Source organism: Fomitopsis serialis (genome assembly GCF_022376445.1).
Source record: "Fomitopsis serialis strain Sig1Antser10 chromosome Unknown B0H18scaffold_65, whole genome shotgun sequence".
NCBI lineage: Eukaryota > Fungi > Basidiomycota > Agaricomycetes > Polyporales > Fomitopsidaceae > Fomitopsis > Fomitopsis serialis.
The window spans coordinates 59702-193278 of NW_025955025.1; the positions used below are offsets into that span (position 1 = coordinate 59702).

The 133577-nt window shown below is 53.2% G+C and overlaps 33 protein-coding genes across 33 annotated transcripts; 14 read left to right on the forward strand and 19 right to left on the reverse strand.

Annotated features, from left to right (window-relative positions):
• Positions 1-8019: 8019 nt before the first annotated feature.
• Positions 8020-11178, reverse strand: B0H18DRAFT_956892 (uncharacterized protein; the record flags this gene model as incomplete). The annotated part of the gene is made up of 7 exons (XM_048042506.1): positions 8020-8220; positions 8276-8375; positions 8434-9549; positions 9604-9879; positions 10093-10887; positions 10950-11018; positions 11072-11178. The coding sequence occupies 7 exons, from the start codon at positions 11176-11178 to the stop codon at positions 8020-8022; spliced, it is 2664 nt and encodes an 887-aa protein (XP_047890426.1).
• Positions 11179-11787: 609 nt separating this feature from the next.
• B0H18DRAFT_956893 (uncharacterized protein) lies at positions 11788-13910 on the reverse strand (the record flags this gene model as incomplete). Its single annotated transcript, XM_048042507.1, has 10 exons — positions 11788-11831; positions 11936-11979; positions 12157-12228; positions 12405-12555; positions 12606-12638; positions 12703-12813; positions 12890-12931; positions 13132-13408; positions 13464-13711; positions 13763-13910. 10 exons carry the CDS (start codon positions 13908-13910, stop codon positions 11788-11790), a joined length of 1170 nt encoding a protein of 389 aa, XP_047890427.1.
• A 6402-nt stretch (positions 13911-20312) lies between these two features.
• B0H18DRAFT_956894 (uncharacterized protein) lies at positions 20313-21556 on the forward strand (the record flags this gene model as incomplete). The annotated part of the gene is made up of 7 exons (XM_048042508.1): positions 20313-20343; positions 20390-20454; positions 20512-20528; positions 20549-20633; positions 20693-20986; positions 21036-21126; positions 21174-21556. 7 exons carry the CDS (start codon positions 20313-20315, stop codon positions 21554-21556), a joined length of 966 nt encoding a protein of 321 aa, XP_047890428.1.
• Positions 21557-22017: 461 nt separating this feature from the next.
• Positions 22018-22885, reverse strand: B0H18DRAFT_956895 (uncharacterized protein; the record flags this gene model as incomplete). Its single annotated transcript, XM_048042509.1, has 5 exons — positions 22018-22211; positions 22261-22404; positions 22690-22753; positions 22784-22800; positions 22858-22885. 5 exons carry the CDS (start codon positions 22883-22885, stop codon positions 22018-22020), a joined length of 447 nt encoding a protein of 148 aa, XP_047890429.1.
• Positions 22886-24958: 2073 nt separating this feature from the next.
• On the reverse strand, positions 24959-26747 carry B0H18DRAFT_956896 (uncharacterized protein; the record flags this gene model as incomplete). The annotated part of the gene is made up of 9 exons (XM_048042510.1): positions 24959-24985; positions 25122-25234; positions 25286-25401; positions 25499-25559; positions 25609-25705; positions 25755-25971; positions 26024-26464; positions 26498-26676; positions 26727-26747. The coding sequence occupies 9 exons, from the start codon at positions 26745-26747 to the stop codon at positions 24959-24961; spliced, it is 1272 nt and encodes a 423-aa protein (XP_047890430.1).
• A 396-nt stretch (positions 26748-27143) lies between these two features.
• Positions 27144-27801, forward strand: B0H18DRAFT_1121721 (uncharacterized protein; the record flags this gene model as incomplete). Its single annotated transcript, XM_048034382.1, has 2 exons — positions 27144-27466; positions 27528-27801. The coding sequence occupies 2 exons, from the start codon at positions 27144-27146 to the stop codon at positions 27799-27801; spliced, it is 597 nt and encodes a 198-aa protein (XP_047890431.1).
• A 484-nt stretch (positions 27802-28285) lies between these two features.
• Positions 28286-34450, reverse strand: B0H18DRAFT_956898 (uncharacterized protein; the record flags this gene model as incomplete). The annotated part of the gene is made up of 26 exons (XM_048042511.1): positions 28286-28361; positions 28414-28694; positions 28746-28962; positions 29012-29148; positions 29204-29323; positions 29350-29463; positions 29494-29589; positions 29641-29649; positions 29759-30058; positions 30086-30245; positions 30846-30985; positions 31113-31142; positions 31286-31374; positions 31459-31545; positions 31621-31913; positions 32243-32291; positions 32351-32442; positions 32506-32574; positions 32626-32903; positions 32959-33172; positions 33223-33355; positions 33467-33533; positions 33584-33630; positions 33683-33928; positions 33978-34118; positions 34246-34450. The coding sequence occupies 26 exons, from the start codon at positions 34448-34450 to the stop codon at positions 28286-28288; spliced, it is 3690 nt and encodes a 1229-aa protein (XP_047890432.1).
• Positions 34451-34884: 434 nt separating this feature from the next.
• Positions 34885-38263, reverse strand: B0H18DRAFT_956899 (uncharacterized protein; the record flags this gene model as incomplete). Its single annotated transcript, XM_048042512.1, has 15 exons — positions 34885-35295; positions 35327-35516; positions 35564-35703; positions 35754-35861; positions 35911-35973; positions 36017-36089; positions 36194-36611; positions 36647-36684; positions 36740-36996; positions 37058-37280; positions 37329-37468; positions 37516-37632; positions 37686-38107; positions 38156-38173; positions 38236-38263. The coding sequence occupies 15 exons, from the start codon at positions 38261-38263 to the stop codon at positions 34885-34887; spliced, it is 2646 nt and encodes an 881-aa protein (XP_047890433.1).
• A 994-nt stretch (positions 38264-39257) lies between these two features.
• Positions 39258-39717, forward strand: B0H18DRAFT_1121725 (uncharacterized protein; the record flags this gene model as incomplete). Its single annotated transcript, XM_048034383.1, has 2 exons — positions 39258-39348; positions 39398-39717. The coding sequence occupies 2 exons, from the start codon at positions 39258-39260 to the stop codon at positions 39715-39717; spliced, it is 411 nt and encodes a 136-aa protein (XP_047890434.1).
• Positions 39718-39858: 141 nt separating this feature from the next.
• Positions 39859-48852, reverse strand: B0H18DRAFT_956901 (uncharacterized protein; the record flags this gene model as incomplete). The annotated part of the gene is made up of 14 exons (XM_048042513.1): positions 39859-40790; positions 40840-41889; positions 41940-42086; positions 42244-42514; positions 42600-43434; positions 43483-43539; positions 43573-43653; positions 43702-43797; positions 43856-45915; positions 45973-46645; positions 46696-47142; positions 47191-48545; positions 48597-48792; positions 48842-48852. 14 exons carry the CDS (start codon positions 48850-48852, stop codon positions 39859-39861), a joined length of 8211 nt encoding a protein of 2736 aa, XP_047890435.1.
• Positions 48853-51185: 2333 nt separating this feature from the next.
• Positions 51186-53222, reverse strand: B0H18DRAFT_956903 (uncharacterized protein; the record flags this gene model as incomplete). The annotated part of the gene is made up of 13 exons (XM_048042514.1): positions 51186-51284; positions 51310-51321; positions 51483-51494; positions 51656-51667; positions 51829-51840; positions 52002-52013; positions 52175-52186; positions 52347-52358; positions 52520-52531; positions 52693-52704; positions 52892-53022; positions 53166-53185; positions 53209-53222. The coding sequence occupies 13 exons, from the start codon at positions 53220-53222 to the stop codon at positions 51186-51188; spliced, it is 372 nt and encodes a 123-aa protein (XP_047890436.1).
• Positions 53223-59852: 6630 nt separating this feature from the next.
• B0H18DRAFT_1086304 (AIR carboxylase-domain-containing protein) lies at positions 59853-61804 on the reverse strand (the record flags this gene model as incomplete). Its single annotated transcript, XM_048032020.1, has 5 exons — positions 59853-60044; positions 60104-60777; positions 60896-61175; positions 61201-61661; positions 61780-61804. The coding sequence occupies 5 exons, from the start codon at positions 61802-61804 to the stop codon at positions 59853-59855; spliced, it is 1632 nt and encodes a 543-aa protein (XP_047890437.1).
• A 285-nt stretch (positions 61805-62089) lies between these two features.
• On the forward strand, positions 62090-62578 carry B0H18DRAFT_819308 (uncharacterized protein; the record flags this gene model as incomplete). The annotated part of the gene is made up of 2 exons (XM_048039284.1): positions 62090-62398; positions 62456-62578. Coding segments are annotated over 2 exons (432 nt in total), but the record flags the coding sequence as incomplete, so codon positions are not given.
• Positions 62579-63667: 1089 nt separating this feature from the next.
• On the reverse strand, positions 63668-68487 carry B0H18DRAFT_1106142 (uncharacterized protein). The gene is made up of 7 exons (XM_048032675.1): positions 68315-68487; positions 67871-68248; positions 67218-67814; positions 66100-67194; positions 64865-65989; positions 64125-64802; positions 63668-64070 (listed from the first exon to the last, which is right to left on the reverse strand). Exons 2-7 carry the CDS (start codon positions 68219-68221, stop codon positions 64026-64028), a joined length of 3891 nt encoding a protein of 1296 aa, XP_047890439.1. The 5' UTR covers positions 68222-68248; positions 68315-68487; the 3' UTR covers positions 63668-64025.
• Positions 68488-68613: 126 nt separating this feature from the next.
• Positions 68614-69507, reverse strand: B0H18DRAFT_880758 (histidine phosphatase superfamily; the record flags this gene model as incomplete). Its single annotated transcript, XM_048040796.1, has 5 exons — positions 68614-68979; positions 69032-69061; positions 69109-69317; positions 69378-69397; positions 69449-69507. The coding sequence occupies 5 exons, from the start codon at positions 69505-69507 to the stop codon at positions 68614-68616; spliced, it is 684 nt and encodes a 227-aa protein (XP_047890440.1).
• Positions 69508-69730: 223 nt separating this feature from the next.
• Positions 69731-70177, reverse strand: B0H18DRAFT_880763 (uncharacterized protein; the record flags this gene model as incomplete). Its single annotated transcript, XM_048040797.1, has 2 exons — positions 69731-70087; positions 70136-70177. The coding sequence occupies 2 exons, from the start codon at positions 70175-70177 to the stop codon at positions 69731-69733; spliced, it is 399 nt and encodes a 132-aa protein (XP_047890441.1).
• Positions 70178-70554: 377 nt separating this feature from the next.
• B0H18DRAFT_582726 (uncharacterized protein) lies at positions 70555-71691 on the reverse strand. The gene is made up of 4 exons (XM_048038666.1): positions 71505-71691; positions 71239-71456; positions 71113-71184; positions 70555-71064 (listed from the first exon to the last, which is right to left on the reverse strand). Exons 1-4 carry the CDS (start codon positions 71552-71554, stop codon positions 70637-70639), a joined length of 768 nt encoding a protein of 255 aa, XP_047890442.1. The 5' UTR covers positions 71555-71691; the 3' UTR covers positions 70555-70636.
• A 435-nt stretch (positions 71692-72126) lies between these two features.
• B0H18DRAFT_582604 (uncharacterized protein) lies at positions 72127-73510 on the forward strand. Its single transcript, XM_048038665.1, has 5 exons — positions 72127-72242; positions 72304-72414; positions 72479-72724; positions 72801-72864; positions 72928-73510. Exons 1-5 carry the CDS (start codon positions 72217-72219, stop codon positions 73387-73389), a joined length of 909 nt encoding a protein of 302 aa, XP_047890443.1. The 5' UTR covers positions 72127-72216; the 3' UTR covers positions 73390-73510.
• Positions 73511-73857: 347 nt separating this feature from the next.
• On the reverse strand, positions 73858-75217 carry B0H18DRAFT_1023123 (uncharacterized protein). The gene is made up of 7 exons (XM_048029618.1): positions 75109-75217; positions 74824-75056; positions 74742-74772; positions 74598-74706; positions 74352-74519; positions 74164-74313; positions 73858-74115 (listed from the first exon to the last, which is right to left on the reverse strand). The coding sequence occupies exons 2-7, from the start codon at positions 74923-74925 to the stop codon at positions 73956-73958; spliced, it is 720 nt and encodes a 239-aa protein (XP_047890444.1). The 5' UTR covers positions 74926-75056; positions 75109-75217; the 3' UTR covers positions 73858-73955.
• A 1436-nt stretch (positions 75218-76653) lies between these two features.
• On the forward strand, positions 76654-77890 carry B0H18DRAFT_956908 (uncharacterized protein; the record flags this gene model as incomplete). The annotated part of the gene is made up of 6 exons (XM_048042515.1): positions 76654-76926; positions 76980-77074; positions 77132-77309; positions 77359-77492; positions 77543-77678; positions 77738-77890. The coding sequence occupies 6 exons, from the start codon at positions 76654-76656 to the stop codon at positions 77888-77890; spliced, it is 969 nt and encodes a 322-aa protein (XP_047890445.1).
• Positions 77891-79461: 1571 nt separating this feature from the next.
• On the forward strand, positions 79462-81298 carry B0H18DRAFT_1086308 (uncharacterized protein; the record flags this gene model as incomplete). Its single annotated transcript, XM_048032021.1, has 8 exons — positions 79462-79511; positions 79559-79776; positions 79829-79900; positions 79952-80352; positions 80478-80641; positions 80700-80802; positions 80857-80907; positions 80960-81298. The coding sequence occupies 8 exons, from the start codon at positions 79462-79464 to the stop codon at positions 81296-81298; spliced, it is 1398 nt and encodes a 465-aa protein (XP_047890446.1).
• B0H18DRAFT_1023141 (uncharacterized protein) lies at positions 81283-83573 on the reverse strand. The gene is made up of 8 exons (XM_048029619.1): positions 83421-83573; positions 82907-83369; positions 82640-82852; positions 82424-82590; positions 82339-82360; positions 82133-82278; positions 81358-82097; positions 81283-81304 (listed from the first exon to the last, which is right to left on the reverse strand). The coding sequence occupies exons 1-7, from the start codon at positions 83469-83471 to the stop codon at positions 81582-81584; spliced, it is 1578 nt and encodes a 525-aa protein (XP_047890447.1). The 5' UTR covers positions 83472-83573; the 3' UTR covers positions 81283-81304; positions 81358-81581.
• A 70-nt stretch (positions 83574-83643) lies between these two features.
• B0H18DRAFT_1023144 (uncharacterized protein) lies at positions 83644-83793 on the forward strand (the record flags this gene model as incomplete). Its single annotated transcript, XM_048029620.1, has 1 exon — positions 83644-83793. A coding segment is annotated over one exon (150 nt), but the record flags the coding sequence as incomplete, so codon positions are not given.
• Positions 83794-85781: 1988 nt separating this feature from the next.
• Positions 85782-87183, forward strand: B0H18DRAFT_582832 (uncharacterized protein). The gene is made up of 3 exons (XM_048038667.1): positions 85782-86262; positions 86335-86490; positions 86594-87183. Exons 1-3 carry the CDS (start codon positions 85997-85999, stop codon positions 86895-86897), a joined length of 726 nt encoding a protein of 241 aa, XP_047890449.1. The 5' UTR covers positions 85782-85996; the 3' UTR covers positions 86898-87183.
• A 2701-nt stretch (positions 87184-89884) lies between these two features.
• Positions 89885-94783, forward strand: B0H18DRAFT_1191033 (uncharacterized protein; the record flags this gene model as incomplete). Its single annotated transcript, XM_048036042.1, has 7 exons — positions 89885-90309; positions 90571-91134; positions 91187-91375; positions 91424-91544; positions 91603-92760; positions 92811-93385; positions 93436-94783. The coding sequence occupies 7 exons, from the start codon at positions 89885-89887 to the stop codon at positions 94286-94288; spliced, it is 3885 nt and encodes a 1294-aa protein (XP_047890450.1). The 3' UTR covers positions 94289-94783.
• A 799-nt stretch (positions 94784-95582) lies between these two features.
• B0H18DRAFT_1086311 (uncharacterized protein) lies at positions 95583-96204 on the reverse strand (the record flags this gene model as incomplete). The annotated part of the gene is made up of 2 exons (XM_048032022.1): positions 95583-95717; positions 95770-96204. The coding sequence occupies 2 exons, from the start codon at positions 96202-96204 to the stop codon at positions 95583-95585; spliced, it is 570 nt and encodes a 189-aa protein (XP_047890451.1).
• Positions 96203-98552, forward strand: B0H18DRAFT_1023161 (uncharacterized protein; the record flags this gene model as incomplete). The annotated part of the gene is made up of 8 exons (XM_048029621.1): positions 96203-96319; positions 96548-96747; positions 96786-97183; positions 97216-97281; positions 97329-97587; positions 97650-98073; positions 98133-98379; positions 98533-98552. The coding sequence occupies 7 exons, from the start codon at positions 96203-96205 to the stop codon at positions 98325-98327; spliced, it is 1659 nt and encodes a 552-aa protein (XP_047890452.1). The 3' UTR covers positions 98328-98379; positions 98533-98552.
• A 6308-nt stretch (positions 98553-104860) lies between these two features.
• On the forward strand, positions 104861-106935 carry B0H18DRAFT_1121741 (uncharacterized protein; the record flags this gene model as incomplete). Its single annotated transcript, XM_048034384.1, has 4 exons — positions 104861-105485; positions 105552-105823; positions 105888-106121; positions 106174-106935. 4 exons carry the CDS (start codon positions 104861-104863, stop codon positions 106933-106935), a joined length of 1893 nt encoding a protein of 630 aa, XP_047890453.1.
• A 1117-nt stretch (positions 106936-108052) lies between these two features.
• On the reverse strand, positions 108053-108365 carry B0H18DRAFT_825165 (uncharacterized protein; the record flags this gene model as incomplete). The annotated part of the gene is made up of 2 exons (XM_048039344.1): positions 108053-108103; positions 108156-108365. Coding segments are annotated over 2 exons (261 nt in total), but the record flags the coding sequence as incomplete, so codon positions are not given.
• Positions 108366-114257: 5892 nt separating this feature from the next.
• On the reverse strand, positions 114258-115249 carry B0H18DRAFT_956916 (uncharacterized protein; the record flags this gene model as incomplete). Its single annotated transcript, XM_048042516.1, has 3 exons — positions 114258-114467; positions 114520-114779; positions 115105-115249. 3 exons carry the CDS (start codon positions 115247-115249, stop codon positions 114258-114260), a joined length of 615 nt encoding a protein of 204 aa, XP_047890455.1.
• Positions 115250-115811: 562 nt separating this feature from the next.
• On the forward strand, positions 115812-118012 carry B0H18DRAFT_956917 (uncharacterized protein; the record flags this gene model as incomplete). The annotated part of the gene is made up of 6 exons (XM_048042517.1): positions 115812-116108; positions 116216-116476; positions 116567-116615; positions 116687-116803; positions 116858-116938; positions 117327-118012. 6 exons carry the CDS (start codon positions 115812-115814, stop codon positions 118010-118012), a joined length of 1491 nt encoding a protein of 496 aa, XP_047890456.1.
• A 5179-nt stretch (positions 118013-123191) lies between these two features.
• Positions 123192-125188, forward strand: B0H18DRAFT_956918 (uncharacterized protein; the record flags this gene model as incomplete). The annotated part of the gene is made up of 8 exons (XM_048042518.1): positions 123192-123200; positions 123347-123644; positions 123699-123726; positions 123776-123826; positions 123877-123912; positions 123943-123996; positions 124047-124067; positions 124120-125188. The coding sequence occupies 8 exons, from the start codon at positions 123192-123194 to the stop codon at positions 125186-125188; spliced, it is 1566 nt and encodes a 521-aa protein (XP_047890457.1).
• Positions 125189-126227: 1039 nt separating this feature from the next.
• B0H18DRAFT_956919 (uncharacterized protein) lies at positions 126228-126649 on the reverse strand (the record flags this gene model as incomplete). The annotated part of the gene is made up of 2 exons (XM_048042519.1): positions 126228-126553; positions 126637-126649. 2 exons carry the CDS (start codon positions 126647-126649, stop codon positions 126228-126230), a joined length of 339 nt encoding a protein of 112 aa, XP_047890458.1.
• Between the last annotated feature and the right edge of the window lie 6928 nt (positions 126650-133577).

The window sequence follows — 133577 nt, forward strand, 5'->3', positions numbered from 1 at the left end:
AAACACAGCAGTAATACCAAAGAAATAAACGCCAACTTGAAGAAGACAGAGGCCGGGAAATATTGAATAAAAATGTAATCACAAGGGCAACACACAGCATTGAATGAACCAGATTAATATCAGTACTGGGGAAACAGGACGCATCAATACCGGGAAATAATGGGAAAAACAGAGGTAATATGGAAGAAATGCCCTGCAGTTGATTATAAAATCACAAGACAAATGTATACACAGGAGAGTGTACTGCAGGCCGGGAAACATTGAATCAAAATGTAACCACAAGGGCAACACACAGAATTGAATGATCCAGATGCTGCCAGCCCAAGTATGTAATCTTAAAAGTAACATGAAGCAGCGAATGAAAACCCACTGCCAGACCTGTGGCGAAGCCCAGGTCTGGCAGGCCCAAGCATTGCAATCTTATGGGCGACATGAAGCAGCGAATGAAAGAACCGCCCCGTCAGCCCATGGCGAAGCCACGGGTTGACGACGCTCATCTAAAAGGAGTGCCACGGCGGTGTTGATGTGGCGAGCATAACTCGTGTGGTATGCTCGTGTGGCGTCGACGTTCACCACGTGGCCAGGCTTAGAGGTCATCCTGATACGTCAAAGGACTGTGCTTGTAGTCCAGGCCTGATACATAAATGCTGTAGTTTTTAAATGGTCTGCAGATGTATGAATGCCTTACAGACTGATGTATGAGTTGTACATCCACCAGATGCTGGCAGGCCCATGTATGAAACACAGTGACTACTGCAAATGCTTCATACATAGATTGCGGTGACTTACCATGCACCTTCATACATGAAGGAGCAGTAATCACCGCAGCCAGTGCTCCGCTCTCTACCCAAGAGGGCGGCGGCGCTTTAGGTCACCCCACGCCGGGGAACAGAGCTCGAGGCGGTGGCCCCTACCCATAATAGGTGCTGTCGCACGCTCTTCCACTTTGAGCCCCATTGCAGGCCCATTGGGCCAATGCAATCGTGATGTGCAATTGGCAAGATCTGACTTTTTGGGGACTAGGCACAGTGCCGTATATAGGGTATATGTCGTGATCCATGACATACGCACTGTGTGTCGCACTCCGTGACATGCACTTTGAACTTTGTTCTTTATACAATAATACCATTTACTGATTCAACTTCATAAAGCGGCAGCACTCTCGATTTGGTATGTTTGATGCCCCGACAGTTCATCGCACTCTAACAGTAGTAAGGATGATATGTATTCGTGCACGTATCCATGATGTACAGTACAGTATGCTAAGTACTCAGAGCTCCAGGGCGTCAACGAGGTCCCTTGCGAGCAGCCCCGTAAGCTTGGCCTCGACATCCTCCATGTGCTTCATCCCAGCCCTGCACTCCTCCACAACCTGTACGACACGCTCGGGGACCTGCGCTGAGCATGCCTGCGACGTGCAAGAGGAGCGCGTGCGTGGTGGTGAGGTGGTGCAGCAGCCATGGGGCCTCAAAGAAGTGGGGCTGTGCGGAGGTCGTCCTCACGCAGGCGTGCGACTTGGTGTCTGCAACAGCGAAGAGCTGGAAATTGCGGATGATGAGTGTGTGCGTACCACAGCTGGGATGGCGGGTAGGCCTCATTCACATTGATTCCACCGAGCCGGCGCCGACGCAAGCCATGTTCAACATGATGTTTGACATGATCCGTGCTGCGCTCGCCAAGCTTGGGCTGGTGGACGTGGATGATGGCTTCCAGGCTCCGAGAGCACCGGCTGCAACACGTACGCACGTTGCAACCTCCCACGGAGGTCGAGACAATCGTCTTTACGACAAATCAGCATCTTAGCGGCAATATTTGGGAAGAGGAGGAGGGTGCGTACACTGTAGTCGACACCGTCAATGATCACGGGTACGAATGGCATCGCCTGTGTAGCCCGCGAGGACTCTGCTGGTCGACGTGCAGCCGTTTGTATACACTGATGCACTATTTGTGGACCATGGTTGTCGACACGCCGCCGTACCCACTGATGCGACCCCATTTGTACCTGCTAACACCATTTGTGTTTGTCAACACACCATTGTTCGTGTTCGTCGACGCACCACCATTTGTGATGGTCCGAGGGTCGGTCTCTGGTGGTAGATGGTAGAGCTAGGTCTTAGCAGGACGTGCAAGTGAGCCTTTGTGGGCGCCCCCCGTAAAACCAGCATTTGTGTCTGTTTGTTACCTCACCAAATCGGGCAACCCCGATGTCGTCGGGCAGTTCTTGGCCAATCAGAACGCGCTTAAAGATCCCCCTGAGAGCTGCAACATACCGCCGACTCATGTTTGGGTGGTTTTTGCACTGTATATGCACATCTTATATGCTACAATAGGGATTAGATACATAATGTGACATGTGCTGAATGTATACAACAGATGAGTTGCTGTACAGCACGCAAGGCATTCTCGTGCACGGTAGGGATGCCTACCTACACTAATGTACTGGTTCTCCGAATCTTGAATCATCCACTTTGGGTGGATTGGCCATGCCAACTCTGTGTATTGATAGGCTATGCTCTTATGTAATACGACTCTACTAGATCCCTATATACTAAAGTATCTGCGTGCAGGGGCCAGTCGCCCTATGCACTTGCAGTTCGTGTATGTTGCGCACACCTGTGCCCTCAGGCTGTGTTGCAGTCACCGGCTTTTGACTCATGCGCCTGCCTTCCGTTCGTTGGACGCGCATGCGTACTGGTCCTCCGCCCTGCGCGCTCGTGGTCACCGTGCGTGTGGTCACGGTGCTGGTCCGCACTCTGTGTCTGTCCGCTTGCCCTCTCTCTGGCTTGCCCTCTCACTCGCCCATCCTCTGAGCCGACTTCCCCTTCGCCCATTGACCCACCTGCTCACCTGATTGTGTATCTGCCCGCTCGTCCGCTAGTCCGCTAGTCCACTCTTCTGCTCGTCTGCTCGTCTGCCCGTCCACTCGTTCGCCCGCTCGTCCGCCCATCTGCCCGTCCACTTGTCCGCCCGCTCGTCCGCCCATCTGCTGGTTCGCCTACCCTCCCGCTCGTCCATCCGCTCGTCCGCCAGCTCGCCCAAGCAATACTGCTGCTTAGCATACCACGACGTGAACATCGCAGTCGCTGTATGCTTCGATGATGTGCCAGATGGCGGATCTGCTACAGGGGCCACTGACATTTTCATCTCGCAGTTCATAAAGTACTTAGGAGGTCCACAAGCTGTTTGATACTCTTATCCAGCGCCGTCGGGCAACCAATGTTACTTCTTTGGTGCAGCGGTTATCGCCTTCCCTGGTGCGCAGGTTCAAGTCTCTCATAATATCATTTTTGCAGATTTTGGGGTTTAACAACACGGTGACGTTGAGAATTTACAAAACATTTTATCACAGACAATCCCAACACTCCACCAGTACTAGTCCGGCATGGCTCGAGTGCTATGTACTCTGATCAAGGCCAAAAACCATACGCATTGTGAATCGCGCTGTCGACGCATGAGCGCCGAGCATTGTCCTGATTCGGATGACCGCGCGACGCCCGAGGCAATTCTCACGAGGCGGGGGTATGTCCCTTGGACAGAGCCACTGTCTCCTTTAGGCAGGTGCATCAGATGAGGATCTCTGATGCGACCGTTACTTTGGGCGCCTCACGGGCGTCTATTCAAAGGGGGGGTCGCCCTCACAAACTGCCCCAGATGTGTCGGAGCGGTGGTGGGGTGCGTCCACACGGATGGGTACAAGACCAGAGAGTGCCAGCTGCAGATCACAATATTTATGTATCAGGCCTGGACTACAAGGGCAGTAATTGATGTATCAGTATGCCAGCTACAGGTGCCTGAGGCATCCCCGAGGCTGTATTCCCTGGCTACATCCGTGAAAAATGGGCATGTCAGCAACAACGGGGAATGGGAAACAATACCTGAGTAATGGGAAAAATGGGCAGCAGCAGCCTGGGCGCCTTCCACCTGTACAATACTTGCCCAAGGTGTCCCCGAGGTGGGATTTCCCCGCAAAATGGGCATCCACAGGTGGGAGCACACATAGCTACGGGCAATAAACAAGCAACATGAGTAACGGGAAATACAATACAAGTCAGTACTGGGAGACCAGGATATGTCATTAACAGGAAACTATAAAGTACGTAGTCAGTACCAGGAAAATACTTACAAGACTACATAAACACCAGGACAACACACATCAATAATCACAAGAGTAACACACAGCATTGAACCAACCAAACGCCGCCAGCCCATGGCGAAGCCGCGGGCTGGCATTGCATTAGCATGTAACCTTAGAAGTAACATGGTGCACAGAACAAAAGGACCGCTGCCAGACCTGTGGCGAAGCCCAGGTCTGGCATGCAATAGCATTGTAATATTATGGGCCAGGGCGACATGAAGCAGCGAATGAAGAACTGCCCCAGCAACCCATAGCGAAGCTCGTGAATGGAAGACAATGTTCATTAGACCATGTGGATCATTCTCTTCCTCAGTGGCGAGATGCAATAGGGAGCCATTGCCATCCTGGACATTGACTAAACTTCAGGCTTGAGACAAGCAAAGTTCAGCGCCACAGGCGCATCGCACCAGTCACGTGGGCGTAACTCACTTGCCTCTTGCTGGCTGCGATGCGCATCAAGAGTGTTTCCCAGGGTGTTTCGCGCATGTGGGAATTCTCAAGTGCATTGGTATGTTTTTTCTATGTGTGAGACAAGTATATCACACTGAAATCTGCTCTGGGAACATCATATATGCTATATGTCACAGGCTCAAACTGGCATGATACAATTGACCAAGCAGACAGCATTGGCTACTGACCACGTACTTGAAGGCAGCCAGAATGCACTTAAAAGTATCATTGCATGGGCAATTGATGGGGTCATTATGGAACAGTCTCCAATTTGGCCCACTACATGATTGCGTCAAGGCGCACATTGTGATCCTCTTTGCCAACATCACATTCTGCAGCTCCACAGAGATGATGCCCACAATGTGCAGAACAAAGGCAACAGTGAGGAGCAAATTGGTTTTCAGGCTCACGATGTCCCAGAATCTGGGTGTATGCCATGAGACAAACAGGAAGAGCTTCAATGAAGAGCTGGTACACGCAATCAGCCTGAGGGGAAGGGATGGAGGTATGTAGAGCTCAGCAGACTAACCTTGTGTGAATCTACAGTGATGTTTTGAGTGCATTCAGAGCATTGCATATGCACATTCTGGCTCAGACTCTCCGTGGAAGGAGAATGTGTTACTACTAGTAGTAGGGGCTTACAGGATGTGATCTTTGACAATACCTGTCATTTGCATATTCTCAAAGAGGCACACAAGCTGGACAGAAGTGGGCACAAGGCTCTCCACTGCAAGAAGCAGGGCCAGTTTCCCAACATGCCAATACCAATGTTGCTAGACAAAGAGCTGCATGCCGAGGCTGCTGCATCAACAAATGACTGGCACTGCTTTGAGTGATCAAGCTGGTTGGTGAGACAAGACTCACAAAACTCAGCAGACTGAGAGGAGAGATCAATGCTCAACTCAACGTACCCCAGCTTTTAATGACAATGAAGTCCCACAGGTCTGGCTGCCAATGAAGACGAATAACATCAAGAAAGCAGTGGCCCCACAGGAGCTCAAATAGACTTATTTTGTGTGCACATGTACTGGTCTGTCTGAGTCAATAGTGTCACTGCTCGCTCAATGCTTGAGATACTGGATCAGAGACTCAACTTAATCTTGACTGGAGGCAGTACTATACTAGCACCACTGTCCACTGATCCACCAGCAGAACCTGAGCCTGATTTGGAAGCAGATGAATTTCATGTTGCCGAGATGTTTTGTGCCTGTAGAGGCCAATGTGCAGACAAGACACAATTGAGAGTCTGACCACAATATTGGTGGTGCGTTGCTGACTAAGTGGACCAGGAGCAGTACTGGTGTTGCCCCTCTCCATTTTGTGCCCCGTGTAACTTCTAAGCTTACATGCTAATGCAATGCCAGCTGGGTGGTTCCACCACTGGCTGGCAGCATTTGGTTCTTTCAATGCTGTATGTTACTCTTGTGAGGCATGTTTTCCTAGTGCTTATGCAGTCTTCCCATTACTGACATGTGTTTTCCTGGTACTGACTACATAATTGGTGGTTTCCTGTTATTGATGCTTCCTGGTCTCCCAGTACTTAATTGTGTTGTGATTCCTGTTACTCATGTCATCTCCTTTAGCTATGGTGTATGCTCCTGCTGTGTGATGCCCATAATCACCCATTAGAAATCCCACCTCAGGGGCGCCTCAGGCAAGTATTACTCAGGTGCAGGGGAGCAGATGGTGCCCCAGCTGTTGCTACCCATTTGTCCTGTTACACAGGTGCTGTTTCCCATGACTGTTCCCTTCCTGGGATTCTGGTTGTAGCTGACATGCCCATTTCACATGAATGTAGCCAGGAAATGCTGGCTCAGGGACACCCTGGGCTAGCATCACATAAGCGCCCACAGGCAGAAGGCACCAAGAGCTTAGGGGAGGAGGGCACACCACATGAGGCCACACAGCAAAAATGGCTTGCCATGTGAGCAAGCTACACCACAGATCCAGGCTCCTAAAACCAGCTGTCCACAGTGTTCTTGTTCCTACATGTTGCTGGGGGAATATATGCTTTATATTGAAACAGCATTTCATACTGAACCATGGTGGCAACAAGGGACCAAGGGTTCCTCAACAGCACTCAATAAGACTACTGAACAACATGTGCAGGGCCCCATGGAGTCACTGTGTACTTCACTAACGTGCCAGGCTGCCCACTTCCCCCACACAGCATCCCCCACACAGCATCAACAATAATCTCCCCAGTGGCCATGCAGGAGTTCTCTCTGCAGATACTCCAGTAAATAAGACCTACCATACGGGTACATCATTTTGATGAGTCAATAAGAGCCCTCTAGGGCATGCCTTGGTGACCAGTTGGGCCAGACATCCTACAGGGTTCTCTTTGTCTTAGTCAGCTAGGGGGTTCCATATATAGGAAGTAGAAAAAAATCCATTTTCTGATGCAGCATGAAATCCTGTTTTGATATAAAGCTAGAAATCTCCCAGTGACATGTAAGAATGAGAACACTGTGGATGGCTGGTTTTAGGAGCCTGCCACAGATCCACCCTCAATCACATTCCTTTTAGATGGAAAGTGGCAATGTGAGCATAGCAAGGGGTGTTCTCATCTGCCCTCATATTTGCAAGGTGACATGAGGGGGAGGTTTCTTGAGGAAGAGGCTAGAGGTTGGGCCCAGCATTAGCCAGGGACAGACATGGAGAGAGAGCCACTGGGTGGGCAGGCCTTCTCTAAAACAATTACCTTCCCTCAGAAGTGCATCTCACCCCTCTTGGCAAACTCAGTGCTGCAGCAATGGGGAGTGGTGGACAAGAGAAAATCACCCAATGGTGCTAAACACCAGAGTGAAGTGTTTGGGCTGTGCTCAGGCAGACACCAGGACTGCCCTTGCAAGCTCACCAGTCCTGCACTTCAGGTGTTGTCTGAAAACAAAATTTGGTTCCTTCATGATACACTGCACGGCATTTTTGTCAACATCAGTCATAACAGGGCTTGAGCTTCTAGTTGAGTTGGGGTGAAACTAAAGGGAAACTGAAGTGAAGGTTAATCCAAAGAGAAACATGAACTGCCAACAATGAACTTGACAGACTGAGTGGACCAGCAATCCTAGTAGCTGATTAAGTCCCAAACTTTATGTGCACTTCACTTCAGATTTACAGCTCAACCCCTGTTATGACTGATGTTGACAAAAATTTGATACAGTACGTCAGCCTTTCTCAAAGTGCTCTAGGTCATGGCTATCTCTTATCTCTTCATCATACCTAATAAAAGTTACTGGCTGGGGGCAGCCAGTAACTCCCCTAACCTTGCCAAGAGTGCCCAAATGTCTCCAGGAGCTCCCTTGTATTACAAGGCAAAGAATACACACAAGCACTCACTTAAAAATGCGCGAGGGGGTCTTGGATGTGGCCAGGAAGAGCGTGGGAAACAACCCAAAAAAGGAAATTTTACTGGCTGCCCCGGCCGGTAATTATTATATAGTTAGGGACGTCATGAGGACCTTGCCGCTGCCAGTGTATGCGTACGCAAGGCATCGCTCCAGAAGGGCCACCAGCTCAATTTGCGTGGGCGGGATGATGTTCCGCTCGCGCAAGAATTGGCTAAAGTCCTCGAAGAGCTCCACCAGCAGGGACGATATCGGGAAGGTGGTCCAATGATACACAGCGGGAAATACCTGTCACTCACAGGTCAGACAGCAGCACCGTCAGACAACAGAAACGGAGACGTACTTTTGGCTCAAAGACCACAAGGTGCTCTCGCAGGGGCAGCTGGATGTCCGGGCTGAGCGTTCGTGCGATGAGCTGGATGATGATGTTCCGATACAACACCCTGGTGAACATTGAGGTCAGCCCAGTAAATCACAAAGTGCCGCATAACACGAACGTACTCTCCGGTTCGCATATCAGGTGGAAGGTTGTCGAAGTTGACCACGAACATGTTCTCCAGTCGTAGGTCCCGTGCGACGCTCTCATCCATCAGCAATGTCTTCAGGCGTTCGTGCGGAAGCTGCCCAGTGAGACGGCTGAGCAAGTTGGCGAGGACAGCCTGGGCAGGTTTTGAGCGGGCCCATGCACCGGTGAAGGCCTGGGTCATCATTCCCGTGCAGACCTCGTGGGAGCGAGCGGTGGGCCGCATCCTGTGTGAGAACGCGTTGTACATCTGTGACGACCATGCCTCGATGATCGGGCCCAGTCCACCGTGGGCGAGCACATACTCCAGCTCCGCTTCTTCTTGTTCAGACAGAGGTGGGACCCTTGGCCGTTTGCGAGACGACCCAGCATCCCCCGCAGCAGCCGCTGCCTCGTCCTCAAGCACGGCAAGGAACCGACGCATGACCTTTCGAGTCGTGAGAGACTCCTTGGAAAATCCTGCCGGTGGGGGCGGGAGTCCCCTGCGAAGCTCTCGTTCGATGTCGAGGATGGTACTGTTGTACTGCTGGAACATGCGCGTGGACTGCACGTTCCCGTATCTGCCGAGCAAAGCCTGTGGGTAGGAGTGCACAGCGAATGCCTTGCCACTTCCACGTTCCGCCTCCATCGCGTCCAGCTCTTTTGCCAGCCGTGTTTCCTCGTCGTCGACATCATCATCGCTGCCTTCAACACCTTGGTCCTCGTTGAACTGGGCCCGGAACTCTTTGTCTTCGCTGTTGTCCACATCAGATCCATTGCCGTCTCCGCCATTGCCTGCAGCCTGCTGCCGTCGACGTCGGGCAGCTTGCCGAGCATTCGCCACAGTGTCGTACATGTCGTGGATGCTCATCAAGTCGCAGAGCACACCACAGCTGAGCTTCGGGTCGTAGTCTTCGTTGGGCACCCGTCGAGCGATCCGCCGACCCTCGTAGGTGTAGATTGGATTCTCCTTGCCGTCCTGGTCCAGAAGTGGATATGTGTACAGGTCCACGGGGTCATCGCTGTCGTAGCGGTCGTGAGTGTCATAGACATCACCGTGTTGGTCGAGAATGTCGTCCGGGTCAATGGGTGTCCAGTCATTGACCACCCGAGCTCTGTTGTCCAGGTGTCAGAGGCCACACAGCGGGATTATGTGAGATGCCACTCACCCAATGTGTGTCGCAATGGCTAAACTCGCCGTTCGAATCCGAGACCAGTCACGTTCACCACCCCATCTATCCCGCTCATTGGCAAGAGAGTTCTGCACGCCAATCTCCTCGTTCTGCCCATACCGAACTGACATGATGAGGGGTGTGTGATCCGTGAAGAACCTATCTTCCTTCCACGCAGCTGGCATCTCCCGGACAAATCGCTTCCACACTCGCGGCATGCACTCGTCCAACGCCCTTGCCTGAGCGAGGGTCACGTTCATTGCGGGGCCCGAACTGTGCAAAGAATGTGCGTGTCAGTCAAGTCAAGTGCATCACCACCCATATCTTACCCGCACTCGCGCAGTCTGCGCCAATGCGGGTAAATACGAACAACAAAGGCCTGGAGAGATGACCCGTTTCGACAAGCATCTCTTCCCGCACTCGCGCTCGCTGCGCCAATGCGGGTAACCGGCCGGGCTACTACTATATGGGAACAGACCGACTCACAAGATGTTGCAGATATCGTCAAAGGACCACTTCTTCAGGTCCGTCCCTTTCCCATATCGGAGATGGTCGGCCAGAGAGATGTCCCGGTAGTGGATCTCAGCGAGCCAGTGCACGACAAAGAGCGTGTAAATCTTGAACCTCGTCGGGGTGAGACGCGAATCCCCTTTCTTCACGTTGTAGCCAGACGAAGGCGGAGCACGTCCAGGATCGTACATGTCCGCAAAGAACACGTTCGGCGCAAAGACCATCCAGAGGTTCTCCAGACCGTACTTGCCAAAGTACGCGCACCGTCCATCCGTATCAAAACCGGCCTTGCCCTTCGCTTTCATCTGGCTGTTCTGCTGCTGGATCTGCAGCACCAAGACATAGTTGTGCATCGAACGTGCCTTTGGCAATGCGACCGGAAGACCCTGCGTGCGAGGTACGTACATCACAAAGTCAAGGTAGTGCGGGCCACCTCGCCAGTGCAGGCGCGGATCGTCCGGCTCGATGATCATGTTGTCGTCCACCTCCACCTTCGTCCTCGTCTTCAGCAGCGACACCGCCTCCTTGATCGTCCGACGGTTGACCCCCTCGCTCATGCGCTTGAGTTCGGACAGCTTGATCCGCCGCTGCTTCATATTCGTCCACACCCGCTCTGTCTCATTTCGGTCCACCGCCGCGGTGTGCGCCTCAAACGTGTGACGACCCACATCATCCTGGCTCATCGGTTCGTCAGTGGTGAGGCTCATCGGCACGTTGTCCAGATTGAAAGGCTCGTCCAAGCCAGTGAGCGCACGGTCAGCTCTTCGTGGTCTCTGCATCAATTTGAAACGGTGAGTCACAGCAGTTGACGATGACGACGGACGGTAACTCACATGGCAGCATCTATGACCCTCTGGTGAGCTTCTGTCAGTTGGTCTTCGTCCCCCGGGTCCTCGTCACCGCTGCCACGCCCTTAGCATACTCGCACAACAGTCAGATTTGTAGGAGTACGCACAACTCGTAAAAGTCCCTGTTCCCATTTGCAGGAAGGGCCAGCGGTGCGTCGCGCGGGTCCAACGGAGCAGACCGGTCTTCCTGTGGTGCGTCATCGCTCCGGGGCATCGTTGCTGGCAGGCGGGCAACAGGGACAGCAGCGGGCGACAAGGGGAGGGCAACACACACGCAGACTCAAGGAAGGAAGGACGGGGGAGAGAGAGAGAGAGAGAGACAAACGGACAGTGAGAAGGATGGGCACGGTCTAGGGTGAGCGGAGACAAATGCCATCAAATTCGAGACAGGGTCGCGTGGCAACAGCGGCGGGATGAGCCTGGAATAACATTTCCGGCTGTGAGCTTGTGCAACGACTCTTCGGGCGGAGGGACACCAAATTAGGCGACGCACTGTGGCTGTGAGATGCAACCGCACCTTCTTGATCGGCGCGTGTTGCGCTGAAACACTCCAAGCCGATCGAGCTGCTACAAATGGTCATGCCGCCGCAGCACCCTCGGGCAGTTCACAAGTCCCCGAAACCGCAGCCCGCGGATGGCGGAATCCGACGTGTTTTGGGCTGAAGTCAGAGAATGAGGGACTGAGCATTGTCTCTGCACTTGACAAGTTAAGTTCAGCAACGGCGAACCACGTCCGATGCACCACATTTGTTTGACCGCGTTGCGTTCGAGCGAACAGAACGGTCAATTGACACACATACCCAGTTTGTTCCGTTTGGACCGTTCATCCTCCCTTGGCCGGTGTGTGCTCTTGTACGTTGATTACCACTGTAGATATACATGATGTTGTCACTGTGACTTAGTCATTCATTTTGTGCGTGTTCCCAACCGCTCTTGTTGCTGTTGCTCTGGTTAGTCACCGTTTATCATACCTCCGCAGAGTTGCTCTTTTGCAAGTTCAATCGCATCGCCTGTGCTGTTGGTGAATGATTACAGCTGTTTCCAAAACGATGGGCCCCGCATCAAGAAACCGCACTCAGGCGGAGTGTGTCGGTCTCCCTATTCCCATCAAGATTGGACCATAACCGGCACGTCGAGGGCGAGCCAGACTACGGCGGGTGGCTGAGGTCGACTGGCAGAAGGTGCGGATCACCTTGAAGGCAAGATCCGACGCTCTCCGCCCGTGTACGCATTTTTGATGAGGGGCCTATCGTTTTGGAAACAGCTGTAATAACGGTGGTGCTTCAGACGGGATTACTTATCTGTTGCGAGATGTGTTTGCATCGTGTAATGGCCACGTTACACAAGCCCGCTTAGGGACACGATACAATGTGTCACGGACTATCTAGGACTTGACCGATGAGATAGCTAGGGACGACGGACATGTTGTTAGGGACTTACCAGAAATGTCCTGGCCTATCCCGTACTCGCGCTCTCTGGGATGTATTCCCTTGTCTTGCCAATGGCAGTGTCTGGGGCTCGCGCCCTTCTTTGTTCATGAATTCGTGTGCGCTCGCTTGCTCTTGGTCATCCTCGTGCCTCGACCTCTCAACTGGACATAACAGTGATCAACCCGATCCGCGCGTTGCACATGGCACTCACTGTTGTAAACTGGCGTGACATGAGCAAAGTCAACTTGGCCATGCATGCATGTTGTCATGCCAACACGAACAGGGATTCTCCACTTTGAGGCACACACACGACTCGGCGAGATCAGTGTCATGAAATGTCATCACAGAGTCACAGCAGAGTATTGTACATGAAGGGCCACAGCGAGCGGGGAACGACGTGAGAGGCATAGATGGCGGCACTGTACACGAGAAGAGATGCTACTGAAACCAAGTCAGCAAAAGGATCACGTGCAGCCACGTGACACAAGGACGTACCGAGGATATTGATGAGTACACAGTACAAGTGCTGCGTGGTTGCTGCATGCGCGTGAGTAGGTGCGAAAAACGAATGAAAGCGGACTCACAACACGAGTCGCCAAGCAATGACGGTCAGCACGAACAACGAGACGGGAGAACGAACGACACAGTACACCAGCACAGACACAACAGGACACGACGTACAGAAGACGGAGCGAACGTACCAAGGACACGCGCGTGCGACGGTCAGAGCGACTGACCAGGGAGGCCACCCTGAATGATAGCGTCGTCGCTCGTATCGGGCGGTTGACTGCCACGCCCTTGCTGACCGCGAGGCCGTGGTTGACCACGAGCACGACGATTTCCAGGTCCACCGCGACCGCGAGGCTGGGGTACCGGCGGAAGAGACGGTCCACGGGTACCGCCGGAAGTGCTCGCGTGCGGCTGAGGTTCCGAGGTGACTGACCGGGAGGCTGCCGTTTTGCCAGCACCAGCTCCGGTCAATCGAGTCGAGCGACGGGGGCCAGCAAGTTGTTGCTGAGAACGATACGTCGTGAGATTGACCGGTTCTACAAGAGATCAGATCACGTACCTCTTCGACGGGTCGCATCGGCTCATCACCGTCCATGTCGAGCGTTTGCTGAACGGGCTCGCTCTCGTCCTGAGCCGGTGCACCGGAGGTCACACCGCTTGGGTCCGTGCTCGGGTTCGCAGTGGCCGGTGGTCCGCGGCAACGCGTTAGCAAGGCCGTTGCAAAGCTGTCGTTCAACAGCGAGGACGCTGCGGGGCGTCGGACGGCTGGATCCTCGAGCCATTTAGTGAGCAGAGTGGCGAGAGACTCTGTACCACGCATGTGAGTGAGATGCTTCAACATTGCCTGGAACGACGCACCGGTATGCTCGGCGAGGTAGTCCGCGACTCCTTGAGGGCGATGTTGTCCGCGATCATGTCTCGAGCAACAGGAGGTAGTACACGCGCACAGTGAGCATGCCCATCTGCGTCGCGTGATACCAAATGTCCTTCTCGATGTCTTCGGCATTGAACGTGGGCGCGATCGGAAAAGACGACAGGAGATCGGAACCTGTGAACCAGGTCGCAAACTCGGACTCGCTGGACGTCTGCTCCGCGATCGCCTTGAACTCGTCGAGCGTGATGCGGATGTCCCAGCGAGGACACTCGGCTTGGGCCTTGGCGGGCTTTCTGCTCTCGAGAATGACCGGTTCCAGCACAGGAGACGGATGATCTGTGGCAAAAGGCCCATAGCGATGACTGGAAGGTAACAGATCAGTGGTATGTTCGGTACAAAGATACCGATCCAACCCGCACTCGCGCCGGCTGCGCGAGTGCGGGTAATGTCAGTAATATCGATGCATCTACCCGCACTCGCGCCGTCGGCGCCAACGCGGGTAGCGACGTGTCAAATACGCTGCACGTTACCCGCATCCGCGCTGTCGACGCGAGTGCGGGTAGATTGCTGTAAAATACACGCACGTTACCCGCACTCGCGCCGACAGCGCCAATGCGGGTAGTGACGTGTCAAATGTATGGCACGTTACCCGCACTCGCGCTGGCGACGCGAGTGCGGGTAGATGCATCACAAATACGTGTACCGTTACCCGCACTCGCGCTCGCTGCGCGGATGCGGGTAATAGCAATACAACTTGACGAACGTTACCCGCACTCGCGCTGGCGACGCGAGTGCGGGTAGTAGCAATGAAAATAACGTACCGTCCTTGACGTGGTCGGCCGTCACGTCCGTCGGGAGTACGAGCTTCGGCGGGTCCTCCTGACGGTTCTTCTTCCGGTTAGGCGAGGCCGTCGTCTCCGAACGCGTGCTTTCGTCACTCCGGCGAGGACGCTTGGAGGTCTTCGCGGCGGCAGTCGCGTCGTCCATGGTCACATCCGGGTCGGCCGGTACAGGCGTGTTCGGTGCAGCGACACCGACGGGAGGCGTAGCAGGGCCGGCTTCCTGAGAAGGCAGCGGTGCCGGGGCCCCGGCCATAGCATCGTCCTCGGACTGGCCAGTCGTCTCGGCCGTCGTGTCGGCTGGCGCGCCGCCCGCCACGCGTGTCTGGTCGAACTGCGTGCGGAGGTGCTCGACATCCGCGTCCGCAGCATCTGGCTCAGGCTCCGCCTCGTTGCCGGTATCCATCGCATCGTCCGTCCGGCTGGCAGGACGCACGACCTTGGAGACGAGTTCAGCATCGCCGGCCGAGCTGGGCTCGTCCTCGCTGAACCGTCGCTCCAACCAAGCAATCTGGCTTGGAGACGGAAGCGAACGACCCGTCTTCTTCGAGACGCCCTCAGCCCAAGGGTCTGCGCGAGCGACACTTGGGATCCTCTCGGCCGTACCCCTCGCCTTCTCGATGAAGAACGAGTGCGGACTGTCGACGAACATCCAGTTCGGCAAGCCCGACAGCTCCTCGTCTGGAGAGTCGACGAAACCGTCGAGCTTGCGAGGCCACGCGCCCAAGACATCCTCAAGCGTGATCCGTTCGAACGTGTACAGCTCGTCGTTCGGCTCGTACACCGCGTCAGCATCTCCGGCCTCCACACGGTACATCATTTGTGCAGCCTTGTACATCATCGTCTGCAAACACAGGTCAGTCTCATAACCGCTGATGGACGATTCTGACGTACGTTTGCAAGGTGCACGGCTGACGACATGATGTGCGCATCGAGCGTCCTGTGCTGCAGGATGTACCGCTCGTTCTCCGTCACCGTCAGCCCGTACATCTGCGGCACCGTCATGACCTGCTGCACGATCGACAGAATGTCCGCGCGCATGTTCTGCAGAGGTACGAATTCATTCTTGACGTGCTTCCGGAACGCTGCCGTCGCGACAGCAGTCGGATTCGGAGTTTTGCCGTCCGGATTGCCCTCGGTTTCGTCCTCTTTCGTCCTCGCCACCTGTGTCGACGATCCGCTCGCGACGGGCAGGTCATCAAACGCGTCAACGTCGATGGGCACGGATTTTGATGCGTGCGCGGGCTGCTTGCCCTTCTTGTTGACCGTGATCGCCGACGTACTCGCGGCTGGCTGCTTCGTCGCGGCTCCAGGGAAGAACATGCTGATCCCCAGCATGGATCGCTGTTCCATGTAGTCGAGCGCCTCCGTCTTGTACCTCGCCTCCTCCGCCTTGATCGCCGCCTTACCTTTCCCCTTTCGCTTCTTCCCTTTCTTGCCCGCCTGCGCTGCCGACTCCTGCTCGCCCCCTTCAAGCGGTGTCCCGTCCGCACTCACCGGTCCCTTCCCAGATCCGAAGCCCGTCAGTCGCCGTATCGCTGGGTGCGTGAGCAACCCGCGAAATCGCCCAATGTCCGACAACCGGCCCTTCGCATACCATTCCGGCCAGTTTTCCGGGTTCGCCGGCTGCTTCACGACGAGCGACCAGCGAGGCCAGAAGATGGCGTCGTGCGTTGGTATGGTCTGGAACTGTTTCATCAGCGTCGTGAGGTCCTTTAGGTACGTGACGATCGGCGGAAGCAAGAACGATTCGCGGGCCATGATGGTCTTGTGAGCCCACGCAGCGATGCACGCAAGCGCGACCGGAACATAGTTCCGCGTCCAACCTTTCTCCTTTGGCAGCGGAACGCCCGTCCGAGCAAACGCTAACGCGCCCGGTATGTCCCATGTCAAGTCAGGTAACGGATCGGCGGGCGCGACGGGCCTGCCTGCGCTACCGGAGCTTGGCCGCAGGCTTCGGCTTGTTCTTCGCCGCCGTGCGTCCAGGCTTCGGGGCAAGCACGACAGGCGGAGTTTCCGCAGTGACCGATGCCCGTGGACCACCGAGCACGTTGCGGTGGCCACAGAGATGGACCACCCACGTCAGGAAGCTGGGCTCCTTCGGGAACGCCTGCTTCAGCGAAGGAAAGAGCTGGCGGATCATGTCCTCCGCCTCTTTCTCCATGTCCGCCGGCTTACGTTCCTTGTTAGCAGAACCGCGCGCACTACCTGGGGCGATGTCCGTGACACCGGCCGCAATCGGCTTGTCCATCCCGGTACGTATGTGCTTGTACTCGGTGTCGAACTCGATCTGCTGAGCGGTCAGCCTCCCGTAACAGTAGGCCAGCAACGGCATGAACCGCGTCCGTTTTGCCCACGACAACATCACGATCTGACATCATCCGGTGAGCACGGTCTCCGATCTGTATGTTGTACCACTGACCTTCGCGGCCAGGCTCTCGCTCACCGGCCCAATGTGCTTCTTCAGACCGCCCATCAGCTCAAGCGCAGTCAACGCGCCCACCAAGGCACCGGCCGACTTGTAGCGCAGGTCGTTGCCGACCGCACAAGCAAACAGCGACATCGGCTCGAGCACGAACGCGAGCTGACACCGGTGAGTAACAATCACCAGAGCACGGAGCGATGTACTTACCCAGATCCATCCCAACTCGTGCGTCGCACGGTCAACCAACAGGCACGAAATCAAGCCGTGCGTGATCAGCGGTGCGGCCGTGACAACCGCGGCGCCCTGCGCCTCCACACTCCACGGATGGTACACGAACCGGATCCGCGCGAGGACCGCTGCACGATGCGCAATCTCCGCATCCGTGTCGCATGGCAGGAGGTCAGCCATGGCAGCATGCAACGCATCACCGTACGCACGCATCTGCTTGCAAGCGTCAGTCGTCCGCAGGTACAGCAGGCGCGGATCGTCCTCGACGATGTGCTTCTGGTGCAAGATCTCCAGAGCCTCGAAGACTTCCGGAGTGTACATAGAGTAGTCGGGCACCGCACGCAGGAACGCTGACCGAAGCCGGTTCATCGTACCGTACTCCTTGATGGTGTCCAGCGCGGCACTCTCCTGGCCGTCCGCACCGTATATCTTCTCGCCCTCCTTCGCATGGTGCGCGTGTACGAACTCGTCCCAGTCCGTACATGCTTGCGTAACCTTGTCGTCCGACAGCGGGAAATCCTGCTTCGAGCCGATCAGGCCCATCGTCCGGTGCAAGTCGAGGACGGGGTAGATGACCGCCTGTATGACGTAGATAGTTAGCCAGAATCAAAATGGATTAACCTGATACTCACTCCAAATGTCGTCGTCGCTTCCTGCTCGAGTTCTCGCCACCGCATGATGCCGGTATTCTCAAAGTGGGACCCGAGCGACGTCAGTGCGATGCAGAATCGTGCGAGCGGAAGACAGTGCACGATGCGCGAGAACATCGTGTTCGCGTGGTGCCCGCCCTTGACCTGTCGTTCCGCCTGCTGAGCCTCCTTGTGGGTCTCCTGCTTATCGCGCAGGACTTGGACGAGTTGCGACGGTTTGATCTCACACAGCGACTTCATCTCCATCGTAAACTTCTCTTGATCCCCCTCCACCTTCTTCCGTGCGTCGCGGTTTCGCGCGAGCGTGTTGATCGCCGCAGGTGAGAGTTTATCTAAGGATGGTATGAGTGATCGTGCGAGATTTGTGAGAACGATACGAACGCACCGCTATCGAAGACCTCCGCCAACCACCACGCCCGCTCGTGCATGTACGCATGCGCATTCTCCACGTCCTGTTCACGTTGCTTGAGTTCGGCCCTCCACGCCTCCGACGTCTTGAACGAGGCCTTCCAATCGTCCACGCGCTTCTCCGTGCGCACGATCGCATTCTCACCGTCCTGGTGCCAGTCGGCAGACGCGTGCAGGCGATGCTGCCCGGCGATCACGTCAAGCACGACCTTCGATTTCTCGTCCTCAATCGCCTGGGCTGCAAGCTGCAGCTTCGGCGTCTTCGAGCCCTTGTGACCTGATACGATGAACGACTGGGGCTGACCGATCCACCGGGTACGGCGAGCAGAAGCGCGTTCTCTTGAGTACGTTGCGAGGCTCGTGCTTCAGGTCTTTCACGATACCCTCGCGGTGGTGAGCATCGAGCGGGCGCGGGTTCCAACGTTGGTACAAATAATCGACCTGCATTGCTCTCATAAGCCAGGGCGATGCCGGCACGAGCGTGAAGCCGAGGCATGCTTCCGCCGCCTCTGCGAGAAGCTCAGCCTCCCGATCCTGTTCAGCGCCCTGACCGGCCGTCATGGGCATTGGGATCCCCCGATCACGTCCAAGTCCGGTTGAATCTACATTGACAACTGTCAGTGTCGATCGGCCACTGATTTGATAATGGTACGTACCTCTTCATACTGCAGCGACTGATCCGAAGGGCCAGGCGACCGAGACGAGCCACGGTCAGACATGGCACAGCACAGATGACAAGCAGAGTGAGATGAAGAGCGTAGAGATGTGCGCGAACGCACGATCGATCTGTGGGCGTATGTTTAACAAGGTAAGTGTGCCCCGAACGCATGGCTACGGATACGTCCGAAGCACATGATCGTGTGACATTACCCGCACTCGCGCAGCCAGCGCGAGTGCGGGTAAAGATACCGATTAAGATCAATGGATCTGGTCTCTCGATGCTACCGGTCTATCGTTATTTACCCGCACTCGCGCCGGCGACACGAGTGCGGGTAACGGTACATCAAATTGTACTACAACTACCCGCACTCGCGTCGCCGGCGCGAGTGCGGGTACTGTTCATGTAATTCTATCGTTATTTACCCGCACTCGCGCTGGCGACGCGAGTGCGGGTAACGTGTCACATAATTAGTGTGTCGTTACCCACATTGGCGCCGTCGGCGCGAGTGCGGGTAAATGACTGATTTGTAAGCTTCTTTACCCGCACTCGTGCCGGCAGCGCGAAAGGGGGTAAAATACCCCTACAAAATGGGTATTCGGTAGTAAGTGTATGAGTGACGCATGAATCATTGACGTAGCTATATTATTACTGTACTGTGTTAGTGTGTTGTGTAGAGTAATGATCCGTCTATTCACCCGCATCTGCGCTGTAGCGCGAGTGCGGGTAACTGTCTTGGACAGTGGTCGTTTACCCGCAATGGCGCATGTAGCGTGAGTGCGGGTAGGGAAATGGGAAATTGATGGGTGTTCCTCATGTGCAGAGGTCCAGTTTTTTGTGAAAACCTCGCCCTGACCCCGCCCTGACCCCGAACATTGGTCGAAAATCCCCTATAATAGCGATGCGAGCGACAGAGGGATCGATAACAGGCAGCGCGAGTCAAAGTGACACGCGCGTTGCGTGCGTCCGGCTGCATCCGTGACAACACGTGCGAGCCAGTCGTGACCGCACGTGCACAACGCGACGCGCGATCACGTTCGCCGGACGACTTGCTCACGTGTATCCGCATTCGCGCCACAGCGCGAGTGCGGGTAACAGCCCTACACCAATGTAGACCGTAATTTTACCCGCACTCGCGCCGTGGCGCGAGTGCGGGTAAGCGTACAGTTCACGTACAGTCTCGCGCGGATGAGTTGGACCCCATAGTACTAATCCAGTATTAAACACGATCTTGCTTAATCGGGCAGCGGTCTACCGCGCGGATCAGCTGATCGGCCTCGCGAGGCCTGCACTTCCCGCACATCTAATCATCACTCACCACAGAGCATGGAACCAAATGTGCCAGACGAGACGTCCGGTATGTAATGCACTCCTGTGTTGCGCGATCATGGATCTTATAATAGACGTAGGGCGCGGTACGGTCAACGCGTCTAGAGGCCCCAGCGCGACGGATGACTTCGTTGCAATTGTGAGAGGAACGCCTTGATACTTGCCGATGTATTTTGCTGACCGTCGCACATGCCAGTTGACCGGTGACCTCCGGTGCGCATGCTGCAAGAAAGACAACCTCCAGCAGTGCAAGATACGCGCAAGGAGTGTAAGGTGTCAGTATTGCCAAGACACGCGCAAGCGGAAGTGTACCTAAGTGTGAGTTGGTCAACAATCACGCGTTCACACCGGCCGACATCACATCGTTTCACTCGTAGAACTACATTCGCCTGGGCCTCATCACCGTGGCCGAAGATGGTACCGCGACGTACGCGCCAAATGAAGAAACCGAGAACATGGAGGTTCCGGCAGGCATGCGCAAGAAGTGGCTCAGCGTCCCCAAGAAAGCTCCACAGACCGGGAGGCGCGGATCCACGCACAAGGGGAAAGCCGTTGCGTCGCGGGCCCAACGCAGCTCGCGTGACGAGAGTGAGAGGTCTGACACGTCGCTGCATGCGGGGCCCAGCCGCAAGCGCCGTCGGCGCACCTCTGATGCTACGTCTTTCGTACCGGTACGTCGATTTACACTCGCTACTTCCTCTCACTCACCTTCCGATTCAGTCCGATGCTTCGCGCTCGCCCGCGAGCGTTCGGCCCACCAGTAGGAATGAAAGTGTCGACGAGTTGGACGAGGATGCGGACGGGGGCACAGGTGCGGTAGGAGTCACCGCCACGGACGAGGAGAGATCGACGGTGAAGACGATAGTGCCGAGGATGACACGGAGGATAGCGAAGCGGAGAAAGAGGCAAATGATCGCGAGGTTAGGGCCGAGCCGGAGCTCACTCGCAAATGGCTCAGCAAGCCGCGAAGGAGCACGGGGATGGACCGGTACGAGCTCGCGGCTGAAGAAGCCAGTCTCGCGACAGACCGCAGCAAGCTCGCCTTGGAGATTGCGAAGGCCGGCGGGGACAATGCGCATTACGCCGCCAACAAGGTAGAGGCGGCAGAGCGCAGGGTCGCTATTCTCGAGCGCAAGGTCGCAAAGCTCGAGAGCGACCTTGAGGACAGCAACCAGCGCACCGCGACGCTCGAGTCCCGCCTCGCGAAGCTCTCGAAGGACGTCAGGAAGATGCGGAAGTGACTTGTATTGAAAACGGTGCAACTACCCGCACTCGCGCCACGGCGCGAACGCGGGTAACACCATCGCATCCCTTCACATTGTCGTTACCCGCGTTCGCGCCGTGGCGCGAACGCGGGTAGATCGATTCACTCGTGACACTGCGCGTAACTACTGTAAATGTATTTGTTGACTGTGGGAGGTCGTAGTATCGCTCGCTAAAATGAATGAATTGACGTGATCGTACCTGCCGTTTGGAACCATCAAAATCCGTCGAGCTGCCGCAGATTTGTACCTGCATTCGCGCTACGGCGCGAGTGCGGGTAGCATGTGTGTTAATTAATTATTTGCACGTCTCAGATCGTCGATCGAGTGCATAGTTCGGTGGTCAGATTGAACAGACATATGTCGAGCATGCTCCAGAAGTGGTAGTACATGTGGTTTACATACATGCACGATGCGATACACTATCCCGACCTTCCTACTCAATCATCTTCATCACCCCCATACCGAGCACGTTTCTTCTTCGTCGCCTGAAGGGCACCCCGCAATCTCGCGACCTCGTTGATGAGCCGCGCGATCACCCCCTGATGGACGTTCAATCGTTCGGCCATAGGGAGATCCGATGATCGCTTGACATCGCGGATGATCGCACTGGTGTCGAGCTCGTTGAGTTTGCCTGTACCAGCATGAGTGTTCCGTTTCTCAATCAAAGAATGAACACTTACGTCTCGCGACACGATGGGCTCCAAAGTTCGAAGGCCCAGCACCCGCGTCAACACTGCTTGATGTTCCTGGCGACACAGGATCCACGTCCATCATCTGCCCACTGAGACGGTCGATGGGCTTGCAGAAGAAGCGGGCGAGTGCGACTGTGCAGATGCGATACGCCCGGCCGGCAGCGGGGATGATGAGTCGGATACAACGTTGGGCGGCGATGCGGGCGTCGAGCGAGTGACAGAACGCGAGGGCGAATGCGATGGAGAAGGCGCGGGCGAACGCGATGACGAGCGTGCACGTGGTAGAGAGTCGGGTGCGGAATTATTCTGCAGCACAGGTGCCAGGGACGCGCGCGGCGAGTCAACCGCCTCAGAGGCTCGTTGGTCCTGTAGCGAGTGAGCGCGTCAAGAGAAAGACAGAAATACAACATGACTTACCGTGAGCGAGCAGTTGACCTTCCTCCTCATACAGCGGTGACAGCACGTCTTCGCGAAGGGCACCCTACACTCATCTCGCCCGTCATTCACACACCGCTTGCACCGCGCGGCCTCGACCAGCTTACAAGTCAGTAAGCTGCGATTGAGATAAAAAAGGAACCCACGTACCACGGTGTTTCGCACTCACAGAGGTCATCTTGCGTGCACCTACCTTACGCGCACACAATCTCCGTGTCGGCTGTCTTCATGCGCAGGTACGCACATCACCCCAGGGCGCGGTGGGCTTGCTGGATGTAAAAGAGAGGGAGACAGGAGGCAGGAGAGGCGGGAGATGTGGTTGTGGGCAGGAGATCGTGTGAGCGCCCGTCGGTGGCTGAGCAGGTGGCTGACGTGATCTCGCCTCCCCTGTCACTGCACATCACTGACGCACAACATGGAATGGACGCCGCATGCGGAGGGTGTAATGGATGATGTGGTACACCACAGATGCATGCCCTCTGTGCACCAGGGCACACGAACAAGTCGGTGCCTCTGAGATCGGGCGGGCGCTCGGACTTGCCAAACAAGGCAATGGATGTGTGGACTCATCCGCAATCGCGCCATGGCGCGATTGCGGGTAAGGGTGACTGGCAGAAGGCAGTCGCAGACTCAAATGGAGACTGCATGTTACCCGCGTTCGCGTCATGGCGCGAACGCGGGTAAGAGTACCTCGCATCCGCAGTCGCGCCATGGCGCGAACGCGGGTTATGCACGCTGAGATTCATGCTGCGAGGGTGAGACGTTTAATGCTCAGAACGTGAAAATGCCTTCCTCACCCATCCTCACCCCATCCTCACCCTAAGGATTGGTCAAAAAGCCCCTATAATGCTCTACAGTCCGGTCCAGTACGGTACAAGAAGACGTGGTTGTCCTTGGCATAGAATGCACAGTGACAATGCTCCTGTGCTGGCACTCTATGGAGCAATATGGGAATATGTGACTATCTTTGGCATAGAATGCTCAATACAGCCCTCAGCTATGTGCATTTGCTTGACAATAAACAAGTCAGCAATTTTCCAAATAAAAAAGAAAGATGCTGAAAAGCAACATTTGCATGCAAGAGACAAGTTTGGATGAGCTGCACATGGTGATAAGAGGCCATCACAGTAAAGGAGGAATAGAGCCAACAGAAACTCACACACAACAGCAAATAATATTGCACAGATCGGGAGACAATATAAATAAATATATGTGCAAAGAGATGAAACCATACAGTAAAGAACAAATAGACAGGCTTGGTCAGAGACTGATGTGGATGAATACACAAGGTGAGAAGTTCTCATAAAATGGACAGCAATAAAAATGCTTATGTATTGCTTCTTGAATGTGGAGCGGACAAAATTCAACTATCAGTACACTCCACGATCAGCACAATATGCGTCATCTAATGCAACTGAGTGACAGACAAAAGAAGCCTCCACAAAAAAGAAACTCTATTCTATTATCAAAAACATCCAAACTCAAATCATTGTCAATACTGACTCTGGAGCACTCCTAAGTATGGCTCAATGGACACCTATATGCTAGGCCACCATTGTGACCTGCCCATTTGAGCTGTGAGCATTTTTTTAAAAGAACAAGTCAGCAATTTCTTTGTAAAAGATTACTGTGCATGCTGAAGTGATACTTGCACATGAGAGACAGGGTGCACAAGCAGCACTTGTGATCAGAGTCTGTGGCAAGAAACAATAGAGCCAACACACTCTCACGCACAATGGGAAGTATATAACACCAGACAAGCCATCAGGGGCAGTTTCACAATTTAATTGCCAGCTAGTCAATCCACAACACTCAAATCCAATTAAATCACTCCTAACCTAGCATGGACACAGCATCCAAAATTTCCGCAATGCATTCCCTACACGTTCACAATAACATGCCAATTTTGTAGGCACAGTGCCTATTTCTACCATAGTGATAAATGGCTGGTTCTAGTTCCCATGTGAGTATTGTCAAAGCAAATGTATTTGCTATGTGACATCCTGAGAATTGTTAAGCCCCAAAAATTCAATGATCATAGCAATGCACAAGCAATGAGCAACAATTCCCAGCGCTTTGTCATGAATTGCTCATGAAACATTCAAACAATATACACAATGAGCAAATTGGCATGTGTATTCATCCAGTGCATGTCTCAGAGAATATGGTAGTAGTATTGAGCTGAGTGGGTTCACATGGTATACACCTGATATGTAGATTGTTATAAAAGTGGAATAACAGGATATATATACTAGGAGTTACATAAACAGCTGTCTATCTATGGGGAGTTCAGATAAAGTGGAAAATAGTTCAAGTGAATGGAGCCATCTGTTCTCTCTCTCCTCCATCATTTGAGCATACACAGAGGGATTATTGCTCTGGAGCTGTTCTTCAGTTTGAAATCCATAACTGACCCATCTGAATAAGCCCCCAGCAGCATACTGTGTGAAGGAAAATCTTGTTTCATCCTCTTGAACAGGCACATTGCCATGTTCTACAAGGGCTGAGGGCAATAATATTGCAGAGCCTGTATAGAAATGGTAATCAGTGCTAGTTTGAAATAAGACAAATGACTAACCTGAAGGGAATTGTATAGCTTTCTTGAGTGGCCATAGAATGAGATGACCACCCTTGGTGTGATCAAATGCCCAAAAGCCACAACAGCACACCATCCACCAGGTAGGTTGGCTGAATCTAAATGCAGTTAGTACAGACTTGAGGGCCTAAATTGAGGTTGAATGCTGGGAAAATGCTCCTCTTGAATGGAGGAGAGAGTTGATGCTTGTTGTACAGAGCTTGCAAGATCTCTGTGTAGTATTTGCACATTTTGGGGGCATAGAAGGTAAAACAACCTATGATTCATGAGATAAAACAGACACAGAGACAAATGAAAATACATACTTTGAACAAAGTTGACTACTCTGTTGACATGGTTGTTACCAGCAAAATGCTCCATGGCTCTCCGGATGCCTGGAGGAAGGGCCAAGGGCTGAGGAGACTATGCAAAAGTCAGTAAACAGCATTAGAAATTTATTACAGTAACTCACCCTTTGCCCTCCGCCATATGAAACTCCCATCGCAACTGTTGGGTAAGTGCCGCGGCGGTGAGACCATGTACGCTTGTACAAGCCTGTGTCGACGGCAACCTTCTTCGCAGCCTCTGTCAAACCCTCGATTGCGTCACTCCACGTCGGATCCCCTACCGGTCGACCAGCAAGCGCAATGACGATACGGCCCTCCTGGTCAGTAATGACTTGAGGGTCACTGCAAAGGATAGGTGATTAATAGCCACGATTTCGAATGAGTGAGTACGTACATGCCGTTCCACGATACAAACTCAAAATTGAGCTTGCGAACCTCTTCCAAGGTGAGTGTCTTCCCGCCCGAACTGTGTCTCGCGCCAATCCATGCGCCCTTTGAATGCTTCAAGAGCCTTGCGTTGGTCGTAGTCGGCACGGAGGGAGGGATCGGGTGGTGTTTCGCTACAGATGACCTGATTTTGTGAGCGAACGACGCCTGCTCATCCCTCGCCTCACGGGCGAGAAGACGCTTCGTAGCACGCCTTTTCGCCTTACCGGCTTTTGCATGAGCCTTGCGGCCTGAAGAGCGGTACGGAGCCGGCGAGACGGAGGTTTGCTGAGATGGCAATGATAGGGGCTCCGAGACCGCTGCCATCCGAGCCTCAGCGAGTTCGACGTGCTCGTGATGGCCACGGAGCAGCACGGAATGAGACGGGGGCGGGGAGGACGGCGGAGAGCTGAGAGGCGAGAGAGACACGTCCGACACGTACGGTGGGTCGGAAGTTTCTTCCTGGTCGCTATAGCCCAAGATCCCTACGTCGACCTCGGCGACAGTGCGCGACGCACGAAACATCCCGTCCTCTGCTTCAATCGCCCGGCCCAAAGACGCCTGCAGCGGGAACACAGTGGGGATGATCGACCATGGCGAGAATTCGCGCCCGGAACGCGTCTTGACCGAGATAAATGAGAACAGATGTAGTAAAACGAGGACACACTTACTGTACGAGTAGATAGCGACATGACAGGGTGACCACCTGTCAAAGGATGGTCAGTAAAAGAGGCGAGCCAGCGAGGCGTCGGGCGCGTCCCTAAGCACGCGCCATAGGGCCTCGGTTAGACCCAGCGGTCGCGCGACAGGAAGGCACAAGACACCAAAACAACGCGACATACCTACAGATACAGAGAATGAAAGTACGGCCAAGAGTTGCGACGTACCAGTGCCCGCCAGTCGCGCTCGCCACGAAGTCGCGTCCGGCACAAGAACATGTGATCGCGGGACAACGCCTGGCAAGCGAGTGCCCAAGTCCGCGACCTGGGCGTAAAGCGTGCAGTAACTATCGACCAACCTGACTCTGCGACACGGGGTGAGTCGTCTGCCGTGCCGTCGTGTGACTAACTACATGATCTGCATTTCAGATGCCTTCAGTACAACCTACCGACGAGAACGCGGACTTGCGCGCGGTCGAAGACGGGCGCAGCGACTCAGAAAGTACGCGCGTGGGGACGGACACGGCGTCGGAGGATGGCGAAGGACGGGCGGGGTCAGAGGGCGAGGACGAGGGCGAGGGCGAGGGCCGCGAGGCGAGCGTAGGCGTTGAAGGTGCGCGAGCGAGGACGCCAGCTGGGTGCGACAGACGGGCCGGGGAACTGGCGCAAGACGAGGGCGAGGGGGAGCGAGAGCACGACGACGAGGTCGGAGACAAGGCGAAGGTCGGGCGCAACGATGATGCGCAGACCAGGTACGTGGTCATCAGGTAGTGGCGTAGGGGAGTGTTGACGAGGAGCTCGACGGCGTCGCAGGCCGGACGCGCCGTCAGGCTCGGCGCAGAATCCAATCGAGGTGGACGACGGGTCGACGGACGACGAGCTCGAGTTCACTGGGTTCCGCCTGGAGCGAGTACCTCGCAATGCGGCGAGCGAGGCGCAGTGGGAGACCGAGGGCGTCGTTATCACGGGGTATAGGTTCAGTCGGAGGGCGGCGCGAGGACGACGAGTTCAACGTCGAGTGCAGCGTGCGGAGACCGGAGAGGAGGAACAGGAGGAGGGCCACAGCGCGAAGCGCATGCGGAAGTAGCAGGACATAACGGTTTCTCGCATTCTAATCACTACGTACAATGGCGTATCTACAAGAACAATACCACCGCTTACGCGCAATAAGAGAACTGGACCATGTCTTTGCAGTGGTGGAACAGGGCGGTCAGCACACGGTGAACAAGCGTGGATGACGCTTATTCGTCCTGGGCACCGAAGCAGTAACGTGGGCGTGAGCGGGAACCGCAATCGGCGGTATGATTTGGCAGGCTACGATATACAACACCGCCACCAGTGAACGGCGGGGACTAACGCGTGACATGCAAGAACGTTTGCGGAACAAAGGGGGGAGACAGGACACTGCGAAAGAACAAAGAGACATGCTACGGGCAACACAATGACAGCGACAGCGAAGCCAACACGGCTGAGGCTCAAAAGCGAGCGTTCAGGATGATGCGAACGAGTACGAGGAACTGGTGATAGACAATTTGAAGGCAGGCAGAACGTGAAACCATATGGACCGCAATTTAAAAGTAGATACGGTCACCGTCGGGGTTCACGGCTTCCTTGAGAACGCGGGAGCGAACGAGGATGCTCATAGCCCTGCTGATGGGGGGTGAGCGCATGTACATAGACGTTACGAGAGATGTCTTACCAGAGGACAGACAGAGTGTCCTCCCACTCACATATGAGGACAGGCCGAGCAACATCCCGTAGGAGCCGCGCGAGCGTGACAGGATCACCGGGAGCCCTGAAGTGACGGTCGAGGAACGCTTTGTAAAGTATATCGGCACAGATGTCGCGGTGGGGTGCAATGCTGTCCAGCGATGGGACCGTAGTGACATCGTCGGACACCGCGTGATCGCCGATTTCGATAAGGGCGTTGAGGGTGTCCATACTTGGAACGTGAAGTTGGTGTATCAATGCATGGCGAGCCTATGGACGAAGATGGATGAGTACGACGGGAGTGGAAGAAACAAAACATACCGTGCAAGCTGAGAGAACATGAGCATCGTAGGCCCGATTGGACTGCATGTTGTGGATGAACATTTGCGGCGCACCGCTCTGGGCATCGAAACACGAGCCCTCAAGCCAGGCGTACCGTATGACGAAAAGCTTGTAAGGCTGGTCGTCGTGTAATCCGTAACGTGGGGGTGGCGTAACGAGCTTGAGGGAGCCTCGCACGCGGATGATATCATCCCGCCTGTGTGGAGAATGAGTCAATTATAGCGTGAAGAAGCGGATGTGCTCACTGAGCAGGAGGAGCAAGGACCTCATAAGAGTCCATGTCCCAAGTGGCAGTGATTTGCCTACCGTACCTGTCTTCAATGACAGCCTCAAGGGCGTCAGGCGTAAGACGCCATTCAAGAACGCGGACGATCGTTTCAATCTGAGGGAGGGTGTAAGTTGGCGGTCAAAGAACGCAGACGAGTTGTAAGACTCACCTCAGGCAGCTGAGCCCCATAAAGCCACCACGTCGCGGTGCCGTCCTCGTCAATTAACTGGTAAGCGTAGCGTAGGTGGCTAATGGTCAGCTTGATGAAGGCCTTATCGGGGGCGAGAAGCTAGACGGGGAGTTAGCGGACCGTACGCATCGGCGCATGTGCGGGAAGTTCACCAAACCCCAGGCGGAGACGAAACCCGGCGGGATGGAGAGAACATCGAGCGGCGGTAAGCGAACATCATCGTCTGGCGAGATGAGTGTCTGAACGCCTGATAGAACAGGCGCACCTACCGAGCTCGTTCTCCAAGGCTTCCAAACCATGGAGTCTGACGATTCTGCGTGCAATTTCGATGGCGTGACGGGGGATGTCGAACTGACCCCAGTCAACTGAGAACGACGTGAGGAGAGGTGGTACATAGACGAGACAGAGTGACTTACACGTGTCGTCTGGGGATAGGAAAGTTCGAGGTGAGGAGGCATTGCGACGAAATAACGACCGATGTGTTCGATACAAAGCATTCAGGTACGAAGTGAGAGAGGGAGATAGCAGACTGACCATGAGCGTGCTTCGGTAGAGCGGCCCAGAGGCGGTCGAAGGCTGGCAAGACCATGGCGAGTGCGGATAGAGAGGCGTCCGTTCACGAAAAGGGGGGAGTAGCTGGAATGGGGAGCCCAGAAGAACGGACGGGAGGGTATAAAAGGTAACCAAATCGGGAGAACCGAGCGTACGGATACGCGTGTGTGGAACGGAGGACAGTCCGTAGAAGGAAGGCGGCCGATGTATGACGCAGAGGTTGACAAGGCGAAGAACAGAGTTTGACCGGGCAATTTTTGCCGTCAAACCACGGAGGACAGGCTGTCACGCCCTCGAAGGGTGCGCTACCGAAACATTGGCTACCTCTGAGTTGGCGGAGTGACCATTTGGGCGGGTTGCGTTAAGATCGCAGTCCGACATACGAGCCGATTGTGCAACCCGCCCCGTACGTGTGGCAGTCTTGCCTGTGGATGAGTTGCGAGCGAGAGAACTTTGCTGAACGGCCAACCTGGAAATCAGGCCGTGGCGACATGGGCTGCGTTGGGTTGCTGCTCATTTGGGTACAGGGAGCGGTAGTTGGTGGGCAGGCGTGGCTGGTGCGGCCCTTCGACGCTGACGTCGGACACGCGAAGAGCAGACAGTAGGATGCCCAGGATGGTCTTCGACGCAACGCAGAATGACACGAACGGACCGTTTGAGGGATGGAGGAGACAGCAGCCGGGCGCTGATCATTCGCAGGAAGAGCGAACCCTAAGCCAGGAGTTCGGGCTCAGAAGCGTCACCGAGCGCCTTCTGTCTTAGAAAAGAAGCCAAAGAAGAGTTTGCAGGGAAATGTCACTTCTTGACAGAGAAGACGTTTACAATCGGGCCGTGCTACGGTGACGTCAGCAGGCTACTGAAAGCGATGCCGGAGGGCGACGGGCGTAAAAGGGCTGCCCCGAAAAGGAAATAAGTATTCGCGAGGCGGAATGAGACGGGAATGCGCCGAACTGGAATAGTATCCCTCGTTTGAGCGAAACTTGGATGGCGTTGGATAAGGGGCAGTGAGGTTGACCAGGTCGCGGAACCTGTGGAAAGTCTCTTGGGTATTGCAAGTGCGGCTACGTACCTCGGGACAAGGTCGCTCAACGCCGGAAGGGAGGTGTCATCGCCTTGCGTGGTACGGAAGAGACCAGTGTCATGGACGATGAGGGCGTGTATGAATCCGCCGGCGTATGCCCAGCGCTTGAGACGGACGACGAGAACGCACTTGGGCAGCGGTCGCAGCAGCGATGCAAAGGGCGGGGATGGCCGACCACGGCGAGAATTCGTACCCAAAACAGTGATTGAGCAAACGGAGTGAGCGCAGGACTAGTTAAGATGGAAAAGCACCTACTGTACGCAAGCAGATGGCGAACCGAACTACCTGTCAACGGGCAGTCAGAAAAGCAGCCATAGAAACAAGCGACAAGTCGTGCGCGACCCTGACGCACCCGCCATAGGGCCTCGGTTAGACCCAGCGGCGTCGCACGGAAGGGACGCACAAGACGAGACGATGATGGAACGTACCTTCACAGAACACGAAATGCGCAGAGGCCTGTGACGTGCCACGCAGACTCCCGAAGCGGACGAGCGGGCACCAAGCCGCGCAGCACTCACTGTATATACTAGACAGTCTGAGCGACCTAAGGTAAGTGGTCAGTGTCGCATTCCTTTGACCAACCATAGAGGGTGGTACTTACAGATGTCTAGAAGAAACCAGCCAGAGCTTGCGCGAACAGATGAAGACTTGGGCGAGCCCGTGAACGGACGGAGCTCCGAGAACACCCCTGTACGGACGGACAGGGCGTCGGAGGATGGCGAGAACAGTGCGGGTCAGAGGGGGAGGGTAACGCCCGCAAGACGGAGTTGAAACGCGCGGGGCGGGGTGTAAGCCGGGATGAGACACAGGCCGGGCACGCGACAGAACGAGGGCCCAAAGCCGCAGGAGGGCACGACGGCGAAGTCGGGGACTAGGGGTTGGAAGGCACAAGCACGAGGCGACGAATAGACGCGTGCCAAACTGGAGTAGCGGACGACGAGCGTTGGACATCGCAGAGGGAACACGCGGTCAGGCCCTGCGGAGAAGCAGGTCGACGTGGACGGCCTATCGACGGATGACAGGCGCGAGTTCTCGGGCTTCCGCCTGTTGAAAGTGCTTCGCACCGCAGTGAAGGATCAGTTATGAGAGACTGAGAGACTCGTGATGACTGCCTAGTGGGTCTGCACGATAGTGGTGCGAGGGCGAGTGCAACGCCCGATGCAGCGTGCCGAGACCGATGGGGCAGGAGGGCCCCAGCGCGAGGCGCATGCGCCGGCAGTAGGGGATAACATTTGGAACTACCTACTGGGCGCCGAGGTGTTCGAGTGCATCTTGAAGTTCTAATTTATTTACAACGACGCGTAGCCACCGTGCGCTAGGCCCGTTCAATTTCGGCGCGATTGGTGTTCACTGGTCGACGAAGAAGGCCTGAGTGCTTCCTTAACTTGGAGCACAGGGCGACGCTGGCCACGTCAATGACGACTACCGTACAGACTATAAAACATAATTTGATCGGTGATGAAAGCTATTTGAATTTGAAGGGGACGCTATACGCAAGAAATTGGAAGCTCCGGATGACCCGTCACCGTTTGTAGAAGACAGTATGCTTGACGAAGGAAGGGACAGATTAACGACGCTGATTGAGCTGAGAAGAGACAGCTCAAGTTACGAAACATAGCTATACAAATAAACCGCACCTTAAAAGTACATCCTGACGCCGTGTTTGTTGATAGCTTCGCGGACAACGCCATCGTGAATGAGGCGGGTCAAAGCCTGGCTGAGAGGGTGTGAGGGAGAGGATGAACAGATAAGGCACATGGCAACATACCATACAGCGTGCGTTCGCTGTGAAAATTGATGAAGGAGGAGGGGCTTTGCAATGTCGCGAAGGATTGTACGCAAGGACAGTGGCGTTCCCTGGGAGTGTTTGCGACGCCAGTTGAACGCAGAACGAATTAGATCTGAGGCGATCTCTTGCGGCGTAAGCATATCCAGCGAGGGTACGGTGACGACATCATCATATGTTCCGTGCTCATTGGTGCGAATGAGGGCCTTCAGTGATTCCATGTCGCCGACGATATGCTCATTGATGGCTTCGTAGCGGGCCTGAAGGCGAACGTTAGTGAAGAGGAAAGAGACTATCCGGGGAAGATGTACGAACCTTCACAGCAGACATGCAATGGGCCTCAAACTCACGCTTAGCGCACATACCGTGAACGAACATTTTCGGCGTCCCGCTCAGGACATCGTCGCAAGATCCCTCCAGCCACGCATAGCGAATGACGAAGGTCACCTGCGTGGGCGTGGCCGTCGAAGAACCAGGACGACACTTAGCGATTTGGAGGCGACCACGGAGTCGTACTATGTCGTTGTGGCTGCTCAGGTCAGGGATGGTTCGAACTGGACAGGCAGGAGAAGAACGTACTGGTAGGTGGGCATGAGCGTTGGGTATGTCGACGACGCCCAAGTAGCTCGCATGTTCGAATGGTATCGATCTTGTACCACGGCATTGAGGCGCTCTGGAGTGGGTGTCCAGAACACAATGCGAACGATCGTTTCTATCTAAAACGGGCGCGTTAACAACGCAGTCAAAACGGCATAGTTGTGGAAGCAAACTTCAGGGAGTGCGGCACCATACAGCCACCAGACAGGGCGGCGACAGTGCGTACCAAACGAATACGCTTCCTTTATGCGTGTAACACTCAGCTTGATGACGGCGTCTTGAGAGCAATCCAGCTGCAGGAACACATTGGCGTCGCCGTAGAGGAGTGTAAGACGAGACTTACAAGAGAACGGGCTGAACAAAAGTCCGAATCCATCGCGAAGCCGACATCTGAGATTGGATGAGATGCGAAAATATGTAAGGGGTAGGTAAAAAAACTCACTGCGATGCGACGTATCACGCGGAGAGCTCGGCGACTTCAGGATGGGCCGTGGGCTAGTGGTCGGAGAGGTCGAAGTTGAGCGCGGCGAGCGAGTGGAAGAGGGAGGAGCGTCCAAGTCAGCGAGGATGACAGAGGACGGGTAGACCGGCGAACGAGCCGAAGGAGAGGAATCTTTCTGTACAAAGGTGCGCGGATTGATGGCTATGCCGATAGCCAGCGTGGGGTCTGGTGGGTGATCGTCACCAACTAGAACACGTCAGCGCGGGTGTGTAGAGCATGGGTGTTAAAAATATACCTAGGAGATACTCCAAGGCTTCAATGCCCGATGCTTTAACGATGCGGCGGAGGTTGGCAAGGGTGTCGGGCAACAGGCCGAACTGGGCCCAATCGTCTTCGAGGGCATGATCAGGGGCAGGACTGTGTTTCAGCAACCAAACTTACAGGTATCGTCTTCAGGCCAAAGGTGTGATACAGGAGGACATTGGCATGTCGTGAGCAGGTGCGAAGGGAAGACGAGCGCAACAAGAAGTCAGACAGGAATCACGAGAAGAGATGGTACGTACCATGTGCGTAGTCGATGAGGGCGTCCCAGAGCCGCTCAATTGCTGATACCATGGCGTAGTAGAGGAGCGAAAAGGTGAGAAGGTTGAGGGTGGTTGGGAGAAGAGGACAGGACGCAGCAGCTAAAGTACGGGGCCGCGTTGTATGACATGACGAGACTGGCGGGGCGAGACGGCGTGGGGAGACCGAACATCGAAGGGCGACCATAGAAGGAAAGCGAGCGACGTATGACAGGGGACTGGTGCTTGGAAGGGTTGTGCGGAATGGGGTGCTTCATGTGGTATTCATAGCGGCGGACAACATGTCGGAATCGACTCGTCGGTGTTACCGAGGGACCGGTACCCGGCCGTACCAAATAAGACCGGTACGGTGGCGAGGAGAATGCGTGAGATTGTACAGGACGGCGTGCGTTCGGGGTAGGTATGGAGTGAACGGAGGCATGTGTACTTATACATATGGAAGACTCTATTGAAGTCTAATGCGATGAAAGTAGGACGTGGGGCGAGCGTAGAGCGTGAAGAAAGCGTAGAACGACGGCACACGGAACGACAGTACGCAGAACAACAAGACGCGGAACGACAGCGCGCGGAACAACAGCTTATGTGCAATGCGAGAAGTACAGTGTATGCTAGCATTACGTATCAAAAATAGAACGCAAATTCACGACCGACAATGATTTCGCGAATGTCTCCTCGACCGACAAGGGTATCGAAGGCGTCGCTGAAGACGCCGTTAGTTCGGTGGTTGTACTGCAAGGCGAACGCGTACTTGAGACTATCGACAAGATTCGGAAGTTTAGTGTCCAGAAGGGGCACAGCGAGGTCGCGCAACACGCGTTCCATTGGTATGGCGCGGCGCGCCCGAGTGTTGCAGGAGTACCAGCTCTGAATGAGGCGAGCGCAAGCCTCGACCGGCGGGTGTTGCTGAAAGTAGGTCACTCGAACGCGATCGAACAATCCTTGTTGATTGTAACATTGGTTCGCTGAGCGGATGAGCCAGTTGAATATAAGGTCGCTGCGTATCTTTGCGAAGCCAGCACGAGGTGAGCGCCGCTGTCCAGAAACACAGAGACGTATTACACACCTTCAGCGTGGCAAGGCGGCTCGCAGAACGCTGTTTGTCGGCTTCGCGAAGATGGTCTTGGAGCGTGGTGAGGTGACGAGCGAGGGGTGCGGTCACCGGGGTCAGAACGACAACGGTGAATGGTCGGATATGCGTCTTCTGGTCCCATGATATCTTCAGCGAGCCATTGATGGACACGATGTCGCCAGGCCTGGGATGGGGTTAGCTTTACACGCATACAATGGAAGCAAGGCTGACCGAACGCGAGGATACATGTCGTCCGGCAGGTTAGGATCCACATTGAGCAACTGTATGGTGTTGTTGGATAGGTCCTCGACATCGGCTAATAGACCGTCCGAATCTAGGTCCCAGAAGAGTACTCGAGCGACGACAACGAACTGGGGTATGGTGAGGACAAGAGAAGGCCCCAGACCGACTGAGAACTCACGTCAGTGACTTCCCGACCGTAATACGACCAACGCACGGCTGTCTCGTGATTGACGAAGACATGATGAGCGTCGCGTAGATGTTGCAGTGAATACTTGGGAAATAGAGCCTTGCATGCCGTTGGATCGTGCGCAGACGTTAAGGGAACTTGGACTCACGTCTGAGGGAGGCGGTGCAAAACGAACAGAACGCGAAGCAGCGCGGGCATGCACGGAAGCCGTCTAGAGAGGATTGGGATGCGCAAACAGGGAGATGTATGCATACGGCACCTGAGGCGGAGGACGGGATGGCGTCGCTGCGCGGGTGTGCGAGGCAGATTGATCCTGTCGAGGCATGCCTGCAAGGATTGCGACCGACGTTGAGTAGAGGCATACAGAGCAAGCCGCATGCGAAGGCCGGACGATAGTGCGAGGTGGAGTGCGAGAGTTGTTGAAGACTCACTGCGTGTTGGGAGGGGGTCTGTTGACGGCGAACGCGTGCAACGGAAGAGGTGTACGGAAGGGAAAGTTGACGCGGATACTGGGTGAACGGACGCGCTCGACGACGGGGTTTGTCGAGGGCCGGAAAGCAGCGCGAATACGAGGAACCGAATCGACATGTCCGGAAACGGGACAGTGTGCGCATCGAGACGCGGCGGGTGGCTCAAAAGATTCCAAATACAGTACAAGGTTTGACACATCGAAGAGCGCGAGACGAATAGGGTCTAGTTCTACGGAGCTGTCATGTTTTGACAGGAACACTCGGGACGAGGAAGCGCGGCGATCTAAGCCTGCTGTGACGTCGGTGTGCAGCTCAGAGAGTGGTCCAGGGAAGTGACCGGCCATGGCAAGCGACCAAGGAGAAGGAGAGGGTTCCAGGGCTTGAATGCGATACCACCGCCGCGTTCAAATTGACATACGAGCCGGCGATTGAGAAGGAGTGCGAACGCATTGCTACAGGCAGTGAGCCACATACGTCCACATGCGCTAAGAAAACCGGAAGACTCACTTGACAGACGTGGGGCTGTACATGTCAACGTGAGCTAGGGCACACCAAACGTCCCGGAGGATGTCAAGGAGCCGGACGAAAGCTTGACAGCGGCGGGTCAGCCGGTAAACCATGCTGATCTTGATGGCGACAAGGCTTGCGTCGTCGACCAGGAGGCCGGCGATTGCCCATTTGATGTCCCGGTCCAGGGACCACGTGAACTCGGAGATAGGGTGCAGGGGGCCCGGAACGAAGCCCTGGATGGCTACGAGACGTTGCTGTAGAAATAGAAGATGTGTCAGAATAGGGTTTGACGAGACAAGAAGGCGCCACACTGACATGGTCAACGTCGAGGGACGACCAGCTGTCATAATGAGCGAGAAGATCGCTGTACGCCTGTAGGTCTGCTTCGATTTGAGGTCTAGAGGACTTCCGCTGAAGGATTTTGAAATCGAGGATGACCAAATGGAGCCACTCCCGAGCGCCGTCGTCCGCTGGTTCGTAGTTGAAGCCCTCGGGGGAATACTCGATTCGAGCGGTGAAGAGGACGAGGTCGCCATAACTAGAGGTCGTGTTTAGAGACCGTCGGACCGGGCAAGGTGAGACTTACCTTGGCTGAGGAGCTGTGAAGGAAGGGAGGGGCACGTCTTCGCCCCACAAGGCACGGAACGTTCGAGTGTCGTCGACGATCACGGCGTGTATAGAGCCGTCCCGGTAGGTCCATTCCGTGATGCGTGCGACACAAACAAACTGCTGTGAGTGTCAGTGAAGCCAACATGGAGTGAATGTCAGCATACCTGGTCTATCTTGCAACCGTCAAGCCACCAAATGGGGGCACCGTCGTACTCGCCGGCGATCTGAGCACGGCAAACGGATTCCAACGAGAGCGGTCGAAGGTTGGAGACCATGATGTCCTGTGAAGGAACGCGACGTGAGCGAAAGCAGCCGAGGAGACGACCCGACATACCCTTGAGACACCGGGTGTCATAGCGAAAGGGGAGCTGTCCCAATCGGTGGGAGTCTGGGTTTTGCCGTGAGCAGCCGTGTCACCGTTCATCGAGGTACTGTTAACGACGTCATGCGCCTTCTGAGACGGGACGATCGCAGAACCTCCCAAGAGTTCTGCGAAAGCCTGATAAGTGTCTAGAGATGTTCCAGAAGAATGAAAATCACCCTGCAAAGGAGACGCTGTGTCATGCTCTTGCCATTTGACGACGAGCGACGTGTCAACGTCGGGCGGGTCACTGGGAAGTGGGGCGGCGTCGCCGGGAGCGGGTGTCGCCCTGTCGTGAACGTTGCTCAGGACGTACGCAGGCGACGGGGTCCGGCGTGCGGCGACAGGAGGCGGGTCGAGTGCTTCAGCCGCTTGGAGGAGGGCTGGATCGTCGCCTTACGAATCTTGAGTCGAATAACGCGTAATGGCAAAGGTAGACATACTGTAGTACTGGAAGTAATCTGTTGTCAGAAAGCACGCCCTCAGCAAGTCGCGAATGAGTGGCAAGGTCATTGAGACTCACCGTCAGAGGGTGGGTCAGAGGCAGGCATGTTTGGACGAGTACGATGATGGAAGGAAGCAAGTTTTGTGGATGTATGCGCGGATCGCTTCAACGAGGAAAGCTGGACAATGTGAAGGGATGTGATAATGACCGCAGGACACCATAAATGGATGTCTGACGTTACAGCCAACGCACAAAAGTCGTCAACTACCAACGTACCTTCAACGGCTCGAGGTCCTGTCAGACGTAGGTCTTCGGTCAGCCCTGAACAACGATGAGACGCTATAGAACTTACCGAACTGGTACAGAGATGCCTGGACAAACGACTATGCCTGGTGCCGAGCGGTGGACCGGTGCTGACGGAGCAGCCAACGCTCAAGTAACGAGACGGATTCAAGGGTTGACTGAGAGGCTGCAACAGGGAGATAGGATGGACTTCAAGGTGAGCTGCGCAGCGTACACGAAGGACCAGAGACTTACAGAGGGAAGGTGTGGGACCTGAGGTTGCAGAAATCGCTGCTGGACGTACAACGCGAAAAGACTGCCTTGACCAGTGGAACGTACGAGGCTTCGGCGTGGAGAAACGCGAGCGATGCAGCGAGACAGTACGTGCTGAAAAGCCTAGCAGCCGTGCTAAGCAGCAAGGAACGGCTGGAAATGACGTTGGCGAGAGAGTATTCCGCGACGCAAGCAGAATGTCAGGATTTTCTAGCGAGTTGCGTGAGTGGAGAGTTGGAGACGGATACCATGACAAGGGAGGTGGTGGAGCGATACAAGAGAGATTCGAGAGAATGGGATGAGATAGCCGCAGTGATGGCGAGGTCACACATAAGCCAGAGGAAGAACGGTTGGGCTGTGTCCGCGGCCGAAGAAAGCAACCCGGCGCGTGGGTGGGTGTACTTCGCTTGCGCGAACGGAATACTGGGGAGGGAGCTGCGGGCGTGTGGCAGGCGGTGGCGAGAGAAGGCTGGCTGCAAGGACTTGGACAACTCGGGCGTTGGATGTGTAGGCATGGCGACCTCGGGGTGGACATGGCAAGCGTCATGCTCTCGCGTATGGACAGCCCGTTGCCTGTGGAATGGGTGCAGGGAGTTGTGTACGAAGCCATTCAACTCGAAAAGCGTGCGCTGGAAGGTACGGGTCTGACATGTTCCTGGGGACGTAGCACTGACGACGAAGACAGAGGACCTGGGACGCGATCACCTAGGCATATCCGTTGAACGCGTTCACGGATACGTCGACTACCTAGGCAACACTGTACTCCGCGCACTGGGCGTAGGCTCCGCGAGCGTTGAGCGGCTGAACAACCCGTTCTATCCATACGGTGGTGTCGCGTCGCATGCCGAGAGCCGGCTCTTCGCGTCGAAGGATAGCCCGCACTCGTTTTCATTCATGCTGTTGCAGTGGTCGATCGGGGTGTGGGAAGGGTTGGGATTGAATGTCCATAGAGCTGGGTACGCTCGAGACGGTGAAGACGACCCAGGTTCGCGAAAGCTCCATTGATGGATTCGACTAATGTGTACAGTAGAAGCGATGAGGTACATGATTAACACTGAGGCTGACTACGTAGATTGGACGACAGACCCGATATCCAAAGTCACTAGATGGTACTGTATTAGCAATTTAGACGAAGAGACCGAAACCTCAGGCGGACGGGAGGCGGTGGGGAACGACAGCCGCACGCCCGGTGACGTCGTAAAACGTCTGGCAATAAAAGGAAACTACGTCGTGCTCAATCTCGACGACGAGTTGAGGATGATCTTCGGGACGGAGGTGCCGCTGCATAGAGTGGGAGTTTGGCCAATGCAACACAACACGTCGAAGGCACTCCACAAACACGGCGAGGTTTTGGCGATGCAGCGACGCAAGGCCCACGTTACTTTGAGGATAATGCGTTGGAACGAGCTGGCGATCGGCGAAGCAAGCGGAGAGGAGCGCAAGACGGTCATTGCGAAGAACAGGCGGTTTGGACGCCATCCCGGAGAGCTTGAAGTCGACCGCGGATAACTCCAGTCGAAATGATAGCTCGTAGAGCTCCCAAACCACTTGACGCACGAAGCTGGGTGCCGGGTTGCGTATGGGAGTGGCGACGGAGAATTCGTGCCATCTGACGGAGGACGGCGTGCGGAAGTCGGAAGTGGGGAAGAACTGACCAAACGCGCTCATGGCTTCCATACGGGCCTTTGCGGAGGCACTCAATTTCGATGTGGCATCATGCTGCGACGCAGCAGAACGGCGCTGTTCATCAGTCATGACGAGCAGTGCGTTCCATACCTGTTTGTTGAAAGGCACCACAGCTGCAGTGTACACGACCTTCTTCATGTGAGCGAGCCAAGCCGGACGGATCGTGAGCCAAGTCTCGAGGAAACGGGTGAGGCTACTGGCGGTGGCGAACGAAGCTGGGTTTGGGCAATAGTAGCCCCCGGGAATACGATCCCTCTGCAAACGTGTAGGATCGTTCTGGACGCGTGTAAGAGTGTTCGCCCACTGGGATATGGGAGGCGGTATCAACGGATGCTCTGGATCGACAAAGTGGTCGCGCCCTGCCTTCGCCTTCGGAGGAGTGTGTTTGGCATCTGAGGAGCATTAGTGAGTCAAAACGAAAGGAAGAAGCGAAGGTCTTACCTGTTGGGGGCGGCGCGGTGTGAGACGACTTGCCTTTCTTCGGAGGTGTAAGGGAAGTCGCCGTCTCCGGATCAGGGCTCAGTGGCCGCCGCCTCGAACCAGAACCGGACGCAGCTTGTGGGAGGAGCGGCGGAGCATCCGGTATGCCGGGAGTGTATTGGAACCTCCCAAACAGGTGGGTAGCCGTGAGGTGCACACGACCGGGAGGACCAGAATAATAGGTGGGGTATGAGGGATCGTACTCCTGCAAGGTGACTTGCCGTTCCTCCGGTTGCACGAGGTCGACAACGTCTGTGATCTTCAACTCCGGGAGGAGGTGCCGATAGGGACGAATGAACCACACCGGGATGCCAGCACGGAATAGTCGTTGAACGATGACGGGGTCATCGGAAATCGCCCCCATGAGACGAGTGTCGGCCGAATGACGCCTCGCGTCCACCATACGATGCGTGAATGTCCTCGCAAACTCCATGTACGCGGTGGCCTCGGAGTAGTATCGCTGGTACTCTCGATTCTCCCAGACGAATTGTTGCAAGGTCATGGGAACGCTCTTCATACGCTCGACCGCGTCGAACGCCGAAAGCACGTAGTTCTTCAAAGGTGCGTGTATATTAGGGGGGATGCCGCCAGTGAAGTCCGACGTCGCCGCATCCTCCCGGATGAACACCTCCATCTGGTTCTTCAGGTCCTCGAGATCACGGGCTAGGATCGGAGATCGATCGTAGTGAACGACGACGAGGCGTTCGTCATTCTCACCGACCGTGCTTGTGAAACGATAGTGGTCGGACATGACGTTGTCCATAACAGACGCAGGCATCTCAGAGGACCCGGGGTAGAATGGGTCAGGGAGTATACAGAGGTGTGTGAATTTCGAGTCGAAAAGTTGTGGCCAACGATGAGGATCCGCGGATCCGTACCAACCATCTCGACGTCCACGGACCTCGACCTTGTCGGTCGAAATTGCGGGGATCCACTCCGCATTCGGGGTTGAGATCCAGCGCGTGTCGTCCAGGCGAGCGGCACAGATCGCGTCGGTGAAGTACCAAATGTCTACAATGGTTGAGCCATTGCGTGTAAATTACTTCGCGAACGCAACTTACTATCTAAACGCCCAGTTTGAGACCGTACGACAGGGGTGGTGGACTGCATGGAGAGGATGTATATGTATACGAGTGGAGAAACGCGCAAGGGCGCCGAAAGTGGCTGCGAGGACTCGTGCAAACGAACATAAACCATGTGACCGACAACTGAAAAGGTAACATATGACTAATTGGCGTGAGGTAATGTAAAGGAACGCGACAGGAATGGAACAATATTGCAGGAGCGAGCAGTGAGCGTTGTAGGAAACGAAGAGATCCTACGAAAAATGAGCGGGGAAATGCACTCACGGCAAGCATGACTTACAATTCGTGATCAGACCACGGGCAGTGCAAATCCAGTGGAAGAGGCGGATTTGGTTGCCCAACTTGTCCTCGGTCTGTGCCAACCACGACATGAAAGTTTCTACTGTTTGAGGCAGTTCATGTCCGTGGTCCTTGCTGTAGAGCCTACGACAATTGCGGTCGGCAAAGACGACGTAGAGGGCAGGCTTGATGATGTCGAAGAACTCGCAATCGGTGGGGGACCCCGGCCCATGCCACCCGAAGTGTGTAGCCTTATTGCGCTGCGCCAGAAACTAAGGAGGCCATAGAAGTGAAGTCGGATGGAACACTGACCTGAGGACGAAAACATTTAAAACAATTGCCGTTGGGTAGTCGCACCTGCTCCTTGAACTTCTGCCATACGGTATCAGTTGCCGAGCAAAGGCGGTCGGGGCACGAGGTGCTGGCGTGGTCGTACGGGAGAGCCCGAACCGCGCATTTGGAGCACTTGTTGAAGAGGAAATGGGACAACACATCGTCAACGTTGCGGGCAATTGACTTCAGTACGTCCTGCTCGGCTGTCGCTCGCATTGAATCCAACGTGACTCTCGTACCAACGGAGTTCGACGAATCGTCGAGTCCACTGGTTTCAACGCCAGGGAGTTGTCGCCGGGTGAGGGAAGGTTCGAGAGGACGGCGTGAAGTGGAAGGGGCATTATATGAGGCAGACGAGTACCGGATAGTGGGAGCTGAGGGACGCATCGAAGGGCGACCGGAGACCTGAGACGGCAAGGACGTTGACGGTAGGGACGGCGTCCTTGTTGTCGCTGATCCACGCGATGCGCTGGAGGACGAGCCGGGCGTAGCTAACGAATTGAATGACCGTGCGGTCAGCATTGGCGGTGATTGACGGGTGGAATGGCGCGCGTTAGGCCGAGCACGGTCGACGAAAGACTGGGTAGGAGAAATAACAGGCGAAGGAGCAGGCGTTTGGTCAAAGTGGACACGCCGCCGCTTGGTGGTGGTAGGTGTCGGCAAGTGGGTAAAATCCCCAAAGGGTTGCCACACAGTGTGAGACATCATTCGGTCCTCGAAACCAGGAGACGGTGATCGCTCAAACTCGTGCACATCGCCACCGTAATCGTCGCGAGACCGGCGGAGTGGGACTAAGCTCGACGTGAGGCGCGACTTCGAGATGTACTCAGGGACTAGAACCATTTGCATGTCGTCGCGTCTGCGAAAATTGTGAGAGGAATTTGTAGAAGACAGGGAGGCCACATACGATTTGGCATGAGGAGTGCGCGGGGCAGGGTCTCTGGGAGGAGCAGGCACGGTGAGTCTTGTCGAGGGATGGTATCGAGACGGTACGTACAGTTCATCGTGAGGTGTTATGCCAATATCACCACGGAGCGACTGTTCCTCTTGAACGGCGCGACGTTGTACGACGCCACGACTGTAGGGAATTGAGTGAAGGGTTGACGAAGGCGAGAAACGAACGCACGGTGAGGGAGATGGGGAAATCTGGTCATCGAGCTGGTTGGTAGGCGAATGGAAAGTGGGCAGGACGGAAGGAGCCTCCGGTGCAAGGAAATTGTACCTGCGGAAAGATGATATAAGTCACGAGAGCACGAATACTAGGAGATTAGAAGACGTACGCGTCAGGAAGATCCTCGTGAGTAATCTCGAAAGTCGGAGACTGTGGCAGAGGGACATCTGGGAAGTCGACGTTGGAAAAGTCGTGAGGGGCAACGATAGGATCAGGGAACATGGCGAGGGGAGGTGGGTTGGGATTATCCATCTCGCGAGCGCAGACGTCGCACAAGTTAGGATTAATGAGTACGCTACATTGGGTCGGCGCGCCGTCGAGGAATTCAGCGAGACGGATTCGACGGCAGATGTCATCTTCGTTACACCAGGTTTTGATGACCCCAGCGCCGATCGTGTCAGGATCAGCAACGCGGACTTGCTCGGATTGCAGGAAGTATACAGCGGAAGTGCCAAATCGACGATCCCTGCACATGCGCCCAGATTCTTGGTAATAGCTTGAGGGGTCGCGCGGAAGACCCCAGTGGAATACGAAACGGATGGAGGAGAGATCGAGGCCTTCACCGAGGACGCTAGTGGAGACAAGAACTTGAAGGTCGCCTCGGACAAACTGGCGCAGGAGCATGGTCTTGGTGTCGGGCTCGAGCTTGGAGTGAAAGGCGTCGACGCCCAGTTGTCGCGCCACTATCTCTACCTCGGCGACAGTCTTGCAAAATATGAGACCACGTTCATGTGGCTCCAGACGCAGAATGCTGTCCTTGACCTCGGGAATGAAAGCGTCGTTCATGGCCGCCTTGGTGCGAAACGATTTCAATTGAATGCTGATTTCTGGACGAACTGAGGGGAGACGGAACACGACGATATCACTAACGTTCAGCTTATGGAAGAGCGGGGTTTCCAGGTGGGGGGCGAGAGTGGCAGTTAGCAGGATGAATGGGACACCGACCTCACGAAGGTGACGCATGTCGTCAAAACACTCGCGGAAGGACGCTTGAGTGATCATGAGATGTGCTTCGTCGAAGACGAGACGGAGCAGACGCTGATTTTGATGCAGCTGGTTGATGAAGTCGACGAAAGGTTTGGTGTTCAAGTGCTCAGGCGATACCAACACGAGTGGAACAAAACAGGACTCCAGGGTGTCACTTGGCTGCCATCGGCGGGTTCGGATGCCATGCTCCCCGGCGCGCCGAGTAAAGTCTGCGTGGAGAGATAGAAGAGGGACGATGACGACGGTGGTCCGCTCGGACTCGTACATCTTCGCTGGAAGGAAGAAGAGCAACGACTTGCCATGGCCGGTAGGGAGACAGACGAGCATGTTGACCTTGCGACTGAGATAAGCCACGAGCGCCTGACCTTGCAGTGGTGAGCTGAACGACGCAGTGTTATCCTTGAGAAAGTCGCGCAGCGCTTTGAGAACCCCAGAGGTAACCGCGTACTGACTTGTTGATGCTGGAGTGACAGTTACAGCGCTCGGCCGATGATCCAGAGTCAATACAGCAGCGATGCGATGCATGGACCGCTCGAGCGTGGGCAGGACGCCAGACGTTATGGGGCCAGGAAGGTGCCGTCCGAGGTATGGAAGGAGTCGGGCGGCGATTTGGTCTGCAAAGGCCTCGGGATCGATGGCTGGAGCAGCCGAAGCGGTTGGCGCATCAGCGGCGGGAACGATTGTGTAGCTACCCTTGCCGTTGGGGTCATACTTCTTGCCCATACCGATCTCGAAATGGAAATAGGTACTGGCACAAATTTGGGCTATGACGCGCTGGGGATCCTCGCCGGGGAGCATGCCGTTGCTGATTCCATAATGCGAATCGTAAACACGCCTCCTGTGACCACGCTGGAGCTCGTACGGGTGCGTTGTGTCGTCTGAATAATCAACGGGACGAGCATACCGGCTGAGCGCAGACACAAGCTGTCTGTGGTCGCGCAGGCCAATCTCGCAGCGCAGGTACATGGCGGTGTCAGCGCGGAGGCACGCAGATACATCCTGCCCACCTAGGGGCCTATGAAGGCCAGGAAAGAGGTAATGCGTGAAGCGTTGCACGACTGCTTCGTCGTAGAACACCTTTGCGAAAGCGATCTGGACGGGGCGTACGAAGGCGAGATAGAAGAGGAGTCGTTGAGCAACTTCGGGAGCTGGCACGCGAACGATGATCTTGTCGCGGCCAGTCTGTGGACGAGCTGAAATGAGCAAGGCAGACGGTCAAAGATCATATAAACGACTAACCTGATCTGCGCACTTCCAATACCCTGTGAGGATGACGAGGAAGCCATGCATGACGTAGAGGTTGCGAGCAGAACCACCCCGAATGTTGCGGACGGTGACGGTTGCCAGCTCCTCGCCACGGGCGGGCTGGCCATACGAGAGGTGTATCATCGTGCAGAGGCGCTGCTCGGCCTCATACGCGTCGCGCAAGAACTGCTGGCAGCGAAGGGACTTCCACACAACTTGGTCGCCGTGGACATAGTGGAAGGATCCCGCCAAGTCAGAGTTGTTTAAGATGAGGCGAAGAAGAGCATGCTGAACGTCGCCCATCTTATTACGAGGATCATCGAAGAAATTGAAGTCTGCATCGAAGTTTCGCGGTTGATCGTATATCGAGGAGATGAGCTCGGGTAGAGTGAAAGCAGGGTCGTCTTGCGGAATGCCACACAAAAGCTTGGACGACAAGATTGCGTCAAACTCGGCCATGGCGCCTCTGACGACGGACGCAATGGAGCTATGGGTGAACTCGATATCCTCGTGCAGGATGGTGGTACACTCGACATCCTTAAACTGGACGCGGGCCATGCTGTCGTCCTGATTCTCCATTGCGTGTAGGATACCAGCGAGCGCAGCAGAATACGCATACGGTGTCTCGGCGTCGGAGATGAGGTACGTACGAAGTTGAGTATAGACTCTGTGAACGAAACTGAGTAGAGAGGGGAGGGAGGCGTGAGAGATACGTACGGATAGAAGTTGCTGTCTTGCGATTGAATGCGAGACAGGATCTCGGTGAACATAGTTGCGCGCATGATGTAGATTAACTGCGCGTTGAGTCTGCGAATGTCATTCGTTTTGATGAAGTCGCCGTCGGTCGCGACCGCGCTGAGGACCTGGAAGCGAGTGATTGGAGAGAAATATCTGTCGATTGTTGAACTGGGTGACGAATGGGCGACGAGGGAATATAAGACGTCATGTACGAGAGTCTGTAAACTAGTATCTGAGAGCAGACCGGCTAGCGCGTCAGCCAGACTTCGGCACGCAACCCGCTGGTATTCAGTCAAGGGTACGTGGTAGGGCTCGTCTGGCAATTCGAGAACGCGCAGAGCGAACAGAAGGAGCTGCGCGAGGTATCTTGAATACTGCAATAACGACGGCCGGCTGAGGGGAATAAATGCACCGGAGGAAGGGTCGCTACAAGACATGAATGCGCATACAAAGTGAAACAACGCGAAGACTTACTCGCTGAACTGGGCCATGCGACGCTTGATCTGCGGGGGGGTTGTCTCCAAGGCTGACACCACCTTCTCCAAGTAGGAAAGGGCACAGGCGCGAACGGCGGCGGCGTCAGAATCGCCGTCCTGAATGTCCACCAAGGAATGAATGAAAGAAGGTTGGAGGCCAAGGACATGGGACAACCACTTCTCCTTCGCTATGAATCGGCTAAGCGAACGCTCGTTGGCAGGCGCAGCGATGGGCTCGGCAGACGGGTCAGGGGGAATGACGGCTCGGAGGTAGAGATCAAAAGGCGTGGCTGAGTCGGGTTGGGACGGCAAGGACGGAAGAGTAACAGGAAAGACACGTCGACGATTGTTGGTGAAGAATGTCTGGCCTGGGCAACGATAGTACGAGCGGGCAGGATTACAACTAGTCTTCGAGAAGTGGTTCTTGGTCAGCGAATACTCGGAGCCGTATCCGCGGTGGCAGCGCGAGCAGAAGTAGGAATCGACGATGTTGAGGCCAAAAACGGCAGACGGAAAAGCATTAGCTGATAAGGCGGGGACAAAAGACTCGCGAGTCTGCACCAAGTCATACGGAGACAGGGCAGTTGTCACGGCGGCATCCTTCACGGTGACATGACCATGACTTCGCAGATGGGTGGTAAGGTGAACGGGCGCGACACAGCACTTGCAACCAACGCATATAACAACGCGGTGAGTGGTATTGACCACTATGCCCCAGCGTTGAAAGTCAGCGGTGACAACTGTCTCCGGTCCAGGAGCGATGCTGGATTGCATAGAAGGGTGGGGGTCCTCCTGAGGTTCCAAGGCGGCGTCAGCATCTTCGTGGTTCGGCGGATCAGACAGGTCGATGGGAGCAGAAAACGGCGAGGACGCGCGAGAGGAAGCCACGGGAACTTCCTGAGACAGGCGAGCATCTTGGGGCTCAGGGAAGGAAGGAGAAGACGAACGGAGCATGTCATTGAAATGCGAAGGAGAAGGCGGAGACGAGGCCGGAAGGTGAGACTCAGGCTGTTGCGGGTTCGAGCGAGGGAGCGGGTCGTGGGACGGACGGGTGGCGAAGGCGGATCGGAGAAACGATGGAACCTCGCCCGCTGGTGCACGTTCTGCAAAACTAGGACCTGGGCTGCTATGGGAGCGACGATTGTTCTCGCTGTGGGGGGTGGAGCTGACGGGAGGGGGGAGTGTGGACGGCAGGGTAGGCAGGCAACGTTTCGAACGCGTCGGGAAGGGCGGCGGCTGGCTCAGAAGTGGTCCAAAGCCATCCTCTTGAGGATCGAAGTCGGACGGACGCCCCGCATCGTCTTCATCGAGTTCTGGTGCAGTGGCAAGGGCGTGACAACCTGATGTATGGGTCTGAGAGGAGAATCAGTATAACAAGCGCATGGACATTCAGGAAAAACGTACGGAGATGTCCCGGGACTTCACGGTAAAGAAATTGCACCTTTCACAGTGCCACTTCTGGGTCTCGGCGTTACGAGGAATGAGCGCGCGGGCGCCATCGGGGTACACGCAGTTTGCAGCGGACTGATGAACCGCACGGCGGTGCGCGTCCACGCTTGTAGCCCAGACGAGGCCCTGGCAAGACTTGCAGTAGAGATGCCTGAAGGACAGTTAGTGGGCGCATGAAACATTGAAAGACGCGTGCGTACCGTTTAGCCATGGCTGAGGGGGCGAGGGGAAAGGATACACGGAGGATGAAACGCGCTACGCGGGCGTGGCATTAAAGGGCGGTGGCCAGTCGAAAAAACGTGAAGGGAGGTCGAGAAGGAGCGTCCGAGACATCACATTTGGCACGGCGGGAACGAGAGCGACTGGGGTGTGTGTAAGGACGGTGCGATGGAATGTTTTGACGTGGAGTTGGCGCAACGACGGGAGTGAGATTTGAAGCTCGCTGAATTATCGATGAGGGACGTAGGATTGGGCCTGGAGGGTAGTCGGGCCGATGGCCAGAATTGGCTGCCGACGGTGACGCAAACGGGGAAGAAATTCAAAGACGACGTGGAGTGACGGGGGCAGGACGAGTGTGGCATGGCGCATCCCCAAAAGGAGGCTTATTGCGATGCATGGGCGGCGGCAACAGCGTGTCTGAGGCCCTTCCTTGACAGGGAAGGAGTACGCCTGTCCCGCAAGGCGGGGATCTGATATGACGTTGAATCCGCATGGAGACGACGGGGAAGGACGTCCCATTTTTTTTTCTGTGGCATACTGAGGGACGGCGTGATTCGCGCGGCGGACACAGGCGTAGTTGGAAATGAATACGGCTTCGGCGAGCAGAGGGTCTCAACGCATGAAGCGGTGGTAGGACGACAGCTGGTAATGGACTCGACGTCGTGCCCGCGCGCAATGTAAAGCGTGGACAGGTATTCTACAGCGGTCACGGCAAGATTAATTGAAACGAACGGTACAGGTGCTACGGTAACGAAGTGAACTCCGTGGTAGAGGAAACGAGTGCGTGTGGTGATGGATCGATAGAAAGCGTGCGTTGACAACGCCCTGCGAGAGTTCAATGAGAATGCTGGAATGCAACGACGATAGGTCAAAACTTACTTGGGGTATGGGGGAGTTGACGACTGGAGAAGAAAAGGCCGTGCGGTGCGCCAGTACGGGATGCCAATGCGTACGTCGAATTGCACCGGCGGCGGCGGGATTGCGTGAGTGAGGGAGACAGCGTCGAAGACAGCAGGCGGCGGTGGGTAACTGCGTCGATGGGGTGATAGAACGCGAGGCGAGGTTAGCATCCCGCCGAGGCCATGACGAATGTACAATGCTGCATGAGCGGGCAAACACGAGCAAGGCGTGAAGGCCTAGAAGAGCAACTACGGAGCGAGAGAGTGGCGGGGATCATGGAAACGGGAAGAGGAAAGGGGGAGGGGCAGATGTGGTTTACAGCGATGAGATAGGGTGCGATTTGCAGTTCCTGGGTCCGGGTCCAGGACGACAGTTGGGGGCAAGAGTCGTCCACGTCGGGGGCAAGAGTCGTCCACGTCGGGGGCAGGGTCGTCCGAAGGGAGAACATGTGGAACGTAGTAATCAACGCAATGCCACAGAGGTCGTGCAACGACGCGCCCGAAGGCTAACGCAGAGGAAGGGGCACCGTATCCGTTCGAGAACAGGACGGCACCCCTTACCGACCAGGGCGGACGAGTCCAGCCCTCATCGGCCACGACATGAGGGAACAGATAACAAAAGAGAAGACTTACCTTACAATGTCAACCCAGCACGAATCCCCTGATCCTATCCTTCAAGGCGATCGACCGGGTCGAGGACGCGACAGAACGACGGGACCTGGAAGATGGGCGCTGAGTACATACGATGGGAGGGCACATGGACGGTACTTACCATGAGCGCGAGGCAGGGGCCAACCCGGAGAACGACAAGCCAAAGCGACGAGAGGAACCGGCGGCAACGACGACGACGACGAAGGACTGGACGGCAGCGAGGAAAGAGGAGAGGTTGGCGAGCACGGACGTGAGCGAGGTGGGAAGACGAACAAGGCGCCGCGAGACGAACACTGTGGCGCTGTTTGGCACGCCTGCCCGAAATGGAAAGCGCACACGTGCGGTCAGCCACAGATCACATGCAGCGGCTGCAAGGCGCTCTACAGAAGGGAAATTAACCGTTTCGACGGTAGGGGAGACGAGCACAGTCGTTTCGAAAGGCAGACAAGACGGAATAATAGGGTGGCAAGGAGGAAATGACTGGATAGGAGGGCATGAACAGTACAAGCAGTGAATGTACAGATGGAATGGATGGGGTTACCGTAAGTAATGAAATAAATGCTCAAAAACACACCTGAGCGGGGTGATAAGGGATGTGCAATGGGTTTATCAACAAAGGGAAGATGGATAAAGATGAATGAAGATGCCAGGAAAGCCATTACGAATATATTTTGATTTAATATGGGCTGGGCTGAGCACATCTATTGAACTGTAGGAAGAGCTTACTTGTCCAGTGCTCTGAGGATATTAGGCATGTATCATAGACAATAGACCATCATTTTGGACACTGTGAGACCATCGACTCATGGCCTTGCTCAGCCATAACAGGCAGTTTGAATATATTTCCATTTAATCTGGGCTGGGCTGAGCACATCTATTGAACTGGAGGAAGAACTTACTTGTCCAGTGCTCTGAGGATATTGGGCATGTATCATAGACAATAGACCATCATTTTGGACACTGTGAGACCATAGACTCATGGCCTTGCTCAGCCATAACAGGCAGTTTGAATATATTTCCATTTAATCTGGGCTGGGCTGAGCACATCTATTGAACTGTAGGAAGAACTTACTTGTCCACTGCTCTGGGGATATTAGGCATGTATCATAGGCACTAGACCATCATTTTGGACACTGTGCGACCATCGACTCATGGCCTTGCTCAGCCATAACAGGCAGTTTGAATATATTTCCATTTAATCTGGGCTGGGCTGAGCACATCTATTGAACTGTAGGAAGAACTTACTTGTCCACTGCTCTGGGGATATTAGGCATGTATCATAGGCACTAGACCATCATTTTGGACACTGTGCGACCATCGACTCATGGCCTTGCTCAGCCATAACAGGCAGTTTGAATATATTTCCATTTAATCTGGGCTGGGCTGAGCACATCTATTGAACTGGAGGAAGAACTTACTTGTCCACTGCTCTGGGGATATTAGGCATGTATCATAGGCACTAGACCATCATTTTGGACACTGTGCGACCATCGACTCATGGCCTTGCCCAGCCATAACAGGCAGTTTGAATATATTTCCATTTAATCTGGGCTGGGCTGAGCACATCTATTGAACTGTAGGAAGAACTTACTTGTGCAGTGCTCTGAGGATATTAGGCATGTATCATAGACAATAGACCATCATTTTGGACACTGTGAGACCATCGACTCATGGCCTTGCCCAGCCATAACAGGCAGTTTGAATATATTTCCATTTAATCTGGCCTGGGCTGAGCACATCTATTGAACTGTAGGAAGAACTTACTTGTCCACTGCTCTGGGATATTAGGCATGTATTATAGACAATAGACCATCATTTTGGACACTGTGAGACCATCGACTCATGGCCTTGCCCAGCCATAACAGGCAGTTTGAATATATTTCCATTTAATCTGGCCTGGGCTGAGCACATCTATTGAACTGTAGGAAGAACTTACTTGTCCACTGCTCTGGGGATATCAGGCATGTATCATAGGCACTAGACCATCATTTTGGACACTGTGCGACCATCGACTCATGGCCTTGCTCAGCCATAACAGGCAGTTTGAATATATTTCCATTTAATCTGGGCTGGGCTGAGCACATCTATTGAACTGGAGGAAGAACTTACTTGTCCACTGCTCTGGGGATATTAGGCATGTATCATAGGCACTAGACCATCATTTTGGACACTGTGCGACCATCGACTCATGGCCTTGCCCAGCCATAACAGGCAGTTTGAATATATTTCCATTTAATCTGGCCTGGGCTGAGCACATCTATTGAACTGTAGGAAGAACTTACTTGTGCAGTGCTCTGAGGATATTAGGCATGTATCATAGACAATAGGCCATCATTTTGGACACTGTGAGACCATCAACTCATGAGCCCGCTCAGACATAGCCCCGACCACTTTATAGTCCTGTGCAGCCATGTTGCATAATTGTTGAGTTACTTGTCACTCACAGCTCAATGTCGATTTCCCCATGTGCATGAAGAGGACCTGCCATTCCCGTGCCCTCCCCTCCCTCGCGCGCTCGGGGGGTCCCCCTAACCGGGCCCGCTCAGGCAGGCACACTAAAGCCTCGTTCATGCGAGGGTCACGTTCCGGGCGCGCTCGCCAACAGGGTGTTCCTGCAACACACTTGTGGGGATTATTGACATGAATGGCAGTTTGTATCACTCAGCATTTCATGTACACTTCAGCCCTTGCACCAAACAAGGCTGCATGATCCGTATAGCTGCACATATATTGGCCAGCCTGCTGGCTCACACACTTTCTGATCCAACAATGTAACTGTATTGATGTTCTATACTCACTGATATAATGACATTGGTCACTGTAATTTATCTCTACCAAACCACAATTTTATGCTCCTGCATGACAAGCTGAAATACACAGCAACATTGTACACCAACATGGATACTCTTCAATTAAAACTGGCCCACACATACTACTTCTACTCAAACACAGTCTTAAATACCACTAGCAGTGTCCCCATACTTTGTACCATACATATGACATATTAGACGGAATTTCTGAGCTATGTGAGAGTATGGGGATGTGGGGTTCTTCAAGCTGTAGAGCCAAATATGAATATTCTTTGATTAAAACTGGCCCACACATACTACTTCTACTCAAACACAGTCCTAAATACCACTAGCAGTGCCCCCATACTTTGTACCATACATATGACATATTAGACGGAATTTCTGAGCTATGTGAGAGTATGGGGATGTGGGGTTCTTCAAGCTGTAGAGCCAAATATGAATATTCTTTGATTAAAACTGGCCCACACATACTACTTCTACTCAAACACAGTCCTAAATACCACTAGCAGTGCCCCCATACTTTGTACCATACATATGACATATTAGACGGAATTTCTGAGATATCTAAGCATATCGGGATGGGCACTATTCCTGGCTGTGCAGAATATCCTTTGATTCTTTATGCATTTTGTGGTCAATCTATTCATTGTGGCTTAACTTACTGGTTAAATAATCTGGAAATATTTATACTGGGGTTTCCAATTATGGAGAATTTGATGAGATTGTTCGCGACATGGGGATCAGGATTGGAATCATAGTGCCATAGGGTTTGGGAACGGAGGGGGGTCGGTACTGCTGACTATTTTTTTTTTCTTTTTGAAATAAGGTTTGATGGGTTCCCACGCTCGTTCTGAGCACGCCGGTGGTCATTTCATGCCCATCCACCAAGTCTTTGTCTCTCTGTGGCTGTGTCTCTGCTGCTGGGGTGCGCACCACAGTGGGTGTGCAGCAAGACCTGTGTCCTGGCAGTGCGGTGGGTGTCATATAAGGTTTGATGGATTCCCATGATGTTTCTGAGCGCACTGGCAGTCTTATTTCACCTGTCTGCCCAGTTCCTTGCCTCCCTACACCTCACTGTGTGCGCTGTGTTGGAACATGTTAGGCATGAGCTCGTAAGCTCAGCCAAGATTAGTTCCTGGATGAAGATAAGGGGGATCAGAGTATATATAGGAAGTCTTCCAATGTAACATACCTCACGTGATTTCCCTTTGGGCATTGTCTGCACCCGGGACACTCGCACCTGTTTGCTGTTATTCTGCTTCAAGTTGTTCTCACACACTGGTTGGCAGTGTGTACCAAGTGTTGCTGTGGCTTGTAACCTGGAATTGGGTTACTGGGGCATGACTCATTAGAACACACTGGCAAGTCACAGGGCACTGGGCATCCATTCAGCTGCTCACTGCACAATGTCACAGGACATTGCAGGGTAACTAGTACCGGTAACACTCACCTAAAAATGTATTTCAAGCCTTGTAGTGCCTTTTGATTGAGTCATATGAGACCTTTCCATGTGTTTTTCTGGATGTCCCAAGGTCCTCCAATTTATTGGGGATTTTGAGTGTATTTTCTTGAGTCCCAACGAATATTCTGCACATTTTGGACTGCTTTTTCAGAGTCACATGACCACAGGCCAAGGGGTCTCACATGATGACCAGCCACATGACTGGCAAATGTGGGTGGTCTTGTGTGGCATGGGTCATGTGACTGGCTAAACACAGTGCTTTTTTTGGTGCATGTGTGCAAAGTGACTGACATGCTGATATCCAAGGGGGGATTGCCCCATATAGTCCAAATCCAGCAATTTGTGGTGCTTCATAAATTGTAGATATGGAAGGTAGGCCATGTCCAAGCATGACACTGGCTGCCTTATTGCACCCAAGAGTTGGGGATGGAGCTGTCAGGGATAAGGCTTTGTTAAGCCTTGTTACTAGAAACTGGTCAGAAGCAATCTTTGAATGGGATAAGCAGCAGTAAGTAGGAATTGTTACTGATCATTCATTGCCTTTGAACAGACTTTATTGTAGTCCTTACAATGCATCCTTACCGAGGCTAAGTAATCTTCTTTGCCGATTTTTGTGTGCTTTGTAGCACCTAGTTATGTATCTACTGATTGGACTATTACCGAGTTTCTAGTACTTTTCTTAGGCTAAACTCGGAATACATTGACACACTGCACTTACCGCAGTGGTACAGTGCTTCGCACTGTACATTAGCCTGTTACTATTGACTGAGTCATAGCTATGCGCTGAGCTTCAATTAAGTAATGGACCCTTTATAGTATTGCTTTGTGCTACTAGTAAGAGTCCAATAATTGATAATGGTTCATTGAGCTGTACAAAGGATCTGAGTAGGCTTGACAGTCTCCTGTTGTATCTCTTGTGTGACACTTTGATTACGGAAAGGCCTTCTTTCGGAATTGCTTACTGGTATACTATTCTCTGTATGCGGGTATCATCCTCCACTCTTAATCTGCTTTGACTCGGAAAAGTGCAGTAAACAATCCAATAGAAACACTCTATTGAAGGACATCTTTACCGAGATCAGAGGTTCTCTCTGATCAAGGGCTGGTTCTGTGTACTTGTACATAAGCACTGGGTGGAAAGTCCCAATTTGATTGTTGCCATTGTGATCTGTAATCACCACTAGTGCTCCCCCTTTCCTTGAGTTCTAGTTGAGCTGGAGGCAAACCATTTTCCTAATATTTCCCAGTTATTCACTCTTTGTTACTATCAATAAAAACTGCTACTATCACTCATTAGTATCTCGGTAATGTTGGTATTAACTCGGAAATCAACCAAATAAGAAACAGATCCATACCAGGAGCTTGCACTGCCACAATTACATCACTGTGACATCAATTGATTGATGTCATTGAAGCCCTGGTGCTGCTGGCTAGGTCACATGACATGTTCACCACTTTCCAAATCAGGCTTCAAGCCTAGACAGCCCAAGCAGGGAGTTGGCCACATCAGCCACAGTGTTTTGTTTGCATGTGTGTGTATGTATCTGTGTGTGTGTGTGTGTGTGTGTGTGTGTTGGTGCAAGTCACATTGTCTGCAGAGTCTAGAAATTGGAGCTCAACTAATGATTAGCTAGTCATAAGAATGGATTCCCTTCTTGGTCCATGCACATGGTGACTACCTAAACACTTAATATTCTATTCTCATACTAATTGAGAGATTTTCTGGTTCTGGGCTGTGTTTATATTGAAGCCAGGCTCTTTAGTGGCACTGAGCCTCCAAAAATGGTAAAATCACCCCAAGTACTCTCTATCATATGATGTCATAGAGCTTACAATGGTCTTGTCTGCAGCTGGACTGTGACTCCTGTCATGGATATAACTGAAGTATTGTTGCTTTATATATGCCTTGATACTGACCAGTCTATTCTGAAGACAATATTGAGCTCAGAAATGCTATTGTTTGGCATCATGTGAATGTGGCTCAATGACCATTTCTGGGAAAATAGGCTGTGGAAATACCAAACCAAGGCTGAGGTTACATAAGCTAAGTCCTAGAAGTGGCAATGACTGAAGCTACTCTGAGTGAGGCAGAGCTGTAACCTCGGGCAGACCCTTGGGCATGAGGTTTGAAGGAGGAATGCTATGCAATGTGTATAGCCTTGTAGTATGTGTATATTACAAGTCAAGTAGTTTACCAAGGATCCCTCTGTATATAAAGACACTGTCTCTGCTCCAGAAATCTATTTCTCTCTCACTGCTAAACTTGACTTGTACACCACTCAAACTTGTGCTCAGCACAGTAGGTACTTGTACTTATTGTTGCTATAGTACATTCATTGCCTTGGGGCTGAACATTCTAGTAACTGTTTCCTTACTTAGTATAGCTTCACACTACTAGTAAGGTAGTGACTTAGTTCAATCTTGAGTAAGTGGTAGAGTTGAACTTAGACTAGAGAGTAACTTTCTTACCTTCGTATACTAAACCTCTGTATAAGGACTTCATTCTCAACTCCGAAATTCTTAACCAAAAGTATTGGAATAGTACAATAGTATTCTGAAATAAGTGCCATTAAGTAACCTGACACCAGTCTCTAACAACTCTGGACAAGTCATCCTTCACCCTCCTCATGCAATGTGTCACCACTCAGTGATTTCCTCTAAGTCCTAGCCCCACTAATTCAAATGATCCATCATTCTTAGCACTGCCTGCTTGAGTTAATTCTGAGTGTTAGGTAATCCTCAGCCCCTGCACCACCTCAGGCTGCCACTGCTATACTACCACCAGGCTACAGACAAGCCTTCTCCTCCCAGTACACTTACTGAGGTCCATGCCAAGACCACAAACACAACCACAAAGGCCAATTGTTGTGCCCCTTTTTCTGCCTCAAAACTTGCTGGGGAGTGGGCTATGTATGGCAATACAATCTCAGTTGTACTGTCTGTGTATTTTGTCTTCTGGCTCATGAAATCATTGCTCAAATCTCACTTATCAAATGCATTGATATATACCAGTCTATAACACTAAATTCTGTGCTTTATCAGACCAAACTGTTGTCAAGCTGTGACAATAACATTGACCTTGCACAAGGAGTATCATAGTAGGAACAGAGAAGCTTATATTTGTGTGGCTCAGTCCATCATACTTACAGTGATATTGCAAGGGCACTGGATTCTGAATCTTAAGTATCTTAGAGAATCCACAGTGTGCATACTTCTTTGCCAGAAAATCTTGTTGATCCTTGCCAGGCAGCCTTTACCCAATGACATGTGTGGTTGCACAATTGTTCTTGCCCAGCTGTAGCTAAGCTGTCCTGTTTCATAATGTCTGGAATATTATGTACTGTCTCAAAACACTGAATAATATTACTACTTCCAAACTGGCAGGCTTTTGTATCAAATTTTATAGGGAGTGATAATTAACTCAATAATGGCAATGCTCAAAATTTATTGTATCCTTTGAACTGAGTAGGTCATATACCTCCCTACAGATCTGAGCCTGGTACACTCATGATACCTCTTTGTGAATTGTGGCTCAGGTTGTGGAAAAACAGTAAGTCACATGCACCATGTGTAGCTGCAACCTTCTAGATACACTATACTGAAATGCTTATCCACATCATTCTCCTCATCCCTTAGCCTGGCATGATTACATAGCATGTTATGGTCTTTTCCTCAGCCTACAAGGAGGTTATGTGGCCTCAGAATGAATATCCTGCACATGTTCAGGCATTGTTCCATACCTACGGAACTATGAAGACTAGGGAAATTATGAGAGGGTCTGTGAAGCAGGAGCTATCACACATTACTACAATATGGCAGGCAATCTCACACTGGGCAACTCTTTGTGGGCCTAATAAATACTGGATAAATGATGTAATGTTCAGAGGGCATGGTTGCATCAGTTCAAGCAACTGGCATATGGTGAATCATTAACCAGCATACATGCACTATATATGTACTGTTTCCCATTCTTGTAGTGCTATTGTGAGACATCAAGAGTTGCTGATGCTTCTGCTCATGAATACATGGGTTATATCAGTGTTTATGTGACCCAATCTGCATCTTCTCAAAGCTAATAGGCATTTGTGATTTTCTCCATCATTGACTTTGTCTGCTCTGTGCTTGTATCAAAGGACAATTAGAACAGTATACACTCCTACACTCATTCTACCAACACAGATCTAAAAATCCAGTGAGTATTTTGAAGGTCCTATCACTGCTGGTAATAAGTAGCAGTGGCTATGTGTCCAACACCATAGGCATCCTACTGTACTGCATATTAGGCAAGAAAATGAGCAAGAATTAGGCAAAATACATAGCCTACATGTTCATATCACGACACTAGCAATGCATTAGCCACTATGCCAGATGACCCAACACATTCATGTGAGCACAAGATGCTCTTTATTTGCATTGCACCCCAGATTTGATTTGGTCTGCTGTACCTGACCACAAAAATGACAGATAATTGAATGGCATACACTTAGGCAAATGCTGTCTCTTTTAAGTGCTGGTGCTTGGGAGCACAATCACCGACTCCGACCAGAGGGAGAGAGGAGGGCTTTGTCCACCATAAGTTGTTCGCAGCCGGCGATGCCGCTCCCTCCGTGGGAAACACGTGACTTATAATTCCCATAAACGCCAATGCTCGAGTGTCCTTACCAGGCAGCTCGAGAGAGCTCGAGGCCTCTCAAGGCAGTTGGATCCTTCCGTGTGTGTGGCTGTGTCTGGACACCTGGAACTTCAACCATTGAGTGACTCCTCCCAATTATGTATCGCAGTAAGTAAGTCAGTGGTGTGAATCACACTCATGGAAGCCCGAGACGCCCAGGCGGCGAAGCCGCCGCGGGCGTGAGGGCTTCCACTTGAGTCTCAATACCATTCCGATGGTACTATATCATGATACATAATATATCCTATGGTTCCGCTGTGACATGCTGAGCAGCTGTGTGCCATGCAGGAGTTGGGGATCGGTGCTTGCGCTGCTACGATATAATTGTGGGAGGCTTACAGGTGGGCCAAGTCATCAAGTGAACATATGCAGTCACATGAGCAGCTATGTAGTAATATCACATGTTGCCACTGAACACAAGTTTTGACCAAATGCACAAATGGCAGTTGAGACTTGGTTGAGACTGGCAGAAAATATCATTCCCAAATCTACCATACATCAACTGACATATCTTTCCCACCCAGTCACCTCAAGCTTCTGCACCTTCTCTTGTACTTCACATGCTTGCTCTGTTAGATAGTCATCCATCTTATGGACAAGATCTGGCATGCCACTGGCTAGTATCCTGACAGCCAGCAAGCCAGCATTCATGCTGTTGTTGATGGCTACTGTTGCCACAGGCACACCTCTCTGGAGTCAGTGTGCCAATCAGATGCCATACCCACTGAAACAACAATGCACGAACATACCGGCATCTGCACAATGCTATGCAAGGAGTCAACACCATCCAGGGTGCTGCCCTTCACAGGAACACCGACAACCGGGAGACTCGTCATCGCAGCAACCATACCTGGCAAGTGCGCAGCTCCTCCCGCCCCAGCTATGATCACTCGGAGACCCCTTGATACAGCGGATCGTGCATACATAGTCATCCGATCCGGCGTGCGGTGAGCAGACACAATCGTGAGCTCGTAAGGGATCCCGAAGCGATCGAGAATACGCGCAGACGGAACCATCACGGGCAGGTCCGAATCCGAGCCCATGATGATGCCTACGAGCGGCTGGCGGTGCGAAAACCCAGAGCCAGGTTCAGGTGCGAGGGGAGCGTGCAGCGCGAGCTCTGCAGCGCTGCTCGGAGAAGGGAGCCGTTCCAACAAGGGACGCAGTCGACGGCTCCGTTCAGCGTCGGAGGGTGCGACAACGGTGATGTGGCCCATCTTGCGGCCCTTCCGGCACTCAGACTTGCCATACAGATGCGCCGCGGCGCCAGGCACCTTGAGCGCATGCTCGACGACGGCACTGATCTCGGTCACGTCGCCGGAAGCCCCGAGCAGGTTCAGCATGGCCGCAGACGGCACCTTCAGAGCGGTAGATCCTAGAGGAAGCGAGAGGATCGCGCGGAGATGGTTTCGTATTGGGACGTCTCACACGCTTCGATGGTGTAGTGTCCCGAGTTGTGCGGCCGCGGAGCAATTTCGTTGACGACGACCGAGCCTGCACACCAATCAACATCCGTCCGACACACTGCACGATCGACGCACCATCCTCCACCAGGAACATCTCCACGCCGAACACACCAGCTCCCTCCAACGTCTTCACCGATGCTTCTGCGACGTCGCGAGCACGACCGGAAAGCGTACCGTCACTACTCCGCAGAGGTGCGAACACCAAATGGCAGATGTTGTCCCTGTGGACGGTCTCCACGACCGGATACGAAGCGATTTCGCCAGTGGCGGATCTGACCACCATGACCGCGATCTCTTTCACGAAGGGCACCCACTTCTCGGCGTAGAGCGGTCTCCCCCCCAACGCGGCGATGGCCTCGGGATCTGGGTCAATCGCGCACCACGTAGTTGCCCCTACCGTCGTAGGCAAGCGTTCGGCTCTTCAGCATCAAGGGCAAGCCCAACGTCTCGGAGGCCGAGGTGACGGATGCCACGGTGGATTCGACCTGCAGGAACTGCGAGACTGGGCAACCGGAGGCCACGAGGTGTTCCTTCTGGACGAGTTTGTCTTGGATGACTCGGATGGTAGAGGGGCTGGGGTGCACTCCGAGGGGCACGGCTCCCTGTACGGACTGCAGCACGTCGACGTCGACGTGCTCGATCTCGACGGTGAGTACATCGACCTTGGCGGCCAGCTCGCGTATTTTGGCAGGGTCGGTGAACGAGCCGTCAATGTGGGCGAGGTCGCAGACCGAGGGAGACAACCTGCTTTGCCGGGGCGTGGTCACCGACGTCGAGGATACGACGTCGATGTTGAGCAGCGAGGCGGCCTGGGCAAGCATGCGCCCGAGCTGGCCGCCGCCTGGTGGGTGAGGACGGGCGGATGAGCACCACCGTCCGACAGAGGCGATGGAGAGACTGGCGGGTGTGTGAGTGCGGCTGCAGAGGGCGGGACGTGGAGGACACGCGACGCACCGCACCTAGGATTCCGACGACCTTGTTCATCGCTGTCTGCAGGGAACGCTCGCACGACGAACTTGAAGACGACGGCGACGGAGGCGAGGACGTCCCAAAGATCGACTAGGCGCCCGTGCAACTTGTTTTCGTCTCTCACGTGCAGCGTCCACAGCGAGCACGACGCACCGCACGACGGCGACGGCACACTGCACGACGAGCACGACCATGGCCGCGCCAGCGAGACCACCGCCCACGAGGAGGCGCACCCGGAAGCGCAAGCGACGCGCCGCCTCCAGCTCGTCTTCGGACGCGGACTCGTCGTCCTCGGACAGCGACGCCCCCGCTGCTGCTCGTCCTCCGAGCCCGGTCGCAGCAGCCTCACCCGACGCGGCGCAGTCCTCCGAGTCCTCAGACACGGAGTCCCAGTCGTCCTCGGAGGACGAGTCTCCCCGTCGCGCCCAGCAGAACACCCCGTGCGCCCTCTCCACCGCCCGCTCGCCGCTCGCCACGCCTGAACCCCGTCCCACTCCCGTACCGTCGTTTCTTGGAGACACCGAAGATCAAGACCACCTCAGGCAACGCTTCAGGAAGTTTTGGATGGCTTCCGTTGTCGATGCCTTCAGCGACGATCTGGGGAGATTCGTAAGGTGCGCCCGCTCTCCGTCTCTCGACATGTCTTGGTCGGTGACCGCCCTCTAGGAGGCCAATCTGTCGATACCTCGCCTTGCGCTCCTTATTGACTCTTTGGCTGCTGGAGCGGACGTCTTCTCATCCTCGCATGGTGCCGATAACGGGGGCATCGACGAGACGGATGTCGCGATGCGCGACCCATGAACATTAGCCTCACGGTGAGCATACTGTCGTACCGCATGATATCGAACCTATCTGAAGGTTGTCGCGGTCATACAGTTTGGACGACTTCCTCCGCGCGAGCCGTTAACAACTCCCAGCCTCGAGGATGAGCACTTCAGTTGAGGATGGCCACCTGATGGGGCTCTTTCCTCAAGGCGTTGCCACGCTAGCATCGCCGTAAAGGCGCTGTCTCGCCGCTGCACGAATTTCATCCCTCTTCGTCGACGAATCCGGCGTGTAGAAGCAGGTGCGCTTGAGCAGGTAGTCAAGAGATGTATCTTTTGAGTGGGACTCTCGTCCTGGCGCATTCTTTTTGCCTTGCCGTAGTCTCTTCATGCTCATGTATGTTATACGGTAGAGTCGAGCCAAGGGGGATTGGATGTATCTCGTGTGTTATACTTACAGCGAGAGTGATTCGTGACGCCATCCTCATGGCTTCATTAGTCAAATGGTAAAGTTGCGCATGTACGAACACGACATTTATTGACTTCTTTGTGGAGTACTGGACCATACGAAGGACGTTCGTCGGACTACGCTTCTCAGTCTGTGGTCGATCAGCCATGCTTGTAGACGAAAAAATGTGCCTAGCGGACTCGTTGACTTCACATATGTAAGGCGGCGAGTGAGGGCCTGGTTCAATATCTGTAATCAGGCTTGCTGTGCCATAAGGGCGGCGATACTTAGAGGTAAAGGACGCACGGAGCACTGCGACTAGTTCTTCCATGTCGAACTGTCCATATAACAGCGAGGGCCGACAACGCGTGCATGCTGCATGCATGCCTGGTCGGATTCATTCAATTCCGCACGTTTAACGTGGAATTCCGCAGACGACGCAACAGTGGCAATGGGAAGTTCACGTTAGGCATGTACGTCTTCGAGATTGTCGCAATAACATTTGCACACCGAGCGAATGTCAAACTGAACGTTGTCGTCTGGGTAGATGCGCATTCAGTGGATTTTCACGGATCAATTTTTTAACATCCTGTTTGAGGTGGAAGACTATCGGACGTTCAACGGCGGTGTCAAAGTTGTCATCCAATGCGGCCAAGTACTTGTACTTGATGCATGATGGTTGAGGCTCGATCAATGCGACGCAGAAAGGTTATACTGTATGATGCAGTTGCAGCCATGGGGACGTGCTGAGGGAAGGCCGCGTCACAGCCACGTTCAGTGAGAGAGAATACAGGGGAAACGTCTGGCGCGGTGGTCTCCGTTGCAGACCATATTAGCCGGCAAGGGTCGCACTAAGTGACCGAAGGACGTTCGAGTATCGCTGTCTCATCAAACAGGGATGCAACGAATATGATATGCGAGTGTACAACCTAACGTGAGGACGAAACAATGTCAAAACAAGCGACGACTGGGCAGAATATTAACAAAGAGAGTGGTAGAGGAGCGAACATGACGTGTTTAGCAGCTATCTGTGAGTAGGTATGGCGAGATGGAGTAGTTGCTCGAGAGTCTATGAAGTGAAGTCAACATACTACCGTTTCCGTAGAGATATGCCGTCGCTTACCTGATCCATCTCTTCGAGTTGCTTGAAGGTACTGGAGTAGATATCGCGAATATCTTTATGTAGCACGTTCGCATCGTGAGGCTTGCCGAACAAAAGTTCATCAACCCGATCCTGCGGTATTGACTCTGGCACTTTCTTCTGCTGAGATGCTCTGAGCTCAATGATCGCCATCATCTGTGCGAGCCCGAAGTCGTCCTTGGGCAGCACGAGGCGGGGAGTGGGTATAGGTGTCTGATATCGCCCGGCAGAGGTCACAGAAGGGGAGGTAGTGGCTGCCGTGCGATAGGCAGATTCCGAGAAAGCAGAACCTTGTCGTTCGTGGGGCAGAGCGCGTCGCTGATTTGCGTTGGGAGTGACACTCCTCTTGCCATGGCTGTCCGAAGATTCGCCAGGACTGGCCGTTCGGTAGCTCGAGATGCGAGACAAGGATGACGGTACGCGCTGAGCCACAGCACTTGAAGAAGCTCTGCCACTCGTAGTTGGTGTGGCCGTGGCCGACCGCGAAGACGACCTCTCGTCTGCTGTGGAGTACAGAGACGGCGAATGAGAAGCTGCGGCACCGAGAGAATCCACAAGCGCGTCCGAGCCCGATCGCGACATGGCCACACGGGCGGCGTCCTTCTCGTGCTTGATCTTGCTTAAGACACGATCTATTTTGCCCCGAGCCCATCTTTCCCTCTGGCGAGAACGCCATGCAACAGGTCATCTGCAGTAGTATCAGTTCTCGTTGAGGGGCCCACCTCGCCTCTCCATTCCTCCTCAACGATGTTGCTGATGTCGTACGTCTCGCCGTCAGGCTCGACGTAGGAGTAGCGCATCCTGTTATCAACCTCGCCTCGCAAACTGCGAACGATAGCACCGCCTGGAAGTGCGACGTCCAATCCCTGCGCCTCGTTAGCTTGGGTTGACAGTACTGCGCGTTGACTAGCACGAGTTGCGGCGCGCTGCGCTGCAATGATCGCCTGCTTCGACGTTTGCGAGGTCTGTGACTTGGCGTCATCAGTCGGGCCAACCGTAGAATCAGAACCTGCGCTCGAGCTAGCTGCAGAGTTTCGCTGCATATGCTGGAGAGCGATCTCGTCCAGAGGTGCCGACATTCTATGGCGAGACGTTACACGATATGCTATCGCACGGCGCAAGATGAAGACAGGATCATCCGGCGAGACGTCCTCGGGGCTTCCCAGGAGCTGAGCAGAATCCACGGAGCGACGCTTGCTGTTAGCGAATTGCATGGCACGATAAGTCGGAGGACGTGGGAAGGCGTCTATGACCTTGCTCGACGGGGGCAACTCGCGTTCTGCAGTGTCTACTAAGCGATGTCGCTCTACACCAGGACATGAATACTTGCCTTTGCCACCCACGTCGACCGCCAGCCCATAACGGACGCGTGACGAACTCCTGCGTCTCGTGAGCTTGTCCTCTATCTCGTCACCACCGTCGACGACGCCTTCCAATATACCAAATCGCTCCAGCCCAAGTTCGATGACTTCGGCCACAGTGACATTCCTTGGGAATACGAACACTTTTTTGCGCATGTTCTGGGGCACTCCGGGTGACGGCGTTACCTGAGGACGATCGCGTAGCGTATTCTTGAAAACGATGGCTTCGGTTTGCGGGTCGAACACCATGTCTTCAGGGAGATCGTCCGGAAATATGACGAGCTGTAAGGGGAACCTGTAAGACGGTGAGCTGAACCGTTCCGCGGTGACCGTATTCGTCGGACTGGTTGGGGTGACCGTGAGGTACTGTGGCTTGGATCTGGGCGATTCGATGTCTTCTCCCTGAAGGCTCTCCGCAAGCAACGTCTCGTCGCCCTCCCCATCCATGCTCTGGTCGTGGTCGCCTCCACGGCGGTTGAGATAGAACTTGACGCCGAATCGTCCGTGAAGTCATTCATGGACAACTTCTTGATCGCGGGGTGCATCGACAGATTGCTGGCAACCGAACTGATACTGCCGACACTGCTCCGCTTTACCTTGGGGAGCTCCAGGGCCGCCTCAACGAGCGACTCAAAGACGCCGAGAGGCTTCTCATGCGGGCGCAAGTCGGCTGAAGAGCCTTCGACTTGCTTGATGGTGAGGTAGTAGTCCTTCTCGTCTTCGCCCGCCGGCAACCGGAAACGCTGGATGGCCTGGCGCACGAGGTCCTGTGCGGTCGTCGAAGCGTTGAGTAGGACCGTCTTGAAGGTAGCCTCCGTCTGCAGGTGACTGCCGGCAAATACGCGGACGACACTGAGATCAGGGAGCAGATTGTCCATGCCGCCCATACCGCTGGGAGAGAGAACCAAAGATCCGGGGCGTGGGCGGGATGCACTCACGGTGAGGCCGGAGGCAGAGCTAGTAGAGGAGGACACGAAGGACGCCGAGCCCTGAAGCACCGCAGACGCGGACTGTAAGCCGTACGAAGGTTGGGCCTCGGGAGGCGTGGACGGTGAGCGGTTGAGATACTGCTGGTATAGTGCTTGTTGCTGTTGATCGCGCTGCCGTAGCTGAGAAGCGTGCTGGGAGATGCTCGCCATGACCTGGGGCGGAGTCTGCGGGCCCTGTGGGCCCTGCTGCGGGGGAAGCTGGGCTGGTTGGCCGACAGGGGAGGCCCTGTAGCCACCCTGCTGTTGTTGCTGCCTTGCCATCGCCGTGACGGGCGAAGATGGCTCGGGGTCGCAGTGGTATCCTTGAGTGACTTGCCCGATTCCTCTGACTCGCGACTGAGGTCTCTGTCGCTGCCTCCGCTTGTGACGCTGCTGCTGTCCACTCCTCTGTCCCTCCCTTTGTCCTTGTCCTTGTCCTTCTTGCGGTTGAAATCCCTCCGAACATACCTCCGCTCTTCTTTTCTTGTCCTTCTCCCTCCGCTCTCGTCGTCGGTCGAGTCGCGTTCCTTGCGCAACTTCCCTCCGCCGTTGCCAGGGCGCGCGGTTGCCGTGGACCCAAGCCCTGCTTTGGCACGCTCGGCAGCCAGGGTGTTCGCCTTCTTGCGCGCAGCTTCTTCTTCTTCCTCGCGTCACGCTTGCGTTCGTCCTGGCTGCTGCGGCGCCAGGTCTGGCATCGTCGACCGCGCCACAGGCGGGGTCATGCTAATTTTACGCGTCTCCGTGACGTGCGCAGGGTCCATTGTGGCTTTCGTGGGCGAGTTCGGTATGACCTCCACGCCGCCGACTTGCACCTGCATTTGCTCGCGAGACGGCTGCTTGCGCAGCGACTGAGTCTGCTGCTCGCGCTGTTGTTGTTCGCGGAGCTCTTGCTCCTGTTGCTTCTGCTGGCGCAGGCGTTCGGTTTCCGCTGCGGCGGCGGCGACGGTGGTGGCGGCCTCCCGCTCCTTGGCTTGCATCTGCTCGACGGCGCCGTCCTCCCAGCTCATGCCGTCGTCTGGCTCCATGGGCGGCATACTTCCTGCGGCACCGCCTCCCGCCATGGACGCGCGCTCGCGTTCCTCCTGCTCCTCGGCCAACTCGGGGTCCTCGTCCTCGTACCCTTCGTCATCCCATTCGACGTCTTCGTCGTCTTCGTCTTCGTCGCCCCAGACGGCCGGGGGATAACGGTGGACGGAGAAGGCGGCTGTGAAGGCAACGCCTCTGGCATGGCGCGAGCTGCGGGCACCGGCAGGGGTGGGTGATGGCGAGGCAGCTCCCCGAGAGACGTTCTCGAGAAGGCGGTCGCGAGTCTCTTCGAGTTCGGCATGGGTTGCGGATGCCAGCTGTAGGGGTATAGAGATGAGAAGAGAAAGGATAACGAGTGATTGTACAGACGCACATCCACATTGCGGTGCTTGTTGAGGCGCGCGAGCCTCTCGAAGGGCGTTTCGATGTTTTCTGCAGGTATGTAGCCGACCTCCTGGGTCTTGAGGACCCGGACGAGCCACCAGTAGCTGTTGCTGTCGTCCATGAGGAAGAGGCTGTCGCCCTTGACGACGTTGGCCTGGCCCTCGACGGTGGCGGCGAAGGAGTGCAGGGCATAGACGAGGTCGAAGTCAATGGACTCGTTGGGGATGGAGAGGGACGAGGAGCCGTCATCGTCGTCGTCGACCATGAAGTCGCCGTCGGTGTCGGAGTCGTCCTCGAGGACAGAGTGCTCCTCGTCGGAGGGGTAGGCGTGGTCTACCATTTGGCTATTGTGGTCGTCGGCTAGGATCTGATCGCGGAGGTCAAAGGTGTCTTGGCGGGCAGGTCTCTGCATGGTGATGAAACTGGGGCGCACAAGGAGGGTCTGGTGTGCGACGTGCTGCTAGCAGGCGTCGAGAAACGAAGTGATGGCACCGCCAAGGATGCGAACAGAGGGAAGCGAGCGGGCGACTAGAGCGAGGTAACGAGCGTCGGCGAGCGAGCAGACCACATCCAGCAGCGGCAAGAGGTCGTGGACGCTGTCGAGAGCAGGGAGCAGGCTGTCCGAGCGCGTCTCAGTCGACTACAGACTCTCGCACGTGACTCTTGTCCAAGTGCTGCTCTATACGCGCTCTACACCGTCTATGTACTTACACCGTCTACAGTACACGTACACTACATCGCAGACGACGTCGGCTCGTCCGCGCCCTCCTGGACGACCTTCTTCACCGGCACCAGCCACGCCGTCCCCTCCCCGTCCTGCTCCTCGTCCACCGCGAACGTGTACTCCTGCACCTCGCAGTTCGCCCACGGCTTCAGCGAGTTCTCCCCGTCCGTGATGTACCGCAGGCAGTCTCCGTGGGCTACCACCACTATGTCCCGCTCTGGCCGCGAGCGCAGCCATCGGCGGTTCCACTGCGCGCGCGCCTTCAGCGTCTCTGTGTCGCCCGCGTAGAACCCCTTCTTCGAGTTCCAGTCCGGCGTCAGGTTGCTCAGATCCAGGCCAGCGAACTCGGGTACTGCTTCCAGCTCTTCCCTTGACTGCGTTCGTTGTCAATATGTCGTGCAGAGGCTTCATGTTCTGAGCACTCACCGAGCCAGTATCGCACGGCAGGTTGTTGCACTGACGCCCTGTCAGGTCTAACAACGCAAACAAGGGGCCGTACATACCTCCTGCAGCTGCGGGAGCACGACGACTGCCTTCCCCGCCGCCTCGCTCCGCTTCCTTAGAGCGGCGTAGCCTATGATCGCAGTGGACATTGTACGCCGCAATCCGCTCGTCACCAGCAGCTCGGCCGTCGTTTGGATCGTGTCCTTCGTGTCTTCATACAGGTTCCGCGCTTGTTCACGTCCGAGTGCCGTCAGCGGCGCGTCGGGAACTGCGAACACAAACTCATGAGCCTCTCGTCACCGTACTCGTGGGCTTGAACATCACGGACTGCTGTAGTCATCCGCTACGCTGCTCAGGCTGTATGAGTGCCGCGGAGGTGTCGACGGAGGGACGACTTACTTGTGTTCAGCCTGCGCGTGGCGGGTGAGGTAGATGCGCTTCTCTGTGGCTCTGACCATGGCGACGTGGATGTGGTGGGGAGAGACAAGCAGCGGACTGGAGTGCGCAGAGGAGAGAGCCCGCACGATCGATCTCCCAGCGCTCCTGTGCCACCCGTGCGTCCACTCAGCCTATGCAGCTCATACAAATCTTGCAGATGACTGGTATAAAACCGATGACCGTCACTGTAAGAACGTGCGTTATGTTCGATATGGACCTCCATTCAGAAACCCTGTCTATAACCTAACCCTGGCGGACGTTTACCCCGTTTGCGCCTTTCTGCGCGTCGGCATGCAAGAACTGCTCAAGAGCCCCCTCCGCAACGTCCCACTGTTCATCAAACGACTCCCGCCACTGCCACGACCACTGATCTGCCAGCTTCCGACCCAACGCCTCCAACCGTTCGCGTTCATCAGCGCACTCGCTGCCGTCGTACTCGCCCGGAAAGTTGAATTCGCAGTGTCGGCCCGTATCTTGAGCTCGCCGGACGATCGTGTGCCCGTACGGCAAACGAATGCTCTGGTAGATGCGTAGAATCTCCGGAATTCGCTCCATGGAGAACAGTCGGTGTGTGAGCAGCCGTCCGAGTATGTACGCCGACTGTGTTTGTGTCAACTCATGGCAAGGTGGTCACATCAGCAGACTTACCTCGATGCTCTGGCCTGCGCCCGAGCCAAGGTGCGATTCCATGGCATGCATCTATTTGCTGTCAGCGTTTGCATTCACAGAAAGAAAGTGGGGCCTAATTTACCGAGTCGCCCAGGAGTGCAACCCGCTCCGTCACGCAGAACGGCGACCACGTTGAGTACCCAACGTGTCGGGGCTCCATGCATGGATAGAAGTCACACCCTATGGTACGACTTCCGGAGACATGACCACCTCGAACAACGGTGAAGTTCGCGTTCCCATCCTTCGTACACCTTTGCCATCTCTTCGCTGGGCACGGACTGAGCCCAGCATCCTTCATATTGAGTGCCTTCGCGTCCAGAATACGTATCGTATCCACGAGGTTGATGAAGCTCCCGTGGGATACGGGGTAGGAGACAACATGCAAGTGCCATGAGTGAGTCTCCTTTGTTTGCCACATCGGTTGCTCACCTTCAACTTCCCTGCGAACTAGAAAGGTTGCCCATGAGCACCTAATTGCAATCACGAACTCGCATGCAAAGCACGTACGCAGAGGGTGGATCGGAACGCATCATGCTCGGGGTTGATCTTTTTGAGCTTCTCCGTGGACACCAGAGTTCGATACGCGACGACCCCGTCCCATGTCGGCGTCGCCGGTGAGCAGCGCAGGCAGTGGGCCCGATCAACAGTGTCGGGACAGTCGCGTCGATGTGCGATATCGTACATGGAGGTGCGCACGGTAGACCTAATCCCGTCTGCGCCAATCAGAATGTCTGCCTCCGCCGTTGAATCATCCTCGAAGTGGAGTTCGAGATGGGAAACTTCCCCCTTATCGTTGAGGATCTCATCGTACCGGAGAACTTTCTTACGCCAGTGCGTCGTATATCTCGAGGGGACGTTCCGTGACAAAACTTGTATCAGGTCGGCTCGGTGCATGCTGGATGACCCGTCTAACACTTTATTCAGCATGCTGTGATTGCGAAGATAGAGCGACTCACATGGCATCATGATCCTATAGAACGTATAGTTGTCCTCCGTCCTATCAGACCGCCTGTAGACGAACCCAGGTCCTGAGCAATCGTCAACAGCTGTCCGCAAGTCAAGCATCGCATGTCTACGCTTACCCATGGTCTTGTTGGGCGGCCTTTCCGCCGCATCTGACAACTCCTTGTCCAAACCGAGCAGCTCCATAACTCGCCATGTCCGTTGCCAGACCGATATGCCAGCACCAAGCATGGCGATCTCGGGGTACCTCTCGTAGAGATTGACTTCAATTGGTGCTTCGGGTCGCTCAAATTTACCGAGCACGACTGCGAGAGCGAGTCCTCCTATGCCGGCACCGCTGTAACGTGAATCAGCATTGCTACTGGATTGCAATTGAGGAACTGACCAGATCGCGATGCGCAGTCTCTGAGTGGCTGTTGCAGGTGGGGCTCCCATTGCGTTGCGATATGACTTCAGTAGCCTCGACTCCGGCTGGTCTTATAGATCCTGACACTATCGGTCGCAGTCAGTGCACCCGGCTTCGAATCCATTCTCTGGAAGTGTTTGGGCAATAATAGCTTGACTGTTCTGCGAAGAGGGGTTTATGTCGCGGGAGTCTGCGGCGCTAACGTCCAGCTGCAGTAGTACTGCACTCTTCCTTGCTTCTTCGACACAAATCTGCTGGAGCGCTCACCCTTTTGTGAAGACGACGAAAGAGCCTCCGCCGCGACTCACAACCCAGTATGACACCGAAGACTGTCACTGGCAACGATCCACCGAGCATGACCCGACTCCGAGGACCCCCCAATTTGGTTCGGATATGCACGCCAGGAGTTTATATGTGGTCTCACTGAATTCGATACGTTCTGACGTGATGTCCATTCGCAACGCGTCGGTATCTCACACGTTGGACGCAGCCCCATTGGCTGGCTGTTAATTCCCGCCCCTCGGCGCGCTCGCGCGGCGCACAGAATGATGAGTAGGGGCTTCGGACAGCAGCGTCCGTTTCTGGACACTACCCTTGTGCCCCAGGCACTTGGCGTGTCAGTCGCTAGCTAACTGACCCGCGTCTCGCCAGCTCGCCCTGCCTGACGGCGCAAAAAGGGACTGACTGCGTTATGGGCTGTTCGCGGGTCGAGATACGGTGAGTAGCACGGACATTACCGAGAATCGTGACTCACCCATGGAGACTGCGGCACCTCCAGAACACCATGTTCGTTTGAGAGCAACTCGTACGGGCTTGCTGGTTGTTTCGGACGCGAGCGGCTCGATGAGAAGATCACTCTGGACGGCGTGTGGTCGAACAACGGAGCACAGTCAGTATTTGTCCGACCCGCATGATGAGTGAATTGCTCACGCTGTCACGGTGCAATCACCCAGCGTGATGTATGGCGTTCCACGACTATCGCTTGTCGGGTCGAATCAGTCAAGCTACGCCCCGGAACATCTCCGAGGGGCGGCGCAACGCGCTGACCTAGCCTTCGCGCGACACCGATCCATTGTCCGTCCGAATCAAAAGAGGCCCGTCCGGGATGACCAGCCACACCGGCGGCGCTTAGGGACTCGCCGAACACAGGTTGCGAAGACCCAGGCAGCACGCCGAGACGTCTCCCAAACCAAAGGTGAGCGGAACAGTCTCCTGATATATCAAATACTCACCGGTAAAACGCCAACGTTTGACGTGCTCCGCTCGAGCATGCAGACCGGCGGGACATCCTCGACCAGCAGCATGGCCAGGTAACCAATCCGCTGTCCGGCAACTTTCGGTACGTCCAGGCTGATCCTACGGCGACGCTTGCACAAGACGACTTACCGATCTATTCTCGTAGACTCAACCAGCCATCGGCATCCCGGACAAGATCTGCCCAGGCAAGGAGTTCGCCTCCAGAAGCGTGTGGCTCGCAGCCGCCAACATCCTCGCCGTGTTCGACATCCGCAAGGCGCGCGAAGAGGCGGGGAGGGAGGTCACGTACCCCGACCTCGACCGCCGACACCACTCACTCAGCGACCTCGACCACACGCGCACGCTCCTCGATCCTGTCGAAGATACTCTCCTCTTCCCGCATCTGATACACGGTCTCCTTGACGCCGCCGCCGAGAGTAGTGACGGGGAGGGGCACGTCGAGGGGCGTGCGTGGCACGCCGTCGGACGACGCGCTCGACGCGAGGGTGTTGTTCCGCGTCACGCGGCTCCTCGGGTACCCAGCGGCGTCGGCGAAGCAACCACAGGCGCGGCGCGGTCATCGGTCAAAGGGTCTCCGCCACGTCGCCCGAGCTGGGGTGGCGGATGAGGCCGTCGAGCACGGGCTCGTGGACGTCGACGGGGGCGTACTCGCGGTAGACGACGTCGGGGTGGACGAGGGATGCGTTGTGTTCGATGTAGTTGTGGCGGCTGATGTCGCGGAGGCAGATGCGCTTGCGGCGCTGGCCGAGGAGGTAGAAGCCGCCGTGCGCCGTGAGGAACCAGACGAGAGGGAGGGAGAGGTGGTAGCCGGCGCGGAGGGTGTGGACGAGGACGGCGGGGGTGATGCACTTACCGTCGCGTGGGAGGTGGCCGTGGTTGGCGAGGGTGTTGAGGCGGGGCAGGGCGAGCGTCGATTACGCAGTTTAATTTCATGGTCATGGCATATGGCATAGGTGAGCCACTGTGTGGCGTCGCTACAAATTCGAACGAGAGAATGTAGCCTGCTGGTATCCGACTCGATATTGTTGAAACGCATGATCACTGATCTACTTACATGTAGGATGGGTCATACAGGTTCCGTTACATTCCCGATACCTGCCGAATCTTCGATACAAATGTCCGAACAAGGCTCTGCAAGACCATTTTGGCACCTTCTCTTCCTCTTTCTGCAGGCTACATCGTCGTCTTCATTCCGTCTTCCTCCTCGCTCCTTCGTCCTTCATCCAAGGGGCAGTGCGACCGGAAGCTCAAATCGAACGCTCGAACAGTAGAGACAGGAGATCCGAAGGGCCGGTGAAGCGCGACCAGCTTGAAGAGCGGGTAACAAAGCGGCCTACTCTCGTCCTCCCGCCCCACGTTTCGCGTGGTCCGCGTTCAGAACGTCTCTCGCTTCTCGAATAGTTCGTGCTGCGTACACTTCCAATCTCCGCCGTGAGAGTCGGTCTGCCACTCTACGTCTATATCACCGCCCACATTGACCGGCACGCCCACTGCAGCCGCGAGGGGGACGCTCGCGCCCAGCCAACAGTAACTTCGTTCGACGCGTGTGAGGTGAGGAAGCGGGCGTACGAGTGACAGGTGTAGACTTCGGACACGAGGACAAAGTCCTTCCAGTCACGCTGGGCAGCCAGAAGGCGAGAAAGTCGCCCGGGGTAGGTGATGGTGGTAAGGTGTGGTCGGAGCATGGCGAGAAGCGCGCCACGACCTTGGAGAAGGCAATCTTGTGTTTGATGTGGCCTTCAGTATGCTTTCCAACGATCTGCGGGGGTCGTCGTAAATGAAAGACAGGTTGCGAGAGGTGAAACCACGGCGTACACGTTTACATCCGGAGCTATGGAGATCTCATTGCCGTTGTCAGACACAATGTAACGAAGTTCATCTTCTCCCTGTGCGTGCTTTTCGATTTTGTACTGAGCTGCGAGGCCTTCGTCGAAATGTTTCCATGCGGCGCGAAGGAACCGTCGTCTTGTAGTCTGCCGTAATCACCTATCTGGAGAAGATATGAGCATAGTAGTGGAGGCCACAGTCCGAGCAAACTTACGTTGACAGGCCTCAATGGATCCCAGCTAGCATAGCAAGCGGTTGCCTTGAACATGAGCGAGACATACTTTCGCTCGGCTGAGCGAGACGAGAATGGCCACATGATGATATAGGACTGAGCTAGGTGGATGGGTAAAAGCTGTGTGCTTGGATGGGCGCAAGAGGAGACAGCGGTGGCCTTACACCCGGTAGCCACAGGGACAATGGAGCTCGGTAAGTATTAGGTGGCGCTCACTACGCATCGGGCGGGTTGATATCCAATAGCTACTCAATGCAGGTCACTCACCACGAGACCGCGTCGGCTTTCTTCCGATGAATGAAAAGGGGACGCGCACCGTGATATGGATGGGAAGGCCTCGCGTACTAGGCACGAGAGACCATGCCGACAGGTGGAGGGTCGCGTCAAAGAGTAACGGATACACGTCGCTGATGAGACTTGCGACCGGGAAGGAAATGGGACCGCACTGCCACACATTGTTGCGCCACTCGTTGCTAGGACAGCTTGAGCGGATGATGAGCAGTGATAGAGTATTTCTGTAACGGTTGCCAGACTGGGGGCGTACATCTCCTTGAGCTGAGAGCTGCTGTGAGCTTCGGTGACGCTTGCAGCGAGAGCATGGGGCATGATGTCCACGATGCGCCTACTTATGCTGTGATATTGCGTCCCCGCGGACGCCACGATGCATGATGAGCCGAATGTCTAATCATCGATTCTTAGTAGCAGTAAACGTGGGATCTGAAACAAACTCCACGAAGGAGAAGTGAAGGAGTGGGCCCGGCCAGAGACCTTGATTACCCGGCATCGGACGATACTTGCCCCCGATTCCGTTAGCGAATCCAAATACCAGCATCTGTAAGTAGAAACATCGAGTTACAACGAGGTAAAAGAAGAACGATGTGTTGGGGCGCACATTTATTGGATTGTCCCCTGGACGCATAGGTTGCTTACGATTCAAGAAATAGCCCAAGATGCTACATACACGACCGCTGCAGCTGGGCTTCAGCAGTGTAAGCCTCCACCGACAGACAGTACTTGGATAGAGATTGCTTTGTATAGATCGAGCGAGAGCCGCAGTGCAGAAGCAAAGATGGCAGGCGAACGACGGCGATGTTGCGAGGTGAGCGCAGCCTGCGCGTGAAGCGCGAAGTCGTGCGGAGATGGAGGCGGCGAGGTGCTGAACAGGGCACTCGCAGGATTAAGATACGATGAACCCTGCATCCTTGTGCGACATGTGAGGGCGAGGCGGGTGATGAGGGACGATAGAGATGAAGGGTATGGTGGTGAGAGACAGGGAGAGAGTTGGGTCGGATGGGAGACGGCGGTGAGTAGCATGTCCGCTTCAGGCAAGTCCAAGGCAGGTCCCTTCGAGCGATCCTCTTCTCCCGCCGCCTCCGCCTCTCTCCCGGGCCAGTCTGCAGTCCTCCCCGCAGCCCTCTCTCGGCGACACCCTCAGCAGGCTCATCTACTCGCCCAGAGAGTTCCCCCGCACAGCGCCTCACACGCTCGCTTCGCGAACGCATCCGAAAGCGGCGACAGAGCCACCCTCCGCCTGCGCAGGGGTCATGGGACGCTGCACTCTCTCGCTGCTTTCAAATCGTTCCTCATCCTCCAGCACTCTGCGGCCCCTTTCCGACCGTCGTATTGTCCATTCCGGACCGACGCGAGCGTCCACGGGCTACCGTCGGAATGATGTCTCTGCGCCCTCGACCTACATATGCGCCACGGCACTTCAACGCCCGTAGACATCTGCCCTTGGCCTATCTATCGCTCTCGGCATCCACACAGGAACCACTGCGTACGCGCTAGTCCTGCTTTGAGCTTATCGTCGTAATGTCGCCCCCGCTTTCTTTCACCGCCACGCGCGCCCTCGCCGTGCCGCAAGACGAGTTCGACGCCGCGCCCCAAAAGCCCGTCGTCGTCGTCACTGGCGGCTCCGGAAAGCTCGGTCGTGCCACCGTCGTCGACCTGCAGCAGCATGGCTGGCAAGTCATCAACATCGACCGCGCGCCTCCGCCCAAAGACGCGCCCAAGAACGTCATCTACATGTACACGGACCTCGAGAACATGGGTCAGGTCATGGAGAACCTCATCGAGGTTGACACGGTGAGCTGCATCGTTATCGTCACCGCTCACGACCCACTGATAGCGTGGCGTAGAAATACAAGGCTCCAGTCGCCGTCGTGCATCTTGCGGCCTTGCCGGCTCCTGGTATGGCAGCCTCCTCTACCCAGTTCCAGCTGAACGTCATGGCGTACGTCTCAATACGCAACATCTACATTCGTTTCCCTGACGCCTGAGCTCTCCACAGAACGTACAACATCCTTGAGGCATCGCGCAAGCTCGGCATCAAGAACCTCGTACTCGCTTCCTCCGAGACGCTCCTTGGTCTCCCGTTTGCACCCTGGATCCCAGATTATATTCCCGTCGACGAGAACTCGCCGCGTCGCCCAGAGAGCGCGTACTCGCTCAGCAAGCTCGTCGGAGAGGTACCAGGTAGCTCGTCCCTAAGCCGACGCCAACTGACAAAGTCCGCAGGTAATGGCGGAGGAGTACTGCCGATGGGACCCGACCACCAAAGTCATTTCCCTGCGCTTCTCAAACGTACAGGCGCTGGAAGACTACAAAGACTTTGACGGCTGGCAGCACGACCCGAAGCTCCGGAAATGGAAGTGCGTGTCTGCGGGTCTGTCGTCGCGTTTACCGCAGAACTGACGGACAGGTGGCACTTCGGCTGGGACTTTGCTTGTGCTGGTAGCCTGTTCGGGTACATCGACGCTCGCGATGGTGCACAGGCGATCCGTAAGGGCCTCGAGTCGAAGGCAACCGGACACCACCAGTATCTCATTGCGAATTCGGTGCGCTCCGCCTGGAAGATCACGTACATATGATCCCATTCTGACATCGCATTCCGCAGAACACGACGATGCGAAAGCCGAACTCGGAGATCGTGCCGCTGTGCTTCCCAGGCGTCCCTTACACGCCGACGAAAGGTTCGAACGACACGCTCCTCAGCATCGAGAAGGCGCGCAAGGAGCTCGGGTACGAACCTCAGCACAACTGGTACTAGGCGCGCCCTCGGCTGGCGTTGTATATGTACGGGACATGTACATTATCTGGGTACTATGCGCGCGATGAGGTCGCCACAGACGTGTATTATTACATCACATGACCGTTCCAAGATCAATTTTTTTCGCATGTCTGCCCTGCCCTGAATTCACCGCCTATAAAACGCTCGCCTCGACAACCGGAAGCCTCAGAACATACTCAGCTAGGATCTATTTTATAGGTACTAACTCGAGTCTCGCACGTTTATTCGTGCCACATCCTTCTTGTCCAGTCGATGACAACAGCGCCCGCTCGTTATGCAGAGCACAGGTCGACTTCGGTCGACGCGAGGACGTTTGGTTCGTCCCTCGTCCGCGCCCCTTGGGGCCGGATGGGGACTTGCCAGCGAGTAGGGCGTATGTCTGATGGATACCCTGTTTGTTCTACTTGTTCATGTATGTCATGTTGCAATTTAATTGGTATCGTCTGGTTCATACCTCGGGCGTTCTTTTGCTGGTTAGCCGGAGCTTGGTACTGCGTTGTGTGCGACACTGCGATTGTGTATGCTATCCGAGGGTCACTAGCACTCTGTGAATTCGTCCAATCTGTGCATGTGAATGAAAGGTATGCGACGGACGGAATGTGTGCAAGGTGAGCAGGCACGCATACAGACTCAATGTGACCGTACAATGGCTCAATGGTATCCTTTCTAGTGTCATATGGCACGGCCTCGCCCTGCTTGCGCTCACCGTCGTTTGTGAATGCGAGGTTGAAGCCCAGTACGACGTTCAGCTGTCAGGACGGTCGCAGGCCGTATGCAGCCCATCTCTGCCATGACGGCCCGCGTGTACACGGTGAGGTTTTCAATCAGAAGCATGTTGTCCCGACGATGGACCGTTTTCCCTGCCTCGTTCGTCGCACTGATCCTAAGCGTCGACGTTCGGGACCCGTGGTACCGCAGAATAGGCGTCCCGCCTCTTCCGATTGTCATGATAGAAGGCACTACTTGGTCAGCGAGCGCACAGCCCGGCCCCGGCGTACGGCGTGTCCCAGCGCTGGTGGAATAGATCCCATCCACATGCTAAGGCACGCCGACGTGGTGCCGTACCCTCCCACCCTTGCGTCAATGGATCCCCGGATAGACAACGCAAGCTGACAAAAACTGAACTCACGGAACATGCTCGGGCGATTCGTGCGAGCATAGCTCGCCACCGAGCCGCCATGTGAAGCGGCGCTATTCTCTGCCGTCGTGTGAAGCCATTGATTGTCGATCGCAGGTCTGTCCACCGTCGTTCAACCCAGCAACGAGCGCTGCACACTGACTTGCCCGTCCGTAGCCTTTAGTTCCAGAGGCACTGGGGCGCAGGCAGGTGTTGTGACAGGGACCCGGGTCTTAGTACTCGAGAGCATCTTCACGAAGAATCGGTGTGTATGACTTCGAGGGAAAGCAGGCCGCCAAAACGGCAGAAACGGTCACCCGCGAGCCAGCTCCGCAGAGCTCTTTGCAAGAAACGAGAAGAATGAGAGAGTTGCCAGCCTATCTTATCCCTTAAATGTCCGATGAGCCATAGCTGAGTGCTGTGTTGTACGACCATGGGAGTTCCAGCGACGAGTCCGAAACCGCGATTCCGTGTTGCAATATGGTCAGTCTCATTGCGATATTGGTGTCTACTGCTGAATCTGCGCATAGCGGCGCGGGTATAGCAGGACTGGCACTCGCTACAGTGCTCGGGAAGTACGAACAAAAGGACTCACCCCTTGAAGTCACCATCTACGAAAGACAACCTGAGATGGCGGTGTTCGGTGCAGGGATCAGCGTTTGGCAGCGGACTTGGAGAGTCATGCAGCTGCTGGGAATCGACGACCAGTTGGCTCGTGCGTCCGAGAGACCTCCTGTCAAAGCGATCGGTGAGTGGTATGTAGAAAATGTACCGTGTAGTACTTACAGCCTTGACTTGAGGTCCTGGTTTTGTGTACAGGCGTGCCGATAGAACAAACGACACTTACAATTATTACACGGTTATGCTGCCTTGTAGGCTTCCGATCTTACTGAATTTCCGCTCGCTGACAACTGAGACTGAAGACGGATCATCCACGATGCACCGCGCCGATTTGGTGCAAGTGCTCCTCCAGAACGTACCACAGTCATATTCTATCCGTATGGGAAAGAGACTGGTCAGCTACACCGAGGTCGTAGACGGCTACGGAGACACCAAGTACTACGAGCTGCAATTCACCGACGGGACGACCGCAGAGGCCGACGTCGTTATCGGAGCTGATGGTATCAAGTCAGCTGTGCGCATGTCGATGTACGACGCCGCTCACCGACAAGACTGCGCCGCGGAGGTCGATCGAGGGCACTGTCCGAGATGCTCTGCGGCGACGCCAAAGTGGACAGGCATCATCACCTACAGAGCCCTCATACCGACCGAGAAGCTCAGGGCGATTGACCCCGAGCATCAAGGGTTCCGGTATACTTTATGTGTAAGTGTAGAAAGCCTCCCATTTGTGACGTACCCGACTCATTATCGTAACCGACCTCATCGCTAGTATTCTGGCAAGTCAAAGGTAAGAACCACCGTGACGACGCGATATACAGGCTGACGAAGAGGCGACAGCATGTCGTTTCCTACCCGGTCTCGCACGGAGGCTTCATCAATTGGATCGGATTCAAAACGAGGCCGGAGATGGAGGGGACCATATATGAAGGAAAGTCGGCCGAAGAAGCCCCCAAAGAAGAGATTTGGAGCTCTTCGACGGCTGGGAGAAAGAGGTCCAGGACATGACCCAGGTACGTAGAGTCCGCGACGAATCACTGGGCGCACGTTGAGGGTCCACTCGCAGTGCGTCGAGAAACCCACTCGTTGGGTCATCAACATGATATCAGGACTACCCTTCTCCGTTCGTGGTCGGGCAGCCTTGCTGGGCGATGCCGTACGTTTCGCGGCTTCGATGTGCTGGAACGACCGTTGAACGGTGCTCTACTAGGTGCATGCGATGGAGACTCACCTCGGTGCCGGCGCTGGACAAAGCATCGAAGTGCGTCAAAATTTTCGCGTCGCAGCACTCGAAACTAACGACGCGCCTGCAGGACGCGTACATTCTCGGAAGACTGCTCGCTCACCCCCTCACGACCCTCGACCGCGTCCACGACGTCCTCCGCATCTACCAAAGCGTCCGGCTCTCGTTCGCGAACACGATATTCGAGCGCGCCCGCGAGACGGGCCGGATGTGCGAGTTCAACTGGCCCGGCCAGTACGACGGGAACGAGTGCCTGGACGAGCGCGAGCAGCTCGAGCAGCTCGGGAAGTCGATCTATCGGAACTGGCAGTGGCAGTGGCGCGAATCGTTCGACGAGCAGTGGGATGTGGCGGAGTGGGCCATCGAGCAATTCCTGCATGTCGACGCGCAGAAGGTCCAGGCGGAGTGACGACCACTAGAGCACATTTAGAGAGATTTCGACGCTGGAGAATAGAGCAGGCCATTTACCGCAGTCGTTCGCATCAGCACACGAGGTATCTTGAAGCTTGAGGATGGCGAGTGCTTGAGCGAAAACCGCCGGGACAGCGAATGAATGAGCTGCAAACGAAAGCACAATGACATCAAAACAATCTAGCTACTTCATACAGCACGACATATGGATTGAATATTATTACAGAGCATCGACGGCACAGTTCGTGAGATGATACCAGGAGAGACCCAAAAACATGTATTTACATTTCCTCCTTCTTCAGCCACTCGTCGTCGTTGGAGTTGTTCGCCTCGGCCGCGTCGACCGCCTCGAGCAGGTCGGCATCCGCGTCCGCGTCCGCATCGACCTCCGCGTCGGCGTCAGCGTCGGCATCGGCATCGGCATCAGCGTCGGCGTCCATGTCGGCGTCGGACCGCGAGTTGCCACCGCTCGCCCGCGAGCCGTCAGAGCCTCTCGGCGATCCTCGCGCAGACAGCGGAACGCCGTTTGGGACGCCGTTCAGCGGCGGCGAGTTGCTGAGCGAGCTGCTGCGGTCAGTCGATCGATGGTTGTGTGGCGCCCGTCCGGCGGGGCTCTGCCCGCGGGAGCCCCTGGGCCGCGGGATGCGGTCTCGCTCCATCTCGTACGCGTCGTCGTCGTCGCCGACAGACGCGCCAGGCAGCGTGGCGATGTACGGCGGTGTCGGGGGAGACCGTTGCGAGCCCAAGTGGCCGGGCGGCGGGGACGCTGGCTGCGTTCTCACGTCCTCACGGACGCGCTCGTGACGGGAATACGGCGACGTCATGGATGAACTCCCGCCGAGTGTCGTGAGGATTGGGAATGGGAGTAGGGGTGGGAAGCGGGAAGGGTGTCCGTGCGGTGCAGGGAGCGATCGGGGCCGGGACCATGTCCGTTGAGGGTGCTGTGGTGGTGGGAGGACGGATGGATTGCCGCGGGGGCTGGTGGTGGTGGGAAAGGCCCATGGCGAGCTGGCCGTCTATGGTGCCGCGCCGCTCGACGCGCTTCATCTTTTTTCGGCAGCTGTGCATCGCGTCAGCCAGGCGTGCGGTGGGAAGACATGAGGCGGGCTCACCGGTCGCACACTGTGCCCGGGCCTTCGGGCCCTGGACCCCACTTCTCGACGCATTTCCCTTCCTTGTACCGCCCTGGCAGGCCGCACTGGCGGCAGATGCGCTGCCCCTGGGCGTTTGTGGGCGGGAAACCGCCGCCGCCCATGACCGATGGGCCCGAAATGACAGATCCGTTGGGACCTGGGCTGATGAGCACGGAGTGGCGGGACGCGAGATGAGCTGCACGTACCGAGGGTAAGGACGCTTCCGTTGGGGCCGAGGCTGCCAGAGCTGGCCGCGCCGGACAACTTGCTCTTCTTGACGGGCGCCCCAGTGACCGGCGGCGCGAAGATGTGTGTCTGGTAGGTCTGCATCTGGCCGGGAGCGCCCAGCGGGCCGCCTGCGCCTGGATGCCCCGGGATCGGCGAGACACCGCCACTGCCGGGGGAGCCGCCGCCAGGACCTGCGAAGGACGCGGATGGGTGAAGGGGGCCGTGGGCAGACGAATGGGACGCACCTCGAGAGCGGGAATGCGGGACGGCGAGGTAGTCGCGGCCGATGGGAGACTGGGAGCGGTGGCGCACGCGGGGCATGGGCATCTGCTGCGAGGGGTGAGTGAGCGACTGCGAGTGCGGGCGGCCCATGAGGACGCCCTGGCGGTCGTGGTCGTCGCCCGTCGTCGCCTCGAGGAGCATTTCGTCGACGCTCATGGAGCTCTCGCGGCTCCTCGAATGGGAGTGGGGGGACCGTGAGCGTCCGCGGCGGCGGGAGTGGTGGGTCGGGCGGCCAGAGGCGTCGACGTATCGGATCTGGACGGAGTCGTCGCGTTCACGGTGCGAGTGCGTGCGGTACGACGGCTGGCTGGAGGCGCTGTAGTAGGGGTGGAGGGCGGGCACGCTCGCGCTGCCCGAGTGCTGGAGCGGGACGAGGCCGGGGTCGTGGCGGCCGTTCATGTAGCTGTAGCGCGGGGAGGCGGACGGCTGGGCGCAGGCATGAGACAGAGCGGGCGAGAGGCGCGGAAGACTACTCACGGACACGCTGTACTGGCGCGGGCGGTCGACGGGGTCGCGTTCGCCGCGCATGCGCTTGGGCGGTGGGGGCCTCCGGGGCCTGTGAGGCCTCCGGGTAGCCGTCGAGGCTGCCTGAACGGGGCCGGACGCGGCTGGTGGCGTTGGGGACGGGGGCGGGGGAGGGTCGGAAAGGGGGGCGGTGGCTGGAGGTGGTGCGGGGAGGCAGGGACTTCATGGGGGGAGGGCGTGGTGGTGCTGCTGGGAGTGGGGGTGGCTGGACGAGGGGCCCGCGGCGTGGACGGGGACGAGGACGAGCTGGCCGCCGCCGTCTGCGACGATGCGGGAGAAGGACATGCGGGCGTCGGCTGCGCGGACCTCGATGGTGTTGAGGTAGTGGTTGAGCTCGGTCCAGGCGTCCTGGATGACGCGGAGACGCGCCTCGGCGTCGTCGCGGGCGACCTCTGCGCGCTCGACGCGTGCCTCCGCGTCGAGGATGGCCTTGACGGCAGACTCGGGCAGCGGCTGGGGCTGGCCGTTCGCGGGCGTGGCGGACGGCGAGGCCGTGTCTGCGGGCGGGCGGGGCTGGGTGGGCGACGCGGCGGGCTGGGTGAGGTGCGCGAGGAGCCGCTCCGCCTTGTCTGCGCGCCGGCGGGCCCGGGAGAGCTCGTGGCGGAGGCCGTCGGCGTCGCGGAGGGCGTCGGAGAGGAGGGCGGCGAGCTGGGCGGGCGACTGGGTGCCGAGTGGCGTGGACCCGTTCGACGCCGGCTTTGCGGCGACGGACGCGGGGGCGGCGCGGGCGGGGAGCGGGCCGGGGGGCGGCGACGGGGACGGGGACGGGGACGGGGGCGGGGGCGGGCGGGGGCGGGCGGGGCGACGAGGACATCGCGGGGCGCGACGAGGAGGGGAGAGGGGAGAGGGGCGGGGGCGGCGTCGGAATGGGAGGCCGTTGCGGCGGGAGGATATTTGAGCGGTCGTGATATGCGTGCGGCACGCTCGCGGGTGGCTGCGCTGCCCCGATCGGGCGGGGCCGCGCGCTGATTGGCTGGCTGCGGGGCGAGCGCGCCCGCGACCACCAGGCGTCCCCTGGCTCCCCGCCTGCCTCTTTCGGCCGCGTCCCCTGTTTTCCCGCCCTCTCCCCTCGGCTCCGCGCCCTGCCCCCGGCCACCCTGTCGCGCCCCGCCACGCCCGCCCGGCGTCTGCGCGGTCGCCTGATGCACGCGGTCGTCGCCGTCGCCAGCGCTGCACACGACGTCAGCGTCCGCCGGGCCCAGGCCGCGGTGCCGGCGCCAGCCACCGCAGTGCGTACGGCATCGTGCTCTCTTCCTGCCCGCCTCATGGCGGCGGCCCGCGCGGGGTCACACCACCCGCATCGACCGCCCGGACCTCGGTCGCGACCCGCCTTCTCGGACGGACGCACGCTCGCCCACCGCCTCCCCCTGCGCGGCACCCGCATTGCCCGCGGCGGCGTGTGCCTGGCCACTCGCCCCCGCTGCGCCTGCGTCGCGCGCGCCGGATCCATCTCGGGCATTCACACCGTACGTAACGTCCTCTCGCTCGATCTGTCGACCCCACAACCGTCCCGACACACAGGCACGCGCGCGCGCACAGCTGCGCCCACCCGCTGCGCCCCCCTGCCGTGATAGACGACGGCGCCGAGCCTCGCGGCAAGATGGCATCCACCCATCATCTGCCGCGACGGAGCTGCCACCGCGCCGCACGGGCTGGACCGCCGATCGCGCGCAGGCGATCGCGCAGGCGGGCGGTGCCCGAACAGTGGCCGGGGGCCGGATGCGATGGTCGGGCGATGGGGAGGCAGGCGAGCATCCTTCTATTTCTGGCGGTGCGCGCTCGCTGTCTGGGCGGCAGGCGACCAGGCGACCGTGCTCATCCGATCTTCCCGAGATGCCGTCCCACGTCTCCCGCCCACGTGTCTTCGAATGGAAGGCCGGCGCCGCCCACGCCGCTGCGGCGCTGATCACCGCTCGCACGTCCCCGGGCACGTCGCGTGCCTGGCCGCCCTCTCTCCCGGCCGCCGGCGTGCTTCCCTCGATCGGCCCTGTCCCGCACCGGCTCCCGGCCCGCCCGCCGCCGGGCCTGTGGCGCACGGCCTGTGGTGGCAACGGCGGCGGCGACGGCGACGGTGATGGCGACGCGGCGACGGCAACGCGGCGAGCAACGCTGGCGGCGAGCGGACGCGTCGCGATGGCCGCGCCGCGGGTTGTTTGGGTGCGTGGGCGGGCGAGAGGCCGATCGGTGCCATGCGATCGCTGGTGGCCATATGGCGCGTCCCCGCCCATCACAACGCCTCCGCCGCGAGGCTCCCAGACGCCCACACCCACCGCCTTATCCCTCCGCCATCTCCACCGCCGCCGCACGTGCACGGTGCATTACACGGTGGCCACACCACCCAATGCGTATATTTCTGGGCCCTCCGTCCTCCACTGCCGCCGCATCCCGCGCGCCTTGTACAGACCCCGCCACCACGCCCACCGCGGCCCCTGGCGCCACCCCAGGCCCCCGAGGCCACCACGCGCCTGGCGTGCCCCCGTAGTGGCTCCGAATTTGTAGGCTCTTTGTGCGCCCTGCTGCGTCGGGACATGCTCAGCGTGTTCCCATCCTTCCCTCCCACCGCCCGCGTCTCTTCATCTCCGCCCCGCCGCCACATGTGCCTGCAGCACGTCGCTAGCGGGGCGAGAATCCCGTCCGCCGTGGGCTGCTCTTGTATTCCGTTGACCACAGCCGCGTCCGCGCGCCGCCGGGCCTGCCATCGACGTTCCACACCCGCTGGCGCCCGGCTAGCCCGTTTCGGCCGCGTCGTCGTCTCTGTGCCACAGAGCCCGTGGTGGAAGCAGGGTGGAAGCAAGCTGAGCGTCCACCGCGCTGTCAGCTCGCTATAGCCTCCCCACCGCCTCGTTGCCGCCATGCGCGATACCAGATCCCGAGGGCTTCCAACTGTGCCCTTCCTGATCACCCATCCCTTCCCTCCGCTCATGCCTCCCCACCACCAGCCTGTACCGCTTTTCCGGTCTCCCTCGTCCCGAGCTCGTTCCCTCCCACTGCAGTCGCGTCCCCCCCTCCGGGGTTCGTCTTTGTAAGTAGCCTCGTGTGCGCAGACGGCTCTGCTTCCGCGCACTTCTCTCCCCGATCGACAATGCAGCCACTGACGCGCCGGCCGATCGCCACGATCAGCGTAGCGGCTTGCCCGCTCGGAATCCGGCTACTCAACCCGCAGGACACGACACATTCAACAAGCGTTGGCCGACTTCGGGCCAGCTGAATCTAAAACACTACTCACCGCCTTGGCAGGACCGGCCAACGGGTTGCGACAATCTTTGCCCAACCCCGCGGACCGGGCCTCAGCAGACGGTCAGATTGTGCGTGGTTCTAGCCTCCCGAACGCTGACTCACCGACGCGCCATTGGCCGCAGCCAGCTACCAGCCCTACCGGCGGCCAACTCCGCTGCGACCACTCGCCGCCAGCCTCGCGGACGACGATGACGTCGGGCGTGCACCGGCCCTCGACACGCGCACAAACCTTCGTCCCCAGCCGCCCACCCGCCCACGCGTCCCCTTCTCCCGCTCCAGGGTGCCCCTGGCGTCCGACGCGCTCTCTAGCCGCCTGCGCAACTGCCTCCTCCCTTCCCTCGCCGCTCGCGCCGCCTTCGCGAGTTCTGCGGCCGGAGATCATCGGCCCCAGCATGCCGTGAACACGGGCCTCTCGCGTCTACGCAGGGCGTCCTGCGGCGCGGCAGTGGCACTCTGTGCGTCTGGGGCCGGACCAACTCAGGAACTTTGTCGAGACGGCGTTGCGGCGCCCCTTCCCCTCGTCCGCGAGCTAGGATAGACCTTGGGGCTGCCGAAAGACTGTCAGTGCATCGCGCCGTCTCTAGCTCTGTCTACGCCCGCTCCATGAAGGCCGTATAATTAGCAAACCGTTATGACGAATCTCCTCCGTGAGGCCGCCGCAGGCGGCAAGTTTGCTTTAATACCAGGCACACTCACGGCGCATCAACTCATCGTCTTCGCGGCTCGCTCTACACAGGAAACCTCCATGTCACTGCCCGCCCAATCACTGGTAGCTCCCGGCTCCCGCAGGTAAATTCTGGCGTGGTTTCGTCTGAGGGACACGGCACCACTCGTATCGACCTTGGTTATCCATACTGTTTGTCAGGCTGGTACTCGGTCGGCCTTTACTGGGACGCATCGAGGTAGAGGGAGGTGCTCGAAAATGCAAGTATCTGCCGACACAACCGCCCACATCGCTTTTGACCTGCATCGACGTGTGCGCACGCAGAAACCGGTCGCTCTCGTTGCGCCCGTGGCTACCACTGCTGTTCTACGCTGGTGCGCTGTGTCTCATATGATACTTCGCTGATCATCTCAGCGACTCAGGAAAGTTCGACACGGCTGCTCCATCTTTCACCCAACTGCTTGAGCCACTCACCAGGTTGTGTTGTCAGGTCGTCCCCGGCGAAGGCTTCTGGCGCTACATCCGTCCGGCGATTGGCTAGTGGTCCGGGCAAGTATTCTTTTTCACGTCATAGTACGTCTACGCCGGCTACGGAATGCGAAGCTGATTTTAGCATGATCTCGCTCGTCGTGTCCCTTCTGCCGTGCTCAAGTCGTAAAATCCTGATGCGCAAGCCCGCCTTGCATATTACAGAAAGATACGGCGGACATCGTCTACTAGTGCGTCTACTCTCGGGAACCTCAGCGGTGTGATCCCTATGTAACCAACGGCCTGAGTTCCTCGACCGTGCAGCGGCGGTACTTATGCGCCGTGATTATGATGATATTCGGAGCTGGCGAGTCGCAGCAAAGTCCAACCATCTAATTGACACAGGGCGACGCAGATGTACCTGCGAGCAATACTACGGCTTCGGCGGGCTGTGAGTTGCGCCTTACATGGAATTCGAGATCTACGGGTGTACAATACGTCTGACGGACTTCAATGTCGCAGTGCTCATCCACAATAATATTTTCTGCTGCGTAGAATAGTGGCGGTCCGCGCTACATTACCTACCTGGCCTCAGGACATACGTCCGAGACATGCGTATCAACAAGACAACGAAAGCGGGGACCCCGTTTGTACCGTCTTGTGCTGAGAAAAGCGCTATTCAGCATTCGCAGAGTCGGGAGTAGAGAGACCGGGCGGGGGGCTCTGAGGAGAGCATTACGCGACAGTCGTGGAGACGAGCCAATGCACTGTTAGACACACGGCGCGAACCCACGATTACATACCTACACACCGTGACTAGCTTGACTCTACGTAGGGCTTCGCCCTCACATGACGATAAACGGGAACAGTAAACAAACAAACAGTCGTGGAGATAATAAGTAGATGTGAGTGTGTTCTATGAATGCAATCTGGGTCTCCGTGACACCACGCGAGTAAGAGCCCGTTCAGCAACCACGAGCGATCGATTCTCGGTCCGCTTCTCGAAAGTGTTTCTTCGGCATCTGGGTACATCCGAGCGCAGATTGATTCGCCGCTCGGACATCTCCCCTTGCTTATTCAGCACTGAGTCACGTGTTTCTTTTTGCGAGCCCGTTGAGTCGTCCCCGTTGTCAGCCATCGCGTCGCTGGCGAGGGCTTGCTCGCCGTCGCTCACGACGAGCATAGACTCTTATTTTCTCGTAGGGCCTGTATATAAAAAAAGCAATGGCATATTCACGCTTCTGAAGCAATTGGCAGTGCATCTATGTAGGTTATGGGTGGCACGCAGGCTAGATGAGGCCGTGAGAATGTCCCGCTCATTGTCATGCTCGACGAGCACGACATGGCGGGGAGCAGGCGGGACCGTGATGGGACCAGCGGGGTTGGCAGAGGCCTCGACCGGGCTGATGGCAGTGATCAACAAAAGTCACGCGTTGCTAACGGGTGCTTCCGAGGCGCGTCGGCACGTTCGGCAGCCCGGCAAGGGGGCAAAAAGCTGGCGAAACCGATTCTGAGCGATTCTGTTCATCTGGCGGGAGAAACGCCCGCGAGAATCGATCGCTCGTGGTTGCTGAACGGGCTCTAAACTGCAGACGGGATGAAGTTGGTACCAAGTTGGTAGTACTCCCTCAGTAATCGGTCAGGTGAAGGGCCTGACATGCATAGGGTGGATCGTGCCCGGCTGTGCTTCGAGTACCTCAAAGACAACATTACCATTGAATAGTCGCTGGGTGGGCTGCGTATGAGGGGAAGCCGAAAGGGGGTGGCACTGGGATTGTCGAGGGTGCCCAAATCGGGGAGTCGCGGGGTACGACTACGGGCGGCTAATGGGCAGCAGACGTGACTCGGGGGGAGCAGCAGACGGGCGGGTGTTGCTCCTTGTCGTCCTCCACCGGCTGCAACCACCACCTCGACCATACCTCCCAGCCTCCCGTATTATTCTGCGTCTGTCTTGCATATAACTTACCCGTATCTGTCTGTCGTCGCGCTCTCGTCTCCTTGCATCTGTACACCACTCTGCATCTACTAACGTACTCCGTCCTGCTTAATGCCCTCACGGCCCAAGCGCAATGCAATCCCCCGCTCACGCAACACCCACCAGTCCGACCTATATACACCGCTCCCGGGATCTAGCCCCCCTGCTGCCTCCAGTTACGACTCAGAGCCGCCCGCCCACTGGTCCTCGCCTCCGCCCGAGAACGACTTCTATCCGGAACCCGCGCCCGAGGGAATAGGAGGTACCGCGTCGCGACGGGACGCGGGCGCCATCGACGCGCTCTTCAGTCGCGTCAGTGGTGAGGACGATCCGCCTGATGATCCCGACGTCCGAGCACAGGTACCAGCTTTCCCGGGGCAGGCCTTGTCGCCGGATTCTCGCACGTCCGAGCTGCTGCCGCGGAACGATGCACTGTCCCAGAACGCTGGCTTCACGGACCATCAAGTCGGCCATACAAGGTCTCCAATGCTTGCTCGGTACGTACATCATCATCATCAGTGGGGCACAGTATCCGTGATCAGAGGCTGTACGCCGGGGGGAAAGGCGAGTGTTAATGTGATATTGTGACACGGTGCCGTGCTGCGTGAACCGCGTTCTATCGGTGCTCATACAACGCCTACTCATTGCTCGACTCTGTATGCTGTCCGCAGGCGCGCACGCAATGAGTGTCACTTGATTGGTGTTCGCGTCTCCAACGCAGTGCTACGCCTGAGCCATGGCCTGGTATCTCTATGAAGAGCCTCGCTCCTTCGGTGCCGTGCCCCAGAGTTGGTGCATGCATCGCAGCCGGTACGCACGTGTTCCGAGACCGCCAGCGATGACTCTCGTAGACTACTTCTTTCTCATCGACTGCCACTCCAGAGACTGTCCTACAGACGACTGACAAACCTCTGTAGTGAACCGACAACCCTGGAGTCCTTCTCGCGCACGATCCGCAATTACATCCCGACTTCGATACCTATTCCGTCTGCCTCGCCGACCCCACCCCGCATCTCTCGGCCTTTATCTTTTGGTAGCTTCCTCACTCCTTCCATGTCTCCGGTGCCCGCTCAGCGCGAACGCAGCGCGTCCAACACCTCCAGCACGTGGAAGCGGCAGGGAAGCGATGCCGCTGGCTCCCCTCGTCCGGACCTCTCCTCCTGGGCGGGCCAGCGTGTGTTGGGCGATGACGCTGCGGTGTTCGACCTGGACGAGGAATTGTCCCAAGCCACTCCGACGCGTTATCCAGCGGTCAACGAGAAGGAGGAGATCGTATGGGCCGGTTGGGATCAGCTCGTCGAGAGCGATTCAATAGCACCAAGGTGCGTCTGAGCCAAACTGTAGTGTGCGTCAGGCTGATGAATCCGCCCGCAGGCGTCTCCTGCTCATGGGTTACAAGGCCGGTCTGCAGATCTGGGACTGCACGAATTTAGGTTCAGTTGCCGAAGTCCTCAACTTGACCGACGCGCGGTGGGGCACGGTCGAGTTCGCCGGTGTGCTGCCGCTCCCGCGCAACGTACGGGATGACGCCTTCCGCGATCAACGTCCGCTCGTTGGCATCTTGTAGGTCTTTCGTAAAGTATGCTCAGCTTCGCGTCTGATTGTTCGTAGATCCCGGAACGGTGGCCAGTGCGCGTTTGTGGTCTACTCGCTTCGCACCCATACGGTAGTCAAACGGATTGATCTGCCCGGTTTAAGATCGTTCTCATCGTCCGCTGACTTTGTTGTGCTGGTGGGTTACTCTAATCCTGTGGCCTCGCTTGTTCTCGTCTGAATGGGGCGACTCACAGGGCACTGCGAAACCTCCATCTCTACACATTCTCTCGTCTTACACGCTCACCAATCTGTACACTATCCCGTCTACATCACTTGTCGCCTTTGCCGCGCCCTCAGTAACCCCCACCTCTCCACGATTAGACTTAGACAAACACTACGAACCTAGCCTCAACACCACCACAGCATTCTCAACTTCAACCTCGATACCCCAGCCCATCTACGCACTGCACGGGCGTCTTCTCGCGTTTGCGTCGCCAGTCCCACGGCTGCATTCCCCTCCACCGTCTAGTGGCCCCAAGGGCACCGTTCACCCATCTAGCTGGAGCGCGGACGGCACTTCTAGGCTCAACATCACGCAAGCGGATCTTGGAACCGCAGCGGTAAAGCTCGGAGGCAACGTCTTGAGTGGCATGCGATCTCTGGGCGGGATGGCGATTTCTGCCGCACGGGCAGGTATCGCTACTGCCGCGGCCGCGGCTGCTGCAGAGTCAAGCATCCCAAGACCTACGCCCGCGCCCGCGGGCCTCTCTACCATGTTCTCGCGCAGCGCACCTGCAGCTGCCGGAGCTGACGACGTCCGTCCGTCACAAGAATCCGCTCCCAATCGCGGAGGCCTGCCTGCGTTCTCCCCCCTACATCGTTTGTCTTCTTCGTCGGGATGCAACGTGACCGTCGTAGACCTGCAGCCGCTACTGGCCTCCGCAGAGAGTCCCAGCAGGATTGCGGACTTCCTTGCGTCCAAGCGACAGTGCGTCAGCAACCTGCGCTTCTCTGGAGATGGTACATCTTTGGCCGTCTGTGCTCAAGACGGCCATAGTGCGAAGATCTACCGACTCGGACCCCCTGCTCGCACATCGCGTTCCGCGCCTCGATCGTCGCACGACACGTACAAGACCACCAAGGGCACCGATGATTTTCAACCGTCGGACCGTTCGCGGACAACTTCTCATACGGACGGCGAAGAGTCTTTCGCACCTCCGTGGCACCTGTACAACCTTCGCCGAGGGCGTACGTCTGCTGTAGTTGATGGATTAGATTGGGCGAACGATGGGCGTTGGTTTGCGATGGGAACACGCAAGCGTACGGTACATGTGTTCGCTGTCAACCCGACAGGTGGCGTTCCTGACGAGGCCAGCCATCTTAGTGCGAGGGTGTTTGATCCTCATACGCCGGTGAGTCTCTTGATTCTTGTTCTCAGCCGAAATACTCACGAATCGTGTAGCTTGCTCTGTCTACGGAAGTCCATCCTGTCATTCGTTTGCGAGGGGACAAGGCACCTCTTCCTGAGATACAGGCACCGCCCTTGGCTTTCACGTTCATCCGTTCCTCGGAGAACTCGCTTCCATCCAATCTCCTCCCTCCTATGGCCCCGACGTTTTCTGCGTCATCCTCGCCGTCGTCAATCCACTCACTCGCGCCATCATCTCCCGCTCGACAACCACGGAGGCCGTCCAACTTCCAGGACATGCTCATATTCGACGCTTTGGATGCGACATTGAGCTTGCGACGAGTCTTCGTGGAACGCGCTAATGAAGAATCAGCGTCGGGCCTATTGCCTGGGGCTACCAGCATGTCGCTCCCGGGACCTAGCTCTCTTGCGCGACTCGGCATGTCGTCGTCTAGCAACGCAGCCAAGTCTGGGCTCTCGCAGATGATGGAAGAGCCTACGCATCTCGCTGCGCGAGAGAGCCGAGTGGGCAGCTGGAACCTCAGACGAGCCGCCGATTGGCGCGAAATCAGGCAAGTGGTGTTTCAGAAGCGTAGTGCATACCGGCGGGATCGTCCTCAGAGAGCTGAGTAAGTCTTGATACTTCGATATCGGGCGCGGTCACTGATGTTCGTCGTAGCTGGCTGTCCTGCGCGGAGCTGTCGACGCACTCGAGCTCGTCCCAGACTCTGCCGCGGTCGATCTACCTCTCACACCAGTTCGCATTCCATGCGCTTGGTGAGGATTACCATGCCCTTGTTCGTCGGCACAATTTCGAAGTGCCGTCGACGCGGATCGCAGTCCGTGCAGAGGTTGAAGTGAACGCGTTCCCGAGCGGCTTTGATGCTACATTCATGCTTGACTCGCGTGCTGGTCGCCGTGCGTCCTCGTCGTTCGACGAGCCACTGGCCTCTGCTCTCGCCGGAGATATCGTTCAGCTTAGTCCATCTCTACCTGTCCTGCCGATGTTCCCCAATGGCGCGCCGGGCGCGTCATCGCGCTCTCTGAAGAATGCGATACCTATCCGACACGTCGCCGCTGGACTGAGCGATAGCATGTCCGGCAGTCTCACGCGACTTCGCCGCGAGATGGGTCGTGTCCGCTCTCCGCAACTCGCCGCCCGACCGGATGCCGACCTCCCTGTGCCTCTGGAATTTGACGAAGAAGACGACGACTTCATCGGTGCCAATGGTCCCATCCCTTCGTCCGTACCGGAGGACGAAGGCATGTCCTATACGCATTCACGCGGCGGAGGCGATTCGGGTGAGAGCATCTCGACACCGTCGAGTAATATGGACCCACTGCCGGTCGAGGACGACCACACAGTGGGCGGTCTGTGGCAAGGCTGGGAGGCGGAAGACCAGCTTGCAGTAGAGGAAGCGGAGAGGTTTGATGACCTGACAGCGGGTTTCGTGGACGAAGACCCGCCGCCTCCGCCTGCGGTGGAGGGCAAGAAGCGTAAGAAACAGGGTAAGATCGTTCGTAGGACATGAGCCCGGTCGACACGATGGCATGGGACTCTTTGTTCTCGGGACAGTCGTTTGCAGGTAGGATAGGAGAAGGATGTCAGGTTATAATAGCCCATGAGATGTACGATAGTTACGAATATCATGTATGAGTAGCATAGCCTATTGGGAATCTTCACCGGCAAAGGCGCGATGTTACGCGCGTGTAGCGTCGAGCCTCGCCAATCCGAGCGCACTCGAGGTCAATCACCCTCTCGACATTGGGCTTCCCTAAATGTGCTCCATGGATTATTTGCTCCGCCTACACCTTCTGCGCGTCGACATTGCACAACATGCAGGAACTGCTCGATGACCCACTCCGCCGCATCCAGCCACTCACGCGTGCCACTGCCACTGCCAGTTACGATAGATCGACTCTCAAACCGTGTCCGTCGGGGCAGTCATTCCCGTCGTAATCGCCGGGCCAGTTGAACTCACATCCGGCCCGTCCCTTGGTACACTCTGATAGATGCGAAGGACGTCCAATAGCATAAGCACTGAGCGAGCAGACTTCCGCGTCCTGCAGGTGCGTCGTTAATTGATTACGGTCTGCAGCGCGAAGGTTCCGACACACTCCAATGCTTTGTCCAGCGTCAGCACCGAGGGGAGTCTCCATCGCATGTACCTAGAGAGCATCGTTCAATGGTCGTTCCAGCACATCAAGGCTAAAACGTACGACATCGCCAAGCATGCCTGCTCGACCACAAACTGAGAAGGGTAGTCCGACGTGACAATGATACACGAATGACCTTCGCTTTCTCTAGTGCTCTACAAATAAGCCAATGAATGGCGCATTCGTTCACATGCAACTTTACCACCGACACATTGTCAAATGAATCCATGAGGATGGCGTCGCGGATTACTCTCACCGTATAGCACACGAAATACATGCCAATCCCCCTTAGCCCAATTCTACCTTCTTACATACATGAGCGTGACGAGAATATGGCAAGTTAAGAAGAACGTGCCAGGACGACAGTCCATACATTTCTTGACTACCTGCCCAAGCGCACCTGCTTCTACGCGCCGTATTGTCGACGGAGAGGTACGAACTTCGTGCGCGGCGAGACAGCGCTTTGACCCGATTGACGATACTGGCGTGGCAACGCCTTGAGGAAAGAGCCCCATCAGGTGGCCATCCTCAACTGAAGTGCTCATCCTCGAGGCTGGGAGTTGTTAACGGCTCGCGCGGAGGAAGTCGTCCAAACTGTATGACCGCGACAACCTTCAGATAGGTTCGATATCATGTGGTACGACAGTATGCTCACCGTGAGGCTAATGTTCATGGGTCGCGCATCGCGACATCCGTCTCGTCGATGCCCCCGTTATCGGCACCATGCGAGGATGAGAAGACGTCCGCTCCAGCAGCCAAAGAGTCGATAAGGAGCGCAAGGCGAGGTGTCGACAGATTGGCCTCCTAGAGGGCGGTCACCGACCAAGACATGTCGAGAGACGGAGAGCGGGCGCACCTTACGAATCTCCCCCAGATCGTCGCTGAAGGCATCGACAACGGAAGCCATCCAAAACTTCCTGAAGCGTTGCCTGAGGTGGTCTTGATCGTCGGTGTGTCCAAGAAACGACGGTACGGGAGTGGGACGGGGTTCAGGCGTAGGCGAGCGGCGAGCGGGCGGTGGAGAGGGCGCACTCGGACGGGTGTTCTGCTGGGCGCGACGGGGAGACTCGTCCTCCGAGGACGACTGGGACTCCGTGTCTGAGGACTCGGAGGACTGCGCCGCGTCGGGTGAGGCCACGCCTGCTGCGACCGGGCGTGGAGGACGAGCAGCAGCGGGGGCGTCGCTGTCCGAGGACGACGAGTCCGCGTCCGAAGACGAGCTGGAGGCGGCGCGTCGCTTGCGCTTCCGGGTGCGCCTCCTCGTGGGCGGTGGTCTCGCTGGCGCGGCCATGGTCGTGCTCGTCGTGCAGTGTGCCGTCGCCGTCGTGCGGTGCGTCGTGCTCGCTGTGGACGCTGCACGTGAGGACGAAAACAAGTTGCACGGGCGCCTAGTCGATCTTTGGGACGTCCGTCCGTCGCGGTCATCTCCACGTTCTCGTGCGCGCGTTCGCTGCAGACAGCGATGAACAAGGTCGTCGGATCCTAGGTGCGGTGCGTCGCGTGTCCTCCCGTCCGCCCTCTGCAGCCGCACTCACACACCCGCCAGTCTCTCCATCGCCTCTGTCGGACGGTGGTGCTCATCCGCCCGTCCTCACCCACCAGGCGGCGGCCAGCTCGGGCGCATGCTTGCCCAGGCCGCCTCGCTGCTCAACATCGATGTCGTGATCCTCGACGTCGGTGATCACGCCCCGGCAAAGCAGGTTGTCTCCCCTCGGTCTGTCGACCTCGCCCACATTGACGGCTCGTTCACCGACCCTGCCAAAATACGCCAGCTGGCCGCCAAGGTCGATGTACTCACCGTCGAGATCGAGCACGTCGACGTCGACGTGCTGCAGTCCGTACAGGGATCCGTGCCCCTCGGAGTGCACCCAGCCCCTCTACCATCCGAGTCATCCAAGACAAACTCGTCCAGAAGGAACACCTCGTGGCCTCCGGTTGCCCAGTCTCGCAGTTCCTGCAGGTCGAATCCACCGTGGCATCCGTCACCTCGGCCTCCGAGACGTTGGGCTTGCCCTTGATGCTGAAGAGCCGAACGCTTGCCTACGACGGTAGGGGCAACTACGTGGTGCGCCATTGCCCAGATCCCGAGGCCATCGCCGCGTTGGGGGGGAGACCGCTCTACGCCGAGAAGTGGGTGCCCTTCGTGAAAGAGATCGCGGTCATGGTGGTCAGATCCGCCACTGGCGAAATCGCTTCGTATCCGGTCGTGGAGACCGTCCACAGGGACAACATCTGCCATTTGGTGTTCGCACCTCTGCGGAGTAGTGACGGTACGCTTTCGGTCGTGCTCGCGACGTCGCAGAAGCATCGGTGAAGACGTTGGAGGGAGCTGGTGTGTTCGGCGTGGAGATGTTCCTGGTGGAGGATGGTGCGTCGATCGTGCAGTGTGTCGGACGGATGTTGATTGGTGTGCAGGCTCGGTCGTCGTCAACGAAATTGCTCCGCGGCCGCACAACTCGGGACACTACACCATCGAAGCGTGTGAGACGTCCCAATACGAAAACCATCTCCGCGCGATCCTCTCGCTTCCTCTAGGATCTACCGCTCTGAAGGTGCCGTCTGCGGCCATGCTGAACCTGCTCGGGGCTTCCGGCGACGTGACCGAGATCAGTGCCGTCGTCGAGCATGCGCTCAAGGTGCCTGGCGCCGCGGCGCATCTGTATGGCAAGTCTGAGTGCCGGAAGGGCCGCAAGATGGGCCACATCACCGTTGTCGCACCCTCCGACGCGAACGGAGCCGTCGACTGCGTCCCTTGTTGGAACAACTCCCTTCTCCGAGCAGCGCTGCGGAGCTCGCGCTGCACGCTCCCCTCGCGCCTGAACCTGGCTCTGGGTTTTCACATCGCCAGCCGCTCGTAGGCATCATCATGGGCTCGGACTCGGACCTGCCCGTGATGGTTCCGTCTGCGCGTATTCTCGATCGCTTCGGGATCCCTTACGAGCTCACGATTGTGTCTGCTCACCGCACGCCGGATCGGATGACTATGTATGCACGATCCGCCGTATCAAGGGGTCTCCGAGTGATTATAGCCGGGGCGGGAGGGGCTGCGCACTTGCCAGGTATGGTTGCTGCGATGACGAGTCTCCCGGTTGTCGGTGTTCCTGTGAAGGGCAGCACCCTGGATGGTGTTGACTCCTTGCATAGCATTGTGCAGATGCCGGTATGTTCGTACATTGTCATTTTGGTGGGCGCAGCATCTGATTGGCACACTGACTCCAGAGAGGTGTGCCTGTGGCAACAGTAGCCATCAACAACGGCATGAATGCTGGCTTGCTGGCTGTCAGGATACTAGCCAGTGGCATACCAGATCTTGTCCATAAGATGGATGACTATCTGAAAGAGCAAACATGTGAAGTACATGAGAAGGTGCAGAAGCTTGAGGTGACTGGGTGGGAAAAATATCTACTCAGTTGATGTATGGTAAATTGGGGAATTGTATATTCTGCCAATCTCAACCAAGTCTCAATGCATTTGGTCAAAACTTGGGTTCAGTGGCAGCATGTGATATTACTACATGGCCACTCATGTCACTGCACATGTTCACTTGATGACTTGGCCCACTTGTAAGCCTCCCACAATTATACATTATGCACCAGAGTACCAACACTTAATGAAACAGCATTTGCCCAAGTGTATGCCATTTGTATTATCTGTCATTTTTGTGGGTCAGGTACAGCTGTATCATATGATGCAGACCAAATCAAATCTGGTGTGCCATGCAAATGAAGAACATCTTGTGCTCACATGATTGGTGTTGGGTCATCTGGCATAGTGGCTAATGCATTGCTAGTGCATTGCATGGGTATGGATAACCCATGTGGGTCATGGGTATGGGTATGCATGGGTATGGGTATGGGTAGCCAAAATCTGACCCATGTACCCATGCAACCCATGGACTTCTGTGGTAATAATTCAGTGGTAAAATTTGGCAACTGTTGATTAGATAGTCTGTGCTATGTTTCTCTCACAGTTCAACAGCTATATGGTGATCCTGAAGCTTGCTTCAAAGTACTTTGCAATAGCAGTATGGGAAAGTTGACAAGTGTTCCCTTTCCGTAATGTCAGCCTTCAAGATACAGTTGGTACTTGCTAGAATGGCATTATATATTTGAATCCATTTTCAAACATTCAATAATGTTCAACTTATGATTATGAGGATGATTCAGCAAGGCCAACCTGCAGGAATATAAGGAGTGTCAACTTGCTCATGGACGACACACTTTTGCTCCACAAACCATCTATCTTGACCCACAACTAACAACTACAGTACTCTGTACATTGTAGTTAGACCAATGCACTGTTCTTTCTAACCTAACTCTCTCCTTGTCCATCTCATCTACCTATCTAGCTCTCCTGACCCAAGCAATGCCCTGAGTGACTGGAACCAAGTTTGTGCAAGACCTGCCTATGCCACATCCTGTCTTCTATAAGTAACCAGAAGACAGATTTTGTCATTTATTGTTATGCTCCAACCAATGATACACAGACTACTGAGGTTGTCCTATTGACAACAACAAGTGCATTACAGTGTATGTACCATTATGCTCAATTCAATGCAGTGCCATGTGCTTGGTAGCCCAGTGCAGCTGAGATACTATACTGGCACAAAATATTATCATACTGAATCTTACCATGCAATTGTCCATGCTGGACAGCCAGTAATACTGTATACTTAATTCCTTGCTAGGTACATGTGACAGGGCCACTCTAGAATTTTGAAAACTCAGTATGAATACTGTGTCATGGACCCCTTGAGGTGAGCCTAGACCTGCAGTTCCAGCACTACATTTAGCATAGATGCCTTGTTAGTTAATTTTCTAAATCCAGGATTTCAGCAGAGTGACCAGTGGCCACAGTTACATGCAGGTGGCAGGCCATTGAATACAGTAGGTCTATGATCATGCTTTTTATAAGACATCATGCTCCTTATTGTGTCACTTATCACCTGGCAATGTATTAACTAGGCTTGAATGAAAGTAATTGCATAATGGGCTGGTCACATTCATCCTCTGGCCCCACTTATCATATATTAGTGGAAGCCTGGGACATAAGACAGGATTCAGTGATGATGATCAAGAAATAAATCCAAATAATTTTAATATGATCCTCTTCTCAGGGGCTAGTCTGACAGACATTATCATATTCATGACACAATGCAACATCTTGTCTGTGTTTCAGTTCAATTTTTGTATACCCTGAGATACATTTGTTCTGCTTAATGTTGACCCATTGTAATCCCACTACATCTGGGTGATCCAATATGATGGGCTTTAGAGGGTTCTGCCCATGGTATCACTATACATTTTGTGTTGTGATGTGTAAGACTTATTTGTGTATCAGTGATGTCATTTAAACGGGATTAAGTTTGAATCAATATTGTATTTTAGATCAACTTAAAGGCCATACACATTTAACCCAATCCTGTGCTAAGCTATGGCTTAGCCAGTTGCTTGGCCAAGCAGGATCAGTACAGCTAATCCATACAGGTTTAACCATGGATTATCCATTGTTCATCCATTGCTTAGACTTTTTGCTTAGCCAAGGACAATCAGTACAGCTAATCCATACACACTTAACCATAGATTAGCCATAGTTTATCCATTGCTGAGACTTGCTGAGAAACTGCTTAGCCAATTGATTACCCATATAAGTTCAATGAAGCTAATCCTCAGAGGATTAATCATGGCTAAGTAACATCTGACCCATGTTTAATCATTTTCTAACCATAGATTAGCCATGCTTAGCCATGACTTAGGCAATAGATTCACAGGTAGTTGAGGCTAAGTAGGTTTGAGATGAACACCAATCTTCATTAAGTCATGCTCAATCCCTGTCTAATCCCCTGCTGATCAATGCTAAATCATGACTTGAGTATTTTTGATCCAGTTCCAATCCAATGTAACCCATGTGAATGTTCATAATCCTATGCTAATCTATGTACTAAGACAAAATATACCAGTCCTAATCCTCTCTCAAGACAGTGCTTGACAATGCTCATGTGTCTTAAACCAAATCCCAATCTATTGCTAATCCTGTTCATGACAGTATGGCTTAGTGCTAACTACTTCAAAGTCAATCCTAAGTCAAAACATTATCCATTGTTAATGCTGTCTATGACAGGATAGCCTAACACTAATCCACTTCAAAGTCAACTTCTAAGTGGAAGTGTTATTACGATCCCTGAGGTACGAAGGTATCGTTCTTATGATGGACGGGCCTGAAACGCTTCCAGTGGCGCCCAATGCGGCAGTTTTTTCCCACAGGTACACTCATTTGCCCCCAGCTTACCATGTATAGTTAACATTTGTTATGGTCAGTTAGCGGAGTTCAAAAATTTCAGACTCCCAGATGATGCAACTTGCACCAACACCACCAAACAAATGCTGTGGCTCAGTGCTTTGTCCTGGGGTGAGGGCCAAGAAACACTTCCAGTGGCACCCAATATGGCAACTGGTGAGCATGTCATGTGACTGGCAGCCAGGCAGCTCACTGCTAGCGCTCACACTTACAGGCTGCCCAATAGCCCTAGTTAGTAACAATTGTGAATGGACTTAGTATACTGATCTGATAGCCCTTCATTCAGAGAGTATACACTATCATTATTGAGTAGCTAGAGTAGCTGCCTGGTCCAGAAAATGCAAAATAAAAAAATCCACATGTGCCTCTGCAGATGTCAAAGTGCCTATTTGTGCCTCAGATGTGTTCCATATGTCTGCAATGACATACATATGTGATTCAGACACTGTACAACTCAGTGGGTGCTGCACTACAGCCAGAATCAGCCACAATGAGCCATTTGACCCTCTTTTCACATGTTGTAGTCCATGTACATGGTGTAGTGATGTCTATCATAATCCCAAGCACTCACATTCTCCTATTGGGTGCTTCTGTATATTTGACAGATTTTCTGCATTTTTATGACCTCCATGGGCACCACATCTTGTCCTACTTCCTCTTTGGGCAGGACACCTACTCTATATGGTAGTTGTGGCATGTAGCTGGCATACAGACACATAGACACAATCTGGGGATATATAATGGCCATCCATACATATGTATCCATGCTACTATGATGTCAGGCTTTGTATGCTGCAGAGACACTGTCTGAAGTGTGATCATAGGCTTATATGAGCTCCCTGAATGTGAATCTCACTGTGTTATTGAGTATACTGCCCTAGTTGATGCAACAATTGTATCATGGAAGGCTATAAGGATTTGACTTCATTCATTCTGAATCTCTTCTGAATATTCCGCTTTTTTCAAGTCTATACAAACCCTCTTGACACAGTAACAGTCTGCACTTACACCGCTTACTAAGCGCCCATTAAGCGCCCATTGCCGAAGCGGACTTGTATACAACTGCAGCCCTGCATTTGTGTGCAACTCAGCTCACCCAAAAGGGATTTTGGAGCAATGTCATTGGTTGAACCACTGGCAAACCTTGCCTTCTAAGGGAATCATTCAATCTCAGCTCCCCATGCCAAGTTTTTTCTTGCCCAATGTGGTCAGCAGCACTGTCTAGACTCTTACTAGAGCACATTAAATGTGGAGAAATCTCGAAATATTGACTCTCATGCAATGCTCCTTGCACACAGGTATGGAGGTCCAAATTAGGTATCCCAATGCTTGTTCACAGTGTACTGACCAAGGCAAGTGATGCAGAGGCATATGTACAAATGTTGTTTTGCATTTACTGCCCTTACTGGAGAGTCCTACAGGCTGACAATCTTATGCAGGGGCCTATGGCTACCAGATATGAAAAATCACCATATATGGTAGATCCCTTGCCTGTTTGGGAAGTTGATGATAGATCACCTTTACAGTGTTGCATAAATGGCAGGAAAATGAGCAAAGTATTAGATAACACTATTGTCCCATTGTGGGTTGACAGGACTTAAGTGTGTACTTGTGGATGAGATGCAAAGGGATAGCAGAAACACAGAGTCTGGTGCAATAGGCTCAGCCACATGCCATGTGAGGTTCACTTGTCCACAGGTCAAAGTTTTGACCTGTGGACGAGTCATCTTGCAGTGTGGTCTCCCAGACTCCACTGAAATATGCTGTTTAAGGGAATTAGCCTCTGACTGGCCTTACTGTATTTGGCCAAAGGCTCTCAAGTCTATGTATCTGCTGTACTGTAGCCTTCAAAAATACAACAAATATCCAAAATATTCTCTCTGATAGGTATGATGTCATGGAGTCTGTAGCTGCTGTGACTTGCCCATCAACTTCAGTGGTTATGGCACAATTCACAAAACTCAAAAACCCACATATGCCTCTGTACACATGAGTGCACTGCTTTCAACCTTCAAAGTGACTCTATCAAAGCCTGTAGACTGTCCATTGATTCTCTGACATCTGGGATCTGCTATATAGGGAAGCTGGCCTTCCAAAAATGGCAGTTTCCATTCAGCTGCTCAGTCTGTGCTCAGAAAATGCTGATAAAATCTGGGAATATTATGTACAATTGAATTAATTCATGATGCCTGCTGTATGTAAGAAATTGATCCCGTATAGAGCCCTCAGAGTCTATAACTAGCATGCCTTGCCTATATATTCATAATCCAGAAAAGAGAACCTCTGTGGACAATTGCAAAGTGATTCCAAATATGAATAGGTTGTTGCCTCTGAAACACATTTGATATGACCTGTATAGACCATGCACATAGTCCACACAGCATGGAATGTGCACAGCACTGCTATGAATGGGGAAATATTGTCATAACATGCCTGTGTTGATTTCCCACTACTGAATGACCATGTATTGAGGTTCTCTCTGTTTTTATATGCTTAGGGATATTCCACAGATCTTCTAGAACATTATCCGATTTTCCGGGACTTTTTTGAGCCCCAAACAAGTCAGTTTTGCTGCAGAAACAGTGTACACTTACATCGCTTACTAAGTGCTGAAACAAGTGCCCGTTGCCGAAGTGGAGTCGTCGACATACCGGCCTGTCGACGACTCCGGTCATCACAGCTGATTCCATTACACTAGGCCCCGGGTCCATAAAACACGCATAGGCGGACATTCAACTGGCCATGAATCTCACACTTACCTACAAAAAGAGAGGAAATTTCCCAAACCAAACCAAAATATAATATATTTGGCGAGTGACTCAGAAGCGCAAGTGACGATAGCAAGTGACGATATCATGAGAGTACGAGCAACGGTCAAATCCACGACACTATACAATGAAAAGATTCTGATTTGTGCGTAGCAATAGCAACTACAGGCTCTATACAAGGAGGTACCATAACGGCACATTTTAGACTGCCGTGGACAGTGGAACCCTGAGCATCTACCCTATTGACTCAATCCGAGTCCGAGATTCAAGTCCCCTTGCAGATTTTGAGTGAGTTCAGGTGCTCCAAATGGAGAGATATCAGTGTAGAAAGACTGGAAATAGCACGAACCGGTTGTTCACCACCGCAGAACAGTCCACCGACCCCTGTCACCTCCGAGTCCGACGTACATGCCTGCCGTGATAGGGTGTGAAGGCCAGCAATTGTTGTGGGGACAGAGAATCACCGTAGTTTTTGAAGATTGTCTTGCTATGTACGACATTGTAGTCGAGCGAGAAACAAAGGTCAGTGGGAGCTATCGTAGCAGCGGTCATAGTGACAGTCATAGTTGTCGAAGATGGGCGTTGTTTGTACGTTGACGTTGCACTCGTGGTTGGTTTGGTCTTGTTTGTGTCGCTAAACTAAGCGCTCATGGTGGGTGGCTGAACTGGCGGGTCGAGGGCCTCAACCGTCGGTCACGAATACACGAGGCATGGACGAAACAGACAAGTGTGTCGTCCAACTGCGAAAGTCAAACGAGATTTATTCGGCTGACAAAAAAAAAGAGACCATGGCGCGGAGCTGAGCACATATAAGACCTGCAAGTGAGCATCCGGCCAAACCAACCACAGTATTTGGACGGACTTAGATCACATCTTCTCCCAATGTATGCCCATCCTCGTGCACAAGACGCGCCCCACGATGCTGCCCCGGACGTTCCCCATCCTCTGCCTATGCATCCTGAACACCCTGCTTACCTGCCACCCAGGCGCCCTGGTACTCCCCATCACGCTGGTCCCCACTATCCTGGCTTGCCTCCGCCGAACGCGCCGGCTCCGCCGCCCCATGGTGGTCACTATTACCATCGTGTCGCTTCTGCACCTGGTGCTATAGGGTATCAGCCGCACCCTGGCATTGCCGCTCACCATGCTCCTATGTACTATCCGCACGGCCCTTTCCAGCCACAGCCCATGGACTATCGCGGCCCATACATGCCCGCTCCAATGGGACTTGGTTATGCTCCAGCCCCCTTCCCCGGGCCTGCCCCGCCATTCGGGCCTGCTCCCCCGCTTGCACCTGCGGTGGCGCCCGCTCTGCCGCTTGCACCTGCTGCGGCGCCCGCTCCCGCGCCTGCTCCCGTGCCCGCACCTGCACCTGTACCCGCTGCGGTGGTGCCAGGTCCTGGTGCACCTGTTCCTGCAGGAACGCCAGCAGGTGGCAATGACATCGCTGGAGTCGCTCATGCCAGGCCTAGTAAGAAGCGACCGAATGAGGAAGTGCAACAAGGAGGTTCGTCGCACACTCACCTGTCATCACTGAAAAAGCCATTACTGACACTAGACTGCCTTCATGCAGTTTACGCTTTCGAGGTCGACATCCTGATTGGCGAAGGAAAGCATGTCTACAATGCCAACACCGGGATGACGTGGACAGAATTCTGTGAGCAGTGCGCGGTGTTCTACAAGAGCGATCCCAACAGTACACGTCTTGCGGCGAAGATTTCCGGTGATTCCGGCTGTTTCATGTTCTTGGATGGCAAAGCCGAGTACGAGAGCACCATACAGCACGTTGTTCAAAAGGTGCTGCATGCTCGTTCTCGTGCTGTGAAGTTGGAGATCAAGAATATGGTCAGTAGAGTCGAGACTAATTCATATTTTGAACCATTACTTACTTGTATTTGATGTTCAATAGCTCCCCACCACCGCCACCTCGAGCAGTGGCCAGAAGCGCAGACGTGGACGCGATGATGATGTCCCTCCCGAGCTGAACGACGACCGTCGCTCACAGCTTGCTGCCTACAAGCAACTCGAACAGCATCTCCGCTGTGAGAAGCACAACGGTCACTGCCATGTTACTCGGCCCAATGGGACAGACAATCATCGCCGTATGGATCACCAGGCGATGACACTATTGGCAAAGAAGATTGTGAGTATTCCCGATCAGTCTCGTGGTAGCTATAGCTTATCCTGTTGTCCAGGCTCTCAACCATGCAACGATCTTTAATCCTCCTAACAGTGTTGAGTTCGACCGAGCTGCACGATGGGGTGTCAACTCAAATGCCGCCGGCCCTGCCCCTGTGCACGTCACGATACACAACATCACGCAACCAGGCCCCAGCCAGCCCATGCCCACTCCCGTCACGTCCACCCCAACCCCAAGTCCGCACCCGCAGGCACCCACCGCTTCAACATTGCATCGAGACGGCTCACCTGTCCCAGCTCATGCCAACCTCCCGGATACCCTTGCGCCTCCGTACCCGGACCTCACGGTCGTTTTGGAGATGCTCCAGAAGACATACTACCCACGCTACAACTTCCTGGAACTCGAGGCGAGCCTGCTTGCGACCGACATTGACCTAGGCGACATTGTTCAAGTTCCCGATGTTCGTGATGTCCTACCTTTCATTGGAGACATGGGCAACGAGCGCGCCTACATTCTTCGTAGCTTCGCAAAGGCTATCGTTCTTCCCCGCATTGGGATGCCGACAGAGATGTATGCCAAGCATCTTCCATGGGAGGTTGTCGCATTCGAGCAGTTGGCTACAGGTGCTAGTACCTCTTCCAGAGCGAGCGCGAGAGCGTCGACGGGCACTGGCTCGGAGGAGGAACCTGTCGAGGTTGACAACAAAGGTGATGAGGTGGAGGACGAGGCAGATGATGATGATTCTGACGAGGACTCCGATGAGGAGTGGTTGGATGAGGGTGATACTCACCTCGAGCCTGACGAGCAGGGCCTCTGAAAAACAAGTCAAATGCTGAATAATTCGAAAGGTACATATGAATTGTACTGACCTATGCACCATTATGCATTCTCCTACTTTTGTCGTCTGCTATATTCATCCTAATCTGGTCAGTAGCTACCCGCATACAGGGTTTTGATGCACCCAACTTCCGTCGTCGATACAGTATGTAGTCATACTGTATGCTCAGCTACGATCCGCACCATCTCAAGCATTCAACTGCTATCAGCTAGTACATTTTGTTACGGAATATATTCACTATGACGGTACCAACCATGAACACTCTCGGGGCTGACTGCTGCATAGACAGCCTCCCAGATCAAGGCATAAGGATCTTTGCCAATACCTTCCGTCTCACCCAGTACATAATCCCTGTTGTTGCGCAACCAGCTCTTGATCGCAGAGAATGCTTCCTCGATAGGGTTGAGGTCTGGTGAATACGATGGCAAGTACACTAAGCGCATGTCACTATCGCACACAAAGTGAGAATATGCACAAATGACAAGGTGATTAGATATTGTACCGTGCTTCTATCATTTCACGGATTCCCGGAATGTGGTGGATTGACGCTTTGTCCATGATGAGCACCGAGTTTGGCAGTGGGAAAGGTTGCATCTGCTCAAGAAGCCCTTCAACAAATTCGGTGAAGGTGGCGCCACTGAACGAGTGATCAAGGACCTTGAGATGGAGGATGCCGTCGAGTGAGAGGGCAGGTAGGATGGAGTATCTGTGATCTGTCAATTGCATACAGGCGACAGCAGCTACCAGCAACTTACCTCGTCCCGCGAATGAAGAAGTCACGCCGACGTGCTCTTGTGCCAATCGGTGCCCAGGCGAAGCGGCGGCGTAGGGTCAGTCGATTGAAATGACTCTCATCTGCAAAAACAAGCTGCCAAGGCTCGAAATGCTCACCAATGAGCATCTTGTATGCCACGCGATCATCCTCGTTGTGCTCGATAGCCGGTCGAGTCACCTACGGCGGTAACATGAACGAGTCAAAGCTAGGTCACGAAAGAGCAGAACATACCTGTTTGCGCGTGAAACCCCGTCTGCGCAATGTCCTGGATATGGTTTGGTATGAGACGTGCACGTTCAGCATCTCAACTAAGGCCACTTGAAGCTCGATAAGGCTAATGTCTGGCTGCCGCTCTACCAATCCTTCAACAAACTCTCCTCGTCTGAGTAAGAAGAGACAGCAGATTGATCTGGATAATACTCACACTTGCATCTAGCCCATCGAGGATCCGTGGGCGACCAGTCGCGAAAGGCTTGCGAATGACCTCTCCAGTGTCTCTGTACAGCTTGCGCAGCCTCTTGAGTGTCCGTCGACTTATGCCGGTACAGTCGCGGATCCACTTGTCCGACAGGTGCCGTTCGAGGCTCATCTTCAATGCCAGCTGCTTCACTTCCTTCGTGATATAGTGGCCCATGAGTGAATAGATGGAGTATGCAAGCAGACCGCTCAAGCGTGGGTCAACGACGAGGTACGTATGCTTTATAAAGTAATTGTCAAACTGTGACAATCACAATAACCTTATGCAAGCCAAATTGAAATCATTAAAGAGTATTATAGTAGTAACAGAGGTGCTTACATTATTGTTGCTCAGCTCATTCCTCATTTGCAGTACCACAAGACACAGAGCATTGAATCCCAAATGTGCTTATTTCTTCATCAGAAAGTTTGACTGATCATTGATAGCTATGCTGGTATTGCTATACAGCCATTATCCAACGATATGTGTGGTTGCAGACTTGTTCTTGCCCAACTTCACCTGTGCTGTGCACTGTCTCAAAACACTGAACAATAGTACTACTTTACTAGTGGGAGATTGTTGTATCATTGAATCTGTCTAGGGACTGCTAGTAACTATAATGACAATGATCACAAACAATTGTATCATTTGAACTGAGTGAGTCATACTTCCCTACATATTGATACTACATTGGCCTAGACCTCCCAATGTCAGAGTCTGTTCATGTCAACCATGCTGATTTTGGTACACTCATGATACCTCTTCATGAATTGTGGCTCATGCTATGGAAAGATAGTAAGTCACATGTTCTCAATGCAGTATACTGGAATGATCATTTGCATTCCTCTCCTCATCCCTTATCCTGAAATCACTCCATGTTATTGTCAATTCAGATATATGTAACAAGTCACTAACAGAAATCTGCTAAATGCATTAGGTGGCCACCTACTGTTCAAAAGGTGCCTCACAATTTACACTAAGGAGTCCAGGGAATCCACAGATTATCAAAGCTATGTTACTGCCAAAATTCTCTAATTCATGACCTGAGGAATCTGTCACAGAAGCTATGAATATTCAATGGAGAGCAAGAACCTGTAAACAAGAATTTTATCATCAATGTCACTGTTTTTTCTTGCATAGCAGTAGGCAGTCTGCATATATCTTGCACCCCTTCACATGAGTTAGCTGTAGTCCCATATCAAAGTATGGTAAGTGCTGCCAGAGCTTTGGGTGAGCACAATGACCACTTATATGTGATTCATCAATACTTCACTGATTTTCCGGGGTGTTTGGAGTTTTTCTGAGCCTATACAAGGAGGTTATGTGGCGTAGAATGAATATCCTGTACATTTTTATGATTTGTTCCATGCATAGCATAAGGAACTATGCAGGCTAGGGATATTATGGGTGGGTCTGTGAAGCAGGAGCTATCACATAATCATTATTACTACATATGGCAGGTGCCCTCCCAATTGGCAATCACACACTGGGCAATGCCTTGTGGGCCCAGTAGATACTGTAGAAATGACAGAATATTCAGAATGGATGAATGCATCAGTTCAACCAACTGGCATATGGAGAATCATTAATCAGCATACATGCATTATATATGTACTGTGTCCCACTCTTGAAATGTTATTGTGACATTAACAGTTGCTGATGCTTCTTTCCATGAATCCCAACACTATATGGGTCACATCAGTGTTCATGTGTCCCAATTTTCATCTTTCCATACCTATAGGCATTTGTAATTTTTTCAACCATTGTGTTTGTCTGCTCTCTGTCTGTATTAAGGACAACAAGAACAGTATACATTCCTACACTCATTGGGTCGGGGTAGTGCATTGCATGGGTATGGATAACCCATGTGGGTCATGGGTATGGGTATGCATGGGTATGGGTATGGGTAGCCAAAATCTGACCCATGTACCCATGAAACCCATGGACTTCTGCAGTGCTTATCCACTGGCAGTAATCAATGTTAATTCCTAGCCAGGTATTCAGTGTTGTGTCACTCTCATAGTATGCTAGCATTTAGGGTATCACCTTTCTGAAGCTTGCTTGAAAGTATTTTGCAATAGTGGCAGTATGGTAAAGTCAGCAATCATTTCCCTCAAGACTCATTGACCATGCATGACATGGCTTTTGCCAATATTGATATGCTATAATAAAATACACAGATTGCTGAGGCCATCAAATAAGTAAATGAAATATCTAATGTGCATTGCAGTGTATGTGCTGTTGTGGCTCAAATGAAGAATTAGGAGAAAGCTCAACTAACCTTTTCAATGCACAATGATGGCTACTGCAGTGCCATGTGTTTGTCAGTATGGTGTAGCTGGAATGCTCTACCAAACAATGTGACCATACTGAATCCTACTTACTTTAAAGCTGTCCTTATTAGACAGCTGGTAATACTGTGTAATGCTTAGTTAGTCACCTGTGACAAGGGATCCTGATGGAAAAGAAATCAGCATGATTGCTGCTACATCTTTCCTGTGATTCAGTTTTGTAGTTGTTGAGTCTGAGGTATATTCATCTGCTGACTGTTGACCTGTGATACTGCTATATGTAAACAGCACATGTTATAAGGCTCTGCCCATTGCCTCACTGTTCATATCTGGTAAAATATGTAAGATCTATTGATGTATACAACCTTGCTAGTTTCAATCCTCAGTTCTTGTGGACCTGCATAGCTATTTGTACTGTTATGGCACACTTGTATAACCACCAGAGTTATGAGTTGTAATACATACCTTGCTTCCGTGATCCTTGTGCCTTGTTTACATTGTTTTCCCCTTCATCTTTGCATATCCTGTATTACCTACCATTCAGTTATTACTTCAGGCAACACACTTGCCCATTCTATTGCAGTTTGAAAAGTGAGCATGACATGCCAACAACACTACAAGTCTACAACTTGGAAAAGGGTACACCCCTGTGTGTTGCTATGTTTGACTTTGATACACTTGGAACCTTGCTTTGACCCCTCCCATACCCACTCCTCTTTCTATTGTTCTTGCATGTATGTGGGACAAAAACTGGAAGCTCCCACTGTTGTGATTGACCACACAGTCAGTGAACTGGTCTGAGGGGTGCTCATCCTTGGTCTTGCACATAGCATCAATTTATGATGAGAATTCACCAACTGTACAGTGCCTGACTGATAGTCTGGCCTCTGCACAATAAGTGTCATCATATCTTGCAAGCCATTAAGCATGAACTGCACATAGGACTACCCATAACATTACCCATACCCATGGGTACCCATAATACCCGTGCAAAACCCATACCCATGGCATGGGTATGCAACCCATGTGGGTATGGGTATGGGTATGCTCTGAGACACCCATGGGTACACCCACACTATGCACTAGGTCGGGGTGTTACATAAGGCAGTTGCTGGGGAAAATAGAAGAACCACTGTGTTGTGATTGTGAATATATATCAGAGCACACATGGCTGTGTCTAGTGATCGTTGTCAACTGCATATTCCAACTCACCAAGCCACATATATACTGGATACCCCAGCATCACACTGTCTGAATCCTCAAATATAAAAAATTGTGCTCTCACTTCAGGCAAATCAGTCCAATATATCATAGAGTGGCTACAGGTAACACCCAATGTGGCAATGCTACTACTGTATCTTGAAAGCTGACCGGCAGCCTTGTGGCACCTGTTATAAGGATGATATTGACTTAATATGCCCTCAAATTACTTCAGGATGGCTACATTGAGGCCGTCTAATTTATTGGGAATTTACACAACCTTTCTGGGCCCAAAACAGTAGGTTTTGTCCTCAGAATGAATATTCTGCGCATTTTTGACCGCTTTTTCGTAGTCACATGATCAATGATGTGCGGTCACAGCACTGCAGCGATAAAACACCGCTGCAAGTGCTGTGACAGGCCCTGGGTAACTCCCCTAAGGATACAGCCAACCGTAGCATTTTTTTGACCAAAAAATCGGCCCAACTCTTGTCCCGGTTAGCATTAATTTGGGTGGCAAAACAGCCTAAGTGCCCATACCCTTGTCCCCCGGAGCATTTTTTGTGGCAAAAGTGTGATGGGCACATGACACCTTTGACTGCCCAATTTGGGTTTGGCTAGCAATGTTTGTATCAAGCACAAAAATTGTGGACAGCTGGAGTCGGTCTTACTATACTTACTATTTCTGGGGTATTATGTCGGGGCCCAGGGCCCGGGGGTGGTATGGGTAGACAGGGTAAGGACAGCAGCAACCACTGTCTGTTAGTCTTGTGGGTCTGGGCCCTCCCCCTCTGACTTGTTGTTTGCTTCTTAAAGATCTTTGTCCTCTTGTGTCTGGTTTGTCTACTGCACCCCACTCGACCTCACACAGTTGTTGTGGAGCTCCCATCATAGTCATCACTCTGCTCGCCATGAGGAATGCTGCAAGTGTTGCTGTCCCAAGTTCTGTCATTCCAAGGATTGATGGGAGGTCCCGGTCAATGGTGGGGCTAATGCTCCCAGATATGTGTCAATGTGGGTCATATTGCGGGCAGTCTTACAGTAAATGACATGATGTCTCTCCCAGTAAGCTTTGCCGCACGGTGTAATGCCCACCACATGCTTACATCAGCATGGAGATACTACATCACCTTGTAGTTTCCAAGGTTCTTTGCCTTTCCAATGCCATTATACGAGCACATTTTGTGCCCGTTCTTGCTTGCTCTGTCCGTTCTGTGTGACTGCAGCCACTACAACCACCTGAGCTGCCCATCACACGTGGGCAGTCAACTGATTCTGTAGTAGTGTCCCTGAGTCCATGCAATTTCAACAGAGCATGACAGGTCGACATCCAGGAACACAATAATTGTGTCCCAAAAAAGTTGAGTGGGCTTGGCTTGGGCCCGCCTTCGCTTCAAAGAGTGCGAGTCAATATAAATGGGTGGACACCAGGCGATGACAATGCTACATACAGTAATAGAGTGCTCAGTGTACGTGAAAGAAAATGCGCAGCAAATGAGATATATCATAAGCACCCGCATCACATGACCCAAGCCTTGTCCCAGTTAGCATTTCTTTGAGCAAAAATGTAGCATTCTTTTGGCCGATTTCGAGGGTCCGACAGGCCGTACCCTTAGGGGCCTGCTGCAACTCCACATCATTGATCATGTGACTGGCTAGACCCAAGTGGCCATTGTCCCTTTTCTGGTACAACAGAGACATGTACACAAAGACAGTGATGTGTAGCTAATGTGAACCATAGAAGTGTACATTTCAGGCAAGTTGTGGGAGGGCTTATTGCACAAGAAGTATCACAAACACTCACATTGCCCTAAATGGTGAGAAACCTTGCAAATCCAGTAATTCTTCATAAAGTGGATGTCCAGTGCTTCATAAATTGCAGATAAATCAGAGGATATTCATAGAGTACTATGGCATGTTGATGAGGGCTGTGATGTTTACAACATGTTACCATATATGGAAGGTAAGCTATAACACCATGTACAAGCATGAAGTCAGCCAACCTTGCCCATTCTCAGCTCTGTTATGGCACCATAAAGCATTTTCATGATGTCTGACACACATGGCTATACTATATGGGTCATGTGCTCCATATCTAGGGTGAAAATGAGCAGTTCAAATTCTGCAAAGTCACTTGTGTTTTTATTTTTGTATTTTGCATTTTCTGGCCTAACTAGCTGCTACTGGGGCCCAACAAAATTACTGTAGACTCTATGAAACAAGGGCTACATGTTGACTATAATTGCCATATCTATATGTGGATGCTTACTGTTGCGAAAAGTAATTGAATATATTGGAGCCCAGTGCCACTGGCAAGGTCACATGCCATGTTCACCACTTTCCATATTGGGCTCCAAGCTAGATGTTACAGGAGCCCCAAGTCCATGGGGAATTGTCAGCCACAGCATTTGTTTGGGTGTGTTGGTGCAAGTCGCATCGTCTGGGAGTCTGAAATTTGAAACTCAGCTAATGTGAGCATAGTAAGTGTTACTTATCCTTGGTTATCTGGCGCTCAAACAGTCACATGCACTGTGGGAAAAACCTGCCACATTGGGCTCCATGCTAAGTGTTACACTCTTCAGTCATAATGATTCCTTTGTACCTCAGGGATCATAATAAGCCTATACCACAAAGCATGGAATGAGAAAACATGCACAAGCATTAGGGCACTAGCAATTGGGTCAACAGGAAATTCCCCCACTGGAAGTGGAGTGTCTAGTTGTGGTTGAGCTTCACCCCATAGCATTATGCCTGCTACTTCCTTGAGGGTGCTGTCTCCCAGACCCAACTGAGAGATATGTGAGTGGTGCAGCACTGCCCAAGAGTGCAATGCTACTCACCAGGTCTTCGGAATGAAGATACTGGTGGCTGGCCTTAACCACTGAAACCTTCTGCTTGACATTGTCTGTGCTGCTGCCTAGCAAAAAAAGGTAGTCAGTAGCAACGAGAATGTGTGCCTGGTCCAACCCCATCCACAGCCTCTGGCTCTGATGCACCAGAGATGTGCAGCCGTGCAGGTTCTGCCACTCTGTGGGCAGCTCCTCCACACCCAGAAAGTCTTGCCAGGCACACAAGATTGTAAAGAAGTGCTGAACAAGGACTGGGGGAGGTTGTATGCAGCATGGACCACATCAGCATTTATGCCGCTCTGTTGATGTTGCTGCACTCCCACGGTGAGCAAAGTAACGAGGGGCATGATAGTCTGGTGGTAATGAAGATGTGAGTGCTGAGAACATGAACGGAGCCAAGATAGGTGACCAGCACATTGGATATGGCATGGGGCAAGGCCCAAAGGGATGGCTGTGTGGCACCTGCATGTCCCTTTTCTCTAGGAGCACAGAGAACTGCACAATTATTCATCAGATACAGATTTCTGTGGCAGCTGTTGTGCTTCCGATAGTGCATCTCGGAGAGCTGGAACCCACACAGAGGGTTTCCACACATCAGTAGGATGCTGGCAGCAAGGCATTGCTGGAATTCCAGATCATCAGCAAGGACTAGAGCCAGAGCAGTGTCATCAAAGGAATCACAGTCCAGGCCTTGGCCAAGCTTGGACCAAATAGTGTCCATTGTGCTGAGGCAAAGAGGGTTGAGATGCTGGGCAATGCTGGGTGACTGCAAGAAGCTGTCGTTGAAGGTTGTGTTGTCACCTAGTAGTTCGGGGGGATGCAGAGCTCATGATAGGATGTACTGCAGGGTTCTAGTAGCTTAGTTAGCAAAGCAACAAGCTTGGCCACAGTGAATTGTGCAGCACCTTGCAGGCTCTGCATGGGGACTGCCTGGGAGCCAGGTGAGCAAGACTGCAGGGTTACATTTGGTCGTGCTTGACTGAGACACTGGCTAACTGATGACATGCAGAATGCTCGTTTGCAGCCAAACTCGGTGGCACATCTTGCAAAGATCAAGAACAAGTCCAAAGAGCACATGCCAAGGCAGAAGAAGGATAATCACAAGAAGGGTAAGCTGAAGAAGGAGCATGCTGAACAACTCACCGGTGAGGATGTTCAAGTGGCAGGATAGGCATTTGGTACACACGTGCTTCAACAAGCAGTGCAAGTTTAAGATCCCTGAGGTACAAAGGTATTGTTCTTATGATGGACCACCATGAAACACTTACCCTGACCCTTTGTTCATGCGCTGGCACACCACCGTCCTCAAAGCCATCTTCCAGTCCCTTCACATGAGCACTCAGGCCATGGAAAACCCACCAGCTCATCTCACATACCACATCTCAACTCAAGAGGATCCTGTCAAGATCGAAGCAGATGCTGCAACACTGTCAGTCTTGATTGAGCTGCTCCCGTATTGCTTGAGCGACGTCCAGTGGCTCTTCAAGGCCTTGGAGAGCATTGAAGTCACCATGAGGGCTATCTTGTCGTCCTTGGCAGCTCCTTCAACCCCCGTCAATGCCACTTTCATTGACAGCAAGGTGAGCGTGTTGGCCACTTCACTGGTGAAGTTCTGACATGTTTGCAGAGCACGTGGATAACCTCCATTCCCCCTTGTTCAAAATCATACATTATAATGAACCAAAAGGATCAAACTTGGACTGAAATGGGCTATCTGCATCCCAACAATAGTGTCAAGGGGTGCCTTGTAGCACTTCTACCTGTGTTTATGGCAAGAACACCACAGATGCCATCAAAACTCGTTCTGTCTATGCCCCTCGCCCAGGGAACAGCCATGCTCTCCCTATTGTCTGCACGGGGCTCAGCTCCTTACAGTGATGAGTGGGTGGCCAAGCACCCCCCCCCCCATCTGGCTACTCTGGGAGCACTTAGTCACACTGGCCGAGGGGTGCGTGGAGCTGGCACAGGCAACCAGCCTCCGGGTATAGGTAAGCCCACCTGTTGCTAACTTCCCTTTACTGAGACATTGTCTTCACAGTTCCAGGGGTCTGGAATTGGCAGCACCGACACTGCCAACCACAGAGCTTGTGAGGGTCACTTTGCTTACGACCCTGCCCTGCTCACAAGAGGATGAAGATTTCCTTCAGCTCCTTTACAGCCTTTACCATGGGCAAAGAATGGTGTTACCGTCTGACAGTATGGACAAGATACGAGCAGCTGCAGAAGCTGTCTTGTGCGGCAGAGTTCAAGAAGGTGTCCGTCGGCACAGTTTGTGGTGAATACTCGGATGTCGTAATCTGTGGCAGTAGTCACTGACATGTACATGCAGCCCACAGATGGGTAGCGGAAGTAGCGAACTTCTTGTGTAGTGGCATCAGCTGGAACAACCTCATGTTCTATCTACATGCTGGTAAGGAGGTGGTCGGGAGCCTCTGCGACTGGGACAGACTCTCCCTGCTCATTTTGCAGACACCTTACACCTTGGCCTCACCCACACCCTCAACCTTGACTTCTTGTTGGAACCCAGCCTCTTTGCCTCCACATCTAACATGTCCTTTCGTCCATGTCTGCCTCTGCATCCTTTGCCACTGCCCCGCCCACAAGCCTCACCCTGATTTTGTCCATCTACTGCAAGCTCCCGTATATTGATACCTCCACTTGCACTCACATCCTCATTTGCGCATGCACTAGCAAATACTCTCCATCTATTTGCACCCCGTCCCTGCATTAGCATCAATACCATTTCTTGGTCATTGAGTTTGACTTATCACATTGTTGTGTAGCTCACTAGCCTTTAGTATCTGTCTTTGATCTGTCTGACAAGGTTGGTGGGTGGAAGCAGCCATGCGAGCAAAGTCAGTCTTTGCAACATCAACTACCTTCAGAAGTGCCCTTGCATTTCTTCCGCCGAGAGCTTGTCTGGCAAGCCATGGGTGCACACCTTGGCTGGCCAGTCTATGGTCAAGATCACCAAATGGGGGCTATGCTGGCCAGCTCAAAAGGCACAGGCCAGGTGGACGCAGTTGTCCACCAGCCTACGATAATGGCTCAGTGCACATGGACCTTGAATGTCACCAGGCCGCAGGCTGCCAGCACGGCAGCCATGAATGCGGTCATGAATGTCATGAATGAGTTTCTTGGAAGCGGCACTACATACACCATTTCCCTTGGCCCGCCTAACCCCGCTCCTCCTGCTGCTCTCAATGCTCCTGCTCCTGTCCCTCCCTCTCCTGTCACTCTGGCACTCATCATCACTCCTGCTCCCGCCGCTCCGGCACTCCTGGCTCCCGTGGTCATTGGTCCTCGGCGCTGCTCTGCAGCTCAAATCACTGCCAAGGTCGAGGAGGTTTTGGTATCTGGTGGAACCCTGGGGAAGCTGCACAATGTCTTCCACGAGGAGCTGGAGAACCACTCAGGCAGAAACCTGCGGTTGACTCTTCGGTATTTGGAGAATGTCTGCAGATCACGAGGTTACGATCCCTGAGGTACGAAGGTATCATTCTTATGATGGACCACCATGAAACGCCTTAGCGATTCCTCCAGAATGGCAGTTTGTTCCCACAGTGCACGTGACATGCAGCCACCCCGATAAGCAGAGATAAGTAACTGTTAGTATGGGTTGCTTATCTGAGCCTGAAATTTCAGACTCCCAGACGATGTGACTTGCACCAACAGATACAAACAAATGCAGTGGTTAAGCGCTCAGTTATGGATATGAGGCCCATGAAACGCCTTAGCAGTTCCCCCAATAAGGAAACTGGTAAACATATCATGTGACTGGCAGCTTGGTGGGCCATTGCTCCAAGCGCTCACACACTGTAGGGCCTATATAGCCTCAGCCAGTAACAAATCATAGTATACATAGTATGCTCATCTGATAGCCCTTCATTCAGAGAGTATACAGAAATTCTATTGAGTGTATACAGTGGCTGGCTAACCCAGGAAATGCAAAGCAAAAAAATGCACATGTGCCTCTGCAGATTCAATCTGCTTGTTTATGACTCAAATATGGTCTAGATGTACACTGCAATGTATATGTGTAGTTCAGACACTGTGGACTACTCAGTAGCTTCAATAATACAGGTAACAAGGACTATAATGGGTAATCTGAGCATCTTTTGCCATCTTATGGCCCTTGCATACAATGTAATGGTAACCATTGCAGCTCAAGGCAATCATACACTTGTCTTTGATGTATCTGTATATTTCATAGATTTTCTGCATTTCTCTGAGGCCTACATGCCCCTGTTTGTGTATGATTCCTCTTTGGGAAGGTCACATACTCCATATGGTAATTATGCATCCACTGCTGGCTTTGTCTTGCTCACAGACACAATCTAGGGATACATACCTGAATGTGTACTTACACTACCATCTTATAGGGTTGTCCAGTACATGAGCAGTTCCAAGAGTGAAGTAGCAGGCTTATATAAGCTCACTGGGGCCACAGCAACCCTCTTACCAGGTTATTGAGAATGCTATCTGATCTGATGTCAAACCCATGCCATATACAGCTTCATTCACATTGCCTGGATCATTTTTAATATTGTCTCAATTTTCCGCTTTTTTCTGAGTCTAAACAAGCTCTCTTAAGCACAGTAACAGTCTACATCACTTACTAAGCGCCCATCAAGCGCCCAGATGCCATTCGGAGGTGCAACCGTGCGGAAATTTGGCATGGTTGCACCTCCAAACGGCACGAGAGGGATGCCGAGCTGCTCTGATTGGTGCAATAGCCCCTTTTCTGCCCTAATCAGGCAGGCTGCCGAGGTTTTGGGCTGAGTTTGAATCTCAGCCACAGGCTCCTTAGTGGCACTGTACCTGCTGTACTGTGGCCTCACTAAAATGCGGAAAATCCCCAAACTAATCTCTGTGATAGGTATGATGTCATAGAGTCTATAGCTGCTGTGACTTGCCCATTACCTTCACTGGTCATGGCACAATTCACAAAACAAAAAAACATGCAAATGCCTCTGTGCACATGAGTGCATCCCTTTTCACCTCAAAAGTCTCTCTTTTGAAGCCTATATGCTGCCCACAGATTCTCTGACATCTCAAACCTGCTAAATAGGGTAGCTGACCTTCCTAAAATGGTAATTTTGCTTAACCTGCTCAGTCTGGGCTCACAAAATGCAGATAAAATCAGGGAATATTATGTGTAATCAGACTCATCTGTATTGCCTTGTATATGAAGGCAATTCATCTTGTATGGAGGCCCCCACAATATATCACTAGTACGACTTGCCCAGTTGTTTGAAATTCAGGAAACAGAGAAACACATGCATGAATGTGTGGCATTTGACTGGGATACACTGATTGAAACCTCATCAACTCTTATAGAGTTTATAGAGATGATAAACTCATTTGATAGCCCATCATTCAAAGGGTTAATCATACATTGGAGGAATGAAGAACAAAGGACAACATTTAGAGGATCACAAGTGACTGTGCAGATATGAATGGCTTGTTGTCTCTGAAACACATTGCCTATGACCTGTATAGATATGTGCATAGTTTACAATGCATGGATGTGTCTGGAAGTTGCACAGCACAGCTATTGGTGGGGAAAAATGGTAATAACATGCATGTTTTGATGTCTCAGCACTGAATGACCATATAGGGAATCTTCTCCACTTGTAAATATGCTCAGGGATGCTCCACATATATCCTGGAATATTGTCTGATTAATCCGCATTTTCTTGACCCCAAAACAAGTGAATTGTGCTGCAGTAACAGTGTGCACTTACATCGCTTACTAAGCGCTCGACTAAGCGCCCGTTACCAAAGCGGAGTCGTCGACAGGCCGGAATTCCGGCCTGTCGACGACTCCGGTCACTCAAAGGGGATTTTGGAGCACTCCCATTGGCTAAAATGCTGACAAATGTTCCCTTTCAAAGTAATCTTTCAGTCTCAGCTTGTCATGCCGAGTTTTTTGATGGCTTCAAGCCACACTAACTGAGCTCTTACTAGAACCCCATTAAATGCAGAGAAATCCCAAAATATTGCTTCTCCATGGAATGCCCCTTGAGTACTGACACAGTGACAAGGGTGCCCAGATTAGGTGTTCTTGTTGTTTTTCACAGAGTACTGACCTTGGCAAGTGATACTGAGGATATAAGCAAATGTTGGTGTGTGTATGATGCTTGTACAAGACAGTTCCACATGTATGGGCTCTGTGAGGTGGAGGATATCAAACATACAAAACTGCCATATATGGTTAGTCCCCTGCCCATTTGGGAAGTTGGCCATGCATGGCCTGGACTGGATAAATAGCAGGAAAATAAGAGAAAAATTAGATAGTACTATGGATTTGTATTGGGTTGACTGTTGAGGCCATATGGCAGAAAACATATAATAATGCAGAGTTTCTCATGCATAGCCTGATACAAGCCACTCTTTCAATGAGTCTTGGTCCATCTTGTAAGCACCATTATCACCTGGAATTCTCAGGGACTGGCAGCTCCAGACAGGATCCCAGGCTATTCTGTTCAGTTCAACTCTTCAATAGGCCCTGCAAAGGCAGGCTATTGGGCTGAGTTTGAATGCAAGCCACAAGCTCATTAGTGACAATGTATTTGCTGTGCTATGGTCTCCCAAAAAATCAAAAACAATTGGGAATATTCCCAGTCATGTATATGATGTCAGAGAGGCTGTACATAGTATGCCTTCCCATGGATTCATATAAACATGGCACCCACCATTCACAAAAACAAAGTGAAAGAACCAGTGTGTATTTGTGTTTCCTGTGATGCTTGCCAACTGCCTATGGATTGTGTGGCTATATGAGACCTGAATGAAACCTGCCATATGTGGTACCTGACCTTCTCAAAATGGAAAGTCCGAGTTATCTGCTGTGTCTGGGCTCAGAAAATGCGGATAAAACAAGGGAATATTGTGTATGATTCCACTCACCTTGTACTGCTTGCTATAAGTAGTGATTGGCTCATGTCTAAACCCTTGGGCAGGCAATGGCATATGCAGAAAATGGTGAACACCTGTGGCACAAAGGCCACAGTTAATGCTGAGTATGTTCATAATATTGACTCTGTCTCACATGTGAATGGCATAGCTATCAATATTATGGGTTCACAAAGCTTTATGACACTGTACTGATCCTAGAAAGTGATAGAAAGACATTGTACAAGTTGTGTTGTGCATCTACTACTGTTGCTAGAAAGTCTATAGGCTAGCAATGTCATAAAGTAGGGACACCACACATAGGTGATCAAATGCTTTGATGGTCTCTGCAATGCTAGATAAATGGTAGGAAATGAGATAAAATCAGCTGACTGTTGTAGGCCAATGCATGACAGTACATCTCAGATGTGCTAATGCAGAGTTCACAGCCTGATGTCTGCAGCTCTATTGTCCCAGTCCAGTATAAGCATGTCTTTGACTGATTGTGTCAATATGAAGCAGTGCCAATTATACAGTATGATGGTGCTATGCTTGGTTGTTAATTGCTCATATAGTTTTTGCCTGGAGCATATCTAATGTCTGTATGCACTACCATCATCCTATTCTCATGCAATGGCCCTTGGTATGTGAAGATAGAATAGGCAGCTCTTGGCTTGTTCATATGGGCAAAAATGTATTGACAGTGGTGTCTGTTTGTGCAATGTCTACTATCACTCATATTGCAGTCTATGCTGTGATTTCTTCCTGATTGGGCTCAGAAGAAGTCATGGTTGCCATGGAAATAATGCAGACTTGCATTGCTTACTAAGCAACAGTGAAGAGGCCATATTACAATGGACTTCTGAGCCAATATATGGCTGTCCTTTTATGGATCTCTAGTCAATAATATGACTTTGGGAGTACTCTCATTTGCTGCAACTGTTTCCTTTTACATGTGATGATAAAATATCAGCTACTCATGTTGGGTCCTTTCATGTTATATGGAAAGTGGAAAAATAACACTTTAGACCCAGGTGTGAACATGTGTGATATTTGAACAGCATTGGAAATATGTGGCAGTGTGCCTACCAGTACACCATTTGGCAGTTGATCCTGGGCGGTATCTGTGCTGGAGTAATGTCAACATGAAAAATATATTGTCTAATCCAAATATAGTACCATACATTGTATGTGCACACAAAATAATGAACAGTCAGCCAGAAAATGACACTGGTGATTATCAGTATGTCTGAAGACATAGAAATTCTTGGACTTATGATCAGAGAGCATGACCATTGATAGTAGGCATTACTAGAATACCCAGGAAAGGCCCATGTGCAAGTCTTAGTATGCAGTCTGTTGTTAGGGACAAGGCATTGAAACCCCTTTTTCTACAAGAAATTCCATAGATATGGTCTTTGAATAGGGTAGGCAGCAGGAATTGTTATCACTCCTGGGCTTTGTTATCTTTATTCTAGATCCTTTGAATGGACTTCATTTGGGGTTCACAATGCTTTCTGACCAGATTTCAGTGATCTTTTTTTCCCACATTGTTATTCTTTGTGGCACCTATTGGTGTATGTTCTGACCGGACTATTACCAAGTTTCTAGTGCTCTCCTTAGACCCCTTGTGACCAGATGCTTTGAAAGATATTACTGGGGTTCTATTAGCTCAGACTATGTTATCTATTGATATATTATCCCAGCTGGCAGGCAATCTATGAGTGACTAGTGTTCATAAGGCTGTGCTAGTGTTTCAGGACAACATGCAAGTGGTGTGTCATGAATCACAGAGCACATCCTTGATGATCAGTGAGAATTATTGGCACATCTACCCTTGCCTTACAATGAGCCTGTGAGCTTATTGTGCATCTTGAATGGCCTTGGAAAGTGGTGTACTGAGTCTTTTACTATTTTGTAGGTTTCTATGAAGTATCTAAAAGGAGTGGGGCGGCGGTGTCGATGTGGCGCGCGTAACTCGCGTGGTTTTCGCGTATGCTCACATGGGTTTCGCGTACGCCCACGAGAAACGCACATGGCGTCCACGTTCGCTGCATGGCCCGCTGATCGTCCGCTCTCTCGGTCGTCCGTTAGGGCGCTAAAGCGATCTCAGATCTGGTGCCACAGCCTTGACGATCGCGCGATCTGGGCTATCCGATTACTGCAGCTGCATGACTTGCTTTCTCCCCTCATCCCCAACTCTGTCTGTACCTGCATAGGTGAGTATTTGCATTTTCCCTGAGCATTCCTGTAGTAATAACTGCATTTCACAGTGTCTGCCATGAATCAGGACCAAAATCAGTGAGTAAATAGCCAAATAATCGAAATATGGCTAAATCATGTATATTAGAACCTTCTCTCATGCTCCTGAGCCACAGAGACTCAATGAGAGAGAGAATCAGTGAGTGAGTATAGATGCTGAATTGACTATGGCTAAACAATGCAATTCAGCAATTCCCACATGCCTGAGCAGCAGAGAGAGAACCTGTGAGTTAAAGAAGAAATTATATATTGTAGATGGCTAACAATGCACAGAAATTCACATATTCCTGAGCAACAGAGAGATGATCAGTGAGTAAAGAATTGTTCTATACTATTGTTGGCTCAACTATGCATTGAAGAAACCCTCAGAGAGATAATCAGTGAGTAAAATATTGTTTTAATCTCAAGATGGCTAATGTCTATGTATAACAGATATTCTCCTCACACTCCTGAGCAACAGAGACTCCATGAGAGAGAGGAGGAGCGTAGGGGTCGTCAAATGACTTCCCCCAGTGAGCGCCGTGAGAGGCAGAGAGTAAATCTCTCAGTTGGAAAGCCTGAATTTGCTGTGGATCCTCAACCTGGACCACAAGGGCCTGAGCTTGCCCATGCACATGAGCCCCAACTGGGCCATGCTATCCAGCTCAGAGAGGATATGCCTTTAAGAGACAATCAAGGCTATCCATACCCTGCTGGGATATATAATGCTGGACAACCTGGGATGTACAATACTGGGTATAACCCTGGGATGTACAATGCAGGCTATATGCCTCAGAATCTACCACTTGGGTACCAAGCTCCTATGAATTATAATCCTGTACATGCAGGTCCTTCACACCATGAGTATATGCAAGCAAATATGGCTGGGCCCTCAAATTATGGCCATGCACAGGGCAATGTAGCAGGTCCCTCTAACTTGAACATGGGTGTGGCATATGGTCAGAGATTGCCTCCTAGGAGAAATTACCTGCAAGAGGCTGAGTCAAATACAAACAGAAGCCATGCCCAAAGAGTGGCTGATAGACAGAATACAAGGCAATCTGCCAGGGAAGCATCTGTACACAGAGAACCCCATGTGGGATTGGCCAGTCATAGACAGCTACAGGAAGCTGCAGCTCATGAAGAGCTACAGAGACAAAGACAGTCTGAGAGACAAGCCCAGTATGAACAACAGGTTTTTGCCCATCATGAGCTTGAGAGACAAAGAGAGCTTGAGAGACAAAATGCCTACCAACAGGAGGTTGCTGCTCATCATGAGCAAGAGAGGTTGAGACAGCTTGAGAGACAAGCTCAGTATGAACAACAGGCTGCTGCCTATGCTGAACAACAGAGACTGAGACAGGTTGAAATGCAGGCTCAGTCTCAACACAACTTCAGAGCTCATGATGAGCTTCAGTTGCAGAGACAAATTGAGCATGAGGAAGGTGAATTGGAATATGCTGAACAGCAGCAGCATGAAGCCCATGGCTATCAACAACAAGTAGATCATTACGATCCCTGAGGTACGAAGGTATCGTTCTTATGATGGACCACCATGAAACGCCTTAGTGATTCCTCCAGAATGGCAGTTTGTTCCCACAGTGCACGTGACATGCAGCCACCCCGATAAGCAGAGATAAGTAACTGTTAGTATAGGTTGCTTATCTGAGTCTGAAATTTCAGACTCCCAGACAACGCGACTTGGACCAACAGATACAAACAAATGCAGTGGCTAAGCACTCAGTTATGGATATGAGGCCCATGAAACGCCTTAGCAATTCCCCCAATAAGGAAACTGGTGAACATATCATGTGACTGGCAGCTTGGTGGCTCAATGCTGCAAGCGCTCACACACTGTAGTGCCTATATAGTCTCAGCCAGTAACAAGGCATAGTATACATAGTATACTCATCTGATAGTCCTTCATGCAGAGAGTATACAGGGATTTTACTGAGTGCATACAGTGGCTGGCTAGGCCAGGAAATGCAAAATATAAAAATGCACATGTGCCTCTGCAGATTCAAAGTACTTGTTTATGGCTGAAATATGTTCTGTATGCACACTGTGATATATATGGGTGGTTTAGGCACTGTGTACTGCTCAGTGATTTCTATAACAGAGCTAACAAGGTCAGCAATGGGTCATTTTACCATCCATTGCCATATTGTGGCCCATGGACACCATGTAATGACCAAAATTGGGACTAAAAGTAACCATGCACTTGTCTTTGATGTGTCTGTATATTTCATAGATTTTCTGGATTTTTCTGAGCCCCAGATTCACCAGTTTGTGTATGATTCCTCTTTGGGAAGGCAATATACTTCATATGGCAATTATGCAGCCACTGGCTTTGTCTTGCACACAGACGCAAGCACAGAATACATATATGCATCTATACTTACACTACCATCCTATGGGGTGTCCTCAACTACATGAGTAGTTCCTACAGTCAAGTAGCAGGCTTGTATGAATAAGCTCACTGAGGTAACATCAGTGATGTTACACAGTTATTGGAAATGCTGCCTTTATTGATGTCAAGCATATCTCATAGACAGATGCAATCACATTCCCTGGTCCATCTCCAATATTCTCTGATTTTTGCGCTTTTTCCTGGGTCTAAATAAGCCCATATAAGCAGAGTAATAGTCCGCACTTACATCGCTTACTAAGCGCGCGCTAAGCGCCCAGATGCCGTTCGGAGGTGCACCCGTGCGGAAAGTTGGCACGGTTGCACCTCCGAACGGCATGAGAGAGATGCCGAGCTGCTCTGATTGGTGCAACAGCCCCTTTTCTGCCCTAATCAGGCAGGCTGCCGAGGTTTTGGGCTGAGTTTGAATCTCAGCCACAGGCTCCTTAGTGGCACTGTACCTGCTGTACTGTGGCCCCACTAAAATGCGGAAAATTCCCAAAATAATCTATGTGATAGGTATGATGTCATAGAGTCTATAGCTGCTGTGACTTGCCCATTACCTTCACTGGTCATGGCACAATTCACAAAACAAAAAAACATGCAAATGCCTCTGTGCACATGAGTGCATCCCTTTTCACCTCAAAAGTCTCTCTTTTGAAGCCTATATGCTGCCCACAGATTCTCTGACATCTCAAACCTGCTAAATAGGGTAGCTGACCTTCCCCAAATGGTAATACCAATGCAGCTGCTCAGTCTGGGCTCAGAAAATGCAGATAAAACCAGGGAAAATTCTGTGCAACTGGACCCACTTGTAGTACCTGCTGTATGTAAGAAATTGATCCACTATAGGACCCCCAGAGGCTATGACCAGTATGGCTTGCCCATGTATAAAATTCAAAATGCAGAGAAACACCCCTACCTCTGTAGACATGATTAGGTAGCATGTGACTGGGATACACTGACTGAGCTCCAACCAACTGTTATAGATATCATAAGCTCACCTCATAGCCCTTCATTCATAGTGTCTATCATAGTTTCTTGAGAGAAGTGGTTGAATGAGTAGCAAAATGCTAAGATAAAAAACAGAAGTGACTCTGTGAATATGCATTTGTTCTGTTGCATCTGAAACACATGACAGATGTCCTCTATGGCCAAGTGTATAGTGTCCAACACATTGATGTCTCTGAAACATGCACAGCAGTGCTACAAATGGAGAAATATTGTCATAGCAAGTATGTGTTGATGTCCCAGCACTGAATAACTATACAGGACAATCCTCTCTACTTGTGAATATGCTCATAAATGCTCCACAGATCTCCTGGAATATTATCCGATTTTCCTGGACTTTTCTGAGCCCAAAACAAGTCAGATTTGCTGCAGTAACAGGCTGAACTTACATCGCTTACTAAGCGCCCGTTTAAGCGCCCGTTGCCGAAGCGGAGTCGTCGACAGGCCGGAATTCCGGCCTGTCGACGACTCCGGTCACTCAAAAGGGATTTTGGAGCACTCCCATTGGCTGGACTGCTGACAAATGTTACCTTTTAAAGTAATCTTTCAATCTCAGCTCTTCATGCCGAGTTTTTTGATGGCTTGAAGCCACACTACCTGAGCTCTTACTAGAGCCCCATTGAATGTGGAAAAATCCCAAAATATTGCTTCTCCATGGGATGCCCCTTGGGTACTGACAAGGGTGCCCAGATTAGGTGTTCTTGTTGTTTTTCACAGAGTACTGACCTTGGCAAGTGATACTGGGGATATAAGCAAATGTTGGTGTGTGTATGATGCTTGTACAAGACAGTTCCACATGTATGGGCTATGTGAGGTGGAGGATATCAAACATACAAAACTCCATATATGGTTAGTCCCCTGCCCACTTGGGAAGTGGGCCATGCATGGCCTCTGCAGGACTGGATAATTAGCAGGAAAATCAGAGAAAAATCAGATAGTACTATGAATTCATATTGAGTTGACTGTTGAGGCTCCAATATGGCAGAAAACATATGATAGTGCAGAATGACCCATGCATAGCCAGATACAAGACACTCTGTCAGTGAGTCTTGGTCCATCTTGTAAGAACCAGTATCACCTCAGGGACTGGCAATTCCAGACAGGATCCTAGGCTATTCTGTTTGGTTCAGCTATTCAATAGGCCCTGCAAAGGCAGGCTATTGGGCTGAGTTTGAATGCAAGCCACAAGCTCATTAGTGACAATGTATTTGCTGTGCTATGGTCTCCCAAAAAATCAAAAACAATTGGGAATATTCCCAGTCATGTATATGATGTCAGAGAGGCTGTACATAGTATGCCTTCCCATGGATTCATATAAACATGGCACCCACCATTCACAAAGCAAAATAAAATACATATGCCTCTGTACACACTGGTTCTTTCACTTTGTTTGTGTTTCCTGTGATGCTTGCCAACTGCCTATGGATTGTGGACCTGAATGAAACCTGCCATATGTGGTACCTGACCTTCTCAAAATGGAAAGTCCGAGTTATCTGCTGTGTCTGGGCTCAGAAAATGCGGATAAAACAAGGGAATATTCTGTATGATTCCACTCACCTTATACTGCTTGCTGTAAGTATTGATTGGCTTCTGTGTAAACCCTTGGACAGGCAATGACATATGCAGAAAATGGTGAACACCCGTGGCAAAAAGGCCACAGTTAATGTCACATGTGAAAATATTGTGGGTTCACAGAGCTTTTTCACACTGTACTGCTCCTAGAAAGTGATACAAAGACATTGTACAAGTTGTGTTGTGCATTTACTACTGTTGCTAGAAAATCTATAGTCTAGCAATGTCATGAAGTGGGGCCACCACATTACCACACATAGTATATTAAAGTCTTTGATGGTCTCTGCAATGCTAGATAAATAGTAGGAAATAAGATGAAATCAGAAAATCCCATGACTTGATATTGTGCTGACTGTTGTAGGCTCATGCATGACAGACAGTACATCTCAGATTTGCTAATGCAGAGTTCATGCATATAGCCTGATGTCAGCAGCTCTATTGTACCAGTCCAGTATAAGCATGTCTTTGACTGGTCTTGTCAATATGAAGCAGTGCCAATTATACAGTATGATGGTGCTATGCTTAGTTGTTAATTCCTCATATGATTTTTCCATGGAGCATATCTAACCTCTGTATGCACTACCATCATCCTATTCTCATGCAATGGCCCTTGGTATGTGAAGATAGAATAGGCAGCTCTTGGCTTGTTCATATGGTCAAAAATGTATTGACAGTGGTGTCTGTTTGTGCAATGTCTACTAGCACTCATATTGCAGTGTATGCTGTGATTTCGTCCTGATGGGGCTCAGAAGAAGCCATGGTTGCTCTGGAAATAGCGTAGACTTGCATTGCTTACTACGCAACAGTGAAGAACTACAATGGACTTATGAGCCAATATAAGCTGTCCTTTTATAGATCTCCAGTCAATAATATGACTTGGGCAGTACTCTCATTTGCTGCAACTGTATCTTTTTACATGTGATTATAAAATGTTATTTACTCATGCTGGGCCCTTTCATTTTATATGGAAAGTGGAAAAATGACACTTTGGACCAGGGTGTGAACATGTGTGATATTTGAACAGCATTGGAAATATGTGGCAGTGTGCCTACTAGCACCCAATTTGGAAGTTGATCCTGGATGGTATCTGCCATGCCAGAGGAATGTCAATATCAACATATGGTGTCTAATGCAAATATAGTACCATTGTATGTGCACACACGGTCCCCCAGAAAATGACACTGGTTATTAAATACCTTGGGAGTGTGTCTGAAGATATAGAAATCCCTAGACTTATGACCAGAGAGCATGACCATTGTTACTAGGCATTACTAGAATACCCAGGAGAGGCAACAATGACCCCATGTGCAAGTCTTAGTATGCAGGCTGTTGTTAGGGACAAGGCATTTTTACAAGGAATTCCACACATGTGATCTTTGAATAGGATAAGCAGCAGTTGTTATCATTCCTGCACTTTGTTATCTTGATTTGATTTCCTTTTCATGGACTTCACTGTAGTATTCACAATGCCTTCTCACCACATTCAGGTGATCTTTTGTTCCTCACATTGTCATGCTCTGTAGCACTTCATTGTGTATGTACTGACTGGACTATTACCAGGCTCCTAGTACTTTCCTTAGGCCCCTTGTGACCAGATGATCTGAAAGCTGTTACTGGGTGACTATTAGCTCAGAATATTGATGATAATATTCCAGCTGGTAGGCAATCTATGAGTGGCTCATCAAGCTGTACACTATTTCTGAGTTTTCATAGGGCTACACTAGTGTTTCAGGTTAACATCCATGTGGTCCCTCATGTTTCACAGAGCACATGCTTGATGATCAGTGGCAATCATTAACACACATACCCTTGCCTTGCTTTTTCGCTACTTTTTGAGCCCTATTGTGCATCTTGAATGGCCTGGGAAAGTGGTGGACTGAGTCTTCTACTATTTCGATTCCATGAAGTATTTATGTAGCTAAGGGGGAGTGCACTTGGGAAATGCTCAAAAGGAGCATCCCTGAGAGAAGTCCAAACATTCATCTCATCTACCACTCGCTTCTGTACTCCTCTGTACCTTCAATAGTCCCAGACCTCAGTGATCAATCCTGCCCATGACTCTATCAGTCTTGATGGCACTCACCATGGTGGTACATTGAATCACATCATACATGAGCCCATTACTATTGGCTTGGAACTGTGGGCTGAGCTCCAATCCAGTAACATACCTTAGTATGGCTTTGTACTACTGGTCAGTGCCTGGTAACTGTTCACTTCAGTGTACAAATGGTGAGAGCAAACTGGACAGTCTTTGGTTGGATTCCTTGTATAACATGACAATTCTTGAAGGGCCTTTTTTCGGAATCCCTTACTGGTATACTTATCTGTCTATTGTTGATTGGTTTGTACTTGGGGAAGTACTGTCAACAATCTATTGAAAGACATCTGCCTGTATCAGAAGTTCTTTCTGATCAAGGGCTAATACTTGCACAACAGCAAGTCCCAGCTGAGTAGTTGTTACTGTAGTCAACCTCCCAGATTCCCCTTCCTTGAGTTCTAGTTGATCTACAGGCATACTTCTTTGCAACATTTCCAAGCTATTTTCTCTTTGTTGATATCAACACAAGCCAGTGATACTGTTCATTAGTATTCTGATAATATTGGTTGAAACTTGGCTATTCACCAAGTAAGAAACAGATCCATAATGTCTGTATTCTCAATGGAGAGTCTCATATGGAAATGCAAATACTTACTCAATTGGCATGTTGCTCATAATTGCAAACTATGATCCTCACATCAGAACAACATCATAAATTAGCAGGCTACTCTAAATGTTTATGCTATGAGATGGCAGCTGGATGGTGCAAAATGCGGAAGATATGTCAGTACTCTATGCAGGCAATATACTAGCAGTCTTGCTGAGCTTAACTTCTGATGTGGTGAAAATGATTTGTTCACAAACTGACATGTATCCAACAAAAGGGATCGTACTGCCAGCTATGGCCCTCTCCCCAGCAAGTACTTGGTGGATGCATGGGCTTCAATTGAGGCATCTAATTTGAACTGGATTAGGCACAATCAAAAAACCATAAGAGCTGAGCTATACCAAGGGCTGTTGGATGCAATGAATCAGGCTGATCAACAAAATGAACAAGTGAATATGGGTCAACAAGGACAGAGACTCATACTGCCATCCTCTCATGCTGGGAGTTCAAGGCATATGTACCAACTGTTTCAGGATTCAATGGCCATATGTAGGAGGAATAAGAAGCCAGATCTGTTCCTAACTATGACTGCCAATCCAAATTGGCCTGAGATTCAGGAAGCACTTTTGGAAACCAATTCTGCTGAGAATGATCCTGCTAAGCATCAGACTGCAGCTGATTGTCCAGACATTGTAGCAAGGGTCTTTCAGTTGAAGAAACAAGCTCTGCTCAACAAAATCAAAGATGGATTTTTTGGCAACTTAGCTGCTGATGTATACACAATAGAGTTTCAGAAGAGAGGTCTTCCTCACATGCATCTTCTCATATTCTTCAAGGAAGAACATAAGATCCATGATGCCTCTCAAGTAGACAGCATTGTCTGTGCTCAGCTACCTGACCCAGTTGAACATCCTCAGTTGTATGCAACTGTGACCAAGTGCATGCTACATGGCCCATGTGGTGCTGGATATCCCAATGCACCTTGCATGTCTGACAACAATACATGCTCTAAGAGATTTCCCAGGAGCTTTTGTGAGGACACCATCTTTGGTGATGATGGGTATCCTGTCTATGCCAGGCCTGATAATGGGAGGAGTTTCACAAACTCTAGGGGCCAAGTGTTCACAAATCAGGATGTGGTTCCGTACAACCCTCATCTGTTGGCTGAGTTTGACTGTCACATCAATGTGGAGGTCTGTGCTTCAGTGAAAGCTGTCAAATATATTCACAAGTAGATCTACAAAGGTGAGGGTATATCCATATACATCATATACATTCTTTCTAATTTTCTTTACAGGCAATGACAGGACAACTTTGCAAGTTGGCCAAGTGTATGAGATTAAGGATTATGTGGATGCCAGATACATTGGTCCTGTTGAGGCTGCCTGGCACATCTTTGAATTTCCCATGCATGAGGAAAAGCCTACAGTCTATAGGCTACCTGTTCATCTCAAAAATGAACAGGTTGTATACTTTGAGTCAGATGCTCAGGTTGAGGATGTGGTTGGTGAAGAGAGATCATCCAAGACCCAGCTCACTGAGTGGTTCAAGGCCAATGCTGAGCTGGAGGATGCTAAGAACCATCTCTATCAGAACTTCCCTGAGAGATTTGTTTGGGATCAGAGAAATAAGAAGTGGAAAGTGAGGCAGAGAGGCTTTGCCATTGGGAGAATGCACTTTGTCCATCCATCAGCCAATGAGAGATTTTATCTTCGTCTTCTCTTGACTGTGGTCAAAGGTGCTACAAACTGGAATGATCTCTACTCATTTGATGGTGCCCATTATCCCACTTTTAAGGATGCATGCCTTGCAAGAGGTCTCTTGGAAGATGATGGTGAATGGAGACAATGCCTAAGAGAAGCTACACAGCTCAGGACAGGTTCTTCATTGAGAAGTCTATTTGCAATCATTCTGTTGTTTTCTCATCCACTCAAGCCTGAGGATCTATGGCATGTGAGTTCAGAGCTGGGATATGTGATGATCTGAGCCATAAGCTGATAGCAATTGGCTATGCTGAGCCTACTGAGGATCAAGTGTGGGATTATGGGCTATATCTGCTCAATCAGATTCTTCTCAAGTCTGGGAAACAGCTAACTGATTTTCCTCCCATGCCTATGCCTGAGCATCCTTGGGGAGCTATTGCTGAGAATCCTCTTTTGCAACATGAGCTTGACTATGACTATGAGGCACTCATGGAGCAAGCTGAGGCTAATGTTGGCCATTTCAATGTTGAGCAATCTGCTGCATATGATGCTGTCATAAGCTCTGTGAACTTG

What these genes read in the sequence shown, in the direction of transcription:
- B0H18DRAFT_1106142 (XM_048032675.1), bottom strand. Translation starts at nt 68,221, where the DNA reads ATGGTAGACCACGCCTACCCCTCCGACGAGGAGCACTCTGTCCTCGAG. An exon ending in CGGCCCTGGAGCTCCCCAAG is followed by an intron (nt 65,990 to 66,099) that starts GTAAAGCGGAGC and finishes TTCGGCGTCAAG; the next exon opens with TTCTATCTCAACCGCCGTGG. An exon ending in AGGAGGAATGGAGAGGCGAG is followed by an intron (nt 64,803 to 64,864) that starts GTGGGCCCCTCA and finishes CGTTCTCGCCAG; the next exon opens with AGGGAAAGATGGGCTCGGGG.
- B0H18DRAFT_582726 (XM_048038666.1), bottom strand. Translation starts at nt 71,554, where the DNA reads ATGGGAGCCCCACCTGCAACAGCCACTCAGAGACTGCGCATCGCGATC. An exon ending in AGACTGCGCATCGCGATCTG is followed by an intron (nt 71,457 to 71,504) that starts GTCAGTTCCTCA and finishes TTCACGTTACAG; the next exon opens with CGGTGCCGGCATAGGAGGAC. An exon ending in CTATAGGATCATGATGCCAT is followed by an intron (nt 71,065 to 71,112) that starts GTGAGTCGCTCT and finishes ATAAAGTGTTAG; the next exon opens with ACGGGTCATCCAGCATGCAC.
- B0H18DRAFT_582604 (XM_048038665.1), top strand. Translation starts at nt 72,217, where the DNA reads ATGGGCTGTTCGCGGGTCGAGATACG. An exon ending in GTCTCCCAAACCAAAGGTGA is followed by an intron (nt 72,725 to 72,800) that starts GCGGAACAGTCT and finishes TCGAGCATGCAG; the next exon opens with ACCGGCGGGACATCCTCGAC. An exon ending in CCGCTGTCCGGCAACTTTCG is followed by an intron (nt 72,865 to 72,927) that starts GTACGTCCAGGC and finishes CTATTCTCGTAG; the next exon opens with ACTCAACCAGCCATCGGCAT.
- B0H18DRAFT_1023123 (XM_048029618.1), bottom strand. Translation starts at nt 74,925, where the DNA reads ATGTGGCCATTCTCGTCTCGCTCAGCCGAGCGAAAGTATGTCTCGCTC. An exon ending in ATAGCTCCGGATGTAAACGT is followed by an intron (nt 74,520 to 74,597) that starts GTACGCCGTGGT and finishes AGCATACTGAAG; the next exon opens with GCCACATCAAACACAAGATT. An exon ending in GAAGTCTACACCTGTCACTC is followed by an intron (nt 74,314 to 74,351) that starts GTACGCCCGCTT and finishes CGTCGAACGAAG; the next exon opens with TTACTGTTGGCTGGGCGCGA.
- B0H18DRAFT_1023141 (XM_048029619.1), bottom strand. Translation starts at nt 83,471, where the DNA reads ATGCGCGGCGAACGCGACCCCGTCGACCGCCCGCGCCAGTACAGCGTG. An exon ending in GGCCCGAAGGCCCGGGCACA is followed by an intron (nt 82,361 to 82,423) that starts GTGTGCGACCGG and finishes CGCGATGCACAG; the next exon opens with CTGCCGAAAAAAGATGAAGC. An exon ending in CCTCACGACACTCGGCGGGA is followed by an intron (nt 82,098 to 82,132) that starts GTTCATCCATGA and finishes TCCCGTCACGAG; the next exon opens with CGCGTCCGTGAGGACGTGAG.
- B0H18DRAFT_582832 (XM_048038667.1), top strand. Translation starts at nt 85,997, where the DNA reads ATGCTCAGCGTGTTCCCATCCTTCCCTCCCACCGCCCGCGTCTCTTCA. An exon ending in TGGAAGCAGGGTGGAAGCAA is followed by an intron (nt 86,263 to 86,334) that starts GCTGAGCGTCCA and finishes GCGCGATACCAG; the next exon opens with ATCCCGAGGGCTTCCAACTG. An exon ending in CCCCTCCGGGGTTCGTCTTT is followed by an intron (nt 86,491 to 86,593) that starts GTAAGTAGCCTC and finishes CGATCAGCGTAG; the next exon opens with CGGCTTGCCCGCTCGGAATC.